We start from the raw sequence: 125,981 nt of genomic DNA, 5'->3' as shown, positions 1-125,981 counted from the left end.
AACAATCAATTTGGTATTTTTGCCATCAAAGTAAAATCTACTGGTCTCCATCCCAAAGCTGAAGCCAATGCTGAAATGAGTCTCTCTGCCCTCTTCTGATTTTTATTTTTTTTTTCTTTTCTCTTCTCCAAGCACATTTTAACCTTCCATGTCTGGACATGAATGCGTTAAAAATGTGCACCGTCCTTCTCAGACTCTCCTCCAAGGTTGTGGTGTGTCATGCTGCCTTGGGTTGCTTCCCTCAATCCAAACAGAGTGTCTCATGTTTTGTCCTGTGCTCCAAGGAAAGCTAAACAGAAACCAGCTCTTGTGTTTTCTCTCCCAGACCAGCTAAGACCGGCATCACTAATGGGGTTTCCCTTTTCTAAATGAAATAATCTTGGGCAGTTCCGCCGTCGTGAAACTGGTGCACTGTTACCTTGTCTGACGTGTAATGCACATGCATGAGCAGAATGTTGTAGCTTGTGTAGCGTGTGTGTGTCCGTGAGAGGAAAAAATGCGGCTGTGTGTGTGCCAGGTGGTAAACTCAGAGGGCACCTGGGTTCAGCTGGATAAGAACAGCGTGGTGGAGTTTTGTGAGAGCGACGAGGGCGAGGCCTGGTCCCTGGCTCGTGACCGGGTGGGAAACCAGTACCTCCGGTATGAGGAAGGTAAGACCCCCTCTAGACACCTTTTACCCGCTGTGTCCCATAATGTCTGGGTGTGATGGGCTGACCCTTCCTGGCCGTGTCCCAACAGAACAGGCCATCCTGGAGCATGGGGCGCAGACTCCTCCTCCCAGCCCCTTCTCCCTGCAGGCCTTCAAACCGGGCCATGGGCAGCAGCGGGGCACAAGGCTTCGACTATGGCCTCTCCAACAACAAAGGTGAGACGGGCGGTGGATAAGCCCGGAAGAGCCACGTGTTTTCAGCTGGATCCCAAGCAGAGCTGTCTGGTTCAGATTTTATCTGCTTATTTTATTTCATTTATTTTTTCTGGTATGGTACACTCATCGGTATTAATGATTCAATGAGAGGATCTGGCTGGTGGTACTACTGGATTAGGATTTGAGAACTAATCACAACCTTATTCATTGTCTGCCTTTTTAGCATTTTTTTTTTTTTTTTTTTTTTCATTTTTCCAAAGCAGTCTTTGTTGAAATTCTTTTTCTCGCTATTACTAGAGGAGATTTTTAACAGTTAGAACCTCTGCCTTAGTCACGGTGTTCTTCTGGATCTGGATTTTGCAGTTTCGTGTCGAGGTTCGCGGTTGAATGTGGTTGTAAGCCATCAGTATGGAGTTTAAAATGTGTGTGGATGGGGTAAATCCCTATGCCGCAGGTAGCTGGTTGCCTGTAGCCTTCGGGAGTTTTATGCCGCATGCCTGTCTGTCTCTCTCTCTCTTTCTCATGCCTAACATCGGTGCCGTGTGAGGCATGACTGACTGCACGTGCTTGTCACATCTTCACCTGATGTGCCTTCCTCTCTTAGTCGAAGGCCTGGTCACAGGTTTGGCTTTCTCTACAGTGGGCAGACTATTATTTCTTGTCATTTACAGCATTGCACTTTAAATAGGTCAGGGCAAAACAATACAGTATTTTTTTTTCTTTTTGATTGAATTTTATTCTCTCCAAATTAATTAATCTATTTCCAAATTAATTGACTAATATATCAATTTGTAATTTACATATCTGAATGGAAAATTTCAATACTAATACTAAATAAATTTAAAGAAATTGTAAAATATGTGCAAAATAAATAATAACATTATTATAATAATAATAATAATAAAGTGCATACAATAAAAGAGAATACAATTAAAAAACAAAAAGGTCACTCAGAAGATTTTCTCAAGTATCCTCCCATAGCCACCTTCCCCCCTCCCCCACTCCAATATAGAGTATAAAATTCCAGAATAATTCCTTTCCACGTTGAAGTTCATCCCCACCTTTGATGAACAGTCTCGTTTCTTGCAGTGTTGAATCTCTGAGTCACTCGTGTTGCTGCTACTTGGCGGCGGCGGCATCTTTATTTTGGGTCCAACGCATCGGCGTTGCCCCAGCCCTAATTTTAACATTCTAGTACTGTACCATAAGTTGTGCATCTTCACTTGATTGACAATTCTATTTTTTTAATTCTAATTTAAAAGTTGTATTGATTTTATTTAATGCACAGTGGTTAATAGGACTGCACAATAGTGCAAAAAACTCCTGTAAACCTTATATAAACCTATATACAACTTTATACTGCTTTAGTCCTATATGCATTCAGCAATGGATGACGGTGTCTGCTAAATTACGAATTCTTTTCTTTTTGTACTGTCCAATATCCACGTAGGACGTGCAAGCGTTTTCAATATGGTGATGTAGAGAAAGCCGATTCCATTTCCATCGCCTGTTAGACTACATGGCTTGTTAGTGATTTATTCTTTTTTTTTTTTTTTTTTAAATCATGGATTTGCCTAAGCGCCTACCCCCTGCTGATGGTGAGACTGCCGATGTGTGCGTGCGCGTGTGTGTGGTGCTTCCCTCAGGAGGATGTAAATGCTCCAGTCTTCCGTTGTTCTTCCACGTTGCAGGTGACCGCCTGAGCGCCATACTGAATTCCATTCAGTCTGGGCCTTTCCTCCCAGCTCCCTCCGCCCTTGAGCAAGCCACCAACCTCCCTCTTCCCTTGTCACCAGTCCATTTGTGTTTGGACAGTCCCTTTCCCAGCTGCCTCAGCCGCAACCACAGCTTCGAGTAAGTCTGTCCCTCGGTCCAACAGTGTAGTGGCAGTGTCGCTTGGACAGGTGCTGTCTGTCTGTCTGTCTGTCTTTTGTTTTTATTTTTTCTGTCCCCCCTTCCTCCCAGTCCGTTAGCCCTTCACCCATGTCATTACAGATGTGTTCCCATATCCGCTTACCCTGTGTGTGAGAAGGTGGCCCCTTCTCCCCCCAGCTCCGACCACACCTCATCTCAACACCATTTTAACAGCTGCCGCCGCCTTTACTCTGATGTCTACCTGCTCGGCCAGTGCATCTCTCTGTCGCTTTTTCACACTCCTTCTGTACTAAACATAGTATGCAGCAAGCTTTATCATTTTTTTATTTAATGTTAAATGTATTTATCCAATTTTTTCAGTTTTTTTCAACACAAACCTTGGAAATAATAACAAGCCAGATCAAATAACTTTGACTTTGCTCTACCTGCTAACTGCTAAGATGTAAGTGAATCGTACAGACTTAAACATGCAGGCTACATTAGGTCTACTTTAGCTAAACAAGCTCAGTATATTTTGGGGATCCTGCTTCACCAGGTTCAAACCCCACTTGCTATTATTGTGTCCCTGAGCAAGACACTTAACTCTGATGGACTCCTCCAGCGCCTGCTCTCTCTTACTGTCTCCTTTTTCTTCCACCTCTTTTAGTCCCAATTTCTCTCTCCAAATTTTAACACTCTGATGTTCAGTTACTTCTCTTTCTCTGTTCCATGTCTCTTTCTCTGATGGTTTCCTGTCATGCCCTGTTGCTCACTGTACTTGCCACTGTTTTCCGCTGTAGATGCTTCATCGCGCAGCCTTGCTTCGCGTGAGCGTGCGCACAAAAGCAGTGCAGCCGGGCCCGGTGGCACCGCTCTCTCATCTCTTGCCCTCAGACAAAAGGGTGGGTAATGCATGGCTTCTGGTGGGATCCCCGGAGACAGAGGGCTGGCTCCATCTTATCGGCGGCTCTGTGAGCGCTCTGTTGAGTCTGTACAGGATTGGATAGCGAGGGTTCCTTATGAATGGTGTACCCTGTTTTTTTTTTTTTTTTTTTTTTTTTTTTTTTTTTTTTAATGCCCCTTTTTATTTCTATTTAGCTACAGTCTGAAAGCAGATGAGTCAGTTGGTTCTGGAGTTTTTTTTTTTTTTTTTATTGACTTCATTCTTGGTTAACAATTCCCCCCCCTCCCAGAATCTCATGGTGTATTCCATTGTCCCTTCCTCTCTTTATAATGTTCATTCTTTGCTTTCAACGGCTTCCAGTTTCTCCCATGGATGTTTTTAATGTTCGGGAGCCTCTGTTTTAGGAATTCGGATTCTCTGTAGTAACCATGGTCATGTTGTTGTGTGTAGCTGACAGGGCGAATCCAGGAGCCCGTCCCATGTCCCCAGCTGGGAAGCACCGGCAGGAAAGCCGCTCGCCAAAACCTGATGGACGCTCCAGTCCGAACGTCCTCAGACCAGGGCAAGATGAAGAACTGTGATAGTCTTTCGGCAAGCGAGGCCCTGATCCTGAAGTCAGACACCGCTAAGCTGAGGTCCGACTCACACAGCCGCTCGCATTCGCCCAATCACAACACACTGCAGGCCCTGAAGGCCGATGGCAGGACCTCGGGTATGCGTGCGGAGTCTCCCCACTCGGGCTCCAGGTCCTCCTCCCCCAAACAGAAAAGCGTTACATCAGGCAGGTCCAGCCCGTCCTGCACTAGCTCCCCTCGTTCCACCTCTCCCAATGATGTGAACTTACCTCCTAAAATTAGCCCTTCCTCGAAGGCCCGGCTGGATCCACCACGCGATGAGGTCAAAGTCTGACTCCTACACTCTGGACCCTGTACTCTAAGGAAAAAGAAAGTGCCCCTCACGGAGCCATTACGGGGAAGGTCCACCCTCACCCAAGCCAAAGATCTCTCCCAAAGAAGGCAAAGGAAGCAGCAATGCAGGAGAACCGGGCCCCCTCACCTCACGTGGTCCAGGAGAACCTCCACAGAGAGGTGGTGGAGGTCTGCACCTCAAGCACCCTTGCTGTCAAACGAAGAAGCCAATGATGAGAACGCTGAGCTGTGCGGCGCTGAGGAGGGTTCCTCCAAAGTGCACTTCAGCATCGGGAAGGCCCCGGTCCGAGAGGAGCAGGAGAGCCGTTCCTCACCCAAAGTCAGCCGCAAGACCTCCAGCAGGCACGTGCGTCCCAAAAAAGAAAAGTCTGGACCCCTTTTCAAAGGCGAGAGCATGCGCCACACTGAGCCGGCCAAGCAGGCGATGTCTCCTTCCGTGGCCGAGTGCGCTCGTGCCGTTTTTGCAGCCTTCTTATGGCACGAGGGCATCGTACATGATGCCATGGCGTGCTCCTCCTTCCTGAAGTTCAACCCAGAGCTGACGAAGGAGCACGCGCCCATCCGCAGCTCGCTCAGCTGTCAGCAGGGTTTGGAACGAGAAGGAGAACAAGCTGAAGAACCGCCACTCGCTGGAGATCTCCTCGGCCCTCAACATGTTCAACATCTCACCGCACGGGCCCGACATCTCCAAGATGGCAGCATCAACAAAAACAAGGTTCTTTCTATGCTCAAAGAGCCACCCCTCCCTGAGAAGTGTGAGGATGGTAAAGCAGAGGGCGTGTCCTATGAGGTGAACAGCCACTCCTCCATGAGATCCAAGTCCATCTTGCCCCTCACCCTGCAGCATCTTGTAGCGTTCTGGGAAGACATCTCAATGGCAACCATCAAAGCCGCCACCCAGAACATGATCTTCCCAAGCCCAGGCTCCAGTGCCATCCTTAAGAAAAAGGAGAGCGAGAAGGACAGCAAGAAGGCCAAGAAGGAGAAGAAGAAAAGGGAGAAGGCAGAAGTGCGGCCCAGGGGGAATCTGTTCGGGGAGATGGCCCAGTTGGCAATGGGAGGCCCGGAAAAGGACACCATTTGTGAACTCTGTGGAGAATCCCATCCTTATCCTGTCACCTACCACATGAGGCAGGCCCACCCAGGTAAGAGCTTCAATCTCCAGGGAGGTTTGGATGCTGGTCCATTACCAGCGTATGGAATTTCATGGAGATTTTCCTCCGTCTTGGCAGGTTGTGGTCGTTACGCCGGAGGCCAGGGCTACAACAGCATTGGGCATTTCTGCGGCGGATGGGCGGGTAACTGCGGCGACGGAGGCATTGGAGGAAGTACCTGGTACCTGGTGTGTGACCGATGTAGAGAGAAATACCCTCAGAGAGAAACAGACTGCGGCCAGGGAAAAGGTAGTGCATTGCATCTCCTAAAGGTGGTGTTGAATTTCCCAATGAGTTGTCAGTCAACACACTTGACACATCTACTCATTTATAGTGCTTTTTTTTTTCTTTTGATATTGCACATAAGCCTATTTTGGCTCTTCAAAATCAACCAAACTTTTGTCAACTGCACATGACACAAGTGCGGTTTGCGCTTTTCCTTTTTCTCATGATGCTGGTTTTATGATGCCTGTGGTGTGCAAAGCTGTCATGACTGTAAATAGAAGCTAATCAGATTAGTCAAACATGCTTTTTTATTAATTAGTAAGAAACGTATTTCCTTAAAATGAGCCTTTTGACCATTTATATACTCAAAACCCGATTTTTGGCAGGTGAAGCAGTCCAGAAAGAAGCCCCTGCAGGTGAAGACCCCACGCGCACTGCCCACCATGGAGGCCCACCAGGTGATCCGTGCCAACGCCTTGTTCCTGTTGTCCCTGAGCAGCGCTGCTGAGCCCAGCCTGCTGTGCCACCACCCGCCCAGGCCCTTCCACTCCCACCTTCCCAGCCTGAAGGAGGGCGTCTCTGAGGAGATCCCAACAAGATCGGCTGCCTCTACCTGCAGACACTGGCACGGTATGGCTGTTTTAATATGGTTATCGCTGGTAGGAAATGTTGGAATTCCAGCGTCTGCTTAATATGACTCTTTTGGTTTGATAGTCAACACACTGAAACCTTCGGGGCGTACCAAGATGACAACCTGTTTCAGGATGAGATGCGCTACTTGAGGTCCACCTCAGTCCCTGCCCCCTACATCTCAGTCACGCCGGACGCCTGCCCAAACGTTTTTGAAGAGCCAGAGAGCAACATGAAATCCATGCCACCGAGGTAAGCGCTTGTTCCCGCCACGTCATTGGACTTCCCTGCCCTGCGAGAGGGTGTGACCAAGCTTGCGTCTTTGTGGCCATTCCAGCTTGGAGACCAGTCCCATCACAGACAGCGACACGGCAAAGCGGACGGTGTGTTCCAACGCTCCTACTCTGTGGTGGCCTCTGAGTACGACAAGCAGCACTCGTCCTCCCCGGCACGGGTGAAAGCTGTGCCGAGGCGCCGGGTGCACAGCGGCGATGCAGGTCAGTCTGCCCTACCAAATTACCACCCTAAAGTAATTGCGCGTGGCTCCATGGGGTCAATGTTGTAACTCTCAATTCGACCTGTTTTTCTGCAGAGGTGGGCTCCTCTCTCCTGCGCCACCCCTCTCCGGAGCTGTCCCGGCTTATTTCGGCCCACGGCTCTCTCAGTAAGGGTGAACGGAACTTCCAGTGGCCTGTGCTGGCCTTTGTCATCCAGCACCATGACCTGGAGGGCCTCGAGGTGGCCATGAGGCACGCGCTGCGCAAGTCGGCCTGCAGAGTCTTCGCAATGGAGGTTAGTGAAGAATTATTCATGAATGGTTTCCTCCCTTCGAAAGCCGCTGACCGTTGACTTGTTGTCGCTTTCCCAAGGCATTCAATTGGCTGCTGTGCAACGTGATCCAGACCACCTGCCTGCACGACATCCTGTGGCACTTTGTTGCATCTCTGACCCCTTCACTGTCTGAACCAGAGGAAGAGGAAGAAGAAGAGAACAAAAGCAGAGACAACATGGAGCCGGTAAGGCAGTTTTCTACAACTGCTGGAAAAGTCATGGAATGAAAATTTGCCTCAGAGTCATTGAAAAGTCATGGAAACTCGCATGACCAGAATTTATGTTGCGTCTTATGTCATAAAGATGCATTGATGAAAACAAAACTGTGTGTGTGTCTGTGTGTGTGTTGTACTGCAGGAGAGAGACCTTGGTGTCTGCGAACACCCTCTGTCTGACATTGTGATTGCTGGAGAGGCAGCTCATCCTCTTCCTCACACCTTCCATCGGCTGCTGCAGACAATCTCTGACCTAATGATGTCCCTGCCCAGTGGCAGCTCCCTGCAGCAGATGGCCCTCAGGTTTGCCACAATATCAGCCACTGCGCTGTGACTCTTTACATCAGTGACTGTAGGTGTCTCAAGAAACAGATACATATTGAATGTGGTGAAGATTTCCGGGTAGAAAACTTATGATTTAAGTTCATTGTTAATATTATATGATGTTACACTTTATTATTTCTCTTTCACGCTGCTGTGTTTGCATAAATTGACTTGTTGCAAATGTGCGGTTTTCATCAGCACCGTGGTAGAATATATTTGGCCTTGTGTTTATTTCGGAAGGTGTTGGAGCCTGAAGTTCAAGCAGTCTGACCATCAGTTCCTCCACCAAAGCAACGTCTTTCATCACATCAACAACATATTGTCCAAATCTGATGATGGGGACAGTGAGGAGAGTTTCAACATCAGTGTGCAATCGGGATATGAAGCCATTAGCCAGGTAGATGCTACACTTTCCTTGCAGGATATTTTTTCACGCAGGTTTCTGGTTTTGGAGTAAGAATATCTCATTCACAGCTATTTGAAATATTCTCGACGCAGTAAATACTTTAAAGGTCCTTTATAGTAAACTTTTTAAAAAATCTTGGTTGTAATAAGTTGTAAAAAAAAAGGGAAAATGTTTTAGATGGAATTGTTGTAATGCTTGTTCTGCATTTGTGCCTATGCAGGAACTATGCGTGGTAACGTGTCTCAAAGATCTAACCAGTGTGGTGGACATTAAGACATCTAGCCGACCTGCCATGATTGGCAGTCTAACCGACGGCTCCACTGAAACCTTCTGGGAGTCTGGAGATGAGGACAAGAACAAGACCAAGAGCATCACTATCAGCTGTGTGAAGGGCATCAACGCATCCTATGTCTCTGTGCACGTAGACAACTCCCGAGACATTGGAGTAAGTCACTGTTTCAAGGACAGATGGATGGACTGCATAATATAGAGAGGAGAAAAAAAAATTATTAATCTAGTTATCTGCTATAGTTACCTGCTGCATCCTTAAAATCATGAGCGTTCTGTCTGTAGTTTTGTTGTTTTAATCGTGAGGAGGGTTTCTGGTGATTTTGTTTGCCATGACAGTTGGGATTTTCACGTCCGTGCTGTGAAAACTACTTTCCTCTCATCTACAGAACAAGGTGACCACCATGACTTTCCTGTGTGGGAAGGCGGTTGAAGACCTCTGCAGGATTAAACAGGTATGGTCTTAAATGTCAGGCGGACGTTGAGGTTATTGACATCTGGTCTTCGTTTTCCTTTTATGTTGGGGACAGCTTGTTGAGAACTGGCCCAATTCCATTCCCCCCATCCAGCTGCCATTTTAGTGGTTTCAAGGCAGAAACCAATCAATTAACTTCAAACCATGGTGCCCCTTTTGAGTCCGAGTGGCAGATTTTTCCACCATGTTTCGAGTGATCGTTGAAGTCCTTTGTGAACAGGTGGACCTGGACTCGAGGCACATGGGCTGGGTGACCAGTGAGCTTCCCGGAGGAGACCACCACGTGGTGAAGATCGAGCTGAAGGGCCCCGAGAACACACTGCGCGTGCGTCAGGTCAAAGTTCTGGGCTGGAAGGAGGGTGAGAGCATCAAGATAGCTGGCCAGATCTCTGCTAGCGTGGCTCAGCAGAAGAACTGTGAGGCAGAAACTCTCCGGGTTTTCCGTCTCATCACCTCGCAGGTAGGTCACCGTCAGTCACACACCAGGATTATGTCAGTGAGCCAGAGCAGGATGGGACCATTTATTTTTGTGATGTTTTGTCCAGTTATAAATCCTATACATCCTGTAGCCATATGTATAAAAATACAATTTCTCCCAAATTCTTTGTCCCCTGTTATTTAAAAAATGGATTTAAGTGCTTTCAGGTATACAAAAAAAGCTTAGAGAGACTTAATTACACATATTTTGGACCTACACAATGTATACAATTATTGGTTATTTATTAAATGTCCTTAAAATCACATGCATTCTGTCTGTAGGTGTTTGGGAAGCTGATCTGTGGAGATGCCGAGCCCACCCCCGAGCAGGAGGAGAAGAACCTGCTGTCATCGCCAGAGGGAGAGGACAAGGTATGTCCGAGTGAGCGGCTCATTTATCCGGCTGTAACGCTCATAATGTGCTCGAAAAACTACGAAAAAACTCAAATGTTTTCTCAGGCTCCATCAGATGCTGACCTGAAGGAGCACATGGTGGGCATCATTTTCAGCAGGAGCAAGCTGACCAACCTCCAGAAGCAGGTATGGAATTAAGGTCCAATCCGGCCCTGCTCTGTAGATGATCGATTACACTGAGACCTCCGCTTCCTCGTCTGCAGGTGTGTGCTCACATAGTCCAGGCCATTCGAATGGAGGCCACACGCGTCAGGGAAGAATGGGAACATGCCATCTCCAGCAAGGAGAACGCCAACTCGCAGCCCAGCGACGACGACGCCTCGTCAGATGCCTACTGCTTCGAGCTCCTGTCCATGGTGCTGGCTCTGAGTGGCTCCAACGTGGGCCGGCAGTATCTGGCCCAACAGCTTACCCTGTTGCAGGACCTCTTCTCCCTGCTGCACACGGCCTCACCACGGGTGCAGAGACAGGTGTGTGTATATGTGTGTTTTCACCACTAGACCAACAGTTCCTACAAAGAAATAAAGTGTGATGTACAGACAGGACACATGAATTTATTCTGGTATGTTACCCTAATATTTAACGATCAGAGTTAAAAACCCTGCATGTGTGCACTGATCTTCTGTAGGTGACGTCACTCCTGAGACGGGTCCTACCCGAGGTGACTCCTGTGCGCCTGGCAAGTGTCATCGGCGTGAAGGCTCTGCCCCCAGCCGACATCAGTGACATCATCCACTCCACGGAAAAGGGTGACTGGAACAAGCCAGGCATCCTGGACATGTTCTTGGGCTGCATCGCCAAGGCACTGACCGTGCAGCTGAAGGCCAAGGGCGCCAACATCGCCGGGACAGCGGGCACTGCAGGGGGCAAGGGGGTCACCACGGTCACTCTGCCCATGATCTTCAACTCCAGGCGAGTCCAGTCTTCTCCGGTCGTCCCGCCCACGTGTAGACATTGATTAGGGATTTGTTGAAATCGGTTGTGTTTTTGTTCCACAGCTACATCAGGAGGGGAGAGAACCACTGGTGGATGAAGGGATCGACACCGCCTCAAATTGCTGAGATAATAATCAAACTTGTTAAAGACATGGCTGCAGTGAGTTCTGTCCACTCGTATTAAATACAATGTTATAAATGTCAGACATTGTTTCTTTTAAACATGTTTTAGGGGGTTTTGGAAATTTTGGACCTCCCATAAAAGTTAGCAAATATTGAAATGAGCACCTTTTCATTTATATTTATATGCAGACTTAATTTTTCTCTTCCCCCCTTCCTTAGGGCCATCTGTCTGATGCTTGGTCCAGAGTTACCAAGAACGCCATAGCCGAGACCATCATTGCTCTCACGAAGATGGAGGAGGAGCATCGCTCACCAGCTCGCTGCATCGCCACCACTCGGGTACAGCTTGACCTCTGCACTCTGGCTTAACCGCAGTCCAGGGTTCATCGCTGAGTAAGCTTTTCTCTTCTACGTTCTCAGCTGTGGCTGGCTCTGGCTTCTCTCTGCGTGCTGGACCAGGATCATGTAGACCGACTGTCCTCAGGCCGGTGGATGGGCAAGGACGGGCAGCAGAAGCAGATGGTACAGGAGCGCAAAGCTGTTCATGTTTAAATGCAAAGGTCATAATCACCCACCGATGTTTTTTCCCCACCCAAGCAGCCCATGTGTGACAACCATGATGATGGTGAGACTGCTGCCATCATCCTCTGCAATGTGTGCGGAAACCTTTGTACCGACTGCGACCGGTTCCTCCACCTGCACCGACGCACACGCTCGCATCAGAGACAGGTCGGGCCGAGCCCCTCCCTCTATACCACCATTCCAAAAATGTGTGGTGGATTGTCATTCTTTCACTGTCATTTTCTGTAGGTGTTTAAGGAAGAAGAAGAGGCCATTAAGGTGGACCTCCACGAGGGCTGTGGGCGAACTAAGCTCTTCTGGCTGATGGCGTTGGCCGATTCTAAAACCATGAAAGCCATGGTGGAGTTCCGAGAGCATACGGGTAACTAGTTTCACTACATTTATATAATATAAAATTGTACTAATCCCATGTCTGATGGTGTCAAAATATTTTATTCTCTTAATAAGTTTGTATCTTATTGAAATGTATGTTTCACAATTCTTGTTTATTTTTTATTATTAACATTAGTCATTTATTTTTTGCATTGTTCTTGTGTTCCTATCCGCGCAAAAGGTGATATAAAAAAAATAAAACCCGATGTTTTTACTGTGATATTTTTATGAACTCTTCATTTATCGTCTACCAGGTAAACCTGCATCGAGCAGCTCTGATGCATGCAGGTTCTGCGGAACGAGGAATGGAACCGAACTCTCCGCCGTCGGCAGCGTGTGTTCTGACCTGGACTGTCAGGTACACCGGAAGAATACATTTTCAAAAATGTACATTCCAAATTGTATCTAATACTTTATTTTCATGTCCTTGGCACATAGGAGTACGCAAAACTGGCGTGCAGTAAAACCCATGGGTGCGGCCACCCATGCGGTGGAGTGAAAAATGAGGAGGTCTGCTTGCCCTGCCTGCACGGCTGCGACAAGAGCACCGGCTCCCTGAAGCAAGACGCGGATGACATGTGCATGATCTGTTTTACAGAGGCGCTGTCTGCAGCTCCTGCCGTCCAGGTAAAGTCACTAGAACTAGACTAGAACCTAACAGTCATTTTAGTAATGCAATTCTGTTTAAGATTTCCTCCCAGCCGTCTGCTTACACCCCAAGTCTCCTGAAATGTAATGCCGCAAGTACGTGTTGAGGAAGTGACTTCATCGATGCAAGAAACAGAAATGCGGCATAAAAAGCGGAAATAATGTCTTGTCTCTTTTTTTTAGTCGATGAAAATGTAGACATTTTAGTCTAGTTTTTATTTTGTAAACATTTAATCTAGTTTTTACTCCTCAACAATATTGCATGATTTAGTTTGTGATATTTGTCATCACATGACCAGCGTTTACGTTTAGTCACATCATAATGGCTTGTTAGATATTTTGTCATAAATTTCATTGACAAAACAAACACTGCTAGGAAACGTACATCACGGCTGAAAATTACTAGCAAATGACTGCTTTAATCTAAATGCTGTTTAATATTTAGTCAAAATTAAAAATAACTTATATGCGTATGCTAGTGGTGTTTGAATGCTTGTGAGAATGAAGATGTTTGCTTTACAGCTGGACTGCAGTCACGTGTTCCATCTCCAGTGCACACGCAGGGTTCTGGAGAACCGCTGGCTTGGGCCTAGAATAACATTCGGCTTCATGTCCTGCCCCATTTGCAAGGTAACCCCATTTTCTTCTCTGCCAAATAGTGTCATATTTCAGGTAATGTTTCCTCAGTCGTGTCCCAGAAATGGAACTTGTGATAAACAGCGCACCGCTGACCATTTTTCTCCTTTTTCGCATTCTCCATTCAGAACAAAATTAACCATTCAGTGATCAAAGACCTCCTGGATCCTATCAAGGAGCTTTATGAGGATGTGAGGCGGAAAGCACTAATGAGGTTGGAGTACGAAGGTCTGCACAAGAGCGAGGCCATCACCACTCCTGGAGCTCGCTTCTGCAATGACCCGGCAGGGTTTGCCATGAACAGATATGCCTATTATGTCTGCTACAAGTGCAAGAAGGTACAAGAGCATTTAGCAGCAGGGTTTTCTTGCACGTGATTTCCGTGGCCTCTGCAGCTGTAGAACTCCGATATGTACTCTGTATTTTACACAAAATAATAGGGTACCAGTAGAATGCAATATTTTGCAACAAGTGCTTTTTTCTATTAGTCTTTGTGTTTTGGGCCAATATGGTAATTACTACAGATTTTAGTAAGTTGGTGCCATTTTATTTTCAATCTACACACACACACACACACACACACACACATAATATATATTATGTTGCTACTTCAGGCCTACTTTGGAGGAGAGGCACGGTGTGATGCCGAGGCAGGTCAGGGGGACGACTACGACCCCAGTGAACTTATCTGTGGAGCATGCTCAGACGTGTCCAGAGCACAGGTCAGAGAAGTGGACCTTTTGAAGGCAGAAGGATGCATTGGCCCGTGTTTCTTTGCATAACAATGATGTCGTCTCTTGAACAGATGTGTTCCAAACACGGAACAGACTTCTTGGAGTATAAATGCCGTTACTGCTGCTCGGTGGCTGTGTTTTTTTGCTTTGGGACCACGCACTTTTGCAACGCCTGCCATGACGACTTTCAGAGGATGACCAGTGTCCCAAAAGAGGAGCTTCCTCACTGTCCTGCTGGTAAATTCTCCTTGTTTTCATGCTTTTTATCCTGTTTCAGTTATTTGTGTGTAGTGTTAATCCCTGTCAGCTTTTGACGGAGGTCCGTACTAGACATGCACGTTTTTTTGGTTATCTTGAGATCACAACTTAATTTTGCTCTTCTGACAAAAAAAAATAAAAAATCTCTCGATAACAACATTTGTTTGCTCAAGATCACAAGAAAATGAAGTCATGATCTCAAGAAAACAAAACAACCAAAAAAGTGAAATTGTGTGTCCTCTACAGACTTCTGTAGCTTTTGGTGCTTTATTGTGAAAAGTCAGTGAACTCACCTTTTTATCGTCTTCGCTCAGGTCCTAAAGGCAAACAGCTGGAAGGAAGCGAGTGTCCACTGCACGTGGTCCACCCGCCCACAGGGGAGGAGTTCGCCCTGGGCTGCGGAGTGTGCCGAAACGCCCACACGTTCTGAGCATCAGGCTCCTTCTCAGGACCCCGTGCTGACTGCTTCACTGACCCTCGACCCCTCACCCCCACCACTGCCCACAGCTGTGGTTGCAGGAAAGACCATGTGAACAAGGCTCATGGCAGGCTTTGTCCGGATAGAGAGGACCCCCCCCCCCAATATAAAATGATTTAAAAAGAGAGAGAACAACCCCCCAAAAATGTAAACTTTGTGACGTGTTTGCATGCGGCCATTCCAATAAAATCTCCCATAAACGTTACACACCTCCTGGTGACTGATGTGTTGAGGATTCAGAACTGAGTTTAATACAAACCGTGGCCACTGCGGACGAATGCCACCACAACACACACACAAAAAAAAAAGAAGATAAAACTGGCCATTCTTCCAGCTTCCTAACTATAAGATTAAACTGACGTTGTATGTAAACTGACTTTTTTTTTTTTTTTTTTTTTGTAATCTTGTACAGTATTCTCCACAGTTGAGTCTATAATGGTTTGAGAGGAGAAAATTAAATTCTTGCAACGAGATGAAAAAGACTGTTCGGTGTATTGTGACAGGGGAGAGACGAAAAACTAAAGTGTACGATTTACTTAATCTTGTATATAATGATAGTATCCAAAAAAATAGGTGTATTCGGAAGTTGCTACTCTACACTTCAGTTCTGTTTGATATTCTGGGTTATGTTTTGAGCCAGATATTTTAATGAAGTGCAATACTGGGTGTGCCTCCTATCTTGCAGCTGTAAACATATGGAATGTATGTCAATAAAGCCACTGTACATTTTTATACAGTGATAAAATGCTGTTGTGTTTTCCTCCGCAAAAAAAGTAGTGGGAAGGCAACTGTCTGCGGTGTCTGAAGGTTGATGTGAACCCTTTCTTGTCACTCTCTGATGTGATGATCTCCCCCTTCCTTTGTGTAATTTTTAAACACATAAAAGGTGAGTATATATTATTGTAATGTAAAAACTTTACTGCAGAAAAAACCTTGGCCCAGCCTCCCTGTTACACCAAAAAAATTGCAATTGTGATTCAGTAATGCTTTTTCCATGACAAGGAAGGAGGGGGAATGAAATACAGCTTCTGTAAACAAAAAATAAGACAAATTATAGCTAAATACTTGTGAATCTGCTCTGTAATATCTGTGGTGGATGGAGTTGAATGGTAATAAACCAGGTTTTCTGTTTCGCAAGGTACACTGCTTTTGAGTCTTGTGTCTTTTTATATATATATGTGTGTGTGTATGTGTGTGTGTGTGTATATATATATAATCAGTTGCTTATATACTGTGTTTCGTTTTAAATAATATCGTCAGATTGCTTTTTTTTTTTTTTTTTTTGGACGAAAAAAGCTGGGCCACCATCCGCGCCTCAGCTGTCAATTACGTGTTGTGTAGGTTCTTATTGACTCAGCTGATCTGGGATCAGCAATTTCCCATGTCGCTCGTTGGCGGGAACACGTACAAGGAGCGCGGATTCTGGTCTTGGATCAGCACGTCACTCCCCATAATCCATTGCCCCGTGTTGCCAAGTCCGCTCAGTATAAGCGACTTTTTTTTTCTTCAGACTTTATTATCAGTTGCCTAGTTGCGAACTGTTGGTAGCACTAAAGACCTTCTCTGCTAAATCAATGCGATGTCAGTGGTGGACCGTGGCTAATGGGATGAAGTAACTCCAGAATTCCCAGCTACGTCTCTGTGTCAGCTGGGCTAATTAAATCATTCCCGCGGGGAAGGTTTGTTTGGGCGCGCTTGTTTAAGTCTTTTATTTGTGGATTCATTGTGAGACACAATTTGCTAAAAAGCCTCTTTAGCCTAAATGTCATTTCCTCGTGTAGTCCAGTCGTGCCATGTCATCAGCACACAGCTTCTAATTGCGCCCTGGTTTCCTGGTTCTCTCGCGAGATCTGGCAACCTCGCACTCAACAACAACATCGGCGTCCATTTTCCGACGGCGGCCAGCTGAGTCCCCGGCGGCCGAGCTGCGGAACTAGGTCACTGGGTAAAGCGGCGAAGACGCGGACGCGCCGTGCCCTGCCCCGCCGAGTGCCTCGCCGCTGTCGGTAAATGCCCCAATGAGGGTGGTTTTGTCCGCTCGAATGAGGTTTTCGAGCGTGGCTCCAGGCTGACCGCGATTTCGAAACAATCGGCCGCCGACTTTCAGCGCGATCTCCAGCAGGTAAGAGGAATAAACGACGCGCTTGGTTTATCTTTCTACGTCATTTGGCCATCTGAGATCTTAGCTGTCGTCGCAGTAATGACGATGACAAGTGCCGACTGATTTACCCACTAACCAGTTTAACTCGTGTTCATAATTAATACGCAAAGCTGTGCTCCGTCCTGTCGACTTCGGAATGCAGGGTTCGTGTTTAGAAGTGTCTGAAGCGGAAAATCCCCGCACGGGAAGTTCTGCGTGGACCAGCGACACGTACGTCGCACGCGTGGGATGGTGCAATTGATAGAGAAATAAAAGGGATTAAAATGGAACCGCGGACATATACAGTGCATCAGTGTGAATGAATAAAAAAAAAAAACAGCTTTAATGAAAAAGAGTGGGAAAACTAGGCACCTGGTTTGGAAAACCCTTTTTGCCTGAGAATAACAGGCTTTGTATAAAGGGTGACACTTGCCCAGGTTTTCGGGAGCATGGCTGTGTAATAGCAGGCATCTCTTTAGACTCGGGGGTAAAAGAGTGTGTGACCTCAATACATTTTTCTAGTCGTTTCAGTCGGGGAAACGGGTGAGAATTGTAGTGTTGCCGTTCACGATGATAAATCAGCCTTTTTAAAGCTCTCAACTTGCAAGTCTGTCAACTGATGGGTTAATTAATGAAATGTGGTCATTTTTATCCTTTATCATGCATGGGAAGCATAATATGGAGTACTACGAGTGCCAAAATAAAATAGCTAAATGGATTCATAATTAAATAATGTACAATTATTTAAATTAAGAAATTAAAACGTCGTTATCAATTATAAAAAAATGGAAATAAAAACATGATCAATTAAATATATTAGGTGCATTTAAGATCATAATGAATTACTGCTATCTGTGAATCTGACGCGTCAAAGTAAGTGGGCGGGACTAACGCTGATCTAACTTGATCCTGTACAGGCGATTGGTTTGGTCTGAGGCTGTTTCCTTCCAGAATGGCGCTGAAATTCATGGCTGGTTTTTCCAAAAAGCAGGGCATTCTGAACGCGAACGTGCAGCGGGTGAAGCGGAGTTGGAGTTTATTGCGGTAGTTGGAGCTACTTGAAAGGTAGCGCCATGTTGGAAAGGACACAGGCCAGATCACCGTTAGTCCCGCCCACTTACGATGATGGGTCAGACTGACAATGAAGTAGCTCATGATGCGCGTAATGTGCCAAAAATTAGATACATTTTCAAATATTTTAAACTACATTAATGAATTATTTTGTCTTGGAAAGCCAAAATCTTGTTCTTATTATTATTCTTTTCCAAAAAAAAAAGTTTTCATTTCACATCCTCCAAATTTCCCACTTTTATTCAACCCATAGTGGACAGTGTGTGTGTTTGCTTTTTTAAAAACGATATTTGACTCATGCCCATGTGCCACACTCATTTATTTGATTGACATTTCACATAGAAATAACATGGCACCACTTTTTGATGAGCTCTCATGTTCACATTTTTTATCATAGACATCCGAAACTCAATGGTCCGCATCTCCATGACCCCCTATTTGAGTTCATTTACTCAAATCACCAAGTGACCAGAAGTTCATTTATCTAAGGCCAACTTTATTTTTCCTTTCACTTTTTCCCTTCCACTTCTTTTTTATCACTCCATTCTCCAATTCAGTCCCATGCATTTAACATCACAGTTTCAGCCTTCCAACAATCACATATTTCACCTATTCAACCAATGTAACCAATTTAACCTCCTTCCACTCATCCCCCTATCCTACACCCCTTCTTTTCATCCCTTCATCCTCCCATTGAATCCCATGCTTTTTACAGAGCAATAATGATCACAGTTTTAGCCTTCCAACCACCACGTATATCAACTATTCATCAATTTAACCTATTCAACCACATGTATCCTCTTTCCACTCATCCCTCTATCCTCCACTCATCTTTATCCTATCAACCCTCCCATTCACTTCCATGCTTTTTACAGAGCATCAGTGGTCACACTTTCAGCCTTCCAACCACCACATATTTCAACAATCACACGACTGTAACCACATTAACATTTGTAACCTGCTAATTTTTGAACAGGTTCCAAACATCACCAAATTTAACGTGATTCATTATGGCCACGCTTGTTAATGTATCTGATGTAAGTGGTAGTATGCGATGAAATTATTTTTACAATTTCAACCATTTTACCAAATAAACTAATTTAACAATAACCCCATTCTTACCCTTCATTCCCTCATCTTTAAACTTTTTACAATTTCACACATTCAATAAAATCAATTAAACAATGATTCCATTCTTCCACATGATCTTTTTTTTTTAACTGTTTTCCCAGCCAAAATCAAAGTTTGTTTACAAAATGTTATTGGCAATTTTTTTATAATTCATGTTAATTAAAATTATTTTAAATAAAATTATTTTAAATTGATTTAGCCACTCATTGCACTACATAATATACTATATAATGAGGATTTGAATTGATGTGTATAGTAATAATATGACTGCCCTCGTGTACAGAATGAAAAGAGTTTTATCCGGAAACGCTGACGACAGCAACTCGTCATCTGACGGGCCAATGGACTCATTCAAGAGGCTGAGGCAGCAGAGCGAAGACCCTGCGGACGCCGAGTCCAAGTGGGCCTGCCTGCCCCAGGAGATCCTCCTGCACATCTTTCAGTACCTTCCCCTGTTAGACCGGGCGTTCGCCTCGCAGGTGTCCCGCGGCTGGAATCACGCCTTCCACATGCCAGAGCTTTGGCGATGCTTTGAGTTCGAACTCAATCAGCCGGCCAGCTCTTACCTGAAAGCCACCCATCCTGACCTTATCAAGCAGATCATCAAAAGGCACTCCAACCACCTCCAGTTTGTCAGCTTCAAGGTGAGATCAGAGATCGATATTTTCCATTTGGACACGGCCAAGAGAGGGAACGTTTTGTATGTCTATTAACATAAAATTAAGCAAAAATGTTAAAAAGAAAAAAAGAATTCTCACCACACCTGAGCAATAAACCTGCTCTCTTTCTTTTTAACATTATTTCATGTTAAAAAGGAAATGTCTTTCGCTGGCTTGCTAGTAATTGTTCCTGCTGCATGTTAGATGTTTGCTGTGACCGGTTTTAACGTTGTGTCAGGCTGCTGACGGTACGTCTTGGTTGCACCTTGCAGGTGGACAGCAGTACGGAGTCGGCGGAGGCAGCGTGTGATATCCTGTCTCAGCTGGTCAACTGCTCTTTAAAGACACTGGGGCTCATATCTACAGCACGGCCCAGCTTTATGGAGTTACCAAAGGTAGTCTCCGGATAAATGTCATGCGTTTCTTCAGAAAGGTTCCGATTTTATTGATTGGTTTTGTTCCTCTTGTTCACACCAGTCACACTTCATCTCCGCCCTGACGGTGGTCTTTGTAAACTCCAAGTCGCTGTCTTCGCTAAAGATTGACGACACCCCAGTGGATGACCCGTCCCTCAAGGTCCTTGTGGCAAATAACAGTGATACTTTGAAGCTGTTGAAGATGAGCAGCTGTCCACACGTCTCCCCAGCCGGTACGTCTGCATCATAGTGTCACGTCCTGGTCTAGGGGTGTAGAGGAACTTGACCAGGAGGGGTTTGGGGGTAGTGAGACACACAAAGGCTACCAAATGGTACAAAAGTGCATTTATTTACAGTGAGACTATATACAAATAACCAAAGAGACATTCACTACACAAATACACACACCAGACGGTAGCCTAACAAAGGGGGGGGTATGAGGGGACAACTAACAACAAACCAACACTCAGGCAATCTTATATACAGAGCAACCTACACAAACCATAACCACAGGGCGAGATCTCTAGCAGACCTCCTGAACCCAGTCTGAGGTCTCCTTAAAGCATCTCCTGCATCCAATCAGAGCTGGTAGGCATGAAGCTCCTCCCACCACAGCAACCTAAAAGGAACACGGACACAGAGACACAATCACAGCAGAAGCATACGGCCCGACGACACTGTTTAATGTAGTAGTATAATACATTGCACGCAACCGTAAAAGTTGGAGGTGAGTTGAGGTTCTCGAAGGCTGTAGCTACAGGGAGACGGGTGCCAATGCAGGGCGGGGCCTGTCTGTTGAGCCGGATCGATGCTGCCGTCAGTTACTTGGAAGATCCTGCGCTCCAGTTCGGAAAATGGTCATGACTGATTATTCTTGTTTTTTAACTGGACAACCTCACCAAGACATGATCACGAAAACCGCAGTGACCGGCTGGCTGCCAGTGAGCCATGGTGCTGCGAACCAGGTTCATTTATCATTTGTGAAAATAAGCATGAATGGAGGTTAAACTCTGTTTGTGAAACATGCAACATGATAGTAAAAAATTTTAAACCCTATATGTCCTGCACTATATTATACAAAAATACAGTATTTAATGTTTTTTTTTTTTTTTTTTGCGTTACAGGTATCCTCTGCGTTGCGGACCAGTGCCACGGCCTGAGGGAACTGGCCCTCAACTACCACCTGCTGAGCGACGAGCTCCTGCTGGCCCTGTCCTCCGAGAAGCACGTCCACCTGGAGCACCTGCGCATCGACGTGGTGAGCGAGAACCCCGGCCAGCAGTTCCACACCATCAAGAAGAGCAGCTGGGACGCCATGGTGCGCCACTCGCCCAAGTTCAACCTGGTCATGTACTTCTTCCTGTACGAGGACGAGTTCGGCCCGTTCTTCCGCGAGGAGATCCCGGTCACGCACCTCTACTTCGGCCCGCTCTGTCAGCAAGGAGGTCCTGGGTCGGGTGGGCATGAACTGCCCGCGCCTGGTCGAGCTGGTGGTGTGCGCCAACGGCCTGCGTCCCCTGGACGAGGAGCTGATCCGCATCGCGGAGCGCTGCCAGCACCTGACCGCCATCGGGCTGGGCGAGTGCGAGGTGTCCTGCAGCGCCTTCGTGGAGTTTGTCAAGATGTGCGGACGCCGCCTCTCGCAGCTGTCCATCATGGAGGAGGTGCTCATCCCTGACCAGAAGTTCGGCCTGGACGAAATCCACTGGGAGGTGTCCAAGCACCTGGGCCGAGTCTGGTTCCCAGACATGATGCCCACGTGGTAATGCCAGGGTCCCAGCGCTTTGTAGGAATATCCTTACCAAGTCATGTAACGTGGCCAACAGATGTGTGTAGTTTTTACACCCCTGTAAATAGTACCTTTTCGTCGGTTCTGTCCTGAGAACATTTTGTGCGGCTCAGCTAGTAAAGGGTATATTTAACGTGACTTTTGGTGTAAAATGTAATGTAAATTGGAGAATTTGGGTTTGTATAGAAGCAGTCCAGAACATTGAACTGCTAAAGATGAGAGAGGGTCAGGACTAAAGGTTAAAATGTCACTTTCTAGAGCTTTTCCCTTTACAGAGAAACCAAAGGAAATGAAAAACGGATGTGGCGGTGTAGGCTGGGATCAGAATAGCGGTGCAAACCAAACACTTTCAGCCTTTGTGCACGGTTTTTACACAAGTTGCCAGGATGGCCAATCAGGATTCAGGATATATGCCACATTATAAACATTCAACAATGCACCAGAGCACCTATTATTACATTTTTTAGCATATGGGTGGGTACATAACTCAAACATAAACTTAGTTTGGTGAGATTAATTTATGCTGTTATTGGACTGTAATTTCAATTGGATACCCAGTTCTGTTTTTGAACCAAAGTATCATAATAATTTATGAATTATTTAAACGATTTTAACAATATATAACAGTAACAAATCTGTATTTACAGTCTCTTTCTCTTTTCTTTTTTATAATTGACTTTGGACAAAGGCCGTGCACCAAATTTCTGAAGGGATTTCTGTGTGTTATACAGCATGCTTTCAGTAATGAAATGAATCTTTTTAGTGAAGGTGTACAGTATAAAAATTTTGTCAATGATTTTAATTTATTCTATTGTTTTGTCTTTGAGCACAATCTTCCTTGTATATACACAGTTTCTGTATAGATCAGAGATGCACCTTACTTATGTACCCCATTAACTAGTCCTGGAAATCTAGGGGGAAGTAAACAGATCTATTTTCTAGAAGACAGGATGAGGATATTGATCTCTCTAGGGATATCCAACCTTGCAAAATTTTTAAATAGTCTTAAAAGCAATAGCTGCAAGTGGAATGGAGTGGAATGGGAAGGTGAAGTTGTAGGAAATTGATTTTGTGTTGGTTACAAATGAAAAGCAAGAGTGTGGGACTGATGTTTGGCATGAATTGCTGAGGATCTAAGGAACGTTGTATTGTATATGCGTTTAAAAATCTATTCTATTATTCTCTTTTTGTTTCACGTGTCAAGCTAAACATTTTTTGGATGTTTCCCATTCCCATCATGCATTTCTTTAGTATTGACTGGCTGATTCATCATATACCGTATCGAAACCTCAACCGACAGTAAATCATGAGTGAAACGTTATGTAAATTTTCCTTTAAGAAGGAAGTGCAGCTTATTTATCTGTATATAAAATGCTGTGTGTTTGAAGATATGAATAGAAATGTAAACTATATCTCTATTTGGCCCAGTCAGGGTTTTTGAATTTCTGTTCTGCTGGCAAGTATCTTTCTTACAAGTGCAAATGTGGTGTTTTAGTCGTCAGACTCGTTTTCATGCATTTTTAGCCTTTATTACCCCATTAATTCATTCCCACAGCGAGTATGGCTTATTGTTTTATTCGAAAAGCAGTTCTCTGATGCTTGTTTTATGAACAAGACACATAAAGGTGTACATAGAAAAAAAAATATTTGTGGGGGGAATATAAATCAGTTCCCATTGCAATATTCCTTACATATGTTAATCCTAATGTTTAAATATAAGCCATATGATTCATATCTTCTGAGAACATTTTTGTGAATGAGCCATTCTGACTGCAATTGCCCTGTTTCTTTACTGTATTCTCATTTACTTCTCAATTTACTCTGATTATTACAGCCAATAGTCCCTGAATGTACCGATTAGCCCTTAGTCCTAATTTGTATGTTCAATTTGCACAATAAGTACCACAATATAGTTAAAAGTATATAAGCTAGGAATGGAGGCGGAAGCTAATCTATTAAAGGCTGAACCTGCTTCAAATGGATTGGTGCTGGTCCCATGTCTAATGCTATTTCCCTCGGTAGTTTGTTCCAATAAAATTAAATCCTTTTTTTGTAATAAAGTTTTGATCAAACTGTTTCACATTAGTTTGTGTGTGTTTTTTCTCGTTTTTAATCAAATGCTTAGCAAAAACAACAAGCTGAATCTCTGAACACATCAGAACACATGAATTCAGATTAAAGTTAATGAGCTCCACTATCCAGCAAGTCCCACGCTTGGCACGCAGCGCTGTACTTAGTTGCAGATTGAAAGCAGGGCCCACCATCTCAGCGAGGAAGGGGAACCTCCTCGTATGTGATCTGAATGTAGGGCGGCTTCATGGGCAAGTGCCAGTATTCGAAGTTATAGAACAAGTAGAAGCTCCTTTTATCGCCACCTTTTCAAAGGCCTCCGTGATGCTCCTTAGAATCTCCACAATTGACTGGTGTGGCTGGAAATAAGAGTAAAAGTTTCGTATGTCGGTGGCCAGCGCCTTCGGGAGGGTTGGTGAAAGATGGAGTCATCTCCCAGGTAGCTTGGTTCGCCGCTGTACAGGTAAATCTTGGTGTAGTTGGTCTGAGTCCTGCTGGACAGCTTGGCACCGAGCTCCGCAAGTTTCCTGTAGGTACGGTGCACGAACTGCGAGCAGTCGTACGACTCAAACCAAACGGTTGAGTTTGCGCCTGGGTCAGACTTTACTGTCCACGTCTCGTAGTAAATCCCGGTGCCGTTGTCCTCCTGACCCAACGGGTCATGTCGTTAAACTGCCTACCTGAGGAACCAATGGAAAGTGGTTCATTTTCTAGGACCACACAGACGTGGGATTGACTTAAATGGCCTCCGGTAAAAGACGGTTACAGTGGTCCCCAAACCGTTTTTGGCTGTCGGTATCTATTAAACAGTGGGGTAACGACAGGAGGTTGAAGGACAGTTATTCATCTGATACTCTGTTTTAAGCGGTTATTAAATGAAAGGGGAGGTGAAGTGATCACCCTTGGTGAGCAGTGGGCAGCCATGAAAGGTGCCCAGGGAGCAGCGTGTGGGGGACGGTACTTTGTTCAAGGGGGACCAGCAACCGTTCCGATTACGGGTCTGCTTCCTCACCCCTAGGCCACCACACAAATGTAGTTCAACAAGGAAACAGACGAATGACATGATGGAAAAAAAAATCAGAACAAGGTTTACCATGGCTCAAACATTTTGCATTCAGTGTTTTGTAGAAAAGGTCACCAGGTCACCGTGGCGCATACATACACCATGCGGTTCACCTACTCATGCATGTGGATGGTGGGGGAGACCAGAGAGCCTGGTAGGGAACCCACGCCGGCGGAAGGGAGCCAGAATGGTTTCAGGGTCTTAAGAAGGTTCAACCTAGTCACTCAGAATCACTCAAGTGACACGGTTATCACTCCGCTTACCTGCGAGAGGTCCTTGGTTCGAATCCGGGCAGAAACCCTTGTGGGGCAGTGGTGGCTTTAGTGGGTAAGGAAGCCCCGTAATTGGAAGGTTGTGGGTTCGAATCCCAATCCACCAAGGTGCCACTGAGCGAAGTACCGTCCCCACACACTGCTCCCCGGGCGCCTGTCATGGCTGCACACTGCTCACCAGGCAGACGACACATTTCGTTGTGTCACCGTGTGCTGTGCTGCAGTGCTTCACAATGACAATCACTTGACTTCAATGTATCAGGATCTTCCCGAAAACGAGCTGTAGTTCGGGGACCATTCCGTATCCGTAAACCCGTTCTACCTGAGATCTCTCCCACTTTCTCCAGCGTGCCGTTCTGCAGCCAGTGCACATCGTCTATCCCCCCCGTACACACAGGCCGCACCACTGGTTGCACCAGAAGGGGGCGCTGACGTCCTTCCGCAGGTGAGGAAACGTGCAGTTTCCCAGCTGATGGAGTTCGTACCACTCCATGGTGTAGGTTCTGCTCAGTCTCCGCGCTTTGGGAACCCAATCGCATCGTGCATAATGTGCTACAAAAATCATATATTGCTATGCTTACTAATATTTCGTCAGCACTGTTATAATGTAAAGGTGTACTCACAAACTTCCCCAGCAGATCTCCATACTTGAACTCCCACACCGGCGCCTGGAGTCGGAAGACCGAGATGACGTCCGAGTCTCTCATGTAAGGGACTCGGCCGTCCCGTCCCCGGCGGGACAGAACGGATACAAAGCGCCTGGCAGTACGGATCCACATCTGGACGGTGGTCGAACCGCCTGGAAGGTTCATCAAAAACAAGTTAACTTTCGCACCACGTTGCGTTTTCAGTTGCTGCAGCCGATAATTTGTGAAAATGCGATAATATTCAGCTGCTCGCTGCACTTTTGACGGTATGCAACGTTTCAAAATAAAAGTTCCAAATGGAAAGACGGAATTATTTAATTTACATCAATATAGTTGCGCTATAAATACATGTACGTCGTGCACTTTCACACGTGTGAAAGCCGTAGATAACAGGGTTCGGTTTTGGGTTGGAATTGGGGTTTTATTTTGAAACGTCGCATGTCGTCAACAGCGAGCAGAAGAGCCGCTGCAGTATCTCGCGTTTTCACACTTTATCTATTGCTGCAGCAATAGAAAAAAACAGCGTGCGTGTGTCCACAGACACACGTGACTTTGTGAAGGTGTAATTTTTAGATTTCATGAATGTCTGTCGACTACAGGTTCCGGGCGTGTAAATGTAATAACCTGTACGGCACCGGCCAGACGCGGCTCCCGGCGGATTGGAGCGCCGAACACACGAGCAACGCCGCTCGGATCATGTCACAGCTCCTCCGGGGACACTCGTCGCCGCGGGTCGCGTTCTGGACCGCGACAAGTTCCTTGACGGGAAGTCTGTGACGTTTGATCTGATTGGACGACGGGCAACCAATTGTAAGAATCGGCGCTCGTTGTCTGCAGGCATTTCAGCGAATCAGAAGGCGCGTTGTACGATCTACCCGTTTGTTTACCTCGATATTTACTTCCTGGATCGACCGAAAGTAAGGCGTTCACATGATAAATCACGCGTAGAACATTATGTCACAAGATTCATGATCATGAACAGAATCGAAGACGTTTTAAAACTCGTTAGCTGTCCTCGTCTCACGCCACTCTTATACCAGTTTAAACACTAAATTCATTCAAACATGTCCATGTGTTATTTCTCTCGTCATTATGTTGTCTATTGTTTTTATATGTTATTTATTTTAAAAAGTTTTTGTGGGGTTAAAAGATAAAATTGACATGTAAGCATATATAAATGTGTCTCGTTTCGAAAGCTGAACGTCTATGATTATTTACTTCCACTCTACAATAAAATTGTTTTTTTTCCCGTTTCCAAACAACTGTAGAGATGAATTTTAGATACATTCTCCTGCTACAGAAGATACTAAATATTGTAGCGTTTGCACCATAGGACAGGGCTAATTTACATATGGCCGCCTCTGGTGGTCTTGGAGCTGCTCGGCTGTGTCATCGTCTCTTCCCTCCCCATCACCGAGCCTGTTCGCTACAATATGTGTCCTGTGTTGGGTTCTTCATCTTTGTCTCCATAAGCGCCACAGAGTAGCTGCTTCCAAACTTTTGACCGGTAGTGGACATTTATATAGCTTACAAATGATTTTTTTATAACTGACCTTTTTTTTGTAGCTGACAAATATCTTCCTGTTTTTAGACATTTTTATAATCCACTGTAAAAACTCATAAAACGTGTATAAATCCTGTGAGTGTACAGGTCTGTTTAGGTTTTGTCTGAGCCAAATTACCACATTACTGTCCACCAATGTCATCCTTCATGTCAACACTCTATAAATGAAGGGATTCCCTGAAACAGATGTCTCACATCCACGGTTTAGATGTGCACTAACGTTAAAATATCATAATTATAAAGACTCAGAATAAAGACTTGTTTAAAGTGTTTTAATTTACATCATGATTAGATGTCACACTGTCCTGTCCAGCAGATAGCACCACACACCAAGAAATGAAATTGCTGCATCTAAAAAATGATATAAATATTGTACTCATGGCAATGTACTCCAAGGTCACCAAGAATAGTCAGCTTTAATTGGTTTGCTTTAACACATGCCTTTTAGAATTCTGCCAAATTTGTGTTGGTTAGACCTATGATTAGTATGGGTGCATATTTATCTCTTTTATTATTTGATGGAATTATACTAACCTGTGCGCTGCAAGTCATCTTTGGCTGGAGGTTGGAACTGATTATATGCTGTACTGACTAAATGTCAGCTACAAAGGATCTGTTGTACCACGTGAGCCGGAAATAGATAATCAGTATCTGTAGATAAGAGGTCTTCCTCTTCTTCTGCGGTCTGATAACACACACACGCACACACAGACATAACATTGTGTAGTGTGAAAACTATATTTTAGAAATCCGCCACAAGAAGGGTTCTGACAATGTGCATTATGTGCACTCATAGTGTTATAAAAATGACCTCTGCCAATTTAGAAAATCCCACTATACCACTGGAGATGAGCGATAATATATATTTCTAAATTATGGCCACAACAGCACAGCACCTGCAGATGACCACTGGTTCATGATGTGGGAAGAACCAGTAAAAAAAACTAAACACATTCCTCATCAATGGCTACTCAGTGTGTGTGTGTGAGAGAGAGTGAGAGAATTGTTGCTGCCTAAATCATTGCTCTGCTGCTGTTTAAGTATTAGAAAATGATTTTGCATATCTCAGTCTAGTATGACAAACAAGGGCGGATTAGAAAAGGGTTTATGTTCTGGCGCCCTGTTTGGGCTTAATGAAGCAACTTTAATTAAGCAGTCATGTCTTATAAGGATTCCAGTTGCCATGCACTCTGCTCTAGCATAGGAAGTCCTTCATGTTGTCCCTGACTACACAAGTCAGTCAACACAGGCCTGCATGGAGCAAACAAAGTGCTCAAGGACGAGTCACTACATGTATGTGACAAATAAAATTTGAATGAATGAAAATCCTATTTAGCCTGTTATTGGCTGTATGGGTGGGTGCTGGGATGGGATGCCCACACCCCAACCCTGGGTGTGGGCCAGCCAATCTTACATAAATGGAATCTCAACAGCTGTAAATCATTAATTTAATTGATTTTTTACTTAACATTCACTTCTGCTACATACTGTGTCAGTGGCAGTATCCATAGCCTCTGCCTAGTGGTGCTTCTTATGTTCTCGTTAAACACAAAGCATTTTTAGCTTTCTTAATTTATTTACTAGTCTTGTTCCCTTTTTATTTTATCTGTTCACAGTTAAATTAAATTTTGAATGAATTTGCGCTCTCTACAATGTAATGCAAAAAAATTTACTGGGGGAAATAATAACAAATAAAACAAATAAACAAACAAAAAAAATAAAAGGAGAAGTCATAATATGTGAGTGATGGGGTCATTGTCTCTGGGGAGGGGTGGGTGAGGGAGGAGGGTGGAGGGGAGAGAGGTGTGATGGGGGTCATTGTCTCTGGGGTGGGGTGATTGAGGGATGTGAATCTGTCCCTCTCAAACCTGCAGTAGAAGGTGTTAAGTTCTTCTGCCAGGTCTTGGTTTGCTGGTACAGGGGGTTGGGGTCACCTGTAGCTGGTGAACTCTCGCAGGCCTCTCCAGACTGACGCAGGGTCGTTGGCTGAGAAACGTTCTTTCAGTTTCTCAGAGTAGCTTCTTTTAGCCACTTTGATCTCCCTGGTCAGCGTGTTCCTGGCTTGCTTGTACAGGACCTTGTCACCGCTTCTGTAGGCGTCCTCCTTGGCCTGGCGAAGATGCTGCAGTTTGGGAGTGGACCATGGTTTATTGTTGTTGTATGTGCAGAAGGTTTTGGTTGGTACACACACATCTTCACAGAAACTGATATATGATGTCACAATGTTTGTCAGCTCATCCAGATTTTTAGATGCAGCTTCAAAAACAGACCAATCAGTGCAGTCAAAACAGTCCTGCAGTTCCTGCTTTGCTGCATTGGTCCACTTCTTCACAGTTTTGACCACAGGCGTGGCCCGTTGTTGCCTGTAAACTGGAATAAGATGGACCAGGAAGTGATCTGAATGTCCCAAAGCTGCCCGGGGAACAGAGCGATATGCATCTCTTATGGTGGTGTAACAGTGGTCCAGTGTGATTTTTTTCCCTGGTGGGGAAATCAATGTGTTGTCTGTATTTTGGGAGTTCATGATTCGGTTCAGCTCTGTTGAAGTCCCCAAGGACAATAAAAAGAGATTTAGGGAATTTCCTTTCCAGGGTGGGGATCTGGTCAGCCAGCATGCGCAACGCGTCCTTTACGTTGGCCTGAGGAGGAATGTAAACTCCGACCAGAACAAAGGAAGAAAACTCCCACGGTGAATAAAATGGTTTGCAGTGGATGAAACATGGAAAGGATCCACCTCTACCTCACATAGACTCTCCACTGGTGTCCCTCTCCTTTTCTCCCTCTACACGAGATCACTTGGTGAGGTCATTTCCTCACATGGATTATCCTACCACTGCTATGCTGACGACACCCAACTCATCTTCTCCTATCCTCCCTCTGATCTACATGCTGCTTCCAAAATCTCTGCATGTCTAGCCGACATCTCGTCTTGGATGGCAGCCCTTCACCTCCAACTCAATCCCACCAAAACTGAACTAATATTCATTCCAGCAGATTCTTCACCACATCAGGATCTTTCTATTTACCTGGACAACTCACAGCTCTGTCCTTCTACATCAGCCCGCAACCTTGGAGTAACACTAGACAACCAACTCTCCTTCTCAACTCACATCAGCAACCTTTCCCGCTCATGTAGATTCCTTCTCTACAATATCAGACGAATCCGCCCTTATCTGTCAACCCAGGCCACCCAACTACTGGTTCAGTCCTAAGTAACCTCACGACTAGATTACTGTAACTCCCTTCTAGCTGGTCTACCACTATGTACCATCCGACCTCTACAACTCATACAAAATGCAGCAGCAGACGACTGATCTTCAACCTTCCCAAATTCTCCCACACCAGCCCTCTGCTACGTTCCCTCCACTGGCTCCCAGTAGCTGCACGCATCAGGTTCAAAATACTGACGCTGGCCTACAAGCCAGACATGGAGTAGCACCATCCTACCTCACAGCCCTTATTACACCTCGCATACTCCGAGGGTAAAAGGAAGACATTCATCTAGACTCTTCTCAGTCTTGGCCCCCTCGGGGGGGGGACGTCCCTTGAGGTCAGAACAGCTCAGTCACTGAGTAAGTTTCAAATGGTAGCTCAAGACCTTCCTCTTTAGGGAATATTTAGATTAACTTGTAACTTTCTTGTTGTTGAACTTGGGTACAGAATCTACAACAGAGTGAATAAAAGATTGTATTCATAGTTGGGGGGTCCTAGTGAACCGGAACTGATCACTTCATTGATGATAACTTGAAAGCACGTTGTAGTCGCTCTGGATAACGGCATCTACCAAATGCCTTAAATGTAAATGTGGAGGTGGAAGCCTGTCAGGTTTAGTGCCGCATCGGCGGTGCGTTCACTGAGCCACGTTTCAGTGAAGCAAAGAGCAGCAGAACATGCAAGTCCCATGTTTGTCGGGTTGAGGAAGCAGCAGCTCGTTCATTTTGATGGGAAGGGAGTGGAGGTTCACCAGGTGGATGGAGGGGGGCGCAGTGCGAATCCCCGCTGGCCTAGTTTCAACCAGCGCGGCCCGCACGCAATCCCTCGCCTGCATCTCCGCCAAGCCCCACAGATAGCCGCTGCTCCTCCGACACAATCTCCAAAAAACTTTGAGATGACTGCCTGAAGTTTAGCAGTTGATCTCTGGAGAAAGTGATGTGATCTGAGTGACCAAACAGCAGAAAATAAACAAAAAAAGAGAAAGTAAGAGAGAGCGCAGTACCGAGGCTGCCATCCGCGGCGCCATCTTGGTTTCACAGTAGGTCACACATAGAAACTTTCCTCACATTTCACTGATCCGTGGAAGTTTAATGCTGGGAAATGTTTGCTGGCACGTACATGCTGGGACCAACAAACCGGGTATAACTAACAGGTATGAGAATATCATAATAACAGTAGTGGGCAGTAATGATAGTTATTAGCAATGATATAAACAAAGATAAATATATATATATATATACTACCCAAATGACACATAATAAATGTAAAGCTCTGGCCTGCTCCACTTCAGACGAGCATCTGGTAGGGTGCAGGCGATATCAAAAACCCCTGGGGATTAGCCTAAAAGAGACAAAACAAAAACCCTTCCCCAAAATGTCTATCAGGCCATACACCCCCCTCCCCCCAATTGAGGAAGCAAACCATTTTCCTAACAAAAGAAACCGTTTGTTTGATTAAATGGATCCGCCTTCTACAGTATCCGCTCTCTTTACCTTCATGACCTTCAGTCACAAAAAGCAAACAGATGCTATAGTGGTGTGCCGTACACTCCTATCGCCATCTCCTATGCAACTATATTATTAAACAGTCAAGTAAGGTTGTAATGGCTCCAGTGTGTATCCATCTTTTTTTTTCAGTTAAACCGTCACAACCGTCCACCTGCCTGATGAGGCCAAAAAGATAAAGAGGAAAAGAGGTAGTGCATGGCAGGGAAGGAGAGTGGTTGGGGGTTTCCGTAACTAAGCAACGTTGGGTCACGTGGACTGGCAATTTCTGCTCTGACCTGTTTGCAGTGGAAGTAGGTGGGTGATTGGTGGGGGCTTGTGTTAACTACAAAAACAACAAAAATGTCAGGTCCATTTCCATATTCACTGCTCCGTGACTGCAAGGGAAAGCGGAATTTCCTACACGGATATATCGTAAATTGTTTTAAACATACAGACTTCACTTTTTTTTTGTGAATAAGTTTTTATTAAGTTAAAACAATCAAAAACACAATACAAAAAAGGGAACATAGCATTTTCATACAAAAAAAAAAAAACAACAAAACAATTACACTCATCCCCATGCCACACCCCGGAACTCTCTAAATCTGAGAAAAATAAAAAATGAAATATAAAAATAAATATAACACAAATACAAATTATATACATTAAACAATACAAAAAAGTCATTAGAAAAGCACTTTATTTAACAATGCTATGACAACATGTGAGGTGGTTGGCAACATTTCTTGTACCTCTTCTGTTTCCTGGGAGTTAAATACATTCTATGCATACATTTGAAATGTATTAGTCAGGTCAGGATTTTGGATGTAACTTTACAATTCTCCCATACTGTATCCTAACTTCTTGTCTATCCCAGTCAATAAAGTGTGTTTGGCTCTGTAATGTGAAATTAATATGCAAATTGTTGTGTTGGAAGTGCTGAACCCCATGAAACACCACATGCCTTCATGGCAAATCTCATCTGCAAGTAGAAGAACAATGATGAACCAGGTTGGTGAATTTTTGCTTGCAGATCACTGAAAGCACATAAGCCATTGTCATCATATAAGTTTTTCAAAAACATGACCCCCTTTTTCCTCCACTAAGGGAAATAAGTAGTTACAAAAGAGAGAAAAATTATTAATTTGAAATCTCCAATCCTTGTGCAAGATGGTCCTCAATTAGTCTCCAATAAGTGGGGTGATTAAGACCTCTCCCCAAGTGAAGAGAGATCTGAGGACAAAAAAGCCCAAAAGAATCTCTCAAAGTCTGCTAAAGCCAACCCTTCCACAATTTTTTTCTTGTAGAAAGGACTTTAATTCCAAATGAGGCCGCTACCCAGACCACATTTGGATACTAGTGAATCCTACTTTTTCCAATAACCTGCTGGAGTTGCCGGTGGAGTAAAAATTAACATGAGGAAATATGTCCATTTTAATGATCAATGTTTGGACTTGGAACCTTAAACCAGTGATCTACATCCTTCGCAATTATGTCATATTTACATTTACAGCATTTATCAGACGTCCTTATCCAGAGCGACTTACAATCAGTAGTTACAGGGACAGTCCCCCCCTGGAACAATTTAGGGTTAAGTGTCTTGCTCAGGGACACGATGGTAGTAAGTGGGATTTGAACCTGGATCTTCTGGTTAATAGGCGAGTGTGTTACCCGCATCCTGAAATGTGGTAGTAGTGGTGTATATTCCTTGAAAGTTCCACAGAAATATGTGAGAAATGGAAGGACAGATGTGAAAGCCAAGGTAATTGGCCTTACTATTGGGATTAGGACTGCAACAACGAATCGATTAAAAAGCTCTGAGCGGACGGGAAGTAGAGGAACGATACAAGGCCTGATGGGCCATAATTCGCCTGCAATTTACGCTAAAACATGTGTTTTTATAAAAAACGCCACTTTATAACGCCTGTCTGTAAATGCCTGCTCTGTGCACCTGCTCAACACAACCACGTGTTACGTTTGCTTTTTTTGTAGGCGATAAAGCGGATATTTACATTTAAATATTACGTGCTTTCAAGTTACCATCAATGAAGTGATCAATTCTGGTTCACTAGGACCCCAACTATGAATACGATCTTTTTATTCAGTTCGACAATAAGAAAGTTACAAGTTAATCTAAATATTCTCTAAAGAGGAAGGTCTTGAGCTGCCATTTGAAAGTGCTCAGTGACTGAGCTGTTCTGAAGTTCAAGGGGAAGTTCATTCCACCACCAAGGGGCCAAGATGGAGAAGAGTCTAGATGAATGTTTTCCTTTTACCTTCAGAGATGGAGGGACCAGGCGAGCAGTGCTGGAGGCTCGGAGTATACGAGGTGCAGTGCGGGGTGTATGTAATAAGGGCTGTGAGGTAGGATGGTGCTACCATGTTTGGCTTTGTAGGCCAGCATCAGTATTTGAACCTGATGCGTGCAGCTACTGGGAGCCAGTGGAGGGAGCGTAGCAGAGGGGTGGTATGGGACAATTTGGGAAGGTTGAAGATCAGTCGTGTTGCTGCATTTTGTATTAGTTGTAGTGACATGTGTGTCTCGAAATGAATATCATTAATGATAAATGACCTAGGACCACTCTGAGGACTTGGAGGAGTATACAACCTCAGTCACCAGCTACATCAGCAAGTGCGTTGAGGATGTCACTGTCTCCAAGTCCGTCATCACCCGTCCAAACCACAAACCCTGGTTCTCTGCTGAGCAACCTGGTGAGTCCAAACAAGGACGGGTGAGGTTCCAGGCCAAAGGCAAAGATGCTTATTCTACAGCCAGAGCCAACCTGTCATGGCCAGACCATCACAGGCTACAAGCCTGCAGCAGCAACCCCTCCCTGCCAGATGAGCTGAACCACTTCTTTCCATGGTTTGAGGCAGAGATCATGGAGCCAATGAGGAAAACGACTTTCCACAGGAGATATCAGGATGACCCTCCACAGAGAAAACCCGCGGAAAGCAGCAGGATATCTTCAACACTTCGTTCAGCCTCAAAACCATCAAGATCATCATTTTTGAGCATTGGTATGAGAGCAAGAGCAGAGAGCAGTGGAGAATACAGGAAGTTGGGAAGAGCAGATATTGTATAGATCATAGTGGATGCGTGTGCATATAGGACTTTGATCATTCTGATAAATTGTGAGCCTACTTTAAAGTTAATTAATAAAGTAAATAATCTCCCTCCAACATACCCAGTGCTGTGTGCTGTACGAAGCTATTAGCGATCTGCAGAATTCACACCCTGACGGACTGTTGGTTGTCGCCGGAGATTTCAATCAAGTCCATTAATATGTGAAAAGTGTATAATATGTGAAAAGTATAATTCCAGCATACAGGCGCACCAAACGGGTTCTAAAGCAGGTGAGAACCTGGCCAGCAGGAGCCATTTTTGCTCTTCAAGACTGGCAAATGTTTACGGAGGCTGCAACCAACGGCAGCAACACCATCAACTTGGAGGAGTACACGACATCAGTGAACAGCTACATCAGCAAATGCCCTGATGATGTTACCGTCTTCAAGTCCATCACCACATCAAAAAAACAGAAGCTGTGGACGACTGCTAAAAGCTCAAGACTCCGCTTTTAGAAAGGGTGACAAGGTGGTCCTAAAAACAGCGAGGGCCAAACTGTCTCAAGCCATTAGAGCAGCAAAGCGTGCACATGCGCAGAAAATCCACAGCCACTTCCAGGATAGCATGTGGCAGGGCATCCAGGCAGTCACAAACTACACACAGACTAAAACCTCTGCCTGTGACAGTGACCCTCCCTACCAGTTTGGGGTGCCCTGTGTTTGTGCGTCTTTCCCTTTTAGGCTGTCTGCTGGGCGGAGAATGGGATTATGGTTCTGCCCACCAATTCCCTCGTCAACTGCCTGCCAATCAACGCACAGGTCTGAAGTACTTAGGGACCATTCCAACCACCAGTCGGGGCTCCATTGTTGTGGAGCCTGAGGAGGAGGCGAGGCGATGCACAGCTCCAACCACATGTGCAGACCAGTTGGCAGATGATCTCACCAACATCTTCAACATCTCACTGAGCATCGCCTTTGTTCCAAGTGCAGAACCATCGTGCCCATGCCTAAGAAGACTTCAGTGTCGTGTCTAAATTACTAAAGTCCCATTGGACTTCACGGAAGATGCCATTTCCATCACCCTGCCTGGACCCTCACCCACCTGGACAATAAGGACACATTCGCACGAATGCTGTTCATAGACTTCAGTTCAGCATTCAACACCATCATTCCTCAGCACCATGGTCGCGAAGCTGAGCCTGCTGGGTCTGAAACACCTCCCTCTGCAACTGGGATCTTGGACTTCTTGACTGAGAGACCTCAGAACATCATCTCCAGCATCACCACACTGAGCACTGAAGCTCCTCAGGGCTGTGTGCTCAGTCCAATGCTGTTCACCCTGCTGACACACGACTGTGCAGCGATGCACAGCTCCAACCACATCATGAAGTTCGCTGATGACATGAACATGGTGGGTCTCATCAGCAAGAACAATGAGTCAGCCAACAGAGAGGAAGAGCAATGACTGACGGACTGGTGTAAGGTCAACAATCTGTTTCTGAACGTGATGAAAATGAAGGAGATGATCGTTGACTTCAGAAGAGAACGGATGGACCCCTCTCCACTGAACACTGACAGGTCTTGTGAGGAGAACACAAAGTTTGTCTGTGTTCATCTATAGGAGAACCTCTCCTAGGCTTTCAACATCAGCTCAACAGCCAAGAAAGCCCAGCAGAGTCTTTACTTCCTGCCAAGCAGAGTCTTTACTTCCTGGGCCCATCTCCACCACCCATCCTCACCACCATCTATAGAAGATTGAGAGCATTCTGACCAGCTGCATCACTGTCTGGTTTGGGAATTGCACCGGCTCAGACCCTACAGTGAATAGTGAAGATGGTTGAGAAGATCAAAGTCTCTCTTCTCTCCATAATGGACATGTAAATATATGATCAATGTATTAGTTATCAGTGGCAGAGTAATTAATGGCATTCCACTAAAAATGGTCAAAGTGACAAATTCCTTTGACCTAAAATTAATTGATTTGATCAAGAAAGAAGTTGCTATAAATATTAAGTGATTGTCATTATGAAGCGCAGCAGACAGTGACAACAAAATGTGTCCTCCACATTTAACCTTAGTGAGCAGCCATGAGAGCGCCCGGGGAGCAGTATCTGGTGATGGTACCTTGATCAAGGGTACTGTGATGCCCCAGTGCTGCTTGGCTCACTTTCATATGAGTGTTGGGTCCTGATCATTCACATTTGAAGCTCATTAGGCACAAGCAATCAGGACCAATTAAAAGTGCACCTGCAGGACTTGTAGGTTTGTCCTGCATTATATCCATAGGTTCATAAGGAGATGGAGCATAGATGGAAATAAAAGCACTTTTGTATCCTGAAATGCTTTTTTTGGACGTAATCCTGCCATTCTCACAGCCGTACCTTCCTAGTATATTCAGTGAAAGATTGCATTCCAGTACTATAAGTAATATCCTGGTTTTGGAATTCGAAGATGCAAAAGCAGTCATATAAAGAGCTGATTGTCAGGCGTTCTTAAATGGGATTCTAGTATGAATGCAACATCTTACGTAAACTGTATAAACAGGCTACCCACATAATATGGCCATTCATCCCACTGACATTACAGGAAATGACTGAGTCTGGACATAATAACACTTGACAATTGACAATGGGCAACAGTGTAATGCAAAATGCCAAAGAAATAAGGACACAGAGAGAGATCCATACCAACACAAATTGAAAGTGAATTTGAAGTGATTGTCATTGTGATACACAGCACAGCACACAGTGACTCAACAAAATGTGTCCTCTGCTTTTAAACCATCACCGTTAGTGAGCAGTGGGCAGCCATGACAGGCGCCCGGGGAGCAGTGTGTGGGGACGGTGCTTTACTCAGTGGCACCCAGCAGAACATACAGGACTGTAAAGGAAACAAAAATCATTCCACCCTCATTCTCACTGATACCTCAGACATTACTAATATACCATCATATTCTAAGTGTATTAGTGTAAAAGATATTTTATGCCATGTTGAAACATTAAATGTGTCTGAATGAGAAGAAATCGATTTTTGACGGTATGGTTGTTGCAGACAAGTTAGAAAGTTTAGCAGAGGTCACAAAAAGGGCACAGACCCATCCTGCACAACCATGGGGAGCTGCCCCATGATTCAAATCTTGTCCCTAAACCTCTACCTATTGGTCCACGCCATTTCCAAGGCGACCACCAGGCACGGCATCCAGCAACCACCGGTGAAAGACCCGCTGCTACGCAACACAAGAATGCTGCCAACTGACGTCAGCTCCCCATCATCAAAGACAAAGTACTGCAGTGGTAATTACAGTTTTAAAAAAAATGTACAAGGCAGTGGCCTTTTGCAAAGTTTAAGCATTAATTTGACCTGCAGATACACGGAACCTAACTGAAAACATATATTAAGATGTTTTTATCCAGTTGCTTTTACCTTCATGAAGAACGAGGCTTATAATTAGCAACTCTATGAACTCCTTTGCCTTTTGTTGGGTGTTCGCTGCTCTGCGTGTTGCTATCAGTTTAGCAGGTTACAAAATCCCAGACTCTGCAGCCATCCATCATGCAACTGATACTCCATGTCATGGCCTTTCTTTTTCAGACTAGTGCATAATGTGGTTCTCACAGAGGCAGAGAGAAGGGGGTCAACCTTTGTCAAACAGCTCGTACCTGTCTCCATATAGTTTATACACTTTGAATTGTCTGCCTGAGTAGCCACCGTTTTGCTTTGGAGATCTGAAACTTGCTCGGCCGCCATAACCTTCCATAATCACATCTACAGCTGCTCTCTAAACTATCTCAGCACGTTTTTGTTATCGACCTAACAAGCATGTGACTGTGTAGTCGTAGACTTTTTTTTTTTTTTTTTTTGGTTTATGTACTATCACTTCGTATCGTGACTTGAATTCAAAATACTTCAAAATACAAAAACGACTTAAGCAATAAAAACAAATACATAAATAAAAGAATAAACAAAGAAACACTTAAATAATACCATAATAAAGACATGTCATTTAGAACAAACACCCACACAAAGATACAAAAAAAAATCACTAGAAGCCAACCAAGACTATTTGAAATGTAACCACCTCAAAACCCTAATTGACACACACAAACCATCTCTCACATCTGGAGATAAATGATCTATAAAGGGAGAGCATAAATTCTGAAAGCTATTTCTATTACCCCTAAGCACAGCCGCCAGCCTCTCATGAGGCAGACCTGCAAACATCTCTATACCATTGTGTGACAGAGGGGGGAGTGTTTTTATCCATCTAATAAGAATGCACTTTCTTGTCTAACAATCTATAACTTTTTGCATGAAGTTTCAGTGACATTGCTTGTCTTTTAGACGGGAGCCCAAAAAGAAAAAATATCCACTTTCAATTTTATCTTAAGAAAGGTACTGAATTCTGAGATTACATTAGTCTCTGTCCTCCCTCTAGCCAAACGTGCAAGAAGTCGACCAGGTTTATTCCCTGACTCAAAAATTCTATGTCTGGCAAAGAAGAAAGATGATTCAACCTTCTTGGTTAATAGCTCATCTAAAGCCTAAGCTGCTGAGACATGCCTTTCGAAGGTGACTATTTGAAATCTCCTTCCAGAATCAGAATTTTTTTTCCAAGTTCCACTATATTTTTCATTGCCGCTTTTATTTAGCTGTGGTGAAAGATATAATTACACCTCTTAAGTAGGCTTTTGCTGACTCCCATAAGACTGACTGACTTCAGGAGCTATATTAGTTTCAATAAAGAAATTCCATTGTTGTTTGAGAAACTGCTGAGATTTAGGAGAGCTCAATAATGAGGGGTTAAGTCGCCACTGTCTACAGTTTGGATCTCTATATGGAGGACAGACAATCACTGCAATGGGACAGTGGTCAGACAGTCCTAATCCCAATGGAGCTGTCCCCTGTTCTGTCCAACAACTCTTGCGATACTAGAAGTAAGTCGATGTGTGAAAATGTTTGATGGGGCTGAAAGTAAAAAGTATAATCTTTCTCCCTCATATAAGTTAACCTCCAAACATCACACAATTCCAGATCCTTGCAAAATTCTAAGAGCCTAAGACTTTACCTTTGCCTAATTCCTCTTGGAGGTGAAAGATCTAGGGATGTTCTAGAACGCAGTTAAAATAGTCTCCCAAGAGTATGCGAGAGCATGAGAATGAGGAAATGTCAGCCAATAATTTAGAAAAAAAATTTAGGCTCATATACCGTGGGAGCATAGATACAACCAATCACAACATGCTCCCCATATAATTATAATCATTATTTGTAATAGATTTTTTCAAATTTAAAGGAGAGATTTTTATGAAAAAGAATTGCAACTCCCCTACTATTAGACCTATAAGAAGAAAAAAAACCTGGCCAACCCAGTTTCTCCGCAACTTCATATGCTCTGTATGTACCAGAGAGGTGAGTATCTTGCAACAATGCAATTTGACATTTCTCCTTTGCCTTTTAATAACATATTTAATACCTTTTACATTAAGGCCAATACATTTAAGATCACTCATAATCAGACTGTACCGCTAAATTGAAATAGACTTAATAATATAGAAATCCCAGCATGAAAGGGTTTTGTGTTGATGGAACTGCAGATAATGGTCAAAATAAAAAAAAAAACAATGAAACACCCAAAACAGAACAATAACCAGTCCACCCCTTTACCAAAAACTAATTTTGATAAACACCCACCCACCCCCGCAAACAACTCGGATACCAAAGTATGGAGAATGTGTAGGACCAAGTGTTCTATGCGCCTGGTAAATGTTTAACTGCATCATGTTTGATCTTAATTCCCAGTAGTTTCGGCAGCAACGTCCTGGAAAAACTCAAACAGGTCTGCGACCCTCCGCTCCTTCTTTCAAACCTATAATGCGAATGTGTCTCGCCAGCTGTGTTTTTTGGCGTCCTCTGCCCTGCTCCAAGAGGGACCTGTACTGATTCGTAAAACAATCTAACTTTAATAAAAAATTGGACAAAGTTTAAACTTGCGGTAATAAGATGAAAATTTAGGAGGACAGAAATAAGCACCCCAATAAACCAGTCCTGTCTCATAATACCATGTGTACCTAAAAGGTTCTAGGTTAGACCCATTTATGGGTATTGTATTTTGACAATTGACACGACTATTAATAACAAATAACAATAAAATAACTTACGTATAACACCTTAACCAAGACAGCAGGGATGGTTTTAACATGGTCCTGAAGGGCTTATGAAAGTGAAGTGATTGTCATTGTGATGCACAGCACATGGGGCACACACCAAAAACTAATCACCCTTAGTGAGCAGTGGGCAGCCATGGAAAGGCGTTTCTTATCATTCAACTCATGTTAATGAGCATCTCATGAAGTGGCTTTTGATGATGAAAATAGTGAACAAAGCATCCATGAAGGTAACGGCATTCCTAGTCCTAGTACATTTACATTTACAACAGCATTTAATCAGACGCCCTTATCCAGAGCAACTTAAATCAGTATTACAAGGGACATCTCCCTGGAGCAACTTAGGGTTAAGTGTCCTTGCTCAGGGACACAATGGTAGTAAGTGGGATTTGAACCTGGGTCTCCTGGTTCACAGCAAGTGTCTTACCCACTAGGCTACTACCATCCTAGTCTCTATAAACCCGGCACAGAGTTGGGGTGTGTAAAAGGATTCTTATTAGTCCTTGAGTCCCGAGTGTCTCATCCAAAAGGTGAAACATTTGGTTAAAAAAAAAAAAAAAAAAAAGCACTCAAGCACTCAAGACTGGTCAATGTGAGTGTTCCATCTCAGAGGTTCATTGTGTGCATTGAAATATGATCATTCTTATCTGTTTCGCGTCTTTGCAATGTCCACAATCAATTCAGTCCTGATGTTTTCATTTATGGACAGCAGTTTCACTTTTATGTTGTTTCTTGGACTTCATCAGTTTCACTTTGAGCCACGGCAATGAAATGTACCTCTGTCCTTCTGGGAGACTCTTGAGTCGGTTGATCTGTTTTGTTACAAGCATCCTTCATTAAACCACGTCTAAGAGAGACATGAATTTAATCAATTAAATGTAAGAACAGATCAATTACACCATCTTTATACCTACCTATTTGTCTTAATTACTCACATGTGTTTCTTGTAGTTTCACTGTAAATCAGGACCTGATTAAATGTTTGTGCCTCCCCTCACTTTTTCGTTATATTGTGTGGCATGGTTGTGTTCACGTCCCAGCACAGAGTGTATTTGGTGTAGACCACAGCAGAGAATGTTCTTTTGTTTTGGCCCTTGAGCAATTTACTTTTGTTTATTTTAAATCACGTAAATCAATGTGACACTGATCTAAGCTTTCTGAGGATTCCAATAGCATGCAGCACATAATAATTATTATATTGTTATAACATATTATTTAATATTTACCAATATTCCAGGGTGTCTGTAAAGAAAAATAGACATTTTTAATGTATTAATAGCATTTAACATATTAAGTATTAAACAATTAACAATGAACCATGTCAATGTTCTCATTCCAGTGACACATGTTCAAAAGTACAGTCTACTCACCGCTGAAACGGATACACCCCAAATCCAATCCCAATGACAGCAATTGTGACTGTGATTAGGATCCAGGCAACAGGTTTAAATTCTAGAGGAAAAGATCAGTGCAGTCTTCAAATGTTTATAGCAGATTCAATTTTTCATTAGAGGCTTCAGTCATTCTCTGCAGAGAATTTCATGACCAAAAGTAAACAGTATATCCTGTGGAACCAAACATAGGAACTGTACAAACCGTGCCTTCATTAGTCTGAGATGCTACAATATAATATATAGAAAAATGTCATTTATTTCATGTGGTGATTGCAACTATATTAAAGAACATTATGTGGAACTAGAATAAAGCGCTGAACAAAGAAAAGCTTCCAATATATATATAGCTCATGAAAGAAATGAATAACAGCATGTAATAATTTGAGTAGCATTCCATAAATTGGGTGAGTAACAGTAAACGTTCCCTCTGAAGTTAAACTTCATCAGAATGCTGATTGATAAACAAAAAGGGTAACGTGGAGCCATGAACAAGCATCTTCTGGAATATTTTCCTTTATCCCATAACACTGACACAGACAAAATATCTGCTGTTTAGAGCTTTAGGTTTTGTGCTGGTGACACACAGCAGAAACCATGGACTTGTTCTCATTTTACAATGTTTACACTATTATTCCATTTATTTCATCATGGGAGATAAATCAAAATATCTTGTTGACCTGACAGCCATAACAACTAAACCAGTGCATAAACTTAATAATAAACTCAAGGTTTTGAATAACAGAAGATATCTGCACTGATGTGCTGCAGTTTTAATATATTGTGCAAATATAAAAAATATTACCAGTTTGCAACATAAAGATGAAGCGAAGCCACAGTGCTCCCATATTCATTTGATACTTCACAGACATACAAGCCATTCAAGATCAGATGTCAATCTCGGAAAAATCAATTTGTCTCCTTCAGTTCTGACTTTATTGGAAAGCAGAGCCATGTTTTCACTAGAAAAAAAGAAGAGAGACCATCAACAGAAAATTTTCAAAGAGCAAAAGTCTTCTGAAATCCTAACTTGGTTGATATAACACAACAGGGCCAGATAATTATTTCTACAACCCACACTTGGGACCTTGTTTGGTAAAAAGGTATCAAGGATGCCGGAAAGAGGAACATCGACTTCTAGAATGCATTATGTGCAACAGCTATTAGATGACCTTTCACCAGAACTAACCCTCACAAAAAAAGATTCCTTCTCCATAGATATACAGATGATATTTGTCACCTTTAGTTTGTCTGCAGCTGCAATTTGATGAAGCTCTTGGTGAATGATTTTCTTTTGTAAATGAAAGTTTTTATTAACAAACTAATAAACAACCAAAAAAGTACAATACAACTACAGATACAGTCCAAGTTGACAGTATAACAGTATACAGACATAAAATACCACGTATACATAAAGATTATGTACAGAACTTGTAAACATTAACAACAATCATCATATTTACACAAATGAACAACATCTGTACAAGCTAACCCTCAGTAGCTGTATGCAGTATATGCTTCACTTAGTCACATAGTCCTTCGGCCAACTTGGCTGGTGTAATTCCCTTGTAGGAGTGAGGCAGTGAGGTGAGTAGTATTCAACGTATTTCCGTCATTTCGTCATCAAACAGTGAAGTGATTGACATTGTGATACACTGTAGCAAATGTGCTTTTAACCATCACCCTGAGTGAGCAGTGGGCAGCCATGACAGGCGCCTGGGGAGCAGTGTGTGGGGGATGGTGGCTTTGCCCAGTGGCACCTCAGTGGCACCTTGGCGGATCGGGATTCGAATCAGCAACCTCCTGCTTCCGGGGCCGCTTCCTTAACCGTGTAACAATTAGCTCAAGAGGAAATATCTATAATTAATTATAACTGGTTATAATTAACAATAAACATTTAGATTAGATTTTGGGATAAACTGTAGCAGAATTAATGTTACAATTACTTGATCTGTCCGTCACGGAGCAGATAATATAATTATTTATCAATTCTGGGAACGATTATCCCCCCTCTTGCCAGGAAAGGTAGCTTTCCCACTCTGCGTGCTAGCAGTAATTTAGCATGTAGCTTAAAAGGTCAACGTTCAGTGACTCAGCTGTGAGCAGCACACAGAAACAAACGATTGTGAATTTAAAGAATTTAATAAACACGGCTATAGCTAACATACAACAATTAGACAAACATATACATACAGGGTAAAGGAAAGTGATGAAAAGAGAATGCAGTATTACACATCAATTAACCACAGCCTAATGAGAATCGTCAGAGAATTCTTAAGTTCACCTTAAAAAGGGGGTTTAAACATGTATCTAAATAGTTTACTTGCATCGGTCCTTGTTTCATGCAAAGGAGTCCTGATGTGGTAGGGTCGCGATCCTCAACCTTTCGATCTTGAGCTGGAAGTCCTCCTTGAGGTAAACTTGCCAAAGAGTAACAAAGTGTTGAAAAAGTGTCTCGGGAGGAAGAAGAGAAGTTCTGAGCAATGCGTGCCTGTGTGACGCTCTTTTTGATGCTTTCTGGCACGCCCATCATGTGGCCTGAATGGCCAATCACAAGTGTGACATTTTGGCGGGAGAAGTTCCCTTTGTCTGGGTTTACGACTGACCGGAATTTTTATGGCTGGTCCAGAGAGAAACTGTAGTTCGTTGCAGTTACAATTTCTACCTTATAGAAATTGTATGATGTATTTTGTGATCACATGGTATGCATCACTGTTTCAGTAGTAAAGAGATGTTCCTTCTGATACCAAGAAAGGGACCTTTAGGAAGTAGGAAATCAGAGATACACTTATACACTTAATTATAGGTAATTAGAGTTTACCTAATGCAAAAATAGAAAGTTGTAACTAGTATAATTCATACAAGGGAACGTACACACAACGCGTGCATATACGGGATCCACTTATAATCACATATTCCTAGCACAAGATACAGACAATATGTTTAAGTGTGTGCGTGATTGTGTATTGCAAAGGTGGGGCCAGGCCGGAGGTCTTTATGGAATGCTTTGAAGCTTGGAACCCCCCATGAGCAGTTTGCAGACCCAGTCTGTTTAGCATCATGTTTGTGACAGTGGGGGAAGACGGGGACGATCAGGCTGAGGGTCCAGGTTTGTAATTTGTATGTAAATGTCAAAGGTTAAAAGGGTCTTTGAAGATCAACCATCTGTGATCCTACGCAGACGCTACAACCGCTAGGGCCACCACTGACCAATCACGTAGCTTTTTGTGAATGTGCAAAGGATCTAAGAATCATGGAGCAGGTGCTGATGGCAGAGTGAACCAGATCATCCACTAGTACAGATCATGAAGTTGTTGTTTGGTCCTCACCATGCCTTGGTGACTCATGTGCTAGGGACACTAGCTTGGAATGTAGAGCAAGAGGTACAATTAGACATGAGCCGTGAAAGATGAAGCAGGGTAGTGGTGGTCTAGCGGTTAAGGAAGCGGCCCTGTCATCAGAAGGTTGCTGGTTTGAATCCCGAGCTGCCAAGGTGCCACTGTGCAAAGCACCATCCCCACACACTTCTCCCTGGGCGCCGGGGAGTAAGGATGATGGGTCACTGTGTGCTGTGCATCACAATGACCATCACCTTCACTTTCACTTCTGTACAAACAGTGCAGGCCGCAGTAAAGTAAGTGACTGAAAGAGCATCAGAAACAGAACAAGGTGGTGTAACAATTTGTCAATGTCATCACTGGGTGTAGTCTGACTGTGAGGCTTTCTTCTACTGGCTTTCTTCTCAACTGTAGCATATTTTGGTCCGTTCCACACCATCCAAATCCATTGAGACAATACAGCACCAAGGCCTTAGACTGGGGCATCAGTAGAAACAGTAGTATACAAAGAGAGCCGGGTCAGGGCTGACTACTATCATGTCCTTTGCCTGCTCAAAGCTATCCTGCACTGCAGCAGTCCATTGGAATGTGTGTCCAGACTTGTGTAAGCAAGGAAGAAACGTCAGTAGGCACAGGGACAGGAGCGATTGCCTGTATACGGTCCTTTTAAGACTAAAAGTGACACTTCTCCTGATTGAATTACATCATCCATGGAATATTCCACTCCAGGCAAGTCAGAGAGGACGATGGACATCATTTTTGGCAAAAGCAATCGTGGTCCATTGTGAGTAATGAAATCACCATGTAGAGGTACCTGGTAGTAAGCGCTGGTCAGGTCAAAGGTAGAGAACCTTTGAGTTTACAGCAATTACTTCATGTGAGGCAATGGAAAAGAATCCACAACAACTGCTTTCTTTGGTTACTGCAGATCGACAAAATCAAATTTTTCTAGATTTCTTTTGTATGGCGACCAAGCAGAGGCAACTATACATTCAATTACACCAGCAGACTCTAGATGTTGCAGTTCCTCAGAAACAGCTTGTCTGGTGGACAGTGGTCATCTGTGAAGCTTTTGTCACACTTGTCAATTTATAGTCTGATCAATTTTCACCAAGTAAAAGTTTTTAACAAAGCCAAAAGCAGGGGGAGATGTATCAGGACATTCCAGTACTGGAGCAGAAGAGTTGAAGGCTGTGAGAGGCTCAGAAACGAGCACCTTGTTGTCTGCTATGCACACTTTCAGTTCATGCATTAAATCTCTTCCTAGCAGTGTTGTTCCATGCTGCATGATAAAGAAGATTGCTGTGACCATACGGTCAAGCAGGGCAAAAACCCGAGGACAGGAATGTGATCTTTTGAATAAGTCACCGACCTGGCTGTAGGTGTAGTCAGTGGAATTTGACTGAAGCTCTGTTCATAGTTACCGTGAGGCAGAAAGGACACTGCTGATCCTGTGTCAACAATCACGTCCACCACCTAGGAATGCACCTGGGAGTTCATACAATTTAATTTCAGTTTGTGCCATTTAGATTCAAAAATATTACATTTCAATCCCCACCCCCCCCCCCCCCCCCCCCCCCCCCCCCCCCCCGAAGCAGCAGGTGCACATTGTAAAATGAGGCCCCCTTACTCCCCACAAGTGTGGAATAGATCGGTGGCCATGCAATCATGATGTCAGGGCAGCATGGGCGCATGCATGCAAAAAAATTCCCCATGCCCACCACAGTTATAATAGTTTTGGATTTTTCATTAGTTTTAGTTTTTATTTCGTTTAGATTTTTTTTTTCAAATTCAGTTAGTTTTAATTAGTTTTTAGAGGCAGATTTACTAGTTTTTTTTAAATTGCTTAGTTTTAGTTTAGTTTTTATTAGTTACAGTGTTAGTTTTAGTTTTTTTTTTTGTAAATTAGGATATTTGTCAGGTGCATGAATCAAAATCACCAGAATAGCCTTATCCATCTTAGCTCCGATAAGGTTATTGACTCTTGCAGCTCCGGGTGTTTTTAATTTTGGTTCGAGTGAAGTGGTGAACTTTTTGAAGGTAATCGAGTCACACAGTCGTGTAGACATTCCAGTCTTAATAAACATATTTACCAATGCTTCTTCTCATTTGTGGTGTTCCTGCGTATTTACTAGCCAGCAGCTACTTGGTCCATTATGGATGCTGTAGTATCACGTTCCTTTCCCATGTTACCTGGCCTGGCTACCGCTTCTCTTTCGGGGGAGGGCGGGCGAGAGGCTAGCTTGTTCAGGTACTCTTGGTTCGCCTTTTTGTGTGAGCTTTTCAAATGGACTTTCAGATTCATGGGGTTTTTCCCCTTGAGAAGTATTCCACATATTGTATCACCTGCTTCTACAACAAGGCACTTACTTTTATTTTTGCCACTGTCATAATCAAAGAAATCCCAAATAGGACTTTCTTCCGCTTTCTTCCGACTTTCGCTGCAGCCATCACGCTAGCCGGCGGCGTCACGGACAGACTATGGACACGTGACGTCACAGACCACGTGTTACCATAATGGTCAAAAACCTGGCTTAAAACTCGCAGCGTGAAGTAAATAGATTTTAATTCAACCCAAAAGGCTGATTACAAAGACGAAAACGAAGGACGTTTTTGCTATAATATTAGTTCGTTTAAGTTCATTTTGTATACACACAAAACAGTTTCAGTTAGTTTTCTTTTTTTTTAACTCTTTATTTCAGTTAACGAAAATGCTTTTTCAATTCTAGTTTTAGTTTTATCGTTCGTTTTCATTAACTATAATAACCTTGATGCCCACAATGCCACCCCCACCTTGATGCCTCCCTGTTGCTTGTATCGAAAACCACCAATGGTTATAGATAACATCATTGACAGATGGCAACCACCATTTTAACAACATTAACTTTGGCTCAAATTGATCATTTGAGTTTTGCCCATTTATTTAGATTAATTCCAATATTTTGTAATATGATTCATTCAAAGGCATTAGTGTAAGTGATGTGAAAGTGAACTGTAAGACGGGAATTCACAAATCCATCACATTCTGCATTTTTGTCTTGCATAGAGGCTCATCACCTCTGTGTTCTCCATATCTTTGTTAAACGGCCACCCCCGAGTAGGAGGTATGAAAGGCCAGCCATTTGTTTGGGGTCCCCCACTTTGTCGGGCTATGACACCCCACAAAACAGGAGAAGCCAAGGGGGTGACAGGACAGAAAAAAACCATTTTGACTGGTCTGTGACAACTTCCTGTGAGTCAAATGTATAAAATAATTTTCTCTTGTGGACACAGGGCACTTTTTTTTTTCCTTTCCATCGTGAGCTAGAGGGTTTTCCCTCTACCTTCCCAGATCTCTCTGTTTTCTGTAACATTGGTACCTTTTTTACATACAATATTTATATGTATCTGCATAGTAATCTACTGGTGTTTATAAATTAAAGACTTTTAACCTCTATTGTGCCATGCCTCCTCCTGTCAGGTAACATCAGATTGGAATGTTTTAATACAGTGCTTTGTGTAGAGAGTTTATGCTTCTTTTACAGAAGTGAAAGTGAAGTAATGGTCATTGTGAAACATTGCTGCACAGCACACGGTGACACAACATTTAACCACCACCCTTAGTGAGCAATAGGCACCCTGGGAGCAGTGTGTGGGGACCGTGCTTTGCTCAGAGGCACCTTGGGAGGTCAGGATTCGATCCGGCAACCGATTAAGGGGCCGCTTAGGCCACCACTGCCCCAGATACAAAACAGACCTTTTATCTATAAGGTCCTGGCTAAGCCTAATTCCTAGATATTTCATACCATTTCAAATCCATCTGAAGTTAAATTGTGAAGCTCTGTTTGGGTTACATCATTTATATATAGGCATTATTTCTGATTTGCTCAAATTAATTTTGTATACAGAGAGTTGAATATTTCTGAATAAGGTCCATTAATGGTGGTACCGAATTGTGTGGGTCAGTGATCAAGAGTAGAATGTCATCAGCATGTAATAATAATTTCTGTTCCTTTCCTCCTCTAAATACACCTCTGGTTTTAGAATGTGTTCTAATTACCACTGCCAGGAGCTCTAAATGCTATTGTAAGTCTTTTGTATTTAAATTAATTTGTAATTACAGCTGCTTTGGGGTTTTTGTAAAGTATCATAACCATAATCTAAGATTCTGATCAAATCAAAACGTTTCCAAATCTATGTTTAAAAAATCATATTTCAGCATCCAATGGGATGGCTGCAACTGGATTAGTCATTGAAGTGTTTGACCATTAGCTGCTGCTGCTCCTTTGTCCAATTTGTTACGTCCCTGACCCTAGACCAGGGATGTAACAAATTTTGGGGGCTCATCCGGGATTTCCTATCTGTGCTTACTCATAAGGTAGTGTTTTCTTCAGTCTCATGAAAACCAGGTCGGGATCGAAACATATTTTGAACTTCGCCCATTTCATTTAGTGATGGTTGCACATGTTTTTATTGTCACAAGACAGGCCACCTCATTGCTAAATACCCAAAACGTATAAAAAAAAAAAGCACGGTTCACCTCAACATCAAAGCACGGTTCACCTCAAATCCTCAACAAAAGATGTTGGGTTTGTTCAGTCTGCAGCGAGTGACCCCACTATTGTTGACTCTGTTTATGACCCTTTTGTGCTTCCTGGTGTGAAGGGAAAAATGGATGGGCCTGTTGTTTGACCATCACCTTTAGCCATGGAACAATCTAAGGCTAAGATGTTTTCAAAACCTAGTGTGTTATGCTACGCAAAAGCTGATAACAAGAAAGATTCTGGCGCCTTTGTCCAAACCGGTCCGCGGCTGCTTTCCTACCCTGCGTCACCCAGAGTGGTATAAATATGCTTGTGAACTTACTAACGGGTGGGAGTTCTTCTTGCGAGTCCCCCCATGCGCATGGTAAATTAAACTTGGTAATCAACTCAGTCGACTTTATTGCAGCACCACAGCTGTTACAAGAAGATGCGGATAGAGTTGATCATCCCATCTGCTTCTTTTCAAAAAAAGTTCATGAAACATCAGGTGAACTACAGAACCATTGAAAGGAAGCGTTAGCATCGATTTTGGCATTACAACGCTTCAGGTATACATTGGGTCCACTGCACTGCCTGTTTTAGTTTTTACTGACCACAATCCCCTGGTGTTTTTATCAAGGATGAAAAACAGAAATCAGTGTATTATTATCTCTGAAGGAAAAAGGAAGACATTCATCTAGACTCTTCTCCGTCTTGGCCCCTCGGTGGTGGAATGAACTTCCCCTCGAGGTCAGAACAGCTCAGTCACTGAGTATTTTCAAACGGCAGCTCAAGACCTTCATCTTTAGAGAATATTTAGATTAACTTGTAACATTCTTATTATCTAACTTGTGTATCGAAACTACAACAGAGTGAATAAAAGTTGGGAGAATTGATCACTTCATTGATTGTAACATGGAAGCACGTTGTAAGTCGCTCTGGATAAGAGCATCTGCCAAATGCCTTAAATGTAAAATGTAAAGCACATAACTGTTCACAGCCTTTGCTCAATACTTTTGTCAATGCACTTTTGGCAGCAATTACAGACTCAAGTCTTTTTGAAAATGAAGCCACAAGCTTGGCACACCTATCCTTGGACAGTTTGGCCCATTCCTCTTGCAGCACCTCTCAAGTTCCATCAGGTTGGATGGAAAGCATCAGTGCACACAGCCATTTTAAGATATCTCCAGAGATATTCAACCGAATTAAAGTCTGAACTCTCCTGAAGCCACTCCTTTGATATCTTGGCTGTGGGTTTAGGGTTGTTGTCATGCTGAAAGATGAACCGTCGCCCCAGGCTGAGTTCAAGCGCGCTCTGAAGCAGGTTTTCTTCCAGGATGTCTTTGTACGTTGCTGCAGTCATCTTTCCCTATATCCTGACTAGGTCACTTCAGACCAGAGAATTTTGTTTCAATGCTGATTAGCACTGACTGAGTGGCCAGCAGCGCCCAGCCATGACAGAGCCCCCCTCCAAGGGCTTAGTCCGTAGAGCTCAAGCAGAAACCACGGCGGCACCAGGGAGGGCAGTGGCTTGCCATTGTATAATTAGTAGTATCCTATGCCAAGCTCTTCTAGAATGCTACCATGTTGTGAATGATTGAATGATGTGAATGGTGAATGATTCTTAAAGGTCCTCTATCATACAAATTTCACTTTGTGTGATTATTTAACATTAATACGAGCATAGAGGGAAGAAATGTGGACACTATACAGGGAGTGCAGAATTATTAGGCAAGTTGTATTTTTGAGGAATAATTTTATTATTGAACAACAACCATGTTCTCAATGAACCCAAAAAACTCATTAATATCAAAGCTGAATGTTTTTGGAAGTAATTTTTAGTTTGTTTTTATTTGTAGCTATTTTAGGGGGATATCTGTGTGTGCAGGTGACTATTATTGTGCATAATTATTAAGCAACTTAACAAAAAACAAATATATACCCATTTCAATTATTTATTTTTACCAGTGAAACCAATATAACATCTCCACATTCACAAATATACATTTCTGACATTCAAAAACAAAACAAAAACAAATCAGCGACCAATATAGCCACCTTTCTTTGCAAGGACACTCAAAAGCCTGCCATCCATGGATTCTGTCAGTGTTTTGATCTGTTCACCATCAACATTGCGTGCAGCAGCAACCACAGTCTCCCAGACACTGTTCAGAGAGGTGTACTGTTTTCCCTCCTTGTAAATCTCACATTTGATGATGGACCACAGGTTCTCAATGGGGTTCAGATCAGGTGAACAAGGAGGCCATGTCATTAGTTTTTCTTCTTTTATACCCTTTCTTGCTTGGACGCTTGGACGCGTGTGATGGAGCATTGTCCTGCTTGAAAATCATGTTTTTCTTGAAGGATGCAGACTTCTTCCTGTACCACTGCTTGAAGAAGGTGTCTTCCAGAAACTGGCAGTAGGACTGGGAGTTGAGCTTGACTCCATCCTCAACCCGAAAAGGCCCCACAAGCTCATCTTTGATGATACCAGCCCAAACCAGTACTCCACCTCCACCTTGCTGGCGTCTGAGTCGGTCTGGAGCTCTCTGCCCTTTACCAATCCAGCCACGGGCCCATCCATCTGGCCCATCAAGACTCACTCTCATTTCATCAGTCCATAAAACCTTAGAAAAATCAGTCTTGAGATATTTCTTGGCCCAGTCTTGACGTTTCAGCTTGTGTGTCTTGTTCAGTGGTGGTCGTCTTTCAGCCTTTCTTACCTTGGCCATGTCTCTGAGTATTGCACACCTTGTGCTTTTGGGCACTCCAGTGATGTTGCAGCTCTGAAATATGGCCAAACTGGTGGCAAGTGGCATCTTGGCAGCTGCACGCTTGACTTTTCTCAGTTCATGGGCAGTTATTTTGCGCCTTGGTTTTTCCACACGTTTCTTGCGACCCTGTTGACTATTTTGAATGAAACGCTTGATTGTTCGATGATCACGCTTCAGAAGCTTTGCAATTTTAAGAGTGCTGCATCCCTCTGCAAGATATCTCACTATTTTTGACTTTTCTGAGCCTGTCAAGTCCTTCTTTTGACCCATTTTGCCAAAGGAAAGGAAGTAGCCTAATAATTACGCACACCTGATTTAGGGTGTTGATGTCATTAGACCACACCCCTTCTCATTACAGAGATGCACATCACCTAATATGCTTAATTGGTAGTAGGCTTTCGAGCCTATACAGCTTGGAGTAAGACAACATGTATGAAGTGGATGATGTGGACATAATACTTATTTGCCTAATAATTCTGCACTCCCTGTAAGTTTTTCACCTTTGGTCATGGAACAGTCAGAAAACAACTGCATCTCACTTTAAACCTTGGTGATGTACAAGGCTAAGATGTTTTCCAGACAAGCGTACACAAAACAGATTCTGGTGTCCTTGTCCAGGCGCGATTCTGCTTTCCCACCCTTCATTACCCACAGTGGTATAAATATGCTTGTGAACTTAGTAACGGTGGGAGTTCTTTTTGCAAGTCCCCCAATACGCATGGTAAATAAAACTTGGAAAATCAATTCAATTTACTTTCTTTATTGCAGCTCCCCAGATGAGAAAATTCCCACCACACGAGCTCCCCTAGCCTGTCTATGGGCCTGCAGTAACTAGAAATAGCGATAGGAGTAGAGAGTGCTTTGGTCATTCTGCTTTGGCGTTCAGAGAGTGGCAGTGTGAAGGAAAAATGTATAAGCCTGGACTTTTCAGGTGCTGTTTAACATTCAGCTACTGCAGTGCCAGCAGAAGACATCCTTCCCCTAAAACATCATCTCCACCAACTTCCAAACTTCATGACTTCAGGTACAGTATTAGGGGACCACTAAGACCTACATTTACATTTACATTTATGGCATTTATCAGACGCCCTTATCCAGAGCGACTTACAATCACTAGATACAGGGGACAGTCCCCCTGGAGCAACTCAGGGTTAAGTGTCTTGCTCAGGGACACAATGGTAGTAAGCGGGGTTTGAACCTGGGTCTTCTGGTTCATAGGCGAGTGTGTTACCCACTAGGCTACTACCACCCCTAAATAAAAATATTAATATCAGGGGACCTTTAAGATAAAGCTGCCTCAGTTTGTCTATAAAGTATAAAGGTTGTGTATTGTGTACAAGTTAAAATACCAGTGCACATTAGATGGAAACACAATATTATAAACAACAATGTTGTAAAATGAAGCGTCAGGGCATACCTGGTCCAGTTGTAACCAATGGGCTTCGGGTTGGCATCTGCCTCGCACTGATAAACATGATCAGCCTTGTTTCCAGTTTGGAGTGGTATCACTTTTGCTAGAGGAGGATCTAATAAAAGAAGACAAAAATATGTCATTTCCCTCCCCTGTTGACCAGGGCCAGTTCTAGACATGTATGAGGGGCAGACCAGGCAGAAGCATGCAAACGCCCTGACCAATTTATCAGGGGAATAACTAAAAACGAATAAACCAGGATTCATTTTTTAATCGTTCAGATTTAAGATGTTATAATTTTCAAATTATTTTCCCTCTAGTATCAATTACGCCCCACTGTTTCTACTTTTTAATTTGTTCACACTCACACTCCACATTTAGTCTACAGCTGACATTCTGCGGATTTCTCAGAGTTGGATGCTGGACCACACAGCAGACCTCTTTGTGGTTCATCTGCTTTGAGGGCGCACCCATCAAATAGCTGTTGATGGTGCTGGTCCCATTCAAGTGTTTGGTGGAGTTGGTCTCCACCCTCAAGATGCTCTTGCCACCAAAATCCCACAACAACTGTGCCACAGGCCTGGCCACAGCTGTGCATACTGCCAGTATAACTTCATCTCTTCCAACAGGGTGTGTGACCACAGATGCATGAAAAACAGGACCAACTAAGGAAGAAGGACAATTAATGAGAACACAACGTAACTTATTATACGGAAAATTAAGTTTGGGCTACAACTTCATATGTAGCTGATTTTAAATCAAAGATTTTTCACAATAGAATGAGGAAATTGAACTTTCAATCTAACCTTTAACATCAAGCTTGATGGTTGAACTGACTGGTCCACTATGATCCAAAATAAATGTGCAGGTATAGACGCCATCATCAAATAAAGTCACATTTGTCAAATAAAGCGACGCTATGCCTTCTGCAACGTTTCCAGTAAAAGTGAGACGTTCTTTTAATCCATTTACATCATCATTTGCAAAGTGACTTTTTTGGAAGATTGTGTAGATATGTTCAACAGACTGTCTCATTATCGTCCTTCTGTACCAGATCACTTGCATTAATTCTTCATTAGTGTCAGTCAAAATGCAGGACAATGTTGCATTTTCTCCTTCAGAGACATTTTTATCGTCCCTTTTAATTATTAATGCTGCAAAAAGCAAGAAATATTTAAGTTAGATAATATACATTTGAATTATAAACTCAATCAAAATGCATCCATTGATACATTACAAAATTTGCCTAATATTTAACTTGTAAACGACTGAAACTGCAGAAATTGCCCAAAATCACAAAGAAAATGTCAGATGACAAAACAGATCACATGAAAGACTAATGAATATATAGAATGTACAAACTTTGTGTCTTGAGAGAAGATAAATTATGAATTGCAGTACCTTCAGAAGTGTTATGAAACCTCCTCAGAATAATACTGAAGAAAATCATAATTATAAATCCAAAATGTGTGCAGCGTCGTCCGAAATGTGGATTGGAACACTTTCAAAGAGACAACAATTAAATAAATTCAGTCTAATGTAAATGTTGTCAACTGTAACTAAAAGAACACATCCAACAAAATGCTTCAGCAATACATTGTTACTAAGACCATGCTCATAATAAACACAGAATCCACTGAAAATAGATCACAAGCACATGTTCCTGCTCTTTACCACGTGTTTACCACGTGGTGTGAAGAGACAGACACAGAGGCCGCGTCACACTTATTCATATACCTTCAGCATGACTGACAGGAAGTTACAAGATGTCCTCTGTCTCGTATGTCTGAAGGCAAACTGGTAGCATGTTGTTTTTTTCCAGTTTTCTGCAAAAAAATATTCTATAATTATAAAATATTTAAAAATGAAAATTCTTAAAACATTTAAACAGAGTATGGAAAGGCACAGTTCAAGGATCCCTGTGCCTATTTATATTTCACTATAACACCACTTGCAAACTACATTTAATAGGTCATTCTGGTCTATCATCCTCGATGAATTGGACTCCCTGCTCATCCCCCATTGATACATCACTAACCTCATGGGGAACGTCAACCTTCAGTTCTCTTTTCCTTCTTTCTCTTGTCTACTCCTAAACTATTGGTCTAATGGAAACTTCTTGAACCTACTTTTCAGTTGTCAAAATTCTCTAATTTAAATAGCAACAAAATAGTTGTGATCAGAAATGTACATAAATTCACCATTTTACAGGATGGTGATATGCAGAAGACAAATTTCACTGTGTGCACCGTGTGCTGTGCTGCTTTGTATCACATGTGACAATCACTTCACTTTACTTTACTAGCAGTGACACATTTTACTCCAGAAAGTACATGAAATTAGTGCATTTTGCTTGTCCCCCTCCTAGTTCGCCATCCTCCCATACTCAGAGGATGTTCCCTTACAAACAAATCTTACAAAGCTGGTTTTATTATTTCTCTTTATTCACATTTACAGCATTTATCAGACTCCCTTATCCAGAGCGACTTACAATCAGTAGTTACAGGGACAGTCCCCCCCTGGAGCAACTTAGAGTTAAGTGTCTTGCTCAGGGACACAATGGTAGTAAGTGGGGTTTGAACCTGGGTCTTCTGATTTGTATGCGAGTGTGATACCCCTAGGCTACTACTAATGTTCTCCAATTTGCCAATTGGAGAAAATTACATTCAGAAAATTAATCATCAAAGCAGATGTCACAATGCAAGAGAAACAAATAGATGGTGACATCAAATTAAGGGTGTAAAGATAGATTTTAAATAATTATCTTTGCTTTAAAGTAACTGCTGTAAATGTAAGCAAATAATCGCTTGTCACATGAGAGGGACCCAAGTGCAAATGAAACACAGGTTTCTCTGGAATAACAGGTTTTATAACTTTTAATGCAGGGGCTGATAGGTACAGATGATAACGGCCAACTGGGAGGACCGGTCAACTGGGGGCATGACATCGATAATAAAAAAAAAGGCCACATTAGAATGTTTAGACACTGGGGGACATTTAGAATGTTTAGACACTGCGCACAAATGTTTGAGGCTCTTTATGGTTTGATTATGGTTGATATGATATGAAGGTGCATTTGAAAACGAACTGTGCTCTGGACCTATTTGATAAGCAGCTACACAATCTTTCATTCGTATACGGAATACACTTTATGTCGTTCAATCACCAATAGCACAGTGTTACAGTTCATTTGCTGTAAAACAGTGCATTTCCAAGGAATTTCTGTTTCCCTTCCCTGGCAGAACTGCAAAGTATTACATGCACCAGTGTAGCATCTATACAGCACTGCATTTAAAAATTATTGAGAAACTTGTGCTTGATAATTTTTGGCTTAAAATTATGTAATTTTGTATTATGTGATCTCTTACAACTATGTTCTTCATCGATGGTAACTTGAAAGCATGTTGTAAGTCGCTCTGGATAAAAGGCGTCGATGAAGTGATCAATTCCGGTTCACTAGGACCCCCAACTATGAAAACATCTATTTTATTCACTCTGTTGTAGATTCTGTACACAAAGTTACAATTTAATCTAAATATTCTTTAAAGAGGAAGGTCTTGAGCTGTCGTTTGAAAGTGCTCAGTGACTACTTCACGTGTCGCATGGCGCTGGACAATAACAAAGGGACTCCGCGTTGAACACCATCTCTGACACGAGCAAGCGAAACGGTTTTCTTACCTCTTACACGTGGCTTCGGAGCCTTGGCTGTTCGGATTTCCGCGATGCGGAATTGTGTAAAGTTGTGTACATTTCCTTGCCGATGATGCTTTATCGGGCGGAGCCGGTCGTGGATCGTCAAACAGACCATCAGCCAATAGGATTTGAGCTTATTGCCCACGTGTTTCCTACATTTACATTTACAGCATTTACCAGACGCCGTTATTCAGAGCGACTTACAATCAGTAGTTACAGGGACAGTCCCCCCCTGGAGACACTAGGAAGGTCTTGCTCAGGGACACAATGGTAGTTAGTCGGATTTGAACCTGGGTCTTCTGGTTCATAGGCGAGTGTGTTACCCACTAGGCCACTACCTCCCTCAAAGGGAAAGGATCTCATTCCCAATGAGGGTTTTATCAAATGTGTGCTATAACAGTAATAACTTAAAATGTAGGGTTTTATTTGCAATATTGTAAATCTAACATCAGCTTTGTATCAGTTGTATTTAATGTAAAAACATACTCCAACTTAAAAATCAATCATAAGTAATTATTTGGTTACTATAAAGTGATAAAGTGAAGTGATTGTCATAATTAGTTATTATTATTTTTTTATTTGTTTGTCAGAGCGTGTTTAATCATTACTTCCCAGAACAATTGTTACATTTCAAATTCACAGAACCGACATATTACAGTCTTATGACACAGCTGTTTAAACTCAATTTAAACTGCATAATGACATTTTAAGCATAACAGCAACATTTAATAATAAACTTTATTTACATTTACAGCATTTATCAGACACTCTTACAATCTTACAATCAGTAGTTACAAGGACACTCAGGGTTACGTGTCTTGCTCAGGGACACAATGGTAGTAAGTGGGAACTGAACCTGGGTCTTCTGGTTTGTAGGAGGGTGGGTTACCCACTAGGCTACTACCACCCTTACAGTCATTGTATGAACTATAGAGAAAGAATAGAGGACACTATAAGCAAACTGTAAATTGCTCTATATTGCTTTAAGTACACATTACTACAGAAGTCTAGTGAACATATAAACATTTAAAACATGAATCACCAATTCAAGTGTATACGTATACATATTTTTATTTCCATGGGTTATTCAAATGACAAAATGAAAGGTTTTTTAAAATATGTCATGTTTAGGTCTGAAAGTATGCTGAATTTACATGGAATTACATGAATAAAACTCTAGCTTAAGAAGCAGGTAATGTGCTACTTTTTTCTCTCTTCTGTCTCATAAAAGGGAGACTTTTGAAACTGCTCCCAGGTCATCTCTGCCTGCAAACCCTCTACATGGTATAAAGAGTAGTATGCTGCCCTCGCTCTGGGTTTTCTAGTCTCCACCAGCTAGACAGCGAGATAACCATGCTCCAATAAACAGACTTGTATTTGGTTTTCTCTGCTGATTTATTGAAGAATGGCCTCTGACCATTGCCTTCTCTATGACCATCGTAAAACTGGAAAAAATACAAATGTGACGATCAGCTCAATAACATAGAAAATTAGCTCGTTACATGCGCACAGCAAACTAACACAAAATACACATTTCTAACGCTACTAATATACAAATAATTATATCGTAAACACAAAACAAAAAGAAAGTGCTTATCTCGTCATAACCAATACTTACAGACAAATCTTGTCCAAAGCAACAACATTCTTGCTCAATACGGGAATGCTTCGGCACTATGTTCCGCCATCTGAGTTCTTATTCTCCCGTTTTCAGAGTAACCAAAAATAATATTACGAGACAGCCGCTAGAGGGAGCTATAGGCCAACTTACTGCCTGCACAAGGCAGAATACTCCCCACCTAGTACAATATAATTGTGCTACTTAAATGTAACCTTTTACATGAACATTTGAACAGTTAAAACAGTGTACATGTCTAGTAACCTTATTTATCATCTGATAAAAGCAAAACCATATCAGCAATGGGTCTCAAAAACACTTTTACATTGCCGTCTTTAACAACCTTCACTTCTGCTTTTCGAACCTTATTGTCCTTGCTCTCAAAGGTTCTCACAACCTTTCCCATAGACCAGTCATTTCTATGTGTGAGAGCATCTTTCAATAACACAATGTCACCAACATTTATGTTTGGCTTATCATCAGTCCATTTTCTTCTTTGCTGTAGAGTCAAAAGGTATTCACTTTTCCACTGTTTCCAAAAAGAGTCTGCAGACACTGCACTTGCTTCCATTGCTTTGTGTAGAGGTCTGGAGGTGCAAAGCTTCCTGTTGGTGCAGATACTGCATTAGTCTTTTGGGTAAGAAGCATTGCTGGAGTTAGGAGGTTTGGCTTGTCTGGGTCTGTAGACACTGGTACGAGTGGTCTTGCATTCAAAATTGCCATTACTTCCGCCATGAATGTACTCAACACTTCATGTGTGAGTTGAACGTGTGCAGCTTTCAAAAGAATTCCATCGAGGATGCGCCTAGCAACCCCAATGAGTCTCTCCCATGATCCACCCATATGTGAGGAATGTGGGGAGTTAAACAGCCATGTGCATCCTTTCTCCTGTAGGTAAGAGTTTAGTCCTGTGTCCTGGTAATCAATTTTCAGCTCATTGCATGCTCCAACAAAATTTGTTCCTCTATCAGAACGGAGTATTTGAGCTGGACCACGAATGCTGAAAAACCTTCTTAGAGCATTAATAAAGCTGGATGTTGACATTGATTCAATGAGCTCAATGTGTACAGCTCTTGTAGACATGCAGGTGAAAAGTACAGCCCAGCGTTTACTGTCTGCAGTTCCTCCTCTAGTACGACGTGTAGTAACTGTCCAGGGACCAAAGACGTCCAGCCCTACACTTGTGAATGGTGGCATGGGTAACAGCCGGTCAATAGGTAAATCTGCCATTTTTTGTGTCTGCAATCGTCCTCTAAGTTTTCGACAGAGAACACACTTGTAAATGACAGAAGAGACAAGACGTTTACTGCCGATAATCCAAAATCCAGCTGCTCTGAGCGCTCCTTCTGTTATATGACGCCCCTGATGTGCCACCTTGTCATGATAGTATCTAACAAGAAGGACAGCTACATGATGAGCATTAGGGATGATGAGTGGATGTTTCTCATCTTTAGTTAGGTTAGCAAGTACCAAGCGCCCTCCTATTCTGAGGAGTCCTTCGTCATCAATGACAGGATTTAACTTCCTGAGACAACTTTGTTTTGGAAGTGGCTGGTCTGCGTTTATGCATCTGTACTGTGTGAATGATAAACTTAGCAGCTTTAGACACTTCATCTACTGTGTTAGTATTATTAAAACACTTCCAACCTTTACTTTCTGTGTCTGTTTTCTTGAATGATGCCGCCACACGTTTTAGTGATGCAATAGTGTTGCATAATCTCATCCATTGAGAGAATCTTTCAAAACGACATGGCTCTAGCTGTTTTACTGAGGTATTGGTAGCAAGAGTTTTGATATCAGGTCTGATCTCTGCATCTATGCCAGGGTCGATCAGAGCAAAGGTGTCACAGTAAGATGTCTCTGTGTCATGTTGCGTCAAAAAAGAAGGACCACTGAACCAGTTGGTGGAAGCTAATGTGGAAGCCGCAATCGGTCTGGTAGCTTTGTCCGCTGGATTGTCGCTTGTAGGTATGTAAACCCACTGTGCTGGATGTGTGGTCTTTCTGATTCTGCTCACTCGGTTAGCAACGTAAGTGTAGAACCTTCTTGTGTACTTGTGTATATAACCAAGGACGATTTTACTATCCGTGAAAAATCTAACAGTATCCAGTTCAATGTCCATCTCATCTCTGATCCGCTCGTACATCTCTACAGCTAAAACCGCTGCACATAACTCTAATCTAGGGACAGTGTGGGCAGGTCGGGGGGCTACTTTGGACTTGCCCATGATGAAACCTGTATGCCACTGACCTTCACTTTCGAGAGCTCTCAGATATGCCACTGCTCCTATGGCCATGGTGGAGGCATCTGAAAATATGCACAGCTCCTTTTTCACTGCAGTAGCCTGTGAGAATGGAAGATAACACCTTGGTATCTGTAGCTGCTCAAGATCCTTCAATGAGTCCCTCCATTTGTTCCATTCCTCTTCTCTATCCACAGGAAGTGGTTCATCCCAGTCCTCTTGCCCTGTAGATAGTTCACGGAGAAGAGCTTTTCCCTGCATTGTGATGGGTGACACGAAACCTAGAGGATCGTATAAGCTGTTCACAATGGCCAAGACACCTCTCCTGATGAATGGTTTTTGTTCAGTAGTGACGTGGAAGGTAAAGCAGTCATTTTCAAGGTTCCACAGTACCCCTAAACTCCTTTGCAAGGGTATGTTGTCCTTTTCTAAATCCAAGTCTTTTAGATCCTTTGCTCTCTCTGCAGCAGGAAATGCTTCCACTACTTTATGGTCATTAGAAGCTATTTTGTGTAGCTTTAGGTTTGATTGCGCCAGCATGCTTTGCGCACTTGTGAGGACCTTGATAGCTTCTTCTGCTGTTTCTGTGGACGCAAGGCCATCGTCCACATAAAAGTGTCGCATGACAAACTGCTTTGCATCATGTCCATGCTCCTTTTCTCCCTCGACTGCAGCACGCCTCATGCAGTGAATAGCTACAGCTGGAGAGGGGCTGTTTCCAAACACATGAACCTTCATCCTATAGTCACAAATGCCTTTCTTAGGATCATTGTCTTCATACCAAAGGAATCTTAAATAGTCCCTATGATCCTTTCTCACTTCAAAACAATAAAACATTTGCTGTACATCAGCTGAAAACGCTACAGGCTCCTTCCTGAAACGCATAAGGACACCTAGTAGTGTATTGTTTAAGTCGGGTCCACTTAACAATACCTTGTTAAGGGAATGTCCTTCAAACTCTGCACTTGAGTCAAACACAACTCTCAACTGGTCTGGTTTCTGAGGGTGGTACACACCGAAGGATGGTAAGTACCAGTGTTCTTTGTCTGAGTCCAAAGGAGGTACGAGCTCCGCATGGTCATTGTCCAGCATGTTTTGTATGAACTCTATGTACTGCCTTGTCATTTCTGGGTTGCGATCCAGTGTTTTTCTGAGGCACTGGAGGCGTTTAAGTGCTTGCATTCTGTTACTTGGAAGCTGTGGTCTCGGACAGCGAAATGGCAAAGGTGCCACCCAGCTATTACCTTCGTTTTGATACACTTCCTTTTCCATAATATCAATGAAGTCCTTGTCGTCTGCTGACAGAGCCGGTGTGTCATCATCTGTTGTTGTGTGAAAAAACATTTCTCCAAGTTGGTTAGCGTTGTTTTGAGGGGTAGATGTGGTATTACACTGGTAGTTGTAACCACCTAACTCCTTGATCTGGAACGTGTTGGGGCATGGGCAGAGATAAGAAGCACGGCCGTTCTGAAGAACGTGTGTTTTGAGAACCTTCACATTAGTTGGTTTATGCATCTTCCCCATGCAGACTTCCCCAACTATAACCCAGCCTAAATCTAGACGCTGTGCATAAGGCATGTTGTGTGGCCCATTGATTTTCTCTCTCACCTTGTGTACCTGTATAATGTCTCTTCCCAAGAGCAATAGAATAGGTACTTGTTCTTCTACAGGAGGTACCTTTTCAGCTATCTTCTGCAAGTGTGGAAACTTCATAGCAACTTGTGGAGATGGGATCTCTGTTCTGTCATCTGGAATCATGTCACATTCGATCAGATTTGGAAGTGGGAGCTAAACTCTGCCGTCTACTGACTCAATCATAAAGTTAGATGCTGTTCTTCCAACATTATCCGACATTCCTGAGCATGTTCTGAGTTTGTAGGTGCTTGAGTATGTCTTCATATTGAAAAGCTCAAAAAACTGAGACTTAGCTAGTGACTTGTTACTTTGTTCATCAAGCACTGCGTACATCTTTTTTGCCTGTTCTCTTTTGCCGTCTGGATAGACTAACACAGGGCTTATTTTTGAGCAGGAATATGGTCTATCTGCATCACCACAGATTTCTGTGCATTTAGAAACGACTGAGACATTCAAATTATCCTGTGTCTCCCCACCATCCTCTTTATCGGCCTCAGTACTCTCAGCTGGAGCAGGGGGTGGACCTGGATGCAGCACTGCCAAGTGTCTGTCGCTGCCACACTCCGTGCATTTTATTTGCACCCTGCAATCCCTTGCTAAATGCTGAGTAGAGCCACAACATTTAAAACAAATTCTGTTGTCCTTTAAAAATGTCTTACGCTCGTCCATGGGTTTTGCTCTGAAGCTTTTACACTTCTTAAGTGGATGAGGCTTCTTATGTATAGGGCACAACTTGTCTGGACTCTCTGTAAGCACATTGTACCTATTTTGAGCTCCACTAGCTTCCGTACGGATGTCTGTTTTGTGTACATTAACCACTTGCCTGTTGCTGTCTTTAAAGCTTTTCTCTCTTCTGAAGTTGGTGTTAGCAGGAGGTATGATGACAAAACTTGGGTCATTTCTTATTTTGGCTTGTTGTCTTACAAACTTTGAAAAGGTGCTGAAAGGGGGAAAGGCGGCTCTGTATTCCTCCTTGTACTTTCCTCTTGTTGCAATCCATTTTTCCTGTAATCCATATGGTAATTTGTCCACAATGGGGTTGACTCCGCGAGCCGTGTCCAAATACGAAAGTCCCGGTCGGTATCCTCCATCTTTTGCACATTCAATTTCCTGCAAAACGTCACCCAACTCTCTTAACTTTGTGTTGTCTTTGTTGTTGAGTTTAGGAAACTGATCAATCTTTTTTAGCAGTGCATTTTCCACTACCTCAGGAGATCCGTAACATTCTTCGAGTCTTTGCCACACAAGGTCGAGAGCTGCTGCTGGGTTGAACACGTGTGCTGAGCGGACTCTTTTGGCCTGCTGACCAGACTCAACTCCAAGCCACTTAATCATAACATCTAACTCTTCTTGAGGTGTAACCTGCAAATCTTTAATAGCATTTTGAAATGACGCCTTCCATGCCCAGTAGTTCTCTGGTTGGTCATCAAACTGCAAGGGTCCTGTACTTAACATTTCTCTCCGTGTCAAGTACCTTGTAATGTCCTGTACACCCTGTGTCTCTGCTGATGTGTGAAAAGTGTCGTATGGATACAGTTTGGGGGGATTCAGTCTCCCTTTCTGCTGTGTTTGGTCCTCCACTTTGATCCCGACCTTCTCTGCAGTGTGAAAGCTGTTGTTGATCATTACTGTGTACATATCCTTTTCAGATTTGCTCATGCGCAGCTTTGTGACGGGTGGATGGAACAACTTGCAATGCGAATCCTTCATAGCAAATGTCTGAATGTTTTTGTACGTACTCTGCGGTGCGTTGTACTGGATCGACAGGTGTTCCCTCTATATCCCGACTCAGTACGCTTTTTGAGAGAGCCTCCTCCTCTTCATAAACTGCAGCCTCAGCTTCAGCAACTGCAACAGCTTTTTCACAACTCAAAACATGTAAATGAGCCTCAAGTTCCGTTTTCTGTTTCATTATGGCTGCTTCTTTTTCTGAATATGCTAACTGTGCACGTGCAGCTACTGCCTTTGCCCGTGCTTTTAGTGCTGCAGAACTTGTTGTGGAACGTTTGGATGCATGCGAGCGAGAAGACCTTGACTGTGTGTCTGTGTTACTCACGTTATCCAATTGTTCTGTTTCCATTTGGTCTTGTGTTTTTTCCTCTTCTAGAAAAGCCAAGACATATTGATTCCCCGATCGTAGGCTCATGGTTGGTGTGCTGGATATCTCCTCCTGGTTGTGCTCGTTGCGCTAGTTGTCTTTTTACTATGCTGCCCTCGCTCTGGGTTTTCTAGTCTCCACCAGCTAGACAGCGAGATAACCATGCTCCAATAAACAGACTTGTATTTGCTTTTCTCTGCTGATTTATTGAAGAATGGCCTCTGACCATTGCCTTCTCTATGACCATCGTAAAACTGGAAAAAATACAAATGTGACGATCAGCTCAATAACATAGAAAATTAGCTCGTTACATGCGCACAGCAAACTAACACAAAATACACATTTCTAACGCTACTAATATACAAATAATTATATCGTAAACACAAAACAAAAAGAAAGTGCTTATCTCGTCATAACCAATACTTACAGACAAATCTTGTCCAAAGCAACAACATTCTTGCTCAATACGGGAATGCTTCGGCACTATGTTCCGCCATCTGAGTTCTTATTCTCCCGTTTTCAGAGTAACCAAAAATAATATTACGAGACAGCCGCTAGAGGGAGCTATAGGCCAACTTACTGCCTGCACAAGGCAGAATAAGTAGACTTTTGCAGGACAGTAAATGTACTTTTCCTGTAACACCAGCAAAACCAGTATGAGGCTGTTAGGGCGGCTCCAAGGGGTAAGTGGCAGAATCTATATAGATGTCCAGTGGGATACTTTTTTCCTTTCTAGTTCCTGTTGGAAGAAAGGAGTAGCAGCAAAGTCCTAGACGCTCATCCTGGGATCAGTGAGACCCTCGGCTGGAACACCTTTCGAGAGCAGCAGAAGTATTTAACTTCCACTGACGGATAAAAAAATGAATGTTGGAGCCATCACCAAGGAATTCCTTGTGGTCTTTTCTTGTTGTTGCCTGCTGCTTCTCCACAATTTCCTTCACCGTCGTTTCTACATCATCTCTTGTCAAAGTTGGTTCCGGCACTGGGGGACTCCTGGATAAATTCTGCTGATGGCAGGGCAGTGGTCGTAATCTTGACCGTCTCACTCCTGTAGTAAGATGCTGCCACAGGTTCTGAGTCTCCTGGAGCCTCTCCTCACTTGTGTTCAGGCCCGGGCCGTGAATTGTAACGAGACATCAAGATATTTGCTCTGACTCTTACATTACATACGTATGTCTCTAAAATAGGGTCATCATTATAAATGTATCATTAACAGGAACTTATTTCATCTGGTAATGTCATCTGGGGTCAGCTGGATGTACTAATTTAACCCTAAAAAAGTCTTCCACTTGGTATCAGTTAATTGGCTGAAATTGTTGTATAAATGTTTAAACAACTCCTCCATGGCTGATCTGGACCTGGTACTAAACAGTATTTCTTCCACAAATTCCTTTAAATTATTAACTGTAGACAGAAGCAAAATTGAACAAATAATAAATAATTATAATCGTTTTTTCATGTAATTACACTTTCAGCACAACGTGGAGCTGAGCAAGCTGACGGTGCACTCCGGTAGACTTCCTTCAACGTCACACCCCTCACCATATCAGACAGACCAGGGTCTTCTGTGGACACCTTCAAGTTCCTGGGTACCACCCTCTCCCAGGAGACCAACGTCTCCTCAATCCTCAAAAAAGCCCAGCAGAGGATGTACTTCCTGAGACAGCTGAAGAAGTCCAGTCTTCCACAGGAGCTGCTGATCCAGTTCTACACTGCAGTCATTGAGTCCGTCCTGTGCTCCTCCATCACAGTCTGGTTCAGAGCAGCCACCAAACGGCACAGGAACAGACTGCATCGGACTGTACGGAGGACAGAAAATATCATCGTGTCCGACTGCTCTCCATCCCAGACCTGAACCTGGAAAAGGACAGGGAAAATCATCCCAGATCCCTCACACCCTGGAACGACTCTGGCAGAAGATCTAGAAGCCTGCAGACTGGGACCCGCAGACCAGTCCCCTCACCGTCACCCTCCTAAACACACATTGCAACTGCACTTCATATAACCATGTGGTATTTGTTATGTTTGCTGTTAGTGAATAACCACGCGGACTCTCGACACGCTGTCTGCTTCTTTTTTCTTTATTTCTGTATATCCAGAATCCCTTACAGCAACACTCACAACCTGGAACACACGCAAAACGTACACTGCCCATGTGCATATGTAACATTCCCCCCCCCCCCCCCCCCCCAGGAGGAACACCAACAGCACAATATAACTAGACGACCGGGGTCGACTACCCAGAATGCCAGCATAGCCATGTGGGTTATTCTGCCACGTGACAGGCTATGCCCTCACTACGTGGTGTGCTATTCAGTCACATAGTCCTTGAGGTAAACCGGTCTACAGCGGACACGGACAGGGCGTGGTGAAACTGCGCTCCCCCGGCCTCCAGCCTCCGCTGGACGGTTCCCTGTATCACCGGGTAGGTCCTCCACTAGGTCCAAGTCACTAGCCATTTAGTAGGGTGGTAGTAGCCTAGTGGGTAACACACTCACCTATGAACCAGAAGACCCGGGTTCGAATCCCACTTACTACCATTGTGTCCCTGAGCAAGACACTTAACCCTAAATTGCTCTAGGGAGACTGTCCCTGTAACTACTGATTGTAAGTCGCTCTGGATAAGGGCGTCTGATAAATGCTGTAAATGTGAATGTGAATTTAGTAAGGGTCTACGGGGGTGGGCGGTGACACCTTCTTGAGCCGGCTCGCATGCCACTTCGTACAGTCAGCCAGCCGTAATCAAAAGAAAAGGAGCTTGTTGTCCTGGTGAGGCCGAGGAACCCTGACCCAATCATGGACTGCCAGATAGGAAGATGTCACCTTCCGTCGGCGATCAAAAGACTGCTTCATCCGAAACCCTGTGGCGCAGGGCCGCTGCAGTAAGCGGAGCAGGCTGTGGCCGGTCTAATGGAAGCTGTAGCTCCCAACCCAGCATGAGGAGAGCTGGGGAGACGCCAGTGGTGGAATGGAGAGATGATCTGTAATGAAGCAGGGTGCGCTGCAGGGCTGAGGAAAAGACCAAGCCATCGGCTGAACGTGCTGCCATGGCCCGGCTTGCCACTGCACAGGTTGCAGTGGCGGAGATGTGGGAGGGCCCGTCTTTCCACTGACGAGGCAGGCTGAGCCATCCTTCACCGTAAATTCAATATCCCTGTCGATCCCAGGCCACCACACCCTGTCACGGCAGCGCTGCTTGACTTTTACGATGCCTAGGTGTCCCTCATGAGCCATGGCCAGGATGCGAGGTTGTAGGCTGCCGGGGATGACCTCATTCCAACAGGACAGCTCATCTTTAACCCGATGAAATGGCACCAGATCCTTGGGCACCATGCGTGGTCACCCCTCTCGAATGCAAGTGCAAAGCTGTGACAGCACTGAGTCTTGCGCTGAAGCCAGTTGGAGGTCCTGTAGAGACACGACCTCCCGGAGTGGCCCATTTGGCATGTGGATAAGCTCTGGCTCCAGTGTATCAGTGCCTGGAGTGGCCCTGGAAAGGAGGTCTAACACAACATTGTCCTGGCCGGGGGTAAACAGCGGAGTGAAATTATAATGGAGGAGCCTCTCCGACCAGCGGTGGAGCCGGAGCGGCCTGTGGCCCGTGCCTGAAGATGCGAGTAGGGTCGTTAGGGCCTGATGGTCTGTGCGGAGGGTGAAATGTCGGCCATACAAGTGTATATGCCACCCTTCACATGCCCAGACGCAGGCCAGTGCCTCCCGCCCCCCAACTGAATACTTCTGTTCAGCCAAAGTCAGAGACCGGGAGGCAAAAGCAATGGGGCGCTCAGAACCATGTTGGCACTGAGAAAGGACGGCACCTAGCGCTACACCAGACGCATCACAGGTCAGAAAAGTGGGGCAAGACAGGTCAAAGTGAGCAAGCACCGGTGGTGAGGTAAGCTGGGCCTTTAGCTGATGGATGGCTGAGGAGCAGGCTGAGGACCAGGCCCATGGGGCTCCGGTTTTCAGAAGCGCACGTAAAGGGGCTGTAGTGGAGAAAACGCAAGTAGTATGCAGTCATTCCCAGAAAGGATGCGAGCTGGGCTGGGCTGGAGGGCTCAGGGAGACGTAGAACAGCCTCCACGTTAGAATTTAAAGGTGAGATGCCCTCTCCAGACAGGCGAAAGCCCACAAAACCGACAGCTGGCACGTGAAGACACATTTGTCCCCATTCAGCGTAAGATTGAGACCTACCAGGATGTTGAGCACGCGGTCCAGGTCAGGTGGCTGGACGGTAAGCGTGGGCACTGCGGGCTGAAGAGGGGGTACCGGCGCCAGGCGAGATGCTAATTCGGCTGCTGACTCCATCTGAAGAGCCAGTTCCACGGCTTTTTCGCGGATTCTGGGATTGTTTGATCCCGAATAAACTCGTTCCAAACTTACAGAAACTCGCCAGGTCCGCCACGTAATGATGAACCGACTCGCCCGGTTGCTGCCTCCTCTGGCGAAAAACTACGCGGCGCAGGATAACGCTCTTATGTCGGCTCCCAGGGTCCTGAAGATCCGCTGCCCTTCCGTGCCCAGGTTATGGAGCAGCAAGGCTGTGACGCAGGTCTGGAGAATCCGCGATAAGTCGAAAAGGATTCAAACCAGCGGTCCCAGGGCACCGGGGGCTCGCCGGGCAAAGCCAGAAAAGGAGGTGGAGGAGGTAGAAAAAAAACTCCATCCTCGTCGCCAAATGTTATGTTTGCTGTTAGTGAATAACCACGCGGACTCTCGACACGCTGTCTGCTTCTTTTTTCTTTATTTCTGTATATCCAGAATCCCTTACAGCAACACCCACAACCTGGAACACACGCAAAACGCACACTGCCCATGTGCATATGTAACAATTAGAAGAACCATAAAAATCCATAAAAATTTATATCTGCAAATTAAATCTACTTTATATGACAGTAACTGATGAAAAACAATAGTGTTCCACGAAATAAACATTAATTTTTACTAAAACGCGGGAAGAACGGTGAACCAATCATGATGTGAGAGAGGGTGACTCAAAAATATATATATTTTTAAAGTGATTGTGATACACAGCACTGCAGCACGGTGACACAACGAAATGTGTCCTCTGCTTTTAACCATCACCCTTAGTGAGCAGTGAGCAGCCATGACAGGCGCCCAGGGAGCAGTGTGTGGGGACGGTGATTTGCTCTGTGGCACCTTGGCGCATCGGGATTCGAACCTGCAACCTTCTGATTACGAGGCCTCTTCCTTAACCGCTAGGCCCCACTGACCAATCAAGAACGAGTGGGCGGGGCTTGCAGCCTGTAATGAGGCATGGTTGGCTGCTACAGCGGACACTGGTTTCTGCGACAAAGGAGTTTCCAGGCTGCAGGTTATGAGCGTTATGAACAAATGGCGAATACTTGTTGTTAAAGTCTGTAAAAAATAAAACATTAAAGCGTGCTGATGTGGCGCTTATTTCATATTCATATTTCAAATAACCAACGAAAAAAATCGTGGGCAGCGGTGGCCTAGCGGTTAAGGAAGAGGACTTCAAATGGGGAGGTTGTGGGTTCGAATCCCGAGCCGCCAGGTCGCCACTGAGGTATCGAGTAGCGACGGTACCGTTCCCACACAGCTCACCACGGTGACCAAGCTGCCGTTAAAAGCTTGTAATACATAAATACTAGTTAACAGGTAAGTTAATTTTTTAACTTGTGTAGCGAGAAGCTTCTCATTGCAGGCTGCTCGACGGCAAGTCCCGCCTATTAAATGCAAATACTAATGGGAAACGTCGGCTATTATAAATACGTCAAATCCATTTCCGGTGTCCTGACTTTTCACCCTACCTATTAAAATATCCTACCGAGGCATCATGCGCAAGCGCTGAGCAACAAAACGCGTCAGAACATCGGGGAAGCAATTACTCGACGCCTTTTTGATACCTTTTATATACTTATGCTCACTGCTTCTCTGGGCTAAAAAGAATTTTATTTATGGCGTCTCTCGAGCACAACAGTATAAAACAACTATAATATAGTCCAAATGATGACAGAAATAATACCACATGGTTATATGAAGTGCAGTTGCAATGTGTGTTTAGGAGGGTGACGGTGAGGGGACTGGTCTGCGGGTCCCAGTCTGCAGGCTTCTAGATCCTCTGCCAGAGTCGTTCCAGGGTGAGAGGGATCTGTGATGATTTTCCCTGTCCTTTTCCAGGTTCAGGTCTGGGATGTAGAGCAGTCGGACACGATGATATTTTCTGTCCTCCGTACAGTCCGATGCAGTCTGTTCCTGTGCCGTTTGGTGGCTGCTCTGAACCAGACTGTGATGGAGGAGCACAGGACGGACTCAATGACTGCAGTGTAGAACTGGATCAGCAGCTCCTGTGGAAGACTGGACTTCTTCAGATGTCTCAGGAAGTACATCCTGGGCTTTTTTTTTTTGAGGATGGAGGAGACGTTGGTCTCCTGGGAGAGGGTGGTACCCAGGAACTTGAAGGTGTCCACAGAAGACCCTGGTCTGTCTGATATGGTGAGGGGTGTGGCGTTGAAGGAAGTCTACTGGAGTGCACCGTCAGCTTGCTCAGCTCCACGTTGTGCTGAAAGTTTATATTTTGTCTGTATGGCTCATTGCTGAAAATGAATATTTCTGAAACCCTCAATGTTGGTGATGCTGTTGCCGTTTGTCCCTTTACAGTGAAGGCAATCTTGCCACCAAGCAAGTTATGTTTCTGCAGAGACCAGTAAGAACTCAACCGGTACCACAGAAGAACCAGGTAGAAACCAGAAGAAAACACCCAGATTAAAGTTTTAGGACACGAGCTTCTGTTTTTTCCATCACTAATGTCACAAAAGTGTCTTTGTGCCGATGGGTTTATTTTATTGGCTCATGAATTTCCTGCTTTTTACTGTGTAATTATTACTTTCTCACATATGTACATTAATTTATCTTTAAATTAAACTTAAATCAGTTCAGACGGAGTTACTGACATGCGGGACCATGATACAGGAAATTACAAACCGATATCCAAAAAAGTTGGGACACTATACAAATCGTGAATAAAAACAGATTATTTGATTTGTGTGTGTGTGTGTGTGTGTATGTGTGTGTCCCTTTTGTCTGTGTGCAGTAAGCAGGAGGTACCTATGTGTCATAATGTTCCGGTGTTGAGGGTGGAGGAGTGGCCGCTGCCTGGTGATGTGCTGACCAAAGATACAGTCAGAGCGCTCACTGACCGGGTCAGTTCTTTAAAGGACTTGAAGTCCACGATTCATGGAAATGTCTGACCAGCTTCAGCTTGTTAAAGTGCATGATAATCAGCAAAAACAGAAATTCTGATGTCTGTTAAAGCAGACTACAAAACATAACTGGGGGTTAAACATAAACATATTCATTTGCATGGATGTACGGTCTTAGGTTTGCTTTTCAACATCATCGCCTTCAAAAAACAGGGTATCCGTGGATCCTTAAAAAGTCTTAAATTAGATTTTCCAAAATTAAGGCCTTAAATATCTTTAAAAATGACTAGCAATCCTTAAATCAAGTTCAAAGGTCTTAAAATACCACAGACTATATTGCTATATTGTCTTTCTGGTAATATCTGTGGTGTTTTGCATTTTTGTGTATGAGATCGGAATGAGCGGAACCACCAACATTTCTGTTTGTGTGTGTGGGAGGGGCCTTTTTCAGGTACGCGCTGTAGCAGTTTATTGCTAGTGGGCGCGTCAGTCATGGGGAAGTGCAAGTTTAATGTTAACTGGATGGATAATCCCACATTTGCAACATGGTTAAAACCCGCTCCAGGCAATAGCTATGAGGCCCGCTGTATGCTGTGCAAAAAGCTTTTCAAACTTGGTTCTATGGGAGTTAAAGCTGCAGAGTCGCATATGCACAGCGAGAAGCACAAAGTTGCTGCCAAAAGCCGCAAACAGACGCCTTCCACTTCTCAGTTCTGTTCCGTCTCAACAGTTTCACAGACTTCAGCTCCATTTCTGAACCCAGCAGCGAGAACATCAGTTACAGTAACAGACCTCAGGACCACCTTTGGGTCCACCACGACCCTTCAAGCAGAGGTAATGTGGTGCCTGCACAGCATAACAAGACACCAATCGCTAATGAGGGAGTCAGGGATTTTTTCCGAGCTATGTTTCCCGACTCAAAAATCGCTAAAAACTTCACGTGTGGTAAAGACAAAACAGCCTATTTAGCAAAATTCGGTTTGGCTCCACACATCATAAAACTCCTTTGTTTTGAAATGGAACGCTAGAATTTCTTAAGTTCTTAAGACTTGATGCATTGTTATTATTATTATTTCAATTGTCAATTTTATTTTTATTTTTCAATTGGAAAATGTATAAATAGTGTAAAAACAGTAATGCATTTTTGAAATTTTCACAATAATAAAGCTTTACTTAGTTTTACTTTACAGCTATTGCCTAGTCTATGTTTGATAAATGACACTCAGTTTTTCATCAGGAATGCACTCGGAAGCTGGATCTGAAAAAGCTGTTTTCAATCTCCGTGGATGGACCAAATGTAAACTGGAAGTTTTTGGAACTGCTTCAAGAAGAACAATGTGAGCAGTATGAGGGGACTCAGCTGATCGTGGTTGGGAGCTGTGGACTCCATACCCTACACAATGCCTGCAAATGTGGTTTCTCCATATGGCAGCTAGAGAAAGTTTTCAAAGCCATTCACATTCTCTTCCATAATGTACCAGCAAGGAGAGAGGACTTCACTGCTTTTACTAAAGCTGCAAAATTTCCACTTGCTTTCTGTAGCCACAGATGGCTTGAAAACTTACCAGTAGCAGAGAGAGCCCTGGAGGTGTGGCCATCTCATTTGACACCCTTGAATCTGCTCAGAAAGACCTCCTCATCATTGCAAAGCTACATTTCTACATAGCTGTTACCAGGACCTTCTCTCCTTTCTTGACAAGATATCAAACTGATGAACCAGTGATGCCATTCTTAACCACAGACTTGGCTGAGTTGATGAAGGTAATGATATTCTAGCATTGGACAGGTTGATTTTGCACATTTATTTCAGTGTGTGTACAATTCTGTCTGTATATTTATACGTAGTCTGTCCTCAAGTTAGTATAAACATTTTATCTAATAATGATTAATATGAATGATTTAGGAATTAAATACAGATACTCACACCCACACATATTATTCACAAATCAGTTTTGTTTTGTTGGTTTTGGCCGTTTAATATTCTACATATTTAGCATGATTTATGACATTTAGTTTTTCTTTCAGAGTATACTGACATGTTTTGTCAAGAGAGAGATACTGAAGGATATCAGTCCACTGGAGTTGGTCAAACTGGATGTGAGCAACAAGAATAACTGGGTCCCACTAAAAGATGTCACTGTAGGCTTGGGTGCAGAGTCAGTTCTCAAGGTAGGGATTCACCTTTAATGTAATAGTGATGGATGAAGCAAATATAGTTTGCAGTTATAATGGGTCACTTAGCCTTATTGCGTTCTAATCTGTCAGGAACTTCAGAGACAAAAAAAGACAGGGGAGCACTCAGTGCTGGAGTATAGGAAAGACTGCATCCAGATGATGTCCACCATCATTCAGAAAGTGCAAGACAAGAGCCCATTAAAGTATCCCCCAGTTAGGCAGGTTGCCTGTTTGGACCCCAGCAGGATGTATTCTGGTGCCAGAGAAATATGACAAAGAGGTTTCTGAAAAAACAGCATTTATCAGGAGGAGTATCCGCTGGTAGGAGAGCATACAGCAGATCAGTCCATGTTGAAAACTTAAAGTCTACTGATAAATAAAAACAAAACAGATTTATATAAATCTGGTGTATGAATATGGTCAAAATGCATCAAAATGATTTTTCTTCCCTGTTTGTCCTTTTTGTGCTGGTGATGTAATTATCAAGCAGTTTAGTGAGGTCTTATCTGTTGGAGCAAGAAGTGAGACCTTTCTCTCCTACAGACCCACAGAGAGTAGACTGGATGCATTTCTCCATTGTGTCCTGAGCCACCGCTATCAGGAGCTATGGGAGTTCTTCTTTTCTTGTCCCATGGACAAGCAACAGTGGAGAGTGGATTCTCTGTGAAAAAGGAAGTGGAGACCTGCAATATGCAGGAAGACACAATGATTGCCCAAAGATTGGTCTGTGATTATGTTGGCGTCTGTGGGGCAGTCCACAAAGTCCCTATGTCAAAAGAATTACTCACATCTGCTGCGTCAGCAAGGTCCAGATACTGACTGCATCTAGAAGAGCAAAAGAGGAAGAAAATCATGTGCCTGAGGCACAGAAGCGGAAAGCCGCAGAAGAAACTATAGAGGAGCTCAAGAAAAATAAGCAAACTCTGCAACAGGTGTCCAGCAGCCTACATAAAGATGCCGATCAACTTGCAGAAGAAGCTGAAGGGAAAAGCGGAGCCTTGATGGCCCAACTCATCACAAAAAAATCAAACACACTGAGGAAGAGATACAAAGAAAAAATGTGTGAATTAAAACAAGTGGAAGCTGAGCTGGAGACAAAGACCGAAGAACTCAGATCTATGCCATAATTATTCCATTTACAGTTCACAGAATTAGTTAGTACTGTAATGTTTTTTGTTTAAACAGAACTATTTGTAAGGCGGTCACATGTTCTTTGCCATTTTATGAATTTAGGGTCTTAGATTTGATCAAACCGTCATAAAAAAAAAGTCTTAAATTTGGCTTCCTTAAACCTGCAGAAACCATGAAAAAAGAAAGTTTCCTCAGTCATGGTAGCGTAAGCTAATTGTAAAAGTCGCTCTGGATAAATGCTGTAAATGTAAATGGGTGCTCTGTGGAAGGAAAATTTAGTAGGCCCAGACACTCCACGAAATTTAGTAGGCCAGACTCTCCACGTGTTTCACCTTTGGTCGTGGAACAGTCAGAAGACAACTGTGTATCTTAGGTCTGACCTTGTTGATGCAAAAGTTTGACGCAAAAACTAGACATAAACTGATAAAAGAAAGGTTCTGTGACGTTGATGGGCGCCACTGTCCAAAGTGGTGCGAGCTTCCTTTTCGACCTTGTACACCCCAGATGTATAAATGCTTGTGAACTGTAATCAAGCGGGGGGGAAGTTCTCTTGTGGGTCCCCTTGCGCGCGGTAAAATAAACTTGGATAATCAATTCAGTTGACTTCCTTTATTGCAGCTCCCCAGACGGCAGAAATTCCACCACAATTGGCGTCACAAACAGGATCCGCGTGAATCCGCCAGGACCTGATCGGAGGGGCTGATCACCCTGGGTCACCAAGATCCATCTCCAAAACCTCGTCTTAGAGTTTCAGAGTGACTGGGACTGCGGTCAGTGTCCTTGGCCGATTCCGCCGGGATTTTTTCTCTTTTCTGTCGTCTGGGGACACGAACACGGTGAGCTAAAACATTCCACCTCTCAAACATTTAATGAAAACTGCAGAATTTAGAAGATTAATAAATTCAAGATCAAATTCATAAAGGGAATTGCAGATTTGCTTTATTCTGTAGTCAACTGAGTTGATCCAACTAAGTGAGTGTCACCTTTTTAGTTTCTCCATCTTTTTGGTAATAGAGGTTAAAGTCCTCTATTCGAGGGAGATCGAGGGTGAAAAAAAACAAAAAAAAAAAACAAAAACTCATCATTTAAATCAATCATTAAAGTGTGGGTAATAAGGCAAGAGCACAAAGGGAACAACGTGAGACGGGAAAAATTGTGAGCCATTAGTTATCTGTGAGCTTTCTTAGCAAGAGCAGTTGATTTTGTTGGGCTGCGAATTCCCGGGGCAAGCTCGAGAAAGCTGCGTGTGTGAAAAAGAAAAAAAAAAGGGAAATAAAAGTGGGAAAAGTGACACTCCTATTGGCCCTGAAACTAAGTTAATGATACAGATGAAACAGAAATATGGTGATGATGTGTGTAATCATCTGGTGGACTGGCATGAGAATTACGGTTTTCCTGCGGGTGGGTCTCTTAGTCAAACTCAGCTAAAAAAGCTTAAGGAGGGACTAGAGGGTAGCAGGCGAAAAATACTGCAGTCAAAAAAAGTTAAAAGTAAAGTAATTCGGAAGATGCTTATAATGGAAGACTGTTTTAAATTATGGGAAAGAGAGGGCGATCGGAGAGATAGACAAAACACCCAAAAAACTCTGACCGCGCTGACTGTGGGAGAGAAAACAAAAGGGGAGACCACGCTGAACCTTGATACAAAAAAAAAAATCTCTGATACTGCACCTGCCTCTTTGTATCCGTCATTACAGGGCACGCAAGTCGACCTGAGTTTGGACTCCACCCCTCCGCCCTACCCCCAACAGCAACCCCCACTGGAACAGCAGCAACTCCTGCTGGAGAAACCGTTACAAGAACAGCAGAAACCACCACAGCATGATGACGTCATGGCTTCAACTTCAGAAGGGAGAATCACCGCCGGAGCAGCCGCCCCATATTCTCCACCCAAGACCCGGTCTGCCACCGCATCATCCGAACCATCAAAACCCCCAACTGCAACTCTCCCCATGATTCAAGTCGCTGGGACAGGAGGTAATCCTGCGTTTGTATACAGGCCATGGACAACAGAAGATCTTCTGAACTCTTCTAAGCACCTCCCAAATGCAGATCGAGGGGGTGCGGCCCTGTCCAGAGCCGTGAACGATTTCATCAGAGAATTCACACCGACATCCACCGAAATGGCCCGAGTCCTGCTAAGGCACATGACCCCTGCGCAGTATGGTCAGCTACGTGAACATTTCACTACCCATCATCAGCCCTGCACCCCTGGTTGGGCAACTGCTGATCAAAACGACATTGGTGCAGTGTGGGGAGATGCAGACTACAGATGTTGGGCTGAAGGACTTGTGACCGCGATCACTGGTAACTTTCCTACTGCCTGTGACCTTTCTAAAATCAGCACGTGTGCTCAGCAGCCTTTGGAGTCAGCAGAAGATTTTTTGATTCGACTCCAAGTTGTGTTTGATGACCACAGCGGCCTTGCTCGCCCCCATGATTACCCTGGACAAGGTATGACACCGTACGAAGCGCTCCTGAAAAATACCTTCATTGATGGCCTTCTCCCCCCCCCTCAGTGAAGCAACAAAGACTTCCTGCATCATGTGGGCAGATGCTTCAGTGCGTCTCGCTGAAGTTCTGCGCCATGCGCGCCACGCCCAGGCCAGACAGGCGGAAGCGAGGATCAAAGAAGACAACAAAAACAAAGATTCAACCCACAGGGCACAACTGGCTCTGTTGCAGCATGCTGCTGCCAACTCCACTTCATATCGCGGACCGGATGTGTGCTTCAGGTGTAACCAAAGGGGACACTGGGCACAAGATTGCACCAAAAGATGGAGAGGACAGTGGAGACCACGAAGCAAGGAACAATCGGATGTGTGCTTCAACTGTGGCCAAAGTGGACATTGGTTACGAGAATGTCCCAATGAAGAAAGAGGATGGAGCAGAGGACATGATGTTCCCTATGGCGAGAGACGTGGACACAGAGGAGAACACACCCACCATGAACAATCCCAAACAGCCTGACTGGTGAAGCGGGGCGGAGCTCCAAACGAAGGCGCGGCTGCAGCCCTGAAGGAGGCTCCAACCAAGGTCATGAACACCCACACAGACACACTCACACACATTCCAACAAAGGTCCTGGGGACAGTGAAGTGGTTCAACGTACGCAATGGCTACGGTTTCATCAACAGGAATGACACAAAAGAAGACGTTTTTGTACACCAGACTGCCATAAAGAAAAACAACCCAAGAAAATACCTCCGCAGTGTTGGGGACGGTGAGACTGTGGAGTTTGATGTCGTTGAAGGGGAGAAGGGTGCCGAGGCGGCCAATGTCACCGGCCCAGGGGGGGTCCCAGTCCAGGGCAGCAAATACGCCGCTGACCGGAACCGCTACAGGCGGTACCCACGCCGGAGGAGACCCCTACGCAACTACCAGGATAACTACCAGAGCGAGGGGCGGAAGAAGAGAGAGAGCCAGGAAATTGTTCCTGAGGGGGTCGCACAGCCACAGCAACGGAGAACTTTGTTCCCTGGCAGGCGGCGCTATCCACCGTACTTTGTCCGCCGACGCTATGGCAGCCGCCCCCCATATACCAGCGCACCACGAAAGGAAATGACAGAAGGAACTGAAGGTGATGACAACCAGGGTGGTCCAGACCAGAGCAAACCAATGAGGCAGAACTACTACCGAGGCTTCAGACCAAGGAGTCCCCCACGTCCCAGACTGATGAGGGAAGGCGAGGAAGACAAAGAGAACCAGGGCGAAGGCAAAGAGAACCAGGAGCCCCACCAGCAGCGATACAGATGCAACATCAACTACCGCCCAGACCACCGAACCTCAGGATGGCAAAGAGAGCAAGGCAGCCGAAACATCCGCTGAGAAAACGTCCGCTCCCGAGGCTGAGCAGGGCGGGGCTGAATAAACACTGATTTACCATCACTACCATCGTCCGGTAAAGTCAACAAGCAGAAACATCAAAGATCTGAGCAATAAGAAACAGATTTGACTTGACAATCGTCTAAGCTTGCAACATGCATTTGACCAGATTACCACCAATTGCCTGCAGAATCTATGCAGACTTGTTCTTTTCCATTATTTTTAGGTGACAGTTAAACATTTTGGGGAAACGGCAGATGGTTTTCTAAATCGGTCTTAAGTTTTTACACCAAATGGTTTTTAAAGGGAAAAATAATTTGATATTTGGTCTGTTTTGAGAGTTTAAAAAAAAAAAAAAAAAAACTTGGCCACAGGAATAACTTGTTGTTACTTGCAGAAGCTACTGGTGACACTAGGACCTCGCCCATTGTTGAAGATTGTCCCCACTCCAGCCGAACTGAATTACCTGTCTTATCCACCTTATGACTCAAGATAACCTTGATCCTTTTTGCTCTTTTTGGGATCTCCCTTTTTCCTGTAGGATCAAAAACCGATGTTCCCCCTGTTTTTGATGCTGAGGTATCAAGGTATTACCCTTCCCCTGGTAATACTGTTGGTACTGTGAATGTTTCATATTGTGCATCCATCCACAACCTGTCTGATTCCCCGAAAGTTGATCGTTCTGACATCTGGTGGTGGTAAAACACTGCCCTCCACTTTACCTGAGAACTGGTCGGGTGTCTGCACTCCTTCTACTCTTATCCTACCTGTGACTATTTTGCCCGTAACCGCATCGGAAGTTCCAGTCTCTTTTTCCAATGTTCACTCCCGTTTAGCTAGGAGATCATTGTTTTCTTTTGATTCCCCTGATACAACTTACATTGATACCATAGGTATTCCCAGAGGTGTGCCCGACGAATACATATTAGTTAATCAAATAGCTGCAGGCTTTGAATAAATTTTTATTTTGAATAACTCCTAACAAAAATGTTGACAGAATCAATTGCATTCATTACAAGGTGCAGCGCTTATCAAACTTCACTAGAGATGGATTTGAGACTGTACATGGACAATTTAAAGCCACCTCACTTATGGCCTTCCAGAACCACATTGCTGTTGATATGTTATTAGACCCCTAGAAAAAATTATATAACTCTTGTTCATAGTGGTCAATCATGCTTTGAATCAAGCTCCTCCTCGGATGAGACAGATGCAGACACATAATACACTATATACTGATTGATATACTTGTTGATTTTCATTTTAAATAGTTTGTTTTTTTAATTATTTAGTTTTGAGTTTATATTTTTATACAACTGCCTGTGATGAGTTACCTTAAACCCTTGATGGAGTGGTATACTTTGATGTTTCTGGTTGTATATTACGTTACTTTGTAATTTTGCATTAATTTGCTGCGTACTTTTTAATCATTTTTATAATAATTTTTTATTCTTTGAATTTTGTGTTATTATGTAATTATGTACTCCTCACCTTGCGTACACATCATATACATTTTTGTGCCTATAGTAGAGATCAATTAATCAAAAAAAAAAAAAAAAGTGTGGAGTGTGGAAGGAAAATTTAGTAGGCCCAGACACTCCACGAAATTTAGTAGGCCAGACTCTCCACGTGTTTCACCTTTGGTCGTGGAACAGTCAGAAGACAACTGTGTATCTTAGGTCTGACCTTGTTGATGCAAAAGTTTGACGCAAAAACTAGACATAAACTGATAAAAGAAAGGTTCTGTGACGTTGATGGGCGCCACTGTCCAAAGTGGTGCGAGCTTCCTTTTCGACCTTGTACACCCCAGATGTATAAATGCTTGTGAACTGTAATCAAGCGGGGGGGAGTTCTCTTGTGGGTCCCCTTGCGCGCGGTAAAATAAACTTGGATAATCAATTCAGTTGACTTCCTTTATTGCAGCTCCCCAGACGGCAGAATTTCCACCACACTCACGGCAGGCGCTGGCCGGTAAGGAATCGGACCCGTAATCAGACTGAGGTGCCACTGAGCAAAGCGCCGTCCCTGCACGCTGCTCCCTGGGTTAAAAGGAGGGGACACATTTCATTGTGTCACCATGTGCGGTGCAGCAGTGTTTCACGATGACAATCACTTCACATCACTTCATGCGCCTGATTAACAGGTCCTGCTAAATGCAGTAGACACCAGCAGTCATGGCGGCAACATTTACCTGGACAAGACGTACCTTTCGCATGCACACACACTCACCAAAGATATATATATTCGTGTAGCACTTAACAATTCCCTGGCATGTTCTATTCTTGACCAGTTCGGCCTTATCAGGGCTCTTAGTTTTGTAACTCAAAATCTATGGAAACCGAATGAGAATTTCTGGTGTCTTCCTCTTGTATGTCGCTTTGGATAAAGTTCTGCAAAGTAAAGTCAAGTAAAGTAAAGGTCACAGTCCGTAAAATGGTCGTTTAATACACCCCCTAAATCTCTGACTGTGGGATGAAGCTGTGTGTCGCTTTGTAGGTGAACAGCACTGCGCAGGGTGGCATCCAATTTGTGGGCTCAGTCCTGGTGCAGTTGGGAGGAGGTTGTAATGGTCGCATGTCCAGTCCTAGAAAGGGCTGCCACTCCCCACCTGGAAACTCCCCAAGTACCCCACCAGGGGACCAGGACCAAGGCAACGACAGGGACAGTCAAGGTGATCCGCTGTTCCTGTAGGCACGTAGACATGTCAGATTTCATCATTACAGGGCTGTTGAGGAACCCTGCTCTCTCTGTCCTCCAGACCTGAGTCTCATGGTGCTTTTCCATTCCTGGCCCCCTGGCTGCGTCCCAGTGGATACCCCGGCTTGCTGCTACCATCAGGGGGCGCTGTCCATGCGTGTGTCCAGGAAGGGCCAAGTCATCAGTGGCCTCGAAGCCAATAGGCTGCAGCTCACTGGCTCCTACTACTGCAAGGGTTGGTCCCTTGTTGACTCCTTTGTGTACTGGGACACACCGAAAGGTACATAATATTAACCTGCATGAACTGTTTATTATTGATTATTATATAGTAAGTGTACCGGAGTTATATTGTTATACTAGATTTATAAGTATATTTCTTTAAATATATGCTTTGTGTGTCTTATTTTTTATTTTCTAAAGACTTTTATTTTGGTTACCTGTATTCTGGTGTGGGTGAGGGAATTATAATGACAACCCGGGTGTTTAATTAATTGTAGAATGTCGAAGTGTGTTAATGTTTCTGGTTATATGAAATATGTTTCTGTATTTTTGGTTGTTTAATTTATGGTTATTGTAAATAGTTATGTGGGTTATAATTCTTTGATCACCCCACGACAGTTGTTTGGATGCGGCCGTGCCCTTGGGTGAATGGGTTGGAGCCCCGGTTTAGTTCTCTTGGACACATGGCGTGAGTTTTGAGAGGTGCGTGGGGTTTGTGTGCAAAAAGTTATTTCTTTCATTTTAATTTATGTACATATTAGGAATATTTTGCATGTGTGTTATTTTGTGAATATTTTTTATGTTCTTTTAATACTGTATATTGTAGAGAGAGGTGCAGAAAGACGCGATGTGTGACGCGATGTTCTGACGCGATATTCTGCTTTTTGTACAGAATAAACTTGGCACAGCAAATCTCTTGGTGTCAGCTCATCATTTGCAGTTCGAGAAATGATGTAAACAAATTACACAACACAGAAGAAGAACCGCTACATAAGTATCCCGTCAGACTTTTTAGATCGATATATACATCCTGATTGAGGGACAGTATGAAGTTAATATTGTTATATTGTAATGGCCTGAATAATTCAGGCACCATGTTTGTGCCTACATTTACATTTACATTTACAGCATTTATCAGACGCCCTTATCCAGAGCGACTTACAATCAATAGTTACAGGGACAGTTTCCCTGGAGCAACTTAGGGTTAAGTGTCTTGCTCAGGGACACAATGATAGTAAGTGGGATTTGAACCTGGGTCTTCTGGTTCACAGGCGAGTGTCTTAACCACTAGGCTACTACCACCCTCTTGTTTGATTTTAACTGATGCTCTGCTTGTGTGTAAGTGCAGATCACATGAATGTGTGTGTTTATTGCTTTGTTTGTGTTATTTTTCCCTGCAGGGATCCAGCGTGAAAAGCAATTACGGACCACTTCTGCAAACGCTATGAACCAGAAGACCCAGGTTCAAATCCCACTTACTACCATCATGTCCCTGAGCAAGACACTTAACCCTAAGTTCTTTTTCCATCTGCTGTTTTTGTCATTTTATGCACCAAGATTAATTTCAGGTAGTAATAATGAAACAACAATTACAATTATTAAAAAGAATCATAACTATCAATAATTCATAATTATAATTGGCATTCAGTGTATTGCTGTGAATAAAAATGAAAAGAAAAATTCAAGTACTTTAAAATGAAATCTGACTACTGGTCTAAAGAGACGAATTACTGAAGTAAATGATGTTCTGAAGAAATGTTAAAATAACATGCAATTACATTACATGAATACAAAACCATGCAATAAAGTAATTCAACAGAAAATGCACAAATCATGCGTTTCATTGGGCTAGAAAGAATCACGTTTATTGGCCAAGGATGGGAGTTCCTGGACGGTCGAGGTGTGGCAGGATATAATGAAGCACCATGTTCACTGTATCTACCACTAGTAAAAACTGCAGGCCATCCAGTTGGTGTCCTGTAATGCCCACGTAATACAATCAAACGTTTTCTTATGTAATTAAAATTAAATTATTATATAGTGAATGTTATAACACAACGCATTACAAGTGAGATATGACGTGTAACTAATCATTGACAAAGCAAGTTGGATGATCAGCATTAGATCAACATTACAAGAAAATAAAGCAAAGTATTGAGGTGAAAAGAACAAAAAAAATCCATAAAAATGTATATCGGCAAATTAAATCTACTTTATATGACAGTAAATGATGAAAAATAAAAGTGTTCCGCAAATAAACAATAATCTTCACTAAAACGCGACCAATCAGGATGTGAGAGAGGGTGGCTTCTAAAAAAATTTAAAATAAATAAGTGATTGTGATACACAGCACTGCAGCACGGTGACACAACGAAAATGTCCTCTGCTTTTAACCATCACCCTCAGTGAGCAGTGGGCAGCCATGACAGGCGCCCGGGGAGCAGTGTGTGGGGACGGTGCTTTGCTCAGTGGCACCTTGGCGCATCGGGATTCGAACCTGCAACCTTCTGATTACGAGGCCGCTTCCTTAACCGCTAGGCCCCCACTGACCAATCAAGAACGAGTGGGCGGGGCTTGCAGCCTGTAATGAGGCATGGTTGGCTGCTACAGCGGACACTGGTTTCTGCGACAAAGGAGTTTCCAGGCTGCAGGTTATGAGCGTTTTGAACAAATGGCGAATACTTGTTGTTAAAGTCTGTAAAAAATAAAACATTAAAGCGTGCTGATGTGGCGCTTGTTTCATATTCATATTCATATTTCAAATAACCAACGAAAATTTCGTGGGCAGCGGTGGCCTAGCGGTTAAGGAAGAGGACTTCAAATGGGGAGGTTGTGGGTTCGAATCCCGAGCCGCCAGGTCGCCGCTGAGGTATCGAGTAGCGACGGTACCGTTCCCACACAGCTCACCACGGTGACCAAGCTGCCGTTAAAAGCTTGTAATACATAAATACTAGTTAACAGGTAAGTTAATTTTTTTACTTGTGTAGCGAGAAGCTTCTCATTGCAGGCTGCTCGACGGCAAGTTCCGCCTAAATACTAATGGGAAACGTCGGCCGTTTTTAATACGTCAAACACATTTCCGGTGTCCTGACATTTCACCTTACCTATTAAAATATCCTACCGAGGCATTATGCGCAAGCGCTGAGCAACAAAACGCGTCAGAACACCGGGAAAGCAAGTACTCGACGCCTTTTTGATACCTTTTATATACTTATGCTCACTGCTTTACTGGGCTAAAAAGAATTTTATTTATGGCGTCTCTCGAGCACAACAGTATAAAACAACTAAAATATACAGTATAGTCTAAATCCCATATACACTCCCGTTTCTGCTATTCAAACAACCAGTTTTGAGTTCCATGCAGTAACTATTACACACCCAGTAAAAATGTCCATAGTTGCTGTATATCGTCCTCCTGGTCCGCTGGGGAACTTTGTAGAGGAACTGGACACAACTCTCTCCTCAATTATAGATGATGAACTGCCCCTTGTGCTACTAGGAGACTTCAACCTTGATCTCCTCAAGCCACAAACAACTGACTTCCAACACTTCATCTCTGCTTACAACTTTACACTTCTCTGCACGCCCGCAACGCACAGAGCTGGAAAACAACTAGATCTCGTACTCACACGCAAATGCTCCACAGCCAACACTTCTGTCATTCCTCTACATCTATCCGATCACTCTTTTATTCACTTCAGACTATCCCCCCTGGCACGCACCACACCCACCTCACACTTAACACACTTTCGCCGTAATCTCCGCACCCTCTGCCCTACTCAATTGTCTTCCGCTGTTTCCTCTGAGCTCTCCCCCCTAGACATCCTCTCTATTCAGGACACTAACTGTGCTACAGACATCCTCTTCTCCACATTAACATCTTGCCTCGAGAGACTCTGCCCTCTAACCTCAAAACCAACACGTGCGACTCCACCTTCGCCGTGGATCTCTGACGAGGTTCGCCGCCACAGGACCCATCTTAGAGCAGCTGAAAGGCAGTGGAGGAAATCCAAGTGCCCGCTTCAACTTAATAAGTATCAATCTCTCCTAAAATCCTTCTCTGCTGCTGTCACTACAGCAAAGACCAGATACTTCCAGGACAAAGTAAGCAACTGCAATGACTTTCGAAAACTTTTCTCGACTTTCAACCGTCTCCTGAATCCTCCACCCCCTCCCCCCTCCACTTCTTTCTCATCTGAAGACTTCGCCACCTTCTTCACAGAGAAGGTGGCTGACATTAGCAAACAATTCTCACTGCCTAACCCCAGACCCCGTCCTGCTGTTACCTCTGAAACCAGGAATCTGTCTTCCTTTACTCCCCTCTCTGAATCAGACGTGTCTTCATTTCTCCAGTCTAGTCACCCCACCACCTGCTCCCTGGATCCAATCCCCTCACACCTCCTTCAGTCCATACAGCCCACCATATTATCTGCTCTGACACACGTCTTAAACTCCTCACTCACAACAGGAACATTCCCCACTGCTTTCAAACAGGCTGTCATTGCTCCCCTGCTCAAAAAACCCACATTAAACCCATCTCTACTGGATAGCTACCGCCCAGTCTCCAACCTTCCTTTTCTTTCAAAAATTCTTGAAAGAGCAGTCCTGGCTCAACTTTCCTCATTTCTCCACGAGCATGATCTTCTCGACCCTTTTCAGTCTGGTTTCAGGAAAGGGCATTCAACTGAAACCTCCCTCTTGGCAATGATGGACGACCTTCGTGCTGCAAGAGCTGCCCGCAGATCATCTGTCCTTGTCCTACTTGATCTATCTGCTGCCTTCGATACAGTTAACCACGAAATTCTTCTCACCACACTCTCTGATTTAGGAGTTACAGGAACCGTACTAGATTGGTTCACCTCTTATCTTTACGACAGGTCCTTTAAGGTATCATGGGGAGGTGAGACATCTGTCCTCTCTAGGGTAACCACAGGGGTTCCACAAGGCTCTGTCCTTGGCCCTCATCTATTCTCAATATACACTCGCTCACTTGGTCACATCATCCAATCACATGGCTTCTCCTATCACTCTTATGCTGATGACACCCAGCTCTATCTGTCATTCCCACCAGAAGATGCTACTATAGCAACAAAAATTTTGGCCTGCCTCTCAGACATATCGGCATGGATGTCTGAGCGACACCTCCAACTCAACCTATCCAAAACCGAGATTCTGATCTTTCCGGGCAACAATTCCCCTCAGCAAAACCTTTCAATTCAAATTGGATCGCGACTGTTAACACCCACGGCATCTGCAAAAAGCCTTGGAGTTTGGATAGATGACAAACTGAGTTTGAACCATCATGTTGCTGTGATCTCCGATCTCCAGGTTCACTCTCTACAACATTCGCAATATTCGGCCTTTTCTCTCACAACAGGCTACGCAGCTCCTCGTCCAGGCAATGGTCATCTCCAAACTCGACTACTGTAACTCTCTCCTGGCTGGAACCTCTGCAGTCACCATAAAACCACTCCAGATGATCCAAAATATTTTCAATCAGCCAAAATACACCCATGTTACACCTCTTCTTACCTCCCTCCACTGGCTCCCGGTAGCTGCTCGCATTGAGTTCAAATCCTTGATGCTTGCCTACAGGGTTTTACATGGAACTGCACCCTCCTACATCAACACACTACTACCTAGCTACACTCCTGCACGCTCTCTCAGATCTGCAAATGAAAGGAGACTAAAAATTCCTTCTTCACAGGGTCTCCGATTCCAATCATCTCTGTTCTCCGTTGTTGTCCCTGGCTGGTGGAACAACCTGCCCTCCTCCACACGACTAGCCGAGACTATCACCGCTTTTAAGAAGCAGGTGAAAACCCTCTTGTTCAAAAAATATTACAGACAAATCTAACACTTACACACGCACATGCGTACACATTGCACAAACAATACAAAAATGTATAAATACATTATAATTCTAGCACCTAACAATCTCTGAGCATGCTCTTCACTGACAAGTCTAAGCCTTATCAGGGCTCTTAGTTTGTAAACTCAATATTCTATAGAAATCAAACGAGAATTGCTGGTGTCTTCCTCTTGTAAGTCGCTTTGGATAAAAGCGTCTGCTAAATAAAGTAAAGTAAAGTAAAGTAAAGTAAAGTACAGAAAATACATCGATTACAGAAATAATACTGTTACATATGCACATGGGCAGTGTACGTTTTGCGTGTGTTCCAGGTTGTGGGTGTTGCTGTAAGGGATTCTGGGTATACAGAAATAAAGAAAAAAGAATCAGACAGCGTGTCGAGAGTCCGCGTGGTTATTCACTAACAGCAAACATAACACTAACCACAATACTTTGCTTTATTGTCCTGTAATGTTGATCTAACGCTGATCATCCAACTTGCTTTGTCAATGATTAGTTACACGTCATATCTCACTTCTAATGCGTTGTGTTATAACATTCACTATATCATAATTTAATTTTAATTACATAAGAAAACGTTTGATTGTATTATGTGGGTATTACAGAACACCAACTGGACGGCCTGCAGTTTTTACTAGTGGAAGATGGAGCTTCATTATATCCTGCCACACCTCGACCGTACAGGAACTCCCATCCTTGGCCAATAAATGTGATTCTGAAATGAAAATTTTCCTCTTTCTAGCCCAGTGAAGCAGTGAGCATAAACACATGACTTGTACATTTTCTGTTGAATTGCTTTATTGCATGGTTTTGTATTCATGTAATGTAATTGCATGTTATTTTAACATTTCTTCAGAACATCATTTACTTCGGTAATTCGTCTCTTTAGACCAGTTCCCATTTAGTCAGATTTCATTTTAAAGTACTTGAATTTTTCTTTTCATTTTATTCACAGCAACAGAAATACACTGAATGCCAATTATAATTATGAATTATTGATAGTTATGATTCTTTTTAATAATTATAATTGTTTTTTCATTATTATTACCTCTAATTAATCTTGGTACATAAAATGACAAAAACAGCAGATGGAAAAAGAAGTTTTAATAAGAACGAACACTGTAACGTATATATAATACTGTTGGTTTTGTTTCTTGACAAATATAACTCAGTTATAAAAGTTTCCTCTTACAGAAGCATTCATTTCTAAAACATTTCCATTTCTGCTACCTGATGTTTAATATTTAGACAAAAGTGAAATTGTAGCAGCGGAATGGAGATGAGAGGTTCTGTCCCCGAATCCTGTCACTCCTTGTGCTGTAAAATTTATATTTGCTGTAAACTTTATCATTGGTCCTTCAGCTTTAAATCCCAAAACCACACCAAGAACACACAAAAAGACACAAACAGTGTCGTCTCAGAGCAAACAAGAAGTAACAGTGAGGGGATTCCTGTAGAAAATCAAACATCAGCCATCAGTAACAATAATGCAAAGGTGTGTAAATCCTGCACAGGTCCCGAGATCAGCTGAACCCAGTTCATTATTCACACCTCAACCCTGAACAAACTGAGAAACAGAGAAAAACTTCAAGCTCAGGCGTTATAAACAGATTTTGTACACATCCCGTACCAACAAAATGCTGCTCCCGAATCTTTAAACAGCATTTGAAACACATCCTGCCAATAAGTGAGAACATCACTGACGTCAAAATAACACAGGCCACAACAACAGAGGAAAATGTGCAGAAGTACTGAAAATCTGCTGAATACCATCGTGATCAAGAGTTCGGATCTTGGATTCTTTCTTCTTCACTGATCATGTGCTTTCAGATTATTTCTGAAGTGTCGTTATTTTCATAAATAAATGATAAAAAGCAACACAGAGGCAGGAATATCAACACTTCTACCGGTAAGTATGGCTTCAAAATAATTATTGATTAAAAGTGCTGCATTGTAAATGTATATTCTGGGTAAGATGCCAGCGTTCCTCCATTATGGAGGTCACATGACTTTAGTGACGAGTTGCAGTCACATACAAGTGACCTCAGCCGTCCCATCATCCTGCTCAAATCCCCCCTCCTCCAAGTGGGCCGAGGCACTGGGATAACTTGCCCCGAACATGGAGATCTCCCTGATCCCGCCTGGGCAGGGAGGCAAATCTTCAAGCTGACTCAAAGACGGACTTGACACATCACTGAGAGGGGATGTCTACAGGGAGAAAAGGCATTGTATAATTGTAAATTAATTAAAATAAGAATGAAAAATGAGCAGATGTGAGGAGAAGCTGAGCCACCACATGATATTAATATCCTGCATTATGGTCCTGCATGAAAGTGAAGTGATTGTCATTGTGAAACACTGCAGCACAGCACACGGCGACACAACGAAATGTGTCCTCTGCTTTTAACCCATCACCCTTAGTGAGCAGTGGGCAGCCATGACAGGCACCTGGGAAGCAGTTTGTGGGGATGGTACCTTAGTGCCACCTTGGCAGTTCGGGATTCGAACCGGCAACCTTCTGATTACGGGGCCGTTTCCTTAACCGCTAGGCCACCACTGCCCCATGTCAGCAACTCCTCTGCTTAAGAAAGTAATAATTCACAGTAAAAAGCAGGAAATTCATGAGCCAATAAAATAAACCCATCTGCACAAAGACACTTTTGTGACATTAGTGATGGAAAAAACAGAAGCTCGTGTCCTAAATCTTTAATCTGGGTGTTTTCTTCTGGTTTCTACCTGATTCTTCTGTGGTACCAGTTGAGTTCGTACTGGTCTCTGCAGAAACACAACTTGCTTGGTGGCAAGATTGCCTTCACTGTAAAGGGACAAAAGGCAATATCATCAACAACATTGAGGGCTTCAGAAATATTCATTTTCAGCAATGAGTCATACAGACAAAATATACACTACCACTTAAAATGTTTCAAACTATAATGGAGCCATTTTTGAATAATCCAGTGCAAAAAAACATATTTAATTTTTTTTTTATCAGGAGAAAGTGAAGTATGTTTGATGAATCTGTTTATTGCCGCTTTTAACCTTCATGGCTGCTTTGTTCACTATTGTCATCATCAAAAGCCGCTTGATGAGATGATCATTAACATGAGTGAATGATAAGAAAATGTTAAGTATAAACCTTTATTTACATTTACATTTACAGAATTTATCAGACGCTCTTATCCAGAGCGACTTATAATCAGTAGTTACAGGGACAGCCCCCCTCCCTGGAGACACTTAAGGGTTAAGTGTCTTGCTCAGGGACACAATGGTAGTAAGTGGGATTTGAACCTGGGTCTTCTGGTTCATAGGCGAGTGTGTTACCCACTAGGCTACTACCATCTCTTCAGGACTGTTGGAAAGCGTCCCTGTTGAGTAAATTAATGCATGGGTGTGTCCAAACTGTTCACTGGTAGTGTATTCAAGCTGCAGGAGCCAGAGAGAAGAGTAGAAGATGCAAAGAACTTTAAATTGACCTGCAGAAAATCACTGTAGACCAGAGCTGAGAGTGGGTGTGGCTGAGTCAGTGAATGTGTGTGTGTGTGTGTGTGTGTGTGTGTGTGAGAAGGTGAACTGTGCTTGTTCATTACTTGTCATGACGGATGATGGGTGTGGGGAGCACACAGGTGAGCAACCATCCAAATTCTGCAAGCGTGTGCAGAAGTGGTCCGTAATCGCTTTTCACGTTGGATCCCTGCAGGGAACATAACAAACAAAGCAATAAACACACACATTCATGTGATCTGCACTTACAGACAGAAATGCATGAAGAACAAGAACATGAAAACAAGTACAGTACAGAGACAAATGTTTAAACACACAAAATACATTAAAATAGTGATTGTGGAACATAACCTCACGCTAACTAACAAGCCACGCCCGCTTTGAGAATAGCGCTCATTGACACTGAATTGTTGCACCTTTCCATTAGCTTTGTAAGCATCAGATCGCCATATCTGACAGAGTTGAAATGCATGAATTCGCAGCCCGACACTGGTGTTACCTCAATTACAGACCACTGCTCCACTACGATGGTGTCATTAGCTGGCAGGGAAGCGCTTCGCTCCTCGTACACAAACAGGCCCTCCAGCGACCTGGGCACAGGCTCTCCTAAGAGCGCGACAAGCAGAGCATCAGTTAAAATCAAACAAGAGGCACAAACATGGTGCCTGAATTATTCAGGCCATTACAATATAACAATATTAACTTCATACTGTCCCTCAATCAGGATGTATATATCGATCTAAAAAGTCTGACGGGATACTTACTATATAATAATCAATAATAAACAGTTCATGCAGGTTATTATTATGTACCTTTCGGTGTGTCCCAGTACACAAAGGAGTCAACAAGGGACCAACCCTTGCAGTAGTAGGAGCCAGTGAGCTGCAGCCAATCGGCTTCAAGGCCACTGATGACTTGGCCCTTCCTGGACACACGCATGGACAGCGCCCCCTGATGGTAGCAGCAAGCCGGGGTATCCACTGGGACGCAGCCAGGGGGCCAGGAATGGAAAAGCACCATGAGACTCAGGTCTGGAGGACAGAGAGAGCAGGGTTCCTCAACAGCCCTGTAATGATGAAATCTGACATGTCTACGTGCGTACAGGAACAGCGGATCACCTTGACTGTCCCTGTCGTTGCCTTGGTCCTGGTCCCCTGGTGGGGTACTTGGGGAGTTTCCAGGTGGGGAGTGGCAGCCCTTTCTAGGACTGGACATGCGACCATTACAACCTCCTCCCAACTGCACCAGGACTGAGCCCACAAATTGGATGCCACCCTGCGCAGTGCTGTTCACCTACAAAGCGACACACAGCTTCATCCCACTGTTAGAGATTTAGGGGGTGTATTAAACGACCATTTTACGGACTGTGACCTTCACTTTACTTTACTTTACTTTGCAGACGCTTTTATCCAAAGCGACGTACAAGAGGAAGACACCAGCAATTCTCATTCGGTTTCCATAGATTTTGAGTTACAAAACTAAGAGCCCTGATAAGGCCGAACTTGTCAAGAATAGAACATGCCAGGGAATTGTTAAGTGCTACACGAATATATATATCTTTGGTGAGTGTGTGTGCATGCGAAAGGTACGTCTTGTCCACGTAAATGTTGCCGCCATGACTGCTGGTGTCTACTGCATTTAGCAGGACCTGTTAATCAGGCGCATGAAGTGATGTGATTGTCATCGTGAAACACTGCTGCACCGCACATGGTGACACAATGAAATGTGTCCCCTGCTTTTAACCCGGGGAGCAGCGTGCAGGGACCTCAGTCTGATTACGGGTCCGATTCCTTACCGGCCAGCGCCTGCCGTGAGCACCCATTTACATTTACAGCATTTATCCAGAGCGACTTTTACAATCAGCTTATGCTACCATGACTGAGGAAACTTTCTTTTTTGAAGGCGATGATGTTGAAAAGCAAACCTAAGACCGTACATCCATGCAAATGAATATGTTTATGTTTAACCCCCACTTATGTACTGTAGTCTTGTTGTGGGAAAATTTGCTGCCTGGGGAGCTGCAATAAAGGAAGTCAACTGAATTGATTTTCCAAGTTTATTTTACCATGGCCATGGGGGGAACTCGCAAGAGAAGTTCACAAGCATATTTATACTATTATGGTAATGAAGAGTTGGAAGACAGGATCACCAGCTTCGTCATCGGCGCCTGGACAAGGACGCTTGTCTGGAAAACATCTTCGCCTTGTAAATCACCAAGGTTTAAAATGACATACAGTTGTTTTCTGGCTGTTCCATGACCAAAGGTGAAACACGTGGAGTGTCCGGGTCTACTAAATTTCCTTCCACACTACACACTTTTTTTTTTTTGGGGTGATTAATGTTCACTACAATAGGCACAAAAATGTATATGATGTGTACGTAAGGTGAGGAGTACATAATTACATAATAACACAAAAATCAAAGGATAAAAAATGATAAAAATGATTAAAAAGTATGCAGCAAATTAATGCAAAATTACAATGTAATGTAATATACAACCAGAAACATCAAAGTATACCACTCCATCAAGAGTTTAAGGTAACTCATCACCGGCAGTTGTGTTGAAATAAAAATATAAACTCAAAACAAAAGGCGAAAAAATAATTAAAAAACAAACAATTTAAAATAAAAATCAACAACAAGTATATCAATCAAGATATAGAGTTATATGTCCGCGTCGGTCTCACCCGAGGAGGAGCTTGATTCAAAGCATGATTGACCACTATGAACAAGAGTTACATCATTGTTACTAGGGGTCTGGGGTCTGTTGGGGTTCTGTTGGGGGAGTCGCGAATAGAGAAGAAGTGGAACTCTTTGACCTATGACAGTCTCAATAAGTCTGACTAACAATGCTCTAAGACAGGGGATGCAACAGCATTCACAGAGAATCAAATTTTGGAACAAACATTCTACAGTAGGAACAAAAGCCAATAAATGACAACAACTATTTTACATTAACAGGGCGAGGGGCTTGTTGGTGTTTGGATGAGAGGCCTTTGCCTTTTTCACTAATAATATGAACAAGAAATGTAACTGATTTGGAGGCAAACTGCATTTTGGAGGCGGCTGGCTTTGTGGCCTTCTACTGTCAGGTGGTGCAGGAGAGCAACAGTGTCTTGCACACAGGCGGACCGGGTTGGGCTGCACAACAGCAAATCGTCTACATATTGGAGTAATGCAGAACCTGAGGGCGGAGAAAAAGAAGACGATGAATCTGCCAGGGTGGAAAGGGACAGAAAAAATGCATTTGAAAGGTCAAGGACCGTGAACCATTTAGACTCAGGAGGAATATTTCCCATCAAGGTGTACGGTACAGAGGGGGTACACGCTTGGACAGCAGCGGTAACCGAGGTCAAATCTTGAACAAACCTCCACTCTGTTGGAGCAGGGATGGTCTGTGTTTCTTCACAGGAAGAATAGGAGTGTTCACAGGGGAGTCATTACATGGCTCAATAATTCCTGCCTTTAAAAAGGCTTCGAACACCGGACGAATGCCTGCTATCGCTTCTAGTCTAATGGGGTCTAATGCGTGGCCGGTGGTGAGACTTGGGCGGTGGGTCACAACAAGGGGCTCGCAGTTTTTTATTAAGCCACCGTCGTGTATGTGAGCGGCCCAGGCAGAAGCAGGGATTGTAGTCAATTCAGGGAGTTCAGATGGAGAAGGAGCTGTCAGCAGAGCAGGGGTCAATGAATAAACAGATCTTAAACACAGTGTGGTCTGTGACCATGGGGTAGAGTTAGTAGTCAGAGAAGGAGAAAACAAAACATCAGTCTGGTCAGTCGAAGTCCAGTCAGTCTCTTCGCAACATAATTTAACCCAGGGCCCTAGGTTTCTCCACTCATCAGTGGGATGTTTTACCAGTGAAACATGCGGGTTACTGTCAGGTAAAAAAAAGAATTGCTCTTGGTCTGAGGTCAAGCAGACAGAGAGGGCACAGCGCATGTCAGAACAGAACAATGTTGTCATCTCAATGTTGTCGTTTGAAAAAAAAAAAAAAAATGCAGCGTCATATTGGTCATCAAACGCTGTGGCTGAGACAACATTGACAGTACAATGCAAACCCGAAGCCTTCATGAAGCACAGAGTGTTCATGCAACATATGTTGTGCCATATCTACAATTTTAACAATAATAATAGGTATACGCTGAGTAGCCAGGTCTAATAAGCGGGGCACCTGTTCGGCGGCTAGCCACCATTGGTAGATTCGAAGGTGAGCAGGGTGTTGGAACATAGAATAGGCCGGGGCAAATTTGGAATCAGTGACCACTATGCCATCAGGAGAGGACCTAAGGCCCACGCCCAATGTAAGATCACGACCCATAAGAATAAATGGACAACATTTGGAATACAAAAAAGAATGTTTGAATAATGAGTGAGTGGGGCACGGTGAAATATTCTTTCACTTCAGTTCCACTGGCACCGATGGAATAAATGTGTCTTCCACTGTGCTTCATGCAGGGTAAATCAGACGTTTTAATTACCGAATAAGTTGCACCCGAATCTACGAAAAAAAAAATGTCCTTATCATTTACCGTCAATTTGAACATGGGAAGGGACTGAACACTTTCTTCAGAGGGAACCTGCATTAGGGGCGCTGGCGGGGAGTGTGTGTGAGCGGAGTGTGGAATGTGTGTGAGTGTGTCTGTTTCAGAGTGGGTGTGCATGACCTTGGTTGGAACCTCCTTCGGGGCTGCAGCCGCGCCTTCGTTTGGAGCGACACCCCGCTTCACCCGTCAGGCTGTTTGGGATTGTTCGTGGTGGGTGTGTTCTCCTCTGTGTCCACGTCTCTCGCCATAGGGAACATCATGTCCTCTGCTCCATCCTCTTTCTTCATTGGGACATTCTTGTAACCAATGTCCGCTTTGGCCGCAGTTGAAGCACACACACGGTTGGTCCATGCTTAGTGATCTCCTGCTCTGGTGGTGTTTTTTCTTCTGAATTCGAAGCAGTGACGTCCTCATGCTGTGGTGGTTTCTCCAGTAGGAGTTGCTGTTGGGGGTAAAGCGGAGGGGTGGAGTCCAAACTCAGGTCGACCCGCGCGCCCTGTAATGACGGATACAAATGACGGATCAGAGAATTTTTTTTTGGATCAAGTTTCAGCGTGGTCTCCCCTTCTGTTTTCTTTCCCACAGTCAGCGCGGTCAGAGCGTTCTGGGTGTTTTGCTTGTCTCTTCGGTCGCCCTCTGCTTCCCATATTTTAAAACAGTCTTCCATTATAAGCATTTTCCAAATTACTTTACTTTTAACTTTCTTTGACTGCAGTTTTTTTCGCCTGCTACCCTCTAGTCCCTCCTTCAGCTTTTTTAGCTGAGTTTGACTAAGAGACCCACCCGCAGGAAAACCGGAATTTTCATGCCAGTCCACCAGATGATTACAAACATCATCACCATATTTCTGTTTCATCTGTATCATTAACTTAGTTTCAGGACTAATAGGAGTGTCACTTTTCCCATTTTTAATTTTAATTTTTTTTTTACACCTACAGCTTTCTCGAGTTTGCCCGGGGAATTCACAGCCTAACAAAAACCACTGCTCTTACTAAGAGAACTCACAGATAACTAATGGCTCACAATTCTTCCCGTTTCACGTTTTCCTTTTGTGCTCTTGCCTTATTACTCACACTTTAATGATTGAATTATTTTTTATCTTGTAAAGAAGGCTCACACTTTTATTTCCCACTCAATCTCCAAGATCATTTTACTCAGAGGACTATAACCTCTATTATCTCACACTGGATCTCCAAGAACGTTTTACTCGGAGGACATTAACCTCTATTAAAAAAAATAAAAAGGTGACACTCACTTAGTTGGATCAACTCAGTTGACTACAGAATAAAACAAATATGCAATTCCCCTTATCAATTTGATTTTGGATTTATTAATCTTCTAAATTCTGCAGTTTTCATTAAATGTTTGAGAGGTGGAATATTTTAGCTCACCCTGTTCGTGTCCCCAGACGACAGAAAAGAGAAAAATCCCGGCGGAATCGGCCAAGGACACTGACCGCAGTCCCAGTCACTCTGAAACTCTAAGACGAGGTTTTGGAGATGGATCTTGGTGACCCAGGGTGATCAGCCCCTCCGATCAGGTCCTGGCGGATTCACACGGATCCTGTTCGTGACGCCAATTGTGGTGGAAATTCTGCTGTCTGGGGAGCTGCAATAAAGGAAGTCAACTGAATTGATTATCCAAGTTTATTTTACCGCACACGGGGGGACCCACAAGAGAACTTCCCCCCCGCTTGATTACAGTTCACAAGCATTTATACATCTGGGGTGTACAAGGTCGAAAACCAAGCTCGCACCACTTTGGACAGTGGCGCCCATCAGCGTCACAGAACCTTTCTTTTATCAGTTTATGTCTAGTTTTTGCGTCAAGCTTTTGCATCAACAAGGTCAGACCTAAGATACACAGTTGTCTTCTGACTGTTCCATGACCAAAAGTGAAACACGTGGAGTGTCCGGGCCTACTAAATTTCCCTTCCACACCAATAGGTGGTAGTAGCCTAGTGGGTAACACACACTCCTATGAACCATAAGACCCAGGTTCAAATCCCACTTACTACCATTGTGTCTCTGAGCAAGACACTTAACTCTGAGTGTCTCCAGGGGGGAACTGTCCCTGTAACTACTGATTGCATCCATGCTTCTGATTAATATAGTTGACTACGCCACATAAAGCCCAGCACATAATTACCGAATAAGCCAAGTGCCCACAGTGTCAGGGATACTTACTGTCGGAAATGATCACACAAGGAAATGATCACACAGTGAATAAAGAAATACCGTCACACACGCACACTCTTAAATGTCAAGTCAGTTCAGTTCAAGCACAGCAATCTCAACTGAAGGTAAATACATAGCATTTTAAGGTGGCAAATTAATTCTATAATAAACACTGGGCAACAGAAGGATAGCAAATACACCCCGTACAAATGTATTAAAAGACACACCAAAAAACACCCCAACAGCCAGTTTAGTGGCTCTCCTCTAATAAAACAGTGACATAGCAACCTAGATCTCTGCAAATACATAACATGTATATCAGAATGTAAGGAGGGCGTAGTACGTTTAGGACTAACAGATGAACGTGGTGGTGAAACGGTCAGAATGTAAGGAGGATGACCGTGAGATGGGGGGTAGATGGTGTATTATTCCAGGCAGCGAGTATTACAACAAGTCTGCAATCATAACACAGACAAACTCATACAAGTAAATAGAAATGCATAAACACAACTAAGAAATATATCCAGTTTACACCGCAGTACAACAAACGTGAAAAGGCGACATCTGGAGGCACAAAAAACAAGATATTTGCTCTGACGCTTACATTACATACGTCTCTAAAATAGGGCCATTATAATGTATCATTAACAGGAACTTACTGGTTATGTCATCTGGGGTCAGCTGGATGTACTAATTTAACCCTAAAAAAGTCTTCCACTTGGTATCAGTTAATTGGCTGAAATTGTTGTATAAATGTTGAAACAACTCCTCCATGGCTGGTCTGGATGGGCCTGGTACTAAACAGCATTTCTTCCACAAATTCCTTTAAATTCTTAACTGTAGACAGAGGCAAAAAAAAACAAAATTGATCGGGAATTGAACAAATAATAAATAATTATAATCGTTTTTTCATGTAATTACACTTTCAGCACAACGTGGAGCAGAGCAAGCGAAACGGTTTTCTTACCTCTTACACGTGGCTTCGGAGCCTTGGCTGTTCGGATTTCCGCGATGCGGAATTGTGTAAAATTGTGTACATTTCCTTGTCGATGACGCTTTATCGGTCGGAGCCGGTCGTGGATCGTCAAACAGACCATCAGCCAATAGGATTTGAGCTTTTTGCCCACGTGTTTCCTACATTTACATTTACAGCATTTACCAGACGCCCTTATCCAGAGCGACTTACAATCAGTAGTTACAGGGACAGTCCCCCCTGGAGACACTAGGAAGGTCTTGCTCAGGGACATGATGGTAGTAAGTCGGATTTGAACCTTGGTCTTTTGGTTCATAGGCGAGTGTGTTGCCCACTAGTCTACTACCTCCCTCAAAGGGAAAGGATCTCATTCCCAATGAGGGTTTTATCAAATGTGTGCTATAACAGTAATAACTTAAAATGTAGGGTTTTATTTGCAATATTGTAAATCTAACATCAGCTTTGTATCAGTTGTATTTAATGTAAAAACATACTCCAACTTAAAAATCAATCATAAGTAATTATTTGGTTACTATAATTAGTTATTATAATTTTTTTATTTGTTTGTCAGAGCGTGTTTAATCATTACTTCCCAGAACAATTGTTACATTTCAAATTCACAGAACCCACATATTACAGTCTTATGACACAGCTGTTTAAACTCAATTTAAACTGCATAATGACATTTTAAGCATAACAGCAACATTTAATAATAAACTTTATTTACATTTACAGCATTAATCAGACACCCTTACAATCTTACAATCAGTAGTTACAAGGACAGTCCCCCCCTGGAGACACTCAGGGTTAAGTGTCTTGCTCAGGGACACAATGGTAGTAAGTGGGGTTTGAACCTGTAACTGGATTGGAGGTAAACTGCATTTTGGAGGCGGCTGGCTTTGTGGCCTTCTACTGTCAGGTGGTGCAAGAGAGCAACAGTGCCTTGCACACAGGCGGAACGGGTGGGGCTGCACAACAGCAAATCGTCTACATATTGGAGTAATGCAGAACCTGAGGGCGGAGAAAAAGAAGACGATGAAGCTGCCAGAGCTTGGTTGTATACTGTGGGGGATTCATAATAGCCCTGGGGCATCCTGGTGAAGGTATAACTCTTCCCATCAAACTGAAATGCAAAGCAAAACTGAGAATCAGGGTGGACAGGGACAGAAAAAATGAATTTGAAAGGTCAAGGACCGTGAACCATTTAGATATTTCCCACCAAGGGGTATGGTACAGCAGCGGTAACCGCGGTCAAATCTTGAACAAATCTCCTCTCTGTTGGAGCAGGGGAGGTCTGTTTTTCTTCACAGGAAGAATAGGAGTGTTCACAGGGGAGTCATTACATGGCTCAATAATTCGTCCGAACACCGGACGAATGCCTGCTATCGCTTCTAGTCTAATGGGGTCTAATGCGTGGGCGGTGGTGAGACTTGGGCGGTGGGTCACAACAAGGGGCTCGCAGTTTTTTATTAAGCCACCGTCGTGTTTGTGAGCGGCCCAGGCAGAAGCAGGGATTGTAGTCAATTCAGGGGGTTCAGATGGAGAAGGAGCTGTCAGCAGAGCAGGGGCCAATGAATAAACAGATCTTAAACACAGTGTGGTCTGTGACCATGGGGTAGAGTTAGTAGTCAGAGAAGGAGAAAACAAAACATCAGTCTGGTCATTCGAAGTCCAGTCAGTCTCTTCGCAACATAATTTAACCCAGGGCCCTAGGTTTTTCCACTCGTCAGTGGGATGTTTTACCAGTGAAACATGCGGGTTACTGTCAGGTAAAAAAAGAATTGCTCTTGGTCTGAGGTCAAGGAGACAGAGAGGGCACAGCGCATGTCAGAACAGAACAATGTTGTCATCTCAATGAAAAAAAAAAAAAAATGCAGCGTCATATTGGTCATCAAACGCTGTGGCTGAGACAACATTGACAGTACAATGCAAACCCGAAGCCTTCATGAAGCACAGAGTGTTCATGCAACATATGTTGTGCCATATCTACAATTTTAACAATAATAATAGGTATACGCTGAGTAGCCAGGTCTAATAAGCGGGGCGCCTGTTCGGCGGCTAGCCACCATTGGTAGATTCGAAGGTGAGCAGGGTGTTGGAACATAGAATAGGCCGGGGCAAATTTGGAATCAGTGACCACTATGCCATCAGGAGAGGACCTAAGGCCCACGCCCAATGACCATAAGAATAAATGGACAACATTTGGAATACAAAAAAGAATGTTTGAATGATGAGTGAGTGGGGCACGGTGAAATATTCTTTCACTTCAGTTCCACTGGCACGGATGGAATAAATGTGTCTTCCACTGTGCTTCATGCAGGGTAAATCAGACGTTTATATTACCGAATAAGTTGCACCCGAATCTACGATAAAAAAAATGTCCTTATCATTTACCGTCAATTTGAACATGGGAAGGGACTGAACACTTTCTTCAGAGGGAACCAGCATTAGGGGCGCTGGCGGGGAGTGTGTGTGAGCGGAGTGTGGAATGTGTGTGAGTGTGTCTGTTTCAGAGTGGGTGTCATAGTGGGTGTGCATGACCTTGGTTGGAACCTCCTTTGGGGCTGCAGCCGCGCCTTCGTTTGGAGCGCCATCAGAGAATTTTTTTTTGGATCAGGTTTCAGCGTGGTCTCCCCTTCTGTTTTCTTTCCCACAGTCAGCGCGGTCAGAGCGTTCTGGGTGTTTTGCTTGTCTCTTCGGTCGCCCTCTGCTTCCCATATTTTAAAACAGTCTTCCATTATAAGTATTTTCCAAATTACTTTACTTTTAACTTTCTTTGACTGCAGTATTTTTCGCCTGCTACCCTCTAGTCCCTCCTTCAGCTTTTTTAGCTGAGTTTGACTAAGAGACCCACCCGCAGGAAAACCGTAATTCTCATGCCAGTCCACCAGATGATTACACACATCATCACCATATTTCTTTTTCACCATCACTTTTATTTCCCATTTTAAATTTTAAATTTTTTTTTACACATACAGCTTTCTCGAGTTTGCCCGGGGAATTCACAGCCTAACAAAAACCACTGCTCTTACTAAGAGAACTCACAGATAACTAATGGCTCACAATTCTTCCCGTTTCACGTTTTCCTTTTGTGCTCTTGCCTTATTACTCACACTTTAATGATTGAATTATTTTTTATCTTGTAAAGAAGGCTCACACTTTTATTTCCCACTCAATCTCCAAGATCATTTTACTCAGAGGACTATAACCTCTATTATCTCACACTGGGATAATAGAGGTTATTATCCCAGAATGTATATCAGAATGTAAGGAGGGCGTAGTACGTTTAGGACTAACAGATGAACGTGGTGGTGAAACGGTCAGAATGTAAGGAGGATGACCGTGAGATGGGGGGTAGATGGTGTATTATTCCAGGCAGCGAGTATTACAACAAGTCTGCAATCATAACACAGACGAACACACGAAAGTAAATAGAAATGCATAAACACAACTAAGAAATATATCCAGTTTACACCGCAGTACAACAAACGTGAAAAGGCGACATCTGGAGGCACAAAAAACAAGATATTTGCTCTGACGCTTAATTTACATACGAATGTCTCTAAAATAGGGTTTAACAGGAACTTATTTCATCTGGTTATGTGATCTGGGGTCAGCTGGATGTACTAAACCCCATTTAACCCTAAAAGTCTTCCACTTGGTATCAGTTAATTGGCTGAAATTGTTGTATAAATGTTTAAACAACTCCTCTATGGCTGGTCTGGATGGACCTGGTACTAAACAGCATTTCTTCCACAAATTCCTTTAAATTCTTAACTGTAGACAGAGGCAAAAAAAACAAAATTGATCGGGAATTGAACAAATAATAAATAATTATAATCGTTTTTTCATGTAATTACACTTTCAGCACAACGTGGAGCAGAGCAAGCGAAACGGTTTTCTTACCTCTTACACGTGGCTTCGGAGCCTTGGCTGTTCGGATTTCCGCGATGCGGAATTGTGTAAAATTGTGTACATTTCCTTGTCGATGACGCTTTATCGGTCGGAGCCGGTCGTGGATCGTCAAACAGACCATCAGCCAATAGGATTTGAGCTTTTTGCCCACGTGTTTCCTACATTTACATTTACAGCATTTACCAGACGCCCTTATCCAGAGCGACTTACAATCAGTAGTTACAGGGACAGTCCCCCCTGGAGACACTAGGAAGGTCTTGCTCAGGGACATGATGGTAGTAAGTCGGATTTGAACCTTGGTCTTTTGGTTCATAGGCGAGTGTGTTGCCCACTAGTCTACTACCTCCCTCAAAGGGAAAGGATCTCATTCCCAATGAGGGTTTTATCAAATGTGTGCTATAACAGTAATAACTTAAAATGTAGGGTTTTATTTGCAATATTGTAAATCTAACATCAGCTTTGTATCAGTTGTATTTAATGTAAAAACATACTCCAACTTAAAAATCAATCATAAGTAATTATTTGGTTACTATAATTAGTTATTATTATTTTTTTATTTGTTTGTCAGAGCGTGTTTAATCATTACTTCCCAGAACAATTGTTACATTTCAAATTCACAGAACCCACATATTACAGTCTTATGACACAGCTGTTTAAACTCAATTTAAACTGCATAATGACATTTTAAGCATAACAGCAACATTTAATAATAAACTTTATTTACATTTACAGCATTAATCAGACACCCTTACAATCTTACAATCAGTAGTTACAAGGACACTCAGGGTTACGTGTCTTGCTCAGGGACACAATGGTAGTAAGTGGGAACTGAACCTGGGTCTTCTGGTTTGTAGGAGGGTGGGTTACCCACTAGGCTACTACCACCCTTACAGTCATTGTATGAACTATAGAGAAAGAATAGAGGACACTATAAGCAAACTGTAAATTGCTCTATATTGCTTTAAGTACACATTACTACAGAAGTCTAGTGAACATATAAACATTTAAAACATGAATCACCAATTCAAGTGTACATATTTTTATTTCCATGGGTTATTCAAATGACAAAATGAAAGGTTTTTTAAAATATGTCATGTTTAGGTCTGAAAGTATGCTGAATTTACATGGAATTACATGAATAAAACTCTAGCTTAAGTAGCAGGTAATGTGCTACTTTTTTCTCTCTTCTGTGTCATAAAAGGGAGACTTTTGAAACTGCTCCCAGGTCATCTTTGCCTGCAAACCCTCTACATGGTATAAAGAGTAGACTTTTGCAGGACAGTAAATGTACTTTTCCTGTAACACCAGCAAAACCAGTATGAGGCTGTTAGGGCGGCTCCAAGGGGTAAGTGGCAGAATCTATATAGATGTCCAGTGGGATACTTTTTTCCTTTCTAGTTCCTGTTGGAAGAAAGGAGTAGCAGCAAAGTCCTAGAAGCTCATCCTGGGATCAGTGAGACCCTCGGCTGAAACACCTTTCGAGAGCAGCAGAAGTATTTAACTTCCACTGACGGATAAAAAAATGAATGTTGGAGCCATCACCAAGGAAGCTGGATTTTGGCTGCAACCTTGTGGTCTTTTCTTGTTGTTGCCTGCTGCTTCTCCACAATTTCCTTCACCGTCGTTTCTACATCATCTCTTGTCAAAGTTGGTTCCGGCACTGGGGGACTCCTGGATAAATTCTGCTGATGGCAGGGCAGTGGTCGTAACCTTGACCGTCTCACTCCTGTAGTAAGATGCTGCCACAGGTTCTGAGTCTCCTGGAGCCTCTCCTCACTTGTGTTCAGGCCCGGGCCGTGAATTGTAACGAGACATCAAGATATTTGCTCTGACTCTTACATTACATACGTATGTCTCTAAAATAGGGTCATCATTATAAATGTATCATTAACAGGAACTTATTTCATCTGGTTATGTCATCTGGGGTCAGCTGGATGTACTAATTTAACCCTAAAAAAGTCTTCCACTTGGTATCAGTTAATTGGCTGAAATTGTTGTATAAATGTTTAAACAACTCCTCCATGGCTGATCTGGACCTGGTACTAAACAGTATTTCTTCCACAAATTCCTTTAAATTATTAACTGTAGACAGAAGCAAAATTGAACAAATAATAAATAATTATAATCGTTTTTTCATGTAATTACACTTTCAGCACAACGTGGAGCTGAGCAAGCTGACGGTGCACTCCGGTAGACTTCCTTCAATGCTACACCCCTCACCATATCAGACAGACCAGGGTCTTCTGTGGACACCTTCAAGTTCCTGGGTACCACCATCTCCCAGGAGACCAATGTCTCCTCCATCCTCAAAAAAGCCCAGCAGAAGATGTACTTCCTGAGACAGCTGAAGAAGTCCAGTCTTCCACAGGAGCTGCTGATCCAGTTCTACACTGCAGTCATTGAGTCCATCCTGTGCTCCTCCATCACAGTCTGGTTCGGAGCAGCAACCAAACGGCACAGGAACAGACTGTACGGAGGACAGAAAATATCATCGTGTCCGACTGCTCTCCATCCCAGACCTGAACCTGGAAAAGGACAGGGAAAATCATCCCAGATCCCTCACACCCTGGAACGACTCTGGCAGAAGATCTAGAAGCCTGCAGACTGGGACCCGCAGACCAGTCCCCTCACCGTCACCCTCCTAAACACACATTGCAACTGCACTTCATATAACCATGTGGTATTTGTTATGTTTGCTGTTAGTGAATAACCACGCGGACTCTCGACACGCTGTCTGCTTCTTTTTTCTTTATTTCCGTATACCCAGAATCCCTTACAGCAACACCCACAACCTGGAACACACGCAAAACGTACACTGCCCATGTGCATATGTAACATTCCCCCCCCCCCAGGAGGAACACCAACAGCACAATATAACTAGACGACCGGGGTCGACTACCCAGAATGCCAGCATAGCCATGTGGGTTATTCTGCCACGTGACAGGCTATGCCCTAACTACGTGGTGTGCTATTCAGTCACATAGTCCTTGAGGTAAACCGGTCTACAGCGGATACGGACAGGGCGTGGTGAAACTGCGCTCCCCCGGCCTCCAGCCTCCGCTGGACGGTTCCCTGTATCACCGGGTAGGTCCTCCACTAGGTCCAAGTCACTAGCCATTTAGTAGGGTGGTAGTAGCCTAGTGGGTAACACACTCACCTATGAACCAGAAGACCCGGGTTCGAATCCCACTTACTACCATTGTGTCCCTGAGCAAGACACTTAACCCTAAATTGCTCTAGGGAGACTGTCCCTGTAACTACTGATTGTAAGTCGCTCTGGATAAGGGCGTCTGATAAATGCTGTAAATGTGAATGTGAATTTAGTAAGGGTCTACGGGGGTGGGCGGTGACACCTTCTTGAGCCGGCTCGCATGCCACTTCGTACAGTCAGCCAGCCGTAATCAAAAGAAAAGGAGCTTGTTGTCCTGGTGAGGCCGAGGAACCCTGACCCAATCATGGACTGCCAGATAGGAAGATGTCACCTTCCGTCGGCGATCAAAAGACTGCTTCATCCGAAACCCTGTGGCGCAGGGCCGCTGCAGTAAGCGGAGCAGGCTGTGGCCGGTCTAATGGAAGCTGTAGCTCCCAACCCAGCATGAGGAGAGCTGGGGAGACGCCAGTGGTGGAATGGAGAGATGATCTGTAATGAAGCAGGGTGCGCTGCAGGGCTGAGGAAAAGACCAAGCCATCGGCTGAACGTGCTGCCATGGCCCGGCTTGCCACTGCACAGGTTGCAGTGGCGGAGATGTGGGAGGGCCCGTCTTTCCACTGACGAGGAAGGCTGAGCCATCCTTCACCGTAAATTCAATATCCCTGTCGATCCCAGGCCACCACACCCTGTCACGGCAGCGCTGCTTGACTTTTACGATGCCTAGGTGTCCCTCATGAGCCATGGCCAGGATGCGAGGTTGTAGGCTGCCGGGGATGACCTCATTCCAACAGGACAGCTCATCTTTAACATGATGAAATGGCACCAGATCCTGGTGAGTGGCCAATTATAATGGAGGAGCCTCTCGGACCAGCGGTGGAGCCGGAGCGGCCTGTGGCCCGTGCCTGAAGATGCGAGTAGGGTCGTTAGGGCCTGATGGTCTGTGCGGAGGGTGAAATGTCGGCCATACAAGTGTATATGCCACCCTTCACATGCCCAGACGCAGGCCAGTGCCTCCCGCCCCCCAACTGAATACTTCTGTTCAGCCAAAGTCAGAGACCGGGAGGCAAAAGCAATGGGGCGCTCAGAACCATGTTGGCACTGAGAAAGGACGGCACCTAGCGCTACACCAGACGCATCACAGGTCAGAAAAGTGGGGTAAGACAGGTCAAAGTGAGCAAGCACCGGTGGTGAGGTAAGCTGGGCCTTTAGCTGACGGATGGCTGAGGAGCAGGCTGAGGACCAGGCCCATGGGGCTCCGGTTTTCAGAAGCGCACATAAAGGGGCTGTAGTGGAGAAAACGCAAGTAGTATGCAGTCATTCCCAGAAAGGATGCGAGCTGGGCTGGGCTGGAGGGCTCAGGGAGACGTAGAACAGCCTCCACGTTAGAATTTAAAGGTGAGATGCCCTCTCCAGACAGGCGAAAGCCCACAAAATCGACAGCTACCACCGTGAAGACACATTTGTCCTCATTCAGCGTAAGATTGAGACCTACCAGGATCTTGAGCACGCGGTCCAGGCGCTCATCATGTGATGCGAGGGTTGGACCATGCTCCACAATGTCGTCCAGATAAATCACTACCCCCGAAACTGCAGCAAAGATGGTGGACATGATTTTCTGGAAGCAGCTAGGGGCAGAGCTGAGGACAAAAGGCATCCTAGTGGAGTGGAAGACGCCCATGTGTGTGACAGAAGCGGTCAGGTTGCGGAACTTGGAGATAACCCTGTCGAAGGTCTAGTTCGGAGAAGATAGTAGAGCCATGGAATTTAGCGGCCAGTTCCTCCACATTAGGCAGCGGGTACTTGTCAGGGACAACAGCTGTATTGACCGACCTTAGATCCACGCACGGCCGGAGAGTCCTGGACTTCTTCCATTCCAGCACCGGGTTGGAGACCCAGGGTGAAGCATCAATCCGCTCAATTATGCCCAGCTCGAGCAGGTTGTTGTGTTCTGCAGTGACTTCATCACGAAGAGCCAGAGGATGACCGGTCGAACGGGCTGGTGGTTAAATGCGGTGAGGCAGCCCAGGCCAGAGAACAGAGAGGGCCAGCGTTGCTGCCAGGGTGAGCCCACCGTGAGAATGGTGGCACCATCCACATCCATCAGTGAAAAGCCCAGACTGCTGAACAAGTCCAAACCCATTAGGTCAGCCCCATGACGCGAGACGTGAAAAGTAAAAGACGGTAAAGTTACACTCCGATACTGAAGTGGTAGGGAAACTGTTCCCACCATGTCTATTTTGGAATTCCCATATCCACAGTCAGGGTGGAGGGTATGATGGGGAAAAAACTGCTTGACAGTGGACAGGTTCAGCAAGGAGCCCCTCTATCCAGCAGCAGTGGCAGTGGAACACCATCCAGCCGCACCACACACGTTTTAAATGGGGGAGATGCTGCAGGAACACACGGGCAAAATGGTTACGTTTCCCGCATTGTGAGCAGGTTTGGCCAGTAGCCGGGCAGTAGGCGCCCTGGTGTTATGCGTGGAGGATCCGCAGTTTCCACACGGGCAGGTCAGGTGGCTGGACGTGGGCACTGCGGGCTGAAGAGGGGGTACCGGCGCCAGGCGAGATGCTAATTCGGCTGCTGACTCCATCTGAAGAGCCAGTTCCACGGCTTTTTCGCGGATTCTGGGATTGTTTGATCCCGAATAAACTCGTTCCAAACTTACAGAAACTCGCCAGGTCCGCCACGTAATGATGAGCCGACTCGCCCGGTTGCTGCCTCCTCTGGCGAAAAACTACGCGGCGCAGGATAACGCTCTTATGTCGGCTCCCAGGGTCCTGAAGATCCGCTGCCCTTCCGTGCCCAGGTTATGGAGCAGCAAGGCTGTGACGCAGGTCTGGAGAATCCGCGATAAGTCGAAAAGGATTCAAACCAGCGGTCCCAGGGCACCGGGGGCTCGCCGGGCAAAGCCAGAAAAGGAGGTGGAGGAGGTAGAAAAAAACTCCATCCTCGTCGCCAAATGTTATGTTTGCTGTTAGTGAATAACCACGCAAAACGCACACTGCCCATGTGCATATGTAACAATAAGAACAAAAAAATCCATAAAAATGTATATCTGCAAATTAAATCTACTTTATATGACAGTAACTGATGAAAAACAATAGTGTTCCACAAAATAAACATTAATTTTTATTAAAACGCGGGAAAAACGGTGAACCAATCAGGATGTGATTGTGATACAGTAAAAAAAATGTGATTGTGATGCACAGTACTGCAACACGGTGACACAACGGAATATGTCCTCTGCTTTTAACCATCACCCTCGGGATTCGAACCTGCAACCTTCTGATTACGAGATCGCTTCCTTAACCAATCAAGAACGAGTGGCAAGGCTGTGACGCAGGTCTGGAGAATCCGGCCTGTAATGAGGCATGGTTGGCTGCTACAGCGGACACTGGTTTCTGCGACAAAGGAGTTTCCAGGCTGCAGGTTATGAGCGTTTTGAACAAATGGCGAATACTTGTTGTTAAAGTCTGTAAAAAATAAAACATTAAAGCGTGTTGATGTGGCGCTTGTTTCATATTCATATTCATATTTCAAATAACCAACGAAAATTTCGTGGGCAGCGGTGGCCTAGCGGTTAAGGAAGAGAACTTCAAATGGGGAGGTTGTGGGTTCGAATCCCGAACCGCCAGGTCGCCGCTGAGGTATCGAGTAGCGACGGTACCGTTCCCACACAGCTCACCACGGTGACCAAGCTGCCGTTAAAAGCTTGTAATACATAAATACTAGTTAACAGGTAAGTTAATTTTTTTTACTTGTGTAGCGAGACGCCTCTTTTTTCAGGCTGTTAGACGGCAAGTCCCGCCTATTAAATGTATATAGTAATGGGAAACGTCGGACATTTATAAAACGTCAGAATCTATTTCCGGTGTCCTGACATTTCACCCTACCTATTAAAATATCCTACCGAAGCATCATGCGCAAGCGAGGAGCAACAAAACGGGTCAGAACACCGGGAAAGCAAGTACTCGACGCCTTTTTGATACCTTTTATATACTTATGCTCACTGCTTTACTGGGCTAAAGACAATTTTATTCATGGCGTCTCTCGAGCACAACAGTATAACACAACTATAATATACAGCATAGTCTAAATCCCATATACAGAAAATACATCGATTGCAGAAATAAATACCACATGGTTATATGAAGTGCAGTTGCAATGTGTGTTTAGGAGGGTGACGGCGAGGGGACAGAAACTGTTTTTGTGTCTGCGGGTCCCAGTCTGCAGGCTTCTAGATCTTCTGCCAGAGGGCAGCAGGTCAAAATGTCTGTCCAGGGTGTGAGGGATCTGGGATGATTTTCCCTGTCCTTTTCCTGTTTTTTTTTTTTTTTTAATATAACCTTTTATTTAGTGTTACAAAATACAATGCACATTTTACATATTAAGGAATGTCTTCAGAACATTATAAACTGAGCACAAAATAGTACAATATATTACAACCAATATCACCATAACAAGAAATTAAAAATTAATAAATAAAATACTAAATAATAATAAAAAAACCAAAAAAACGCAAAACCATTCAATGAAGAAAACGTAGCTTAATATGAAAAAACAAAAAACACTGATAGTTGTTGCTTGCAAGATAATATAAGAACTGGAAGTCAAGTTGTCTATATACTGGTATAATAGTTGGGCTTTAGTATTTTTACAGTGACTTAGCACTTCCTTGAATAAATTTATTTCATTTGCAAAAATTTTGAATAATTGTGAATAAAACATTTGGCCATAAGAATTACGTAATTATTACAGTATTCTGATTCTTCAACTCCTATCAGACCAACCCTTATTTTCTCAAAGCTGGAATAGATTTTTTACACATTATCCAATTTTGAAAATCATTCCAAAAAATATGTGTGGCATTGCAAACAAAAAAGAGGTGTTCTAATGTCTCAATATTAGAGTTACAGAAAACACAGGAATTGTCATTTATACCAAATTCCTTTTGCAGAAGATCATTACAGGGATAGATGTCATACATAATTTTAAAATGGATTTTTTTAGCTTTCTGTGGTATTGGAAAAGAGAAGTATTTAGTTCTAATTTTCTTTAAAGTGATAACATCATAATCTTTAAACAAATGTTTTCTTCTTAAGGTGACTGGAAACAATATTGAAGTTAGATTGTTTCTTATTAATTTGTTATTACATTTTCTGTCTATAAATTCACATCAATTTATAGTCATAGATGGTTCTTTTGGAATAATTACTGAATATGTTATCATGCCTTTAATTAATAAGGTCACAGTAGAAGGAATTGCCTTTAATACTCTTAAATTTAGTTATTGTACATGTTAACGTGTATTTTCCTAAAGTCTTCATATGATAAGAAACTACCATCAGCTTCCATAAGATGTAAGATGGACCAAATACCTTTTTCAAACCAATCTTTGTAAAAGAATGACTTGCGTTTTATCAAGATGTATCTGTTGTTCCAAATCGGAGTTGAATGTGGTGAAAAGTTGTGTTTGAAAATGAGTTTCCAATATTGCAATACTTGTTTATGAAAGTCTGATAGTTTTACTGGTAATTTATGTATTTCAAAGTCACATGTCATCAAGAATTTAATTCCACCAAGATCTTTGAAAATCTTATAAGGAAAACTGAACCATAAACTTTCGTAATTTTTTATAAAACTTTGTAACCATCTGCGTTTGATGCAGCCGTTCATTGACTCAAAATCAATCATGTTTAAACCTCCTTCTTCTAAATATTTAAATCCATTGGCTCTCCTAATGTAATGACATCTGTTCCTCCAAATAAAAAAAATAAATCAGGATCATTTTAATTTTACCATTTTATCAGACATGTATAGCAAATAAGCTGGGTAAAATATTCGAGATAGACTTTCCATTTTAGTAAGTAGAATGCGTCCAAAGATAGACAAGTATCTTTGAAGCCAGCTATTAAGAATGACTTTGTTTTTCTGGATTTTATTTTCGATATTGGATGTTTCCATTAGCTTTTTATTTTTTGAGATATTAATTCCTAAATATTTAACCTCTTTTTTAATTGGAATACCACACACAGTATCAAAGGGATGATCATCACGAATAGTTAGAATTTCACATTTTTTTTTATTCAAATGTAAGCCAGAGGCTTCAGAAAACTTTTGTATCTCCTTCAATACCTTTGAAATTTGTGATGGATTTTTTTAAGCACAGGGCCGTGTCATCTGCTAGTTGAGTGATTATCAAAGAGTTTCCAGTCACATTTAGTGGTTCAATATTTGAATTATTTTTTATGAAAATTGCCAAAAGTTCTGACACAATAATGAACAGAAGAGGTGAAACATCCTTGGTGAATTCCTCTTTGTTATTTCAAAACGTTTAGATGTTCCAGAGCATAAAGATACTGAGCTGGTAATATGTGTAAAGCATCTGAATCACTTTTATAATTTTTTTCCCAAAGCCAAAGTATTCCAATGTTTTTATAATGAATGGGTGCTCAACGCTGTCGAAGGCTTCTACCATCATCTTCTACCAGATGTTCATAGTCCAGCAATTCTAGAACTAACCTCAGATTGTTATGAATAGATCTCTCTTTAAGAAAACTGGACTGTGTATCACTTATAATCTGGGATAAATCAACTTTCAACCTGTCAGCGATCACGTGAGAATATTTTATAATCAGTATTTAATAATGTAATTGGACGTAGATTCTCAATGTATTTTTTATCTTTTGCTGGTTTTGGGATGAGTGTAATAAGTCCTTGTTTCATTGTAGACGTTAAAGAGTTGACCAATAACATATCATTAATTGTTTCTAAGAAAAACATTTTCAGATCTTCCCAAAAAAACTTGTAGAATATTGTGGTTAAACCATCTTGGCCGGGTGCTTTTCTAATAGCAAGTTTTTTAATTGCCCTGTCCAATTCTTCTAGCCTGAGATCAGCATCACAATTTTCTTTAAAGGCTGCATCTATTTTTGGAAAATGTTTTTTTATTTTTTCTACAAATAAATTTGACTTTACAGGGTTGTATGCAGATGAATACAAGGTTGAATAAAATCTGTAAATTTCCTCTGAAATAACTTTCTGATCAGTAACTTCCTTATCATCTATAATTAATGAATTTATGTTTTTTTTCTCTTGCCTTGTTTTTTCTAAATTACTGAAATATGATGTATTTTTTTCACCTTCTTCTATCCATTTAGCTCGAGATCTAATGTATGCACTGTGTGCCCTCTAAATAAAATCTAATTGATTCTGAAGTGTTATAAATTCACATCTATCAGCTTCCGACATGTGAGACTTTTTACATAAATTATTTATATTCTGCACCAAACGAGCCTCAAAATCTCTTTGTTGTCTGCATTCCTGTTTGCTAAATGTCACTGAAAATTCATGGACCTTAAATTTGAAGTATTCCCATCTGTTGCAAAAGCTTCCTATAGTGTTTTTAATTTTTAATTTTGTGTATCTTTTCTTTGATTATTTTGACATAACCCTCATCCTTTAATAAATCTGCATTAAACTTCCAATAATCTTTTTAAAAATTTGTTCCCATTAACTGGGTTTAATTTAAGCGAAATTACACAGTGATCCGTCAAAGGGGCAGAAGAGATGGAGACATGTGAAACATATCTGATTACATCTGGTGTGGTTAAACATAAATCTATCCTGGATTTTAATAGACCATTTAGCTTGATCCATGTAAACTGACGTGTATCAGGGTTTTTATCTCTCCATACATCTATTAGATTATTGGAGTTAATAAATTCGAATAAAATAGGATTCAAACTCTCCCTATGACGTCTAGAAGGACATCTATCCAAACATTCATCTGGTGTCAGGTTATAATCACCACCTACCACAATAAAGCTTGAGTTGTAAGTGTCCTTAAGTTCAGAAATAACATCTGTCAATTTTGACAATAACAGCGTCTGTGTCACACGAGTGAGTTTCTTGCAGCAGGGTGCAGTGTGCTGCCTGCCCTTTACAAAATAAAAATAACGCTTTCCTTTTCACTTTGTCCTTAAGTCCTCTTGCATTCAAAGAAATAAATGATAAATTTGTTTTAAGCATTAACTATATTGTTCAAACAGTAAACAGTTAAGAAAATAGAACAAATACAAAAAATAACAACTTTATAACAGTATAAAATAACTAAATAATAATAATAAAGCAAAACTTACTTAGCTTTCTTCTTACTAAGTAGAAATGAATAGGGTGTACGTTCCTCCAGTTTCTAAACAACAAATTACACCCTTAATGTCCTCATTTAGCGATATCTTTAATATAATACCTTTCTGTCTTTAGTTCTTCTCATAAATGCGACGGTGTCAATGGCCGAGTTCGGGGACGCATTCGCAGGCATGCTTGGAGCGGGTGGAGTAGTCGTCGTACTGGGAGAGGAGGACCGGAGGCGCTTGGCCGGTGATAAGGCGGCCGGAGGTGAGCTGGGACGGGAGTGTGGCCGTGGAAGCGCCGCGGCGCGGCGGGGAGGGAACTCTGGCTCCGTGGGGGGTAACGGGCAAGATCGTATTAGCAAAAGGGGGCAGGCAAACTCAAGGTCAATGGCGGGCGAAGGTCGTGGTCACACTGGAGAATCCGATTAGAGATCGTCGTCACAAGGGGGGCAGGCAAAGTTCTAGGTCGGGGACAGGCAAAGGTCGTGGTCATGGACATCAATCAGTCGGGCGTGGGAAAATAAGGCTGGCGTCTATGGAAGTAAATTCAACTCAAAGAGCGGGCAGCGTCTCCTCGGGGTTACCTGACTTTTATACTCTACGCTGGCCGCTCTCGTTTCCGCTTCCGGGTCGCCGCCTCTCTGTCTGGCCTGGTGCTCTCTGGTGGGCTGGAGGTGTATTGGCTGTGACAGACGGCCATTTATGTATCCAAACGGCCGCGGTTGTACGCCCGGTCTCCTCCCTTCCTCGCTTGAAGAATCTGGGGCCACAGTTTCTCTCTCTCCAGCCGGTCCTCCTTCATGAGATCCTCCATGAAGCGGACACCAGTTGACTTGCAAACCGGAGACGTTTTAGTCATTTTCCATATGCCATCTCTGTACTGCCGTTTGGTAAACTGTACAATAACCTGGCGGGTTCGGTTTTCCTCCTTCCTGCCCAGCCGATGAACCGTATCAACACAGTCATCCATTTTCTCAGCCCATTCTGGAGCCACCTTCCCCAGGAGTTGAATCACGTCCAGCCCAACGTTCTCCCCCATCGTCTCCTTCATCCCTCTGATTCTCAGGCTCCATCGGCGTTTATATCGATCCAGTTCCCTTGTATCCTCTTGGAGTTTAGAAACTGGACATCTCTGACTCCACAGCAGCCACCTTCTCCTTACAATCTTTCACTTCAGCCGCATTAAATTCCAGAGCTCTGGTAAGGTTGCTGATCATTACCGTGTTTTGTTCCAACTTTGTGTTCATGTCCGCCATCTTCTCATCTTGGGTGTCAAATCTCTGATGTAGCGCTTGAATGGCTTCCAGTAGATCTCCCATCGTTGTGTCTTGTCTTGTTATTTTATGAGCGTGAGCTCCTTTTGAAGGAGTTTGAGGCAATTCTGCCGAATCTAGAGGTCGTTTTCCACTTCCACTTCTTTCAGTCTCCATGTCCGATGCGTAGTCGTGGTCCTTTACAACTTTCGTTTTCTCTTTCTTCCTATCTTCTTTGGGAGACTGGACCTTCTCTTGTTTTTTTTTGTGTCTTATACATAACTAATATAAAACAAAACTAACCGTGCAAGGGTGAAAAAAATAATATAAACCAGAGGAACGTAACACCAGCGCACTAAAACTAACGTGTGCTCAGTCCGCAATCTTGCCCGGAAGTCTCCCCCCTTTTCCAGGTTCAGGTCTGGGATGGAGAGCAGTCGGACACGATGATATTTTCTGTCCTCCGTACAGTCCGATGCAGTCTGTTCCTGTGCCTTTTGGTTGCTGTTCTGTGATGGAGGAGCACAGGACGGACTCAATGACTGCAGTGTAGAACTGGATCAGCAGCTCCTGTGGAAGACTGGACTGCTTCAGCTGTCTCAGGAAGTACATCCTCTGCTGGGCTTTTTTTTGAGGATGGAGGAGATGTTGGTCTCCTGGGAGATGGTGGTACCCAGGAACTTGAAGATGTCCACAGAAGACCCTGGTCTGTCTGATATGGTGAGGGGTGTGGCGTTGAAGGAAGTTCAGACGGAGTTACTGACATGCGGGACCAAGAGGCAGGAAATTACAAACCGATATCCAAAAAAGTTGGGACACTATACAAATCGTGAATAAAAACGGATTATTTGATTTGTGTGTGTGTGTGTCCCTTTTGTCTGTGTGCAGTAAGCAGGAGGTATCTATGTGTCATAATGTTCCGGTGTTGAGGGTGGAGGAGTGGCCACTGCCTGGTGATGTGCTGACCAAAGATACAGTCAGAGCGCTCACTGACCGGGTCAGTTCTTTAAAGGACTTGAAGTCCATGATTCATGGAAATGTCTGACCATCAGTATTACAGGAAAATAAAGCAAAGTATTGTGGTTAGAAGAACAAACAAATCCATAAAAATGTATATCTGCAAATTAAATCTACTTTATATGACAGTAACTGATGAAAAACAATAGTGTTCCACGAAATAAACATTAATCTTTACTAAAACGCGGGAAAAACGGTGAACCAATCAGGATGTGAGAGAGGGTGGCTTCTTAAAAAAAAAAAAAAAAAGTTTTTTTTGTTACAGAGCACTGCAGCACGGTGACACAACGAAATATGTCAGCTTGTTAAAGTGCATGATAATCAGCAAAAACAGAAATTCTGATGTCTGTTAAAGCTGACTACAAAACATAACTGGGGGTTTAACATAAACATATTCATTTGCATGGATGTACGGTCTTAGGTTTGCTTTTCAACATCATCGCCTTCAAAAAACAGGGTATCCGCGGATCCTTAAAAAGTCTTAAATTAGATTTTCCAAAATTAAGGCCTTAAATATCTTTAAAAATGACTAGCAATCCTTAAATCAAGTTCAAAGGTCTTAAAATAGCACAGACTATATTGCTATATTGTCTTTCTGGTAATATCTGAATAATTTGGCGAATATCCAAGTGGTGTTTTGCATTTTTGTGTATGAGATCGGAATGAGCGGAACCACCAACATTTCTGTTTGTGTGTGTGGGAGGGGCCTTTTTCAGGTACGCGCTGTAGCAGTTTATTGCTAGTGGGCGCGTCAGTCATGGGGAAGTGCAAGTTTAATGTTAACTGGATGGATAATCCCACATTTGCAACATGGTTAAAACCCGCTCCAGGCAATAGCTATGAGGCCCGCTGTATGCTGTGCAAAAAGCTTTTCAAACTTGGTTCTATGGGAGTTAAAGCTGCAGAGTCGCATATGCACAGCGAGAAGCACAAAGCTGCTGCCAAAAGCCGCAAACAGACGCCTGCCACTTCTCAGTTCTGTTCCGTCTCAACAGTTTCACAGACTTCAGCTCCATTTCTGAACCCAGCAGCGAGAACATCAGTTACAGTAACAGACCTCAGGACCACCTTTGGGTCCACCACGACCCTTCAGGCAGAGGTAATGTGGTGCCTGCACAGCATAACAAGACACCAATCAGGGATTTTTTCCGAGCTATGTTTCCCGACTCAAAAATCGCTAAAAACTTCACGTGTGGTAAAGACAAAACAGCCTATTTAGCAAAATTCGGTTTGGCTCCACACATCATAAAACTCCTTTGTTTTGAAATGGAACGCTAGAATTTCTTAAGTTCTTAAGACTTGATGCATTGTTATTATTATTATTTCAATTGTCTTGGAATTTTATTTTTATTTTTCAATTGGAAAATGTATAAATAGTGTAAAAACAGTAATGCATTTTTGAAATTTTCACAATAATAAAGCTTTACTTAGTTTTACTTTACAGCTATTGCCTAGTCTATATATGTTTGATAAATGACATTCAGTTTTTCATCAGGAATGCACTCGGAAGCTGGATCTGAAAAAGCTGTTTTCAATCTCTGTGGATGGACCAAATGTAAACTGGAAGTTTTTGGAACTGCTTCAAGAAGAACAATGTGAGCAGTATGAGGGGACTCAGCTGATCGTGGTTGGGAGCTGTGGACTCCATACCCTACACAATGCCTGCAAATGTGGTTTCTCCATATGGCAGCTAGAGAAAGTTTTCAAAGCCATTCACATTCTCTTCCATAATGTACCAGCAAGGAGAGAGGACTTCACTGCTTTTACTAAAGCTGCAAAATTTCCACTTGCTTTCTGTAGCCACAGATGGCTTGAAAACTTACCAGTAGCAGAGAGAGCCCTGGAGGTGTGGCCATCTCATTTGACACCCTTGAATCTGCTCAGAAAGACCTCCTCATCATTGCAAAGCTACATTTCTACATAGCTGTTACCAGGACCTTCTCTCCTTTCTTGACAAGATATCAAACTGATGAACCAGTGATGCCATTCTTAACCACAGACTTGGCTGAGTTGATGAAGGTAATGATATTCTAGCATTGGACAGGTTGATTTTGCACATTTATTTCAGTGTGTGTACAATTCTGTCTGTATATTTATACGTAGTCTGTCCTCAAGTTAGTATAAACATTTTATCTAATAATGATTAATATGAATGATTTAGGAATTAAATACAGATACTCACACCCACACATATTATTCACAAATCAGTTTTGTTTTGTTGGTTTTGGCCGTTTAATATTCTACATATTTAGCATGATTTATGACATTTAGTTTTTCTTTCAGAGTATACTGACACGTTTTGTCAAGAGAGAGATACTGAAGGATATCAGTCCACTGGAGTTGGTCAAACTGGATGTGAGCAACAAGAATAACTGGGTCCCACTAAAAGATGTCACTGTAGGCTTGGGTGCAGAGTCAGTTCTCAAGGTAGGGATTCACCTTTAATGTAATAGTGATGGATGAAGCAAATATAGTTTGCAGTTATAATGGGTCACTTAGCCTTATTGCGTTCTAATCTGTCAGGAACTTCAGAGACAAAAAAAGACAGGGGAGCACTCAGTGCTGGAGTATAGGAAAGACTGCATCCAGATGATGTCCACCATCATTCAGAAAGTGCAAGACAAGAGCCCATTAAAGTATCCCCCAGTTAGGCAGGTTGCCTGTTTGGACCCCAGCAGGATGTATTCTGGTGCCAGAGAAATATGACAAAGAGGTTTCTGAAAAAACAGCATTTATCAGGAGGAGTATCCGCTGGTAGGAGAGCATACAGCAGATCAGTCCATGTTGAAAACTTAAAGTCTACTGATAAATAAAAACAAAACAGATTTATATAAATCTGGTGTATGAATATGGTCAAAATGCATCAAAATGATTTTTCTTCCCTGTTTGTCCTTTTTGTGCTGGTGATGTAATTATCAAGCAGTTTAGTGAGGTCTTATCTGTTGGAGCAAGAAGTGAGACCTTTCTCTCCTACAGACCCACAGAGAGTAGACTGGATGCATTTCTCCATTGTGTCCTGAGCCACCGCTATCAGGAGCTATGGGAGTTCTTCTTTTCTTGTCCCATGGACAAGCAACAGTGGAGAGTGGATTCTCTGTGAAAAAGGAAGTGGAGACCTGCAATATGCAGGAAGACACAATGATTGCCCAAAGATTGGTCTGTGATTATGTTGGCGTCTGTGGGGCAGTCCACAAAGTCCCTATGTCAAAAGAATTACTCACATCTGCTGCGTCAGCAAGGTCCAGATACTGACTGCATCTAGAAGAGCAAAAGAGGAAGAAAATCACTGATACCCAGGCACAGAAGCGGAAAGCCACAGAAGAAACTATAGAGGAGCTCAAGAAAAATAAGCAAACTCTGCAACAGGTGTCCAGCAGCCTACATAAAGATGCCGATCAACTTGCAGAAGAAGCTGAAGGGAAAAGCGGAGCCTTGATGGCCCAACTCATCACAAAAAAATCAAACACACTGAGGAAGAGATACAAAGAAAAAATGTGTGAATTAGAACAAGTGGAAGCTGAGCTGGAGACAAAGACCAAAGAACTCAGATCTATGCCATAATTATTCCATTTACAGTTCACAGAATTTGTTAGTACTGTAATGTTTTTTGTTTAAACAGAACTATTTGTAAGGCGGTCACATGTTCTTTGCCAGTTTATGAATTTAGGGTCTTAGATTTGATCAAACCGTCATTAAAAAAAAAGTCTTAAATTTGGCTTCCTTAAACCTGCAGAAACCATGAAAAAAGAAAGTTTCCTCAGTCATGGTAGCGTAAGCTAATTGTAAAAGTCGTTCTGGATAAATGCTGTAAATGTAAATGGGTGCTCACGGCAGGCGCTGGCCGGTAAGGAATCGGACCCGTAATCAGACTGAGGTGCCACTGAGCAAAGCGCCGTCCCTGCACGCTGCTCCCTGGGTTAAAAGCAGGGGACACATTTCATTGTGTCACCATGTGCGGTGCAGCAGTGTTTCACGATGACAATCACTTCACATCACTTCATGCGCCTGATTAACAGGTCCTGCTAAATGCAGTAGACACCACCAGTCATGGCGGCAACATTTACGTGGACAAGACGTACCTTTTGCATGCACACACACTCACCAAAGATATATATATTTGTGTAGCACTTAACAATTCCCTGGCATGTTCTATTCTTGACAAGTTCGGCCTTATCAGGGCTCTTAGTTTTGTAACTCAAAATCTATGGAAACCGAATGAGAATTGCTGGTGTCTTCCTCTTGTACGTCGCTTTGGATAAAGTTCTGCAAAGTAAAGTAAAGTAAAGTGAAGGTCACAGTCCGTAAAATGGTCGTTTAATACACCCCCTAAATCTCTGACTGTGGGATGAAGCTGTGTGTCGCTTTGTAGGTGAACAGCACTGCGCAGGGTGGCATCCAATTTGTGGGCTCAGTCCTGGTGCAGTTGGGAGGAGGTTGTAATGGTTGCATGTCCAGTCCTAGAAAGGGCTGCCACTCCCCACCTGGAAACTCCCCAAGTACCCCACCAGGGGACCAGGACCAAGGCAACGACAGGGACAGTCAAGGTGATCCGCTGTTCCTGTAGGCACGTAGACATGTCAGATTTCATCATTACAGGGCTGTTGAGGAACCCTGCTCTCTCTGTCCTCCAGACCTGAGTCTCATGGTGCTTTTCCATTCCTGGCCCCCTGGCTGCGTCCCAGTGGATACCCCGGCTTGCTGCCACCATCAGGGGGCGCTGTCCATGCGTGTGTCCAGGAAGGGCCAAGTCATCAGTGGCCTCAAAGCCGATTGGCTGCAGCTCACTGCCTCCTACTACTGCAAGGGTTGGTCCCTTGTTGACTCCTTTGTGTACTGGGACACACCGAAAGGTACATAATAATAACCTGCATGAACAGTTTATTATTGATTATTATATAGTAAGTGTACCGGAGTAATATTGTTACACTAGATTTATAAGTATATTTCTTTAAATATATGCTTTGTGTGTCTTATTTTTTATTTTCTAAAGACTTTTATTTTGGTTATTTGTATTCTGGTGTGGGTGAGGGAATTATAATGACAACCCGGGTGTTTAATTAATTGTAGAATGTCGAAGTGTGTTAATGTTTCTGGTTATATGAAATATGTTTCTGTATTTTTGGTTGTTTAATTTATGGTTATTGTAAATAGTTATGTGGGTTATAATTCTTTGATCACCCCACGACAGTTGTTTGGATGCGGCCGTGCCCTTGGGTGAATGGGTTGGAGCCCCGGTTTAGTTCTCTTGGACACATGGCGTGAGCTGTGAGAGGTGCGTGGGGTTTGTGTGCAAAAAGTTATTTCTTTCATTTTAATTTATGTACATATTAGGAATATTTTGCATGTGTGTTATTTTGTGAATATTTTTATGTTCTTTTAATACTGTATATTGTAGAGACAGGTGCAGAAAGACGCGATGTGTGACGCGATGTGTGACGCGATGTTCTGACGCAATATTCTGCTTTTTGTACAGAATAAACTTGGCACAGCAAATCTCTTGGTGTCAGCTCATCATTTGCAGTTCGAGAAATGATGTAAACAAATTACACAACGCATTACAACGCATTACACAACCGCTACATAAGTATCCCGTCAGACTTTTTAGATCGATATATACATCCTGATTGAGGGACAGTATGAAGTTAATATTGTTATATTGTAATGGCCTGAATAATTCAGGCACCATGTTTGTGCCTCTTGTTTGATTTTAACGCCATGAACAAGAAGACCCAGGTTCAAATCCCACTTACTACCATCATGTCCCTGAGCAAGACACTTAACCCTAAGTTATTTTTCCATCTGCTGTTTTTGTCATTTTATGCACCAAGATTAATTTCAGGTAGTAATAATGAAACAACAATTACAATTATTAAAAAGAATCATAACTATCAATAATTCATAATTATAATTGGCATTCAGTGTATTGCTGTGAATAAAAATGAAAAGAAAAATTCAAGTACTTTAAAATGAAATCTGACTACTGGTCTAAAGAGATGAATTACCGCAGTAAATGATGTTCTGAAGAAATGTTAAAATAACATGCAATTACATTACATGAATACAAAACCATGCAATAAAGCAATTCAACAGAAAATGTACAAATCATGCGTTTCATTGGGCTAGAAAGAGGACGAATTTTCATTTCAGAATCACGTTTATTGGCCAAGGATGGGAGTTCCTGGACGGTCGAGGTGTGGCAGGATATAATGAAGCACCATGTTCACTGTATCTTCCACTAGTAAAGACTGCAGGCCATCCAGTTGGTGTCCTGTAATGCCCACGTAATACAATCAAACGTTTTCTTATGTAATTAAAATTAAATTATAATATAGTGAATGTTATAACACAACGCATTAGAAGTGAGATATGACGTGTAACTAATCATTGACAAAGCAAGTTGGATGATCAGCGTTAGATCAACATTACAGGAAAATAAAGCAAAGTATTGAGGTTAGAAGAACAAAAAAAATCCATAAAAATGTATATCGGCAAATTAAATCTACTTTATATGACAGTAAATGATGAAAAATAAAAGTGTTCCGCAAATAAACAATAATCTTCACTAAAACGCGACCAATCAGGATGTGAGAGAGGGTGGCTTCTAAAAAAATTAAAAATAAATAAGTGATTGTGATACACAGCACTGCAGCACGGTGACACAACGAAAATGTCCTCTGCTTTTAACCATCACCCTCAGTGAGCAGTGAGAAGCCATGACAGGCGCCCGGGGAGCAGTGTGTGGGGACGGTGCTTTGCTCAGTGGCACCTTGGCGCATCGGGATTCGAACCTGCAACCTTCTGATTACGAGGCCGCTTTCTTAACCGCTAGGCCCCCACTGACCAATCAAGAACGAGTGGGCGGGGCTTGCAGCCTGTAATGAGGCATGGTTGGCTGCTACAGCGGACACTGGTTTCTGCGACAAAGGAGTTTCCAGGCTGCAGGTTATGAGCGTTTTGAACAAATAGCGAATACTTGTTGTTAAAGTCTGTAAAAATAAAACATTAAAGCGTGTTGATGTGGCGCTTGTTTCATATTCATATTCATATTTCAAATAACCAACGAAAATTTCGTGGGCAGCGGTGGCCTAGCGGTTAAGGAAGAGAACTTCAAATGGGGAGGTTGTGGGTTCGAATCCCGAGCCGCCAGGTCGCCACTGAGGTATCGAGTAGCGACGGTACCGTTCCCACACAGCTCACCACGGTGACCTAGCTGCCGTTAAAAGCTTGTAATACATAAATACTAGTTAACAGGTAAGTTAATTTTTTAACTTGTGTAGCGAGAAGCTTCTCATTGCAGGCTGCTCGACGGCAAGTTCCGCCTATTAAATGTAAATACTAATGGAAAACGTCGGCCGTTTTTAATACGTCAAACACATTTTCAGTGTCCTGACATTTCACCTTACCTATTAAAATATCCTACCGAGGCATTATGCGCAAGCGCTGAGCAACAAAACGCGTCAGAACACCGGGAAAGCAAGTACTCGACGCCTTTTTGATACCTTTTATATGCTTATGCTCACTGCTTTACTGGGCTAAAAAGAATTTTATTTATGGCGTCTCTCGAGCACAACAGTATAAAACAACTAAAATATACAGTATAGTCTAAATCCCATATACAGAAAATACATCGATTACAGAAATAATACTGTTACATATGCACATGGGCAGTGTACGTTTTGCGTGTGTTCCAGGTTGTGGGTGTTGCTGTAAGGGATTCTGGGTATACAGAAATAAAGAAAAAAGAATCAGACAGCGTGTCGAGAGTCCGCGTGCTTATTCACTAACAGCAAACATAACACTAACCACAATACTTTGCTTTATTTTCCTGTAATGTTGATCTAACGCTGATCATCCAACTTGCTTTGTCAATGATTAGTTACACGTCATATCTCACTTCTAATGCGTTGTGTTATAACATTCACTATATTATAATTTAATTTTAATTACATAAGAAAACGTTTGATTATATTATGTGGGCATTACAGGACACCAACTGGACGGCCTGCAGTTTTTACTAGTGGAAGATGGAGCTTCATTATATCCTGCCACACCTCGACCGTACAGGAACTCCCATCCTTGGCCAATAAATGTGATTCTGAAATGAAAATTTTCCTCTTTCTAGCCCAGTGAAGCAGTGAGCATAAACACATGACTTGTACATTTTCTGTTGAATTGCTTTATTGCGTGGTTTTGTATTCATGTAATGTAATTGCATGT

At 43.3% G+C, this 125,981-nt stretch overlaps 3 protein-coding genes, 2 long non-coding RNA genes and 4 pseudogenes across 9 annotated transcripts; 4 read left to right on the top strand and 5 right to left on the bottom strand.

The window, feature by feature from the left end:
- Positions 1 to 5,253: 5,253 nt before the first annotated feature.
- Positions 5,254 to 15,502, top strand: LOC114796801 (E3 ubiquitin-protein ligase MYCBP2-like). Its single transcript, XM_028991292.1, is given in 31 exon segments — positions 5,254 to 5,697; positions 5,785 to 5,921; positions 5,923 to 5,955; positions 6,318 to 6,522; positions 6,525 to 6,561; positions 6,646 to 6,813; positions 6,899 to 6,944; positions 6,947 to 7,058; positions 7,154 to 7,353; positions 7,431 to 7,577; positions 7,750 to 7,910; positions 8,172 to 8,328; positions 8,558 to 8,782; positions 9,015 to 9,080; positions 9,321 to 9,560; positions 9,860 to 9,949; positions 10,037 to 10,117; positions 10,195 to 10,461; positions 10,620 to 10,903; positions 10,990 to 11,086; positions 11,269 to 11,388; positions 11,470 to 11,571; positions 11,647 to 11,778; positions 11,860 to 11,992; positions 12,258 to 12,361; positions 12,442 to 12,630; positions 13,174 to 13,281; positions 13,416 to 13,625; positions 13,902 to 14,009; positions 14,093 to 14,258; positions 14,594 to 15,502. Coding segments are annotated over 31 exon segments (4,662 nt in total). The 5' UTR covers positions 5,254 to 5,276; the 3' UTR covers positions 14,710 to 15,502.
- Positions 15,503 to 16,619: 1,117 nt separating this feature from the next.
- LOC114796802 (F-box/LRR-repeat protein 3-like) lies at positions 16,620 to 22,623 on the top strand (annotated as a pseudogene).
- A 1,473-nt stretch (positions 22,624 to 24,096) lies between these two features.
- Positions 24,097 to 26,785, bottom strand: LOC114796804 (ceroid-lipofuscinosis neuronal protein 5-like; annotated as a pseudogene).
- Positions 26,786 to 42,899: 16,114 nt separating this feature from the next.
- On the bottom strand, positions 42,900 to 58,700 carry LOC114796803 (poliovirus receptor-like). 4 transcript variants are annotated; one of them, XM_028991294.1, is made up of 8 exons: positions 58,600 to 58,700; positions 56,659 to 56,747; positions 56,323 to 56,422; positions 55,728 to 56,075; positions 55,290 to 55,586; positions 54,928 to 55,036; positions 47,659 to 47,722; positions 43,813 to 43,858 (listed from the first exon to the last, which is right to left on the bottom strand). In XM_028991294.1, the coding sequence occupies exons 2-7, from the start codon at positions 56,665 to 56,667 to the stop codon at positions 47,698 to 47,700; spliced, it is 888 nt and encodes a 295-aa protein (XP_028847127.1). In that variant the 5' UTR covers positions 56,668 to 56,747; positions 58,600 to 58,700; the 3' UTR covers positions 43,813 to 43,858; positions 47,659 to 47,697. The 4 variants fall into 4 exon arrangements, with proteins under 4 accessions (XP_028847129.1, XP_028847127.1, XP_028847128.1 ...); XM_028991295.1 differs by lacking the exon at positions 43,813 to 43,858 and adding an exon at positions 45,610 to 45,655; XM_028991296.1 differs by lacking the exons at positions 43,813 to 43,858; positions 47,659 to 47,722 and adding an exon at positions 42,900 to 42,957.
- A 776-nt stretch (positions 58,701 to 59,476) lies between these two features.
- On the bottom strand, positions 59,477 to 63,911 carry LOC114797109 (uncharacterized; annotated as a pseudogene).
- A 15,810-nt stretch (positions 63,912 to 79,721) lies between these two features.
- LOC114797342 (nuclease-sensitive element-binding protein 1 pseudogene) lies at positions 79,722 to 80,738 on the top strand (annotated as a pseudogene).
- Positions 80,739 to 90,180: 9,442 nt separating this feature from the next.
- LOC114797103 (raftlin-2-like) lies at positions 90,181 to 93,900 on the bottom strand. The gene is made up of 6 exons (XM_028991751.1): positions 93,711 to 93,900; positions 93,405 to 93,623; positions 93,092 to 93,198; positions 92,679 to 92,782; positions 91,828 to 91,906; positions 90,181 to 91,299 (listed from the first exon to the last, which is right to left on the bottom strand). Exons 1-6 carry the CDS (start codon positions 93,805 to 93,807, stop codon positions 91,120 to 91,122), a joined length of 786 nt encoding a protein of 261 aa, XP_028847584.1. The 5' UTR covers positions 93,808 to 93,900; the 3' UTR covers positions 90,181 to 91,119.
- A 734-nt stretch (positions 93,901 to 94,634) lies between these two features.
- LOC114796372 (uncharacterized) lies at positions 94,635 to 100,628 on the bottom strand. Of its 2 annotated transcripts, XR_003750709.1 has the most exons (4): positions 100,285 to 100,628; positions 99,977 to 100,154; positions 98,532 to 98,748; positions 94,635 to 97,636 (listed from the first exon to the last, which is right to left on the bottom strand). It is a non-coding gene; the product is annotated as an uncharacterized LOC114796372 (long non-coding RNA). The 2 variants fall into 2 exon arrangements; XR_003750710.1 differs by lacking the exon at positions 98,532 to 98,748 and having other exon boundaries at positions 100,285 to 100,435.
- Positions 100,629 to 118,762: 18,134 nt separating this feature from the next.
- On the top strand, positions 118,763 to 120,058 carry LOC114797283 (uncharacterized). The gene is made up of 3 exons (XR_003750834.1): positions 118,763 to 118,863; positions 119,260 to 119,783; positions 120,048 to 120,058. It is a non-coding gene; the product is annotated as an uncharacterized LOC114797283 (long non-coding RNA).
- The last annotated feature ends 5,923 nt before the right edge of the window (positions 120,059 to 125,981 follow it).

The sequence above is a fragment of the Denticeps clupeoides genome, chromosome 9, assembly GCF_900700375.1.
Source record: "Denticeps clupeoides chromosome 9, fDenClu1.1, whole genome shotgun sequence".
Classification (NCBI taxonomy): Eukaryota; Metazoa; Chordata; class Actinopteri; order Clupeiformes; family Denticipitidae; genus Denticeps; species Denticeps clupeoides.
The sequence above is the reverse complement of the archived record's forward strand: the minus strand, read 5'-3'. Positions and strand labels throughout refer to the sequence as shown.

Coding starts and splice junctions, on each gene's coding strand:
- LOC114796803 (XM_028991293.1), bottom strand. Junction 56,076..56,322: donor GTTTCATAACACTTCTGAAG/GTACTGCAATTC, acceptor TGCTTTTTGCAG/CATTAATAATTAAAAGGGAC. Junction 55,037..55,289: donor CTGTAGACTAAATGTGGAGT/GTGAGTGTGAAC, acceptor TTCTTTTATTAG/ATCCTCCTCTAGCAAAAGTG.
- LOC114797103 (XM_028991751.1), bottom strand. CDS start 93,807: ATGTCCAGTCCTAGAAAGGGCTGCCACTCCCCACCTGGAAACTCCCCA. Junction 93,624..93,710: donor CAACGACAGGGACAGTCAAG/GTGATCCGCTGT, acceptor TCTGTCCTCCAG/ACCTGAGTCTCATGGTGCTT. Junction 91,907..92,678: donor CCCATCATCCGTCATGACAA/GTAATGAACAAG, acceptor GTCCCTTTACAG/TGAAGGCAATCTTGCCACCA.